General features: G+C 42.1%; 1 protein-coding gene across 9 annotated transcripts; it reads left to right on the top strand.

The window, feature by feature from the left end:
- Positions 1–23822: 23822 nt before the first annotated feature.
- FAM49A (family with sequence similarity 49 member A) lies at positions 23823–133398 on the top strand. Of its 9 annotated transcripts, none has more exons than XM_009183721.4 (12): positions 23823–23913; positions 65959–66114; positions 95741–95820; positions 117068–117189; positions 118815–118920; positions 120765–120901; positions 121370–121447; positions 121625–121741; positions 121833–121912; positions 123316–123442; positions 127702–127772; positions 129854–133398. In XM_009183721.4, exons 3-12 carry the CDS (start codon positions 95751–95753, stop codon positions 129915–129917), a joined length of 972 nt encoding a protein of 323 aa, XP_009181985.1. In that variant the 5' UTR covers positions 23823–23913; positions 65959–66114; positions 95741–95750; the 3' UTR covers positions 129918–133398. The 9 variants fall into 9 exon arrangements, with proteins under 9 accessions (XP_009181985.1, XP_009181984.1, XP_021780287.1 ...); XM_009183720.4 differs by lacking the exon at positions 23823–23913 and adding an exon at positions 52224–52902; XM_021924595.2 differs by lacking the exon at positions 23823–23913 and adding an exon at positions 57261–58496.
- The last annotated feature ends 10781 nt before the right edge of the window (positions 133399–144179 follow it).

Below are 144179 nucleotides of genomic sequence, written 5' to 3'. Positions count from 1 at the left end.
ATAATCTGTGCTCAAACAAGTCTTTTGGAAGATTCTCTGAGTTGTGAGTTTTAAGAGCACTTGCATTACCAAGAACATCTTTACGTTTTCCTCTCATCTCAGTGGTAGTGTGTGTGTCAATTCTAGAACTCTTCTCTCAACATAATTTTATCTCATAACTCTGAAAAAACTTCCTCCATTATTCTTAGTATCCAACATTGCCAAAAAGAAGTTAGATGATAATCTAATCTTTACTGCTTTCTTCTTTTCTTTTTCTACAAACTTAGAAGAATTTCTTTTATTTTATTCTGAGCTTTTATTAGCACATAACTAGATGTAAATATTTGTTTATTTATCTATCTATTTAAATTAATCCCAAGTAGCACTTTTTGGGTCTTAAGGTTTGATAACTCTGTCTCAAACCACTTACTTTCTTCTGAAGAGTAAGCTGTAATCTGTCTGTTCTCAAGATATTCCTGCTGTTGATTACCTAGGGAGGGGTCAGGTTGCCGGGTAGGAAGTTGAAACTTAGAAGGTGTGGTAGGCAGAATGGCCCTTCAAAGATATCCCATCCTAATTCCCAGAACCTCTCAGTATGTTTAGGCATTCCTGCCGTGATTTTGTTACATTATATGGTACAGTTGACCTTAAGATGTGGAGATTATCTAGCTGGGCCTGGCCCAATCTCATGAGTTCTTGACAACAGTGTGCTTTCTCTGAAGCAGAAGGGGAACTTAGAAACACTGGAAGCATAGAAGACTCAATATATCGTTACTGCTTTGAAATGGAGGAGGCCGTATTCAGAGAATATGGAATAACGGATATGAGAGCCTAGAGGAGCTGAAGGCAATCCAGGCCAACAGTGAGAGAAAAAATAGCTACCTTAGACCTACAACCCCAAGAAACTGGATTTTGTCAAAAACCTGAAAGTTGTCGGAAGTGGATTTTTCCCAGAGCCTCCTGATAAAAACCCAACCGGTCAACACTTTAATTTTGACCCTACTGTAAGGCCCTAAGAAGAGAACCCAGTCATGTCTATCCAGACTTCTAATCCATAGAACTGTGAGATAATAAATAGGTGCTGTTGTAAGCTGTTAAACTTGTGGTAATTGTCATGCAGCAGTGGAAAGCTACAGACAGCAAGCTTTTTTCAAGTGGGAAATAAATCCCTGCTTCTTACTCTTGGGCTCTGAGGATGGGAAATATTTGGGTATGAAAGCTAAGTAAACGGTGACAGTGTAATAAACGGAAGATCTCAGAAGAGAAAATTGAACATTTTGTAACTAATGTCATACAGTCAAGGCCCTGGCAACCTTTTTTTTGTTGTTTTGTTTTGTTTTTGAGACAGAGTCTTGCTCTGTTGCCCAGGCTGGAGTGCAGTGGCATAATCTTGGCTCACTGCAAGCTCCGCCTCCCAGGTTCACTCCATTCTCCTGCCTCAGCCTCCTGAGTAGCTGGGACTACAGGTGCCCACCACCACGCCTGGCTAGTTTTTTGTTTTTTGTTTTTTTTTTTGCATTTTTAATAGAAACGGGGTTTCACCGTGTTAGCCAGGATGGTCTTGATCTCCTGACCTTGTGATCCATCTGCCTCGGCCTCCCAAAGTGCTTGAATTACAGGTTTGAACCACCGCGCCCGGCCAGGCCCTTGCAACCCTTTCTACCAAGCAAATGACAATCCATTGTTAAGATGGAGAAAGCTATCAGTTTCCTTATATTGATTCAAACTAGGTCAAAGACACATCCTTCTTAGGTAGATATTACTTCTCTTGTTTAAAATTAGGAAACCATGGCTCATAAGATGAAGTGACTTGCTCTGAGCTACGTAGTCACAGTCGAGCTGGGGTTTAAAACAAAACTTGTCTCTTTTCCCAAACTCTGAGCATTAGTTCATTCATACCTAACACTCCAGTTCAAAGGCTGGGACAGCTCTTTTCTGAGCCCTAGACTCTGAGACCGGGACCTGACCCTGCCTGGATCCTGCCAGCTCCTTCACTTAAGATTTCCATCTTGTCCTGCTTAGATTGGACTTCACAGCTGACTCCCACTGCCTCTTAAACACGAATATGGAAGCCTATGGGAATCGCCCCCAGGCCCGCCAGTGGCCCTAAAGCTAAATGTTATATCCATCCAACTCCTTTACTTTCTCCTCAAGGAGACAGCCCCTCCATCTAGACATTTGCCTCTTATTCTAAGACCATACTCCATCCCCTTCTGAAGTAGGAGGAGAAAACATTTGAAAGTATATGCATGTCCTGTTTTAGTTGTCACAGTAACCAAGGGGTACTCAGCTATTGAAATGTACTGTTCCTACAATTCATGGGTCAGTTCACACAATGAAAACCTGTCTTGCCCTAAATGCCAGTAGCACCCCAGTTAAGAAACACTTGACTGTGGTCTGTTTCCCTTCCCCGTGACCTGAGGCAGCACATCACCCAATTTTATCCAAACTAGTTGTATCTGCCATACAATGCCTGCTGCGATCTTGCCTCTACCCACCTTTCCAGAACTATTTCCTTTTATGAATATCCTGGGACACCTTACATGCTCCCATTTCTTTCTGCCTCAGGATTCCTACACCTTTTTCCTCTAATATCTTTCTTCTACTTGTCTATTTGCCTAGTGACAGGCAATCATTCATCCCCAAAGTAGCTTAAGTTCTATTTTTAGGAGGTTCTTCCTAAGTCCCTGAGGCAGGGTCTCAGTGAGGATGGAGGTCTACTCTGTATCTCCATAATTTAGTATTAATAAATAGTCCAACAAATAAAGTAGTTGTTTAATGAATATTATTAAATAACTAAATTAGTGAATAAATAAATTAATTCTGTAACCAATGATGGATTATTGAGTAAATGAGCAATTGAATGGGAAGAAAATATGCATTACATATTACTCTGTGATACATTTCACATCATAAATAGCGTGCAAGCATTAAATACCATCCATTGTCTTATGTGACACTGAACTCAAGCTAAAGCAGAGTTCTCAATGCATTTCAAGGTGCCTTAAACAGTCTCCTCCTCTTGTGCTCATAAGTACTTGGCTTGTTATCGGTTGTGCACTGTGCACATGGTACTTTGCCCCTCCTTGGTAGGCTGGTGGCTGGTCTGGACCATGAAGCTCTCTCAGTGAGCGTGATGTCTGGACCTCCAGGGGCAGTGACCAGGAGAGCCAGGCAGTGAGTGCCTACTGGCTGTGTCTGGGTGCCTGAGTAAGGAGGGCAAGCTCAGCTGTCCCTTTGCTGTTCTCTTGATCTGGATTCCTTCATCCAGAATATTATTAAAAATGGAAACATCTCATTTTAAATAACAGAAGAGTTATTTTAAAAATACTGTAACTTTGCATCAAAAATGTATCATCCTTTCAATATAAGCATATCATTACATATGAAGCCTCTGGAGGCCATGTGCATTGACTGATGCCTCTCCAGTTCCCCGCGTTGGTTAAATGGGAATGTTAAAAGTCTACTTCTCAAAAGTGAGAAGTGCACATAAGGAATTTTGTGCTAGGGATGTGGAAACTCTGATATACTGTATTCATTTATTCATGTGCTTCAGATGCATCATTTACTGTACATCCATGATATCCCAGGAACTAGGAGTCTGAGGAAGGCCAGCACTGTTATTCTCAGAGTTCATGGTCTAACACGGGAGACCAACCCATAGAATTTATGATGAGAGAGGTTGAGGCAAGCAGGGGGCTGACTTCACAGGGCAGACATCCTTCACTTAGCCCATGGGAATTGGAGGAGGAGATAGGAGAGATTCCCAGGACAGATGAGTTCCAAATCTGAATTTTAATAAAGTAGTAAAGACCAAGAGAGGAGGAATTCCAGAAAGAGAAACCAGCCTGTGCTGCAGAAATGCCAAAAGCTGCTGAGTATTGTTCCTTCTACCTTTCTTATGACTGCCCATTGTGAATAACACTTGCCTAATTATTAATGATACACTGCTTTGTGTCCTATTGTACCATCACTGAATGCTACTCCTTTGTTGCATTGCTGTTAAAGTCTCACTTGTTTATATGTTGTCTCCTCAAAGAACTATGATGTTTTTTCTCTGCATCCTAAACAGAACTCATGCAGAAACAAAACTCATCCCCTTCCCCAGAACCTGCTCCCTCTTCAACTATCCCCTCTACAATCCCTCAGTCACACAGACTCAAGGCCCTGGGTTCATCTTTAGCACCTCCTTTCCATCTCCTACTTCCATTCTTTTCTCCCTGTCCTCTCAAACACACCAGTCCTGAAGGCTCAGTACATGTGCCTCAGTTAAGTTCCCTTCCCACCCCCAACTCCAGCAACATCTCTCCCAGCCCTAGGTCTGCCTGAGCCTCTCTGAGAGGTCTAAGGGGCCTCACTTATTGCCGCAGGCTCCGCCCTGGCCTCTTGGACCCCAGGCTTGTCCTCTGACTGTCTCTGCACATGGGCTGAATGACTGAACTCCACCGTCTCTGTGCTTCTGGTGTTACCCTAGCCCTTTCAGCCCAGAAAGATGGACATAACATCTTTCTTGCATATTACAGGGATGTGATGAGACTCGAGACCAGTTTAATATGGTGCCAGGTACAAGGAATTGGAAAAAGTGAGATTTTGGACATTACTAATGTGCTTTTTCTTGGGCCTTTCCAAGCACTCGACCTTTAATATGCTCCAGAGATTTGTGTGGTGTGTGTGTTTGTGTGGCCAGGTTGAAGAACAGGGTTTTGACATACAGAAAGAAAGAAAGAAAGAAAGAGAATTATGAAGCAAGACAATAATCCCCAAGCCAGACTATTGTTTTCAGAGAAATTTACTGAGTGCATTTTTTTTCACGCTGGCATATTTAGAACCAAATTTGGATAACTATATTCTTAGATCGTTCCCAAAGTGCAGAGGAAAACATTCTTCTCTACCCCTAAGATTTACTGCAGTCAGAAATCAGGAGCCTGTGACATACAGGGAGAAGAAATGCTCAACCCAATGTAACTTTTCCAGGCTGTTCTCCATTCTGGGGAAATGGCTTCAGATTCCAGCACTTATTATAGAAAAAAATAAATCTCAGAAAGAACTTGGGGAGAGGGGGCAACGGAATGGGGCCTTGACAGAGGAAGGTGGAGACGCATGGGTCTGCTGCCTGTGAGAGCTGAGGGAAGCTAATTCTGCAGAGAGGATTGACCATTTTCCCCTAGGGAGCATTGCTGAAGCCAAATGTATGGACAGTCCATCAGTAATAGCTACAACATGATCACCTGAGTTCCTGGCAGCCACATAGCCACGTAAACAACAGGCGTGGTTCTGATACCAAAATGTGCAACCTGGTGCAATTCTGAGGACCCGAAGAACCACAGGGGCCTCTGCCTTTCCAAGGCCAGGAGGCCGTTTTAACTTCCCTTCCCATACACTCAGACTCTATCTTAGGCAAAGGAGTGGGATTGTGGGGGAGGGGGATCCCCCAAACAATGAAACAATTTTTTTTTTGAGACAGCGTTTCACTCTGTTGCCCAGGTGGGAGTGCAGTGGCACAAACACGGCTCACTGCAGGCTCAGCTTCCCGGACTCAAGCAATCCTCCCACCCCAGCATTCCGAGTAGCTGGGACTACAGGCATGCGCCACCGTGCGCAGCCAATGAAATGCTCTCTATCAATTCTGAGATTGAATAATGCCTTGAGAGAGGTCTTCAGTTTTAATTTGGGACTAAACTCTATACCAGACTGAAATAATTGAGATTTTAGTAGTTTTTCTTTTATTTGGGTGTGCGTGCGTGCATGTGTGTGTGTGTGTGTGTGTTTGGTGTGTGAGTTAATGTTTTATTGCCTTCTGGTTAACTAGCATAGGGAGATTTTTGAGAAGGCCATTTGATTATACACAAATTTTTAAAAACAACTACCATTTTCTCTGCAAATCCAAGTTGTTGTGAGTATTGGCTTTGTGCCTTCCTCCTGCGTAGCCTTCCAATCCATTGCAGTGAGGAGAAAGATGAATAGGAAGAGATGAAAACTGGAATGCAATCCCAAGAAATGACTTAACCTGATATCTAACTGACTCTATGATCTATCCTGACTTACCCTCAATATTATTTCTCATTTATTCCTTTAATCTACCCAATCCCTTTCCAAGGATCATTTCTTCCAAATTCAGAGTCTCTGTGAAAATGAGCTACAGTTTCCTAATTAGAAACTTGTTCTCCTGCTTGGGGCAGGGCCCTCCTCCTGCTCCCACCTGTCTCAATGCTTCTCTGAAGCTCGTTTTCTTCCTCTCTTTGTTCTGAGTTCATAGACTCTGGGTATCCAGGGCTGAGCCTCAGTGGGCACAAAGAATAAGAGCTGAAAGTGGAGATGAAGAGAAACTGGAGCACCAGCCTGCCAAAGGCATGGGATCAGATAAGAACCAGGGAGCAGACACAAAGAGAAGGGGCTCTCTACAAGTGACACAAAAATGGCCTTTGTGTGGAAGAGGCACTGCTGGGAGTTGAGGAAGTAGCCTGGCTGGGCCATTTTTGGGAATCCTAGCCGTGGCCACTGGTCTTGTTTGCTTCTCAGCTTTCTCTATTTCCAGGTATCAAGCTTCAGGCCAGCATGGGCTGGGATCTCAGCAACAGGTGCCTGTGAAGGGGAGATGAAATCTCATAATAAAGCCAGTTTCATTATTAAAATGACTCAAGAAACCGCCATTGGTTGTAGTCTGCTGAGTGTCTGGCCCTGTGCTAGGAGAGTCAGGGAGAAGGAGGTTTCGTCAGAAGGCCCCTGTGCCAGTGAGAGTGCCCAGTGGAGTGGGATGCATTTATATTCACAGATCAGGATCAGCCAGCAATAGCACGGATGCTGCCGGTGGTACTGCAGACTCCTAGCTCAGTGCTCTGTTTCCATGACACTTCTTCTGAATTATTATTAAAACAAGTCTACATGAGCTAATACTGTGCATGCTCACTCTGCTTAAACGCTTCCACTCCCAATCCTGTTTCTCCTCTGTGCCCCCATAGAACCATGTTCATTTCTTTACTGGGTCTGTAGTATTTTGTCCTGAGGATTACAAAGCAATTCTTGAGATTTTGGAGAATATTAATGTAGCTGCTTTAACAGCTATTTTGAAAACCATTAAAATTTAAGTTGTTTTCCTTACCAAGTAGTGGCAGAACAAACTGAGCCTCTAGGGAAACTTTGAGCGTTGGCATCAGAATCAAGGTACTGAATTTGGCGCTTCCGGGTCTAAGAACTGTACCAAGTTGGCCGTATCAAAATATCCTGCTTTTCCCTTCTGTACGGGCCTGGACTGGGTGACTGCTTTAGGATCGTGGGGCCTGGACCCTGACTGCCTTGTATTCTGGCTCAGAGTATTTGGGCCATCTCCCCTTCTAAGACTGAGCACTGTGTGTCAGGACTGGGTGGGTTTTGTCTGTGCTCTCACAGTGATGCCCTGAACAGCTTTTACAGCTTCTGCAAAGATGTGTGAAATTGAATCATAAACCAGAAGTTCCATCTCGCCGCCCAGTGAACTTGGCAAAGACAGAAGTGTTCGTCTTCCCTGTGTTGTGTTCGCCCACATGAATCTCTCCTCCCATTCCCAGAATGGCCCCGTCATCCTCTCCTTTTCCCTCTATAAGTGAATTCTCAGCCAGTTGGCTCTGCTCTTCCACCCTAGACTCACCAGGATCCGCCTTCCCTCATCCTTACTAGCTCAGGCAGCTGCAGCCTTCTCCTGATACCTTTGACTTCTTGGATCCTTGTGCTGCTTCCAACAGTGTATTTGCAGACCTGCATTCAAGATGATCCTTTCTGTGCCAGCCCTCCTCAACCTGCCCACTCTTTCTGCCACTTACTAAAAAACCATAGAACCTCAACATGAAAGGAGCTGACCCAGCGTAGAAATTATCTCGTTCTACAGCATTGCAAGGCTGCCAAGCAACCCTGCTTGTGTGTGTCCAGTGACAGCAGACTCCCTGCCACACTATTTGTGTAGTTAGTGTGTAGCACCAACAAAATTTGTGTAGCTCTATTTTGTAGCTCTATTGTGTAGCAATTTGTGTAGCTCTAAGAGAAAGTTTTCCTCAAAATCAAAGAAAACCAAAGAGGGCCTTGTAAAGTTCTTGGAATATAAATCTATCATGGTGCAGAAAGCTACAAAGACAAGTCAGGGCAAGTTCAGGGTTAAAAAGCTACACTGCCTTCCAATCAAAGAGCACACCATGAGCACAGTCCCTCTTGGGTCTAGCTAGGCTCTGGCCCCCTGTAGTGTCCACCTCTAGCCTTTTGCTGTCCTCTGGGGTCACAGGGGACTTTGCACAACTACTCTCATGGGTTTCTGGAACCTTCTCTTCCTCAGGGTTAGTGCCTCCCAGGCTTTTATACATGCCATCATCCAACACGGATTACTTTTTCTACTGGTTCATATTCAGCCTTTCTTTCTAGATACATTTTTCTGTACTTCCCTCTGGAAGCCATATCTGATAACCTATCTTCTCCAACTTCTACTTAATTCTACAGCAGTTAGCAAAGTTGACCAGAAGTCTCTCTACCATTTCCATGGGCTTGTTTTTCTCAAATAGAGCTTCTGGAAGGCAGGAACTCATGTTTGTTTTATTGCCCATATGTAAAGAAACCACATTGGAGTTTTTCTTCAGCAACTGCCTTCTAATTTCCTAATTGTGTCTCATGTTGTATGAGGAAAGTGAAGCCCAAGGAGGTTGGCTGAGTCCCAAGTTCCTTCAGCTGAGTGCTATCAAAGCAGGACTGAAACCCAGGTCTCCTGACTCCCATTCCAGTGGTGATTTTTTCCCCCCAATATATCCCTTTAACCTATAGAATTTTAATACAAAAGTTCTTTCTGTGAATTACTTGCCTGTTCAGGTGTCTGTATGTTCTCTGATTAACATGATCACTCTTGTCTATCTTAAATAACATCAACAAATTCATGCATAATCTCTAATTGAGCCTTTTTTAACCCTTTGTAAAGAACTATGTACAGACTATAAATGCTTTTTTGATGATTATAGTGATTTTTACCAAAAGCCTTCATTTAGGATAAGTGTGCAACTGCAGGAAGCAAGGCTACTGTTCCTACTCACATTCCCACGTTCACTAAAAGCAACTTCAAAGAAACTCTGCAGATGGAGCAATGCCACTATATTGCAATTTAAGCTTTCTTCAGTCATTTCTCTGCAACCACACTCAAATTTTCAATTCCTCAAATAGAAAATGAACTGAATAGACATTAACAAAGTAATCTCTCTACTTCTTTGAAAATTGCAAGCTAACTGAATTTTTCTCTTATGTTTGATAATAGCCATGAAGAAACCAATCATAACTCCTTCTCTTCAGCTTCCCAAATACATCATTTGAAAAAGCTTCCCTTATTGGGTAATAAAATGAAAGGAAAAATCATATTAGAGACTAATGAACTCATATAATGTTATTTTTATCACTTAGTAACCTCAGGATATGAATAATTTCTTTAAACGAATTTTTTAAATGTGGACTAAGGAATCCATATCCTTAAAAGCCTGAAGTTGTCAAAATAGAGTGATAATTTTTTTCAGGTTTATAAATTTCAAGACAGAAAAACAGTCTTTTACAGCTTCAGCTGTCTTTAACTTCAATCATATATTCTAGCTAAAGTCATTAAGTCCAAGCACTGACCTAGATTGAGAAAAAGAGGACATCAGTTCTAAAGGCATGAACATTTGGGACAATAATTGTAGCCACAGCTCAAAGTGGAGGTATCCTGTTTTCCTGTAGGGATGGACAGAGAACTTCACAAAGCACACACTACAGGCTGAGGCAGTACCTAAGAATCAAACTGGGCACCACTCAGAGCAGGCATTAGCTGGGCTGATCCTGGAGAGTTCGTCACAGCCTTTAGTGACTTCAGAAGTGAAAGGAAAGAAAATGCAGTGGAAAGGTTAGTTGTGTAACCAGGAAGGGTTGGCACTTTGCTAAATATGTGGAATTATTTAAGAGTCAAAAATAAGCCAGCTTCACCCCCATGTTTCCTGTGCACTTACCTACAAAGCGTCTGGCCTGCCTACAGAAGAATCTTCCTTTCTGCTAAGGTTTTATGTGTTCCTTTCAGAATATACATGTCTTTATGTCCTCTGAAAAGTAATGCAAACTGAGCTGATGTGGAAGATACTCCCTTTACTCAAAACTCTGTAGACATGCCATCTTAAAAATGGAAAAACAAATCAGCTAGGAATTGTAAATTCAAAGCCTAATTTGAGACCAAGAAAGGAAAATTCCACATTGAGAAAAAAATAAGAGGGGATCTCAAAATGGTAAGTGAGATTTAAAACTGAAAAGTGTTATAGGGAAATTGGAACCTGGTACAGGCCTTAACAGCTGGCACTAAGGATTAATGCCACCCAGAGAGGGGAATTCAGCCAGCAGCCCTGTGTGTGGGCAGCTGAAACTGAGTGGTTTGAATGGATTCTGCAGCCACTGGTATTGTTATTTGTAAGAAAATCACTGCCCACCAGCCAGGTGCAGTGACTCACACCTGTAATCCCAGCACTTTGGGAGGCTGAGGTGAGTGGATCACTCGAGGCCAAGAGTTAGAGACCAGCCTGGCCAACACGGTGAAACCTCATCTCTATATAAAAAAAAAAAAAAATAGCTGAGTATGGTGGCATACACCTGTAATCATAGCTACTCGAGAGGCTGAGGCAAGAGAATTACCTGAACCAAGGAGACAGAGGTTGCAGTGAGTCGAAACTGCGCCACTGTACTCCAGCCTGGGCAACAGACAGAGTGAGACTCTGTCTCAAAAAGAAAAAAAAATGAAAAGAAATAGAAAATCACTGCCCATCTAACCCAAGAAAGCTGTAATGAAGCTTCTTATCCACCCAGGTCAGTGAATAAAAATAAACACACCTGCAAAAACTCAAAACACAGGAAGAGCTCCAAATCTAAGCTACTTGAGTTGTTCAGGACACCAAAGAAATAAGTTAATGTAAACATTAGTCCAGGACTCTTAAACTCACAAAGCATCAGCAGATGCAAATGAGAAACTGTCACCCAAAGCAAATTACATGGGTTTCTAATAGGAAATATCCTCATAGAAAAAATTATAAACCCTAAAAGAAAATGAATGACACAGAAGAACAATTAAGAGAAACAATAAATAATCCTGGAGATACTTGCAAAAAGTAAAAATAATTCAAATCAGTAGCTTCCATTAGGGCTTCTCTTAGGATTTCAAGAATAATTCAGCAACAGAAATGCTACCGGTATATTTTACCACATTAAACAAATTAAAGGAGAAAAGCCATAGGAAATATAGAGAAAATGTTAGAGAAAATTTGCCATCATCTGTGATAAGGACTCTTAGAAAACTCAAAATAAAAGAAGATGTGCTTAATTTTATAAAGAATGTTTACCACAAACTTATTGAACTACCACAACTAAAGGTAAAATTCTAAAGATATTCTGAGTAAACTCAGAAATGAGACAAGGGTGATTGATATATGCACCATTGTTCAACACTGTACCAAAGGTCTTAGCCTGTGTGATAAGATAAGAAAAATAAATTAAGAGGAATAAGAATTTGAAAGACAAAGTAACAGCTACACTTAACTGCAATTAATGTGACTGTCTACATCAAGGGTTGAAAAATTGTATCTGTGAAAAACCAGAAGTAAATATGTTTGACTTTTTAGGACATATGTTCTCTATCACAACTACTCAGCTCTGCCACTGAAGCATAAAAACAGTCATAGATCATAAACAAGTGAATTAATTTAGCTATGCTCCAATATAACTTATTTATAAAAACATACAGGCTACATTTGATCCAAAGGTCATAATCTGCAAACTTCTGATTTATACAGAAAAAAAAGAAAAACACTGAAAATCAACAAAAGAGTTCATCAGGATTGCTGCAAATAAAGTAACAATATATAAATCAATAACTTCTTACATGTTGGCAATAACTAACTAAAACTCCCTTATTCACAGTATCAAAATGATCCATTCACAATAGCAATAAAAATTATAAAGTACCTAAAATAAATCTAAAGACTATAAGCAATACTGTTACAAACAAAATTACTAAAAATTATTATTTAAAAGAAAAACAATAAATGAGAATATATGTTAATACTATGTTCATAGAAGGAACTATAAGATATCATAACGATGTCAGTTCACCCTATGTTAATTGAAAAAATACCAAAACATTCTCATCAAAAAGCCAGTATATATTCATGTGAAGTGTCTATATATACACACACATTAATATATATGTATGACTATCTGTGTGTGAATATATATATATATGTATTCTAAAGTTCATATCAAAGAGAAAATTTTAAAGAAAGCCAATAAATTTGTATAAAAATCAGGAAAAAAAATCACTTCTCAGCCTTTTGGCTAAGATCAAGTATAAAAATCAGGGAAAAAAGTGGGCACATTAAATATCACAGAGGAAGACGTATTATAAAAATAGATTAATCAGAACAATGTGGTATGCAAACAGGGATAAATGTGAACTTGGTCTACATTAGAAGAGGTATTAGAAAACAAAATGGAAAAGATGGGGTTGACACAAATGGCTTTTTCTAAAAGAAAATAATTAGATCCCTTTCTTATACTATTTTCCCAAACATATTTTGTACATGTCAAAGTGAAATAAACTTTAACATTAAATGTAAACATTGAAAAAATATATTTTTGACTTTTGGTCAGAAAAAGCTTCCTTAAAGAAGAAACAAACAAACAAACAAACAAACAAAAACAAAGTATAAAAGGTTGTAATTTGTCTTCAACAAAATTAAGCTCTTCTATATAATAAAAGATGCCACAAAGTGAAAAGGAAAGCCGCAGATTAGATAAATTAGCAACACATATAGTAAGAGATTAATTAATATTCAGAAAATAATATCTGACTTTCATAAATAATAATAAACTATAAAATTATAAATTATAAAAGACACAATAACTATAATTATAAAGCATAGGTTTAGATATTTTTCAGAAAAGAAAACCTGAAAAAACAGTAAACATATGAAAAGATGCTCAGTTTTCAGTCTCTCATTAGTAATTAAGAAAATGTCAATGAAAACAATAAAATTACATCTCACAAAAAATATCAGAAAATTTGACAACAGAAATATTGGAAAATATGTGGAGACATCAATATGCTGATGCATTGTTACTGTGAGCAATGAAATGGTAGAACCATTTTAAAGAGGAATTTGTCACTATCTGGTAAAACTGAATATGTATATAGTCTACAGAATCATATAGTTATCATGAAGGAGCATTCTAAAAGCCCATACTGTTGAGTGAAGAAACAAAAGAACCATAATATTATGTGATAGCATTTACATCAACTTTAAAACCATGCACTATATTAAGTGTATATAGCTGCTTAAGGAATGTGCAGATAGTGTGAATGGAAAGATTCCCAACAAATTCAAGATAGTTGTCTCTGGAAGGAGAAGAATGGCAATGGGGCTGGAAGATGCGTCAGCTGGGTTAAGTACGGTTATAATAACTCCAACATACTACAGGAGGGGTACAAGTTGTTGAAGCATCTCACATTGCTCACATTGCCAATTAAGGCTTCCAACCCAGCAGTGATTTATGACTGCCCACAAACCAGTGGTCAGAACTGATCACATGACCCTGCAAAGGCGGCAAGGAAATGTAGTCCTCTCAGTGCGCCTAAAAAGAGAAGAACCAGAAGTGACTTGGCACTGATTTTTAATTGTCAGTTGAACATTAATCTTATTACTTAAGAGGAAAAATTGAAGCGCAAATAACAAAATGTTAATATTCTGGGTGACAAGAACATAAATGTTTGTTATATTAAGGTTTGTCAATATATCCCTTAGAATGAGGTAAGCACCTCTCAATCATTATTCCTTAGTGTGAATTAGATTATCAGTGCTTGGATCAAGACAAAAAATAAAAAAGAAATGAAAACATGCTGAAATCACACTTTAGTTACTGACACATTCCCCCATCACTTTCAACAACTAGTAGAATCTCCTTAGAAAGTCAGAAAATGTATCTATAATGGCCACTCTCTAAATCTCCCATCATTTCAGTCAAACTGAAGTATTCATAATGTCCTGAGTAAACTCACATCTGGGTACATTTGTTGTTATTTCTAACTTTCTCCCCCTTTCCCTCTGGGTCAATTCTACTCAGCCTAAATATGTAAAAATATAAAATGTATTCCAAACATCAGTGACATTTGGTAGGAAAAAAAACAAAAACCCTTGACCACCTGCAGGAAATGAGCATCAAATTAGTATGCATGCCACTTTGGCAATAAACAAAACCAACATATTCTGCTGTGCTTCTTCTACTATGTGAAATAATGATTTTTCGTTTTGCTTTTCGCAGTCCTTTCACTTCTGTCACTTTACATGATTCTTTCAACATTCTTATGAGGTTGGCAGGGCAGGCATTTATTATACAGAGTGAACAAATAAAGATATCAAGACAAGAGAAGTTTGCTGACCCACCCAAAATCATACACGGAATTCAAAGCAGAGCTGTCCCCACCACCCGGGGCTGAAGACTGCAAGCTCTTCCCACCAGATCACTCTGCCTGTTTAGAAGGGCAGTTGCTGATTCTTGTCCATGTATTAGGCCAGGGCCTTCCACTATATACACTCATCCTTCTTGGAGACAAGACTTAATGGAAGCCAATGGAATCCATGAGAAATCATGGAGGAACTCAATAATTTACAAACAGAAGAAGAGCATCCTAGATATGCAACATTCTGCAAACTTTAGTGCTCATATCAGAAGGCGGGGTGAATGTTCAGTATCAGGGACACCCAAAAACACCAGCCTGGAAGCAGCACATGATTGCTGTGGTTTTGAATCCCACCTCTGCCACTTACTTGCCTTATGACTTTGGGAAATCATCTTCCCTCTCTGGGCCTCAGTTTCTCTGTCTGCCAAATGAATAAATAGGTTTAGATTGTGTCTAAAGCTCCTTCTCCTCTGAGATTCTAAGAGCCGGAAATGATTAACTATGTATACTAAAAGGTAATATTCCTTTTTTCTTTCTAGCAACAAAACCCACATTAAGTGGATTCACTGGAATCTAGGTATAGATGAAACATAGAAATCAGAAAATTAACAGCATTTATATATATAAACATAAAAGACTGCAGATTTTCTAAAATTTTCCATTTTCTCTCCCACTAACAGATGGGAAGCAGTTTGATGGAGTTTATCAGAGGAAGCAGCTGCCATCCTACATGAGTGACACTAATGAGACAGGTAAAATATTCAAGAGCCCAAGACTGTCTTCAAGAAACTACTGCAGCTCTGCCAGGGTCATACTGGGCATGCCTGGAGGTTTGTCTTCTGCTCTAAAAATAGACTGTGTAAATACTATTTTTTATAACGATGATGACTATTATTTAGAGCTTGCCCCAGCCTCCAGGCAAATGTCCCAAGAAGAACAAAAGGACGCTTAGTATAATTAAAACAAAGAAAATGTAGAGGTGTTGGCATGTGAGAAAAGGAAGTGTTTCGACATCAGAAGCCAAGAACTATTTGTTGGATTTGATTAATAATCACTAATGTGGATTTTATTTTAAGATCATACAACAGTGTGGAGTTTTACTTTATTTATATGAACACAAAAGCAGTCAAACAGCTCTCTTTATGAAAAAGTTAGTACATTGCCCTTCCAGGCTTGATTGTACTTTTCCAGAAGTAATTTGAAAGGGCAATTTTTCTAATCTCTGGATCTTGAGGATTCAGTGTAATTCAGATCAATTCAGTGGATATGAAATAAGTTTATGGTAGATGTCAATATTAAGTTTAAGTTATATTAAGTTTATATTAGATATTCAGATGTCAAACATTGAGAACACGAACATCGTGTGTTTCTGTGTGTATGTATAATTTCCAATTTTCAGGAGCCCAGGAAGCAATGGGCAGAATTAAAACACTGTGAGATACATTCTAGGAAGAGGAAATAATAGGAATAAAAACAGATAGAAGTGATATAATATTTCGAGTTAAAGAGTGGAGAGAAATGCAGTAAGAGAGAAAGAACAAGTAAAAGCAGATTATAATTTGGCCATATGAGTTCTGCAGAGAATGTAAGACTCTGGTCTACTGTAATGGGGAGCCACTGAAGAGTTTCAATAAAGGGATTCCATGATCATAGTTGTCTTTTAGAAAGGTCACTTGGGCTGCAGGGTGGACAGTGAATTAGATAGGCTAAATATGAAGCAGGGGAGACCAACCAGAAACCTGTTGAAATAACTGTGGTGAAAATTGATAAGGGGTTGATCTGGGCAGTGACTGAAGGGGGGATAATAAAGAAGATATAATAAATATGACTTCCAAAGATAGCAAGTTTTCTCCAAGTATCACTATTCTAAGATATTTCTCAAGTAGTTACAGGGTTAAAAGACAAACACAATAGGCTGAAAACCATGAATATAGCCATTTATGTAGCTGTTGAATGTAGTAATGAGCATTTAAGCATAAAATATTAATAAAATATTAGCATAGCTTACAAAGAAGCTCTACAGAGTCAACCATTCTGTTTGATGATAATTTTAACACTGTGTTAGTACTGAAATTGTATTTTTCAGCTGCCAAAGATTAGGATCAACTGACCTTTGAAAAAGTATCACTGGATCTGGACTTGAAACAGAAGTCATTTGTTGAAACTTTTCAAATAAGACAGAAAGAGAAATAGAGACACAGTGGATAGTAAGAGAGAATCCCGGCCTATGTCTGAATCAAACCTGCCCACTTGCTCACTAATGTATTTTCTGAAAAGCAAAGAACGTATTTGCAAAGAAAAAGAAGAAGATTTGGTCGTCCAAATAATTCAAGAGTTGGCCCTAAACTATGAGTCATGACACTCATGTTTTAATTTCTGGGCTGTGGCTGTAACTCAGTTGATGACTTGAACAAGTTACATCAAGCCTTAATTTCCAGGCTATAAATGGGTATAGTCATAAGTGACCCCTACTTACCTGTTTGTGTAGCTGAATGGATGACTAGGATATGCTTGTTAAATGCTCTAAGCCTCTGCTCAAAGGCTACCATATAGGTGTCATTACTTCGTTGGTAGTGATTTTGGAGACTATGAGCTTTGAAGGTGGTGAGTTTGAGTCCCCTAAAGGGGCAGACTCATTTTGTCAAAGGTGCCAACAATAGATGCAATCAGCAATTTCTGGGTTTACCTGGCCAGCCAAAGAATGAGGTCAACTGACCTATAAAAAAGTATCAGAAGATTTGGACTTGGAAGAAACATGTTGAGAGTTTGCAAATCAGAGAGACAGAAAAAAGAGACAGAAACAAATTGTTTTTAAAAAAGTTTGTGGGTGAAAATAACTATAATCACTTTTTAAACTTGGTAGCTGGGTGATGTGATTTGAATCTGTGTCTCCACCAAATCTCATGTCGAATTGTAATCTCCAGTGTTGGAGGTGAGGCCTGGTGAGAGGTGATTAGTTCATGAGGGCAGGGCTCTATGAATGGTTTAGCACCATTCCCTCTGTGCTATTCCCATGATAGTGAGTGCATAACTTCTCAGGAGATCTGGATGTTTTAAAAGTGAGTAATACCTCCTTCGCTTTCTCTCTTACTTTTTCTCTGGCCATGTAAGACATGACTGCCTCCCCTTCACCTTCAGCCATGGTTGTAAGTTTGCTGAGGCCTCCACAGAAGCTGGGCGGATGGCCAACATCATGCTTCCTGTACAGCCTGCAGAACTGTGAGCCAGTTAAATCTCTTTTCTTTATAAATTACGCAGTCTCAGGTATTTGTTTGTAGCAATGTGAAAACAAACTAATACACTGGGTTACATCAGGCACTGGGCTAGCTACTCATTAATTGTCTGCACATTCATGATCTTATTAACATTTCTGTCCAGCACACAGTAGGCCCTCAATAAACATTAGCTGCATAAACAACTCCTTGTGGCAAGTCCTGTTACATTTTATTTATGAATGTGAGAAACAAGACTGAGGGCAATTAAATAACCTGCTCAAAGTCATACTGCTGTTAGGTGTGAGGAGGGGCCCAGATTTATATCTGGACCACAGTGCAAAGTTCCTACATGGTTCCTCTAACTTCCCTGCCTCCACTTTCCTTCCCTATTATCACTGTGTCACCAGCGACCCTTAAAGTTCCTGGGCTATGTAATTTTTCTTCATTGTTGGCTATCATTTGACTCTATTTTTCCAGATCCTGAGAATTCATCCCCCACTTCTCTTTTTGGGGGAGAAAGGTGGATGGTGCTGTTTATACTCTTCCCCACCTTGGAAGTCAACATATGTATTATCCAGATTTGTTACATATGAGAAATCTACTCTAAATAGAATGCTCTTTACATCCAGAATTGTGGGCTTTTGTCAAACAACTGGCAGGAACGAAGTCAGGTCTTTGATATTCATATGGGAAAAGAACCTGCAACATTCTTTCTGCTTTATTAATATAAGTTTATAAATTGTTGGTAAAAACCTAAAGAAATGCAAGGCCAGATGAAATGATTCATTCAGTCAATTGCATTTGTTAAATATTAATTTTTTTAACGTATCAGGTGCTCTTCCAGGTGTTGAGGAGATACAAAGACCAATAATAAAGCATAAATCCTGGCCTCAAAGAGCTCATAGTCTATTCGGGAGGCACATAGAGTTGCTGTTCACTCAGGAGATTCTATATTTGTGATATTGCCTACTTGTGAAAATGTATTCGTAACCACAAATCAATACTCTCATTGCTTTTGTGATCTATATATAGACATGCACCAAGCATGAAACACTTAAGGCACCCAGACATGCATGTTCTGAGCTGAGGTCCAACAAGACCGTATTCTGCCTTCTTGTTTCAGCTTTCATACAGTGTGCTTTTTGTGATCTATTTAGTGCTACACTTCTTTCACATTTTTGTACTTGTTGACAGTGATTTCACTGTTTAAAATGACCTCTGAGGGCCCCGCGCAGTGGTGCACGCCTGTAATTCCAGAACTTTGGGAGGCCGAGGCAGGCAGATTACAAGGTCAAGAGATCGAGAGCATCCTGGCCAACCTGGTGAAACCCAATCTCTACCAAAAATAGAAAAAAGTTAGCTGGGCGTGGTGGTACGCGCCTGTAGTCCCAGCTACTCGGGAGACTGAGGCAGTAGAATCGCTTGAACCTGAGAGGCAGAGGTTGCAGTGAGCCGAGATTACACCACTGCACTCCAGCCTGGCAGCAGAGTGAGACTCCATCTCAAAGAAAAGACCTCTGAGCACAGTGCTGAAGTGTCATCTACTGTTTCTAAGCACAAGAAGACTGTGAGGTTCCTTGCAGAGAAAATACATGTGTTAAATAAACTTCATTCAGGCATGAGTTATAGTGCTGTTGACCATGAGTTCAATATTAATGAATCAATATTGTATATTAAATAAAGTATCTTTATTTTTGTTTTGTTTTGTTTTGTTTTTTTGAGACAGAGTCTAGCTCTGTCACGCAGGCTGGAATGCAGTGGTGCAATCTCACGTCATTCTCCTGCCTCAGCCTCCCGAGTAGCTGGGACTACAGGTGCCTGCCATGACACCCAGCTAATTTTTTATATTTTTAGTAGAGATGGGGTTTCACCATGTTAGCCAGGATGGTCTCGATCTCCTGACCTCGTGATCCGCTCACCTCAACGTGCTGGGATTACAGATGTAAGCCACCACCCCCAGCCTAAATAAACTGTGTTTAAACATAAACACACATAAAGCAAGGTTATGTGTTGATTAGTTGACAATTATGTGACCAAAGCTTGCAGGAACTTAACCCTACATTTCCCCTGGAAGCTATCACTCAGCATTTATTCAGTGTTTAAGATGATTTTATAGAATATAGCTACTGCACGTAAAATGAATCGACTGTTGATAAATTTATCCAATCATCATAGCTTGGTGAGTGCTCCTGTAGAGGTGTGAGTGCTATTCTATGGAAGCACACAAGAAAGAACAGTTGACTTGGTCTTGGAGAGTTGAAGGAGTCATTATAGAGGGGTTGCTTTTGAATCAGGTTTCAAAATAATGAGTAGAAACTTAAAGAATGGACCAGGTTGAAAGGTCATTCAAGACAGTGGCGAATTATGTGTGAAGGAAGGAAGGTCTGAAAGAGCTTGACACGTTCAGTGATTAAAAAGCAAGTAAAGTCAGAGCTCTTAGGTCGTGTGCTCCAACTCAGCCACAGGCAAGGATTTCCAGCCATTACAAAGTTTCTCTACACAGTTTGGGCTGTGATTTTTGCAGTAAGGAAGTGTGCAGCATGTCAGCTGTGAAAATTGGCTCAATGTTCATAATCAAGTCTATTATGCTCCCTCTGAAGCCTAGTCCATGTTTCCGTAGAAACCCCTAGTTACATAAAGGGACCTCGGCCAGCAATTGGCAAGAAAACCCACCACCTTTGTAAGCCATTATAGTAATGCCAGGGGGAAAACATTATATAATTTCTGCTGGAGGTTAGTGGGCTTAGAGGGCAAAAATAAAGATTCATTCCTCTCAGAGTAGTAAGCAGAGAGTGCCACAGGGCCTCATGACACAGGTTCCCTCCGTCTCCCTGCCACATCCTTATCTATGAATTAACCCACTAGCCAGTGGGTTCTTTCCTGTGCTATTAACGCACTGGCTAGTGGGTTAATAAGCACTTTCACAGTTTGTAATGAGCACTTCCTACATGCTCAGTCCAATTCAAGGCACCACAAGGCTACACACACACACACACACACACACACCACTTCACGTATTTTTTCTTTCACAGCTACAAAGCGGTTTATAATAGCCTTCACATCAACCTTCACAGGTAGATTTTATTACTCCAATTTTATGGAAGAGGAAACAAAAGCACCAAATGATAAAGTATCCAGTGAATGGCAGAATTAGGATTTATGTTCGGCTTTGACTTCAAATCTACGATTTCATCTGTGTCTCAGGAAAAAAAAAAAAAAAAAAAAAAAAATTCCATGTCCTTGAGAAAGTTGTGTATGTGAAAAGTCCTGCATGCCACTCCTGAGAAAGAGCTGTCACACATGATGTGTCAGAGGAGTAAGTGGTTCAGACTGTCAGTTTTATAGAAATATTCAGAGGACAGAAGTTTTTGCCCAAAGTATCACACTGTCCCCAAGGTGCATCACTAGCATGGGAAGAAATAATTTTTGGCAGCTGAGATGGCAGAGGTAGGTATGTCAGCAAAAGTCGAGAAGCAGAAAGGATCCTTTCAAGAGACAAGGGAGTCAGGTGGTAAAGGGAAATCTAAGTTGTTGAGGGATTTAGAGGGAATGTTTCATATCCCCTTAGATAGGTCTCAGTGGGTGGAGAGGCGCCCTGGATAGAATCAGCCGTGTGGGGTTTACCATTTTCACGGCTGCCTCCTCTTCCTTCTTCATTCATTGTTGCTAAGGACCCTAACCTATCATCAGTCTCTTTATTTGGGGCTCTGGTTAAGGCCACTCAGTCCCCAGGTGCTCCCATAATCAGCCTGCAGATTCTCAGGCTGATGTCCTTAACTCTCCACTCCCCCATGTTGCGGGATCTGCCTGGTACGTTGGCCACCCCAGACCACTTTTCACACAGGCCTCCACTTTGTCTCTCTACTTGAGAGTCTTTGTCCCCATTTCCTGCCTATTGAAGTCTAACTTCCCACCTCAGATTTTAGCTTAAAACTGCCCTTTTCAAGAATCTGGTCTCAGTTTCCTCCAATCACAAAGAATCCTTTCTTTTCCTGGGTCCGCACGGCAAATATCTCTATGTTAGCCTTTTTCCACAGGCAACCTGCCTGTGTCCTCCTCAAGACCAGGGAACTCTGTCCTTATTTCATAACTTAGCACAGTGCCTGGCACTTTGTCCATGCTTCATCACTCTCTTTTTAAAAATAAATACATGAAAAACATGTCCTTGAAACTAGAACAGCTCAGTTTACATTTAATTTAATTAAGATATTAAGGTTCGTTTTAGCAAACATATTGTGAGTGACAACCATCTAAAATTCAATCTCAACTTACCTGCCTCCTAAATGGCAGTTTAATTTCACTATAATCTTTATTATAATAACCTTTAAACTTGTTATTAGTATTACTGATAAAGTTAAAAGACTTTCATCTGGTAATTGTGTCTTAGGAAACATTCAATTATTAAATTCCACACTGATCATTAGAAAACCCTATTATTTCATAATAGGCTGGGCAATACCATGAAGGTATCCCTCAATTATTGAAACAGAAGCCATCTCTAAGTGTGTGGAAGTGAAATCTCACACATCAAATTGTCTACTCACAAACTTAAGCTGTATTATTACAGACAGATGGGTGTAAAGTGAAAAGTCCTCTCATGGTCTGAAATGATAGTGTTTTATGGGGATGAATGGTGTTTGTGGCTGATTAGTCCTCGCTCTTCTCAAAACCTGGCCAAGCTCAAGGTGGACAGATTAAGCCAGAAAATATTAGGGGGGGGGTGTGTGTGTGTGTAGTAATAGTAGTAGTAGTAGCAGTAGTAGTAGTAGTAGTAGTAGTAGTAGCAGCAGCAGCAGCAGACATGGTTTACCTCATGGCAAGAAGGCTTTTCTCATAGAGCTACTCACAGATAAAACGCCTTTGCCAGCCAGACACGGTGGCTCACGCCTGTAATCCCAGGACTTTGGGAGGCCAAGGCGGGTGGATCACGAGGTCGAGTTCAAGACCAGCCTGACCAAGATGGTGAAACCCCATCTCTACTAAAAATACAAAATACAAAAATTAGCCAGGTGCAGTGGCAGGTGCCTGTAATCCCAGCTACTTAGGAGGCTGAGGCAGGAGAATTGCTTGAATCCTGGGGGATGGAGGTTGCAGTAAGCCGAGATCACGTCACTGCACTCCAGCCTGGGCGACAGAGTGAGACTTCTCAAAAAACAAAAACAAAAAAACACCTTTGCAGGAATTGACAACAGGGGCTGGTCTAGGGCATGGGGAAAACTCAAAAAGATAATGGGAAAGTGTTTCTTCTGGTCCTAAGGATCCCTTCCAAGTGAGAAACTATTTCACTCTCACTAGACAGTGCCTTCCTGCCCTCTGAATTTTTGCCAAAAAACAGACCAAGAGCCTCTGTGGGCAGTTCAGGAGAGCCTTTCAGAGTGCAAAGGAAGCTTGGGCAGCAAGTCCTCCCAGGGGAAACACCCTGGATCTCAGAAAGGAGAGGGGCCTGACCAGGTTCTCCTGATGCTTCCCACCTCCTGTGATCCCAAACCACACAGGGCCCCAACCCATGCAGCTTCGGGCACATACTTTGGCACACTATGGGGATTTAACACGTGTTTCATGATGTTCTGGCTGATGGACTGGGAAAGGAAGCAGCCGAAGCTGGGGTCCCCAGGAGCTCTCCCTCCCCTCAACAGGAGCTCTGACTCACAACCTGTTTGGCACTGCTGAGTCCTCTCTGGTTTCCTGAATCTCCCTCTCTCTAATGCAAAAAGCCTCCATGGCAGATGTTTTAGAACAATGATCACGTCAATGATGCTGTAACCCACTACTTTCTTTTTGCATCATAGAATTTTGTTAAGTGTTTTTGCAGACTTACTCTTTAAGGTTAATTACATTTTTTTTGATTGAGCCTTTGGGAAGACTTTACGGTGGTCCCATCAGATAACTGCGGGCCCCAAGGCTGGATATCTGTTAATAGGATGGGCAGAAAGGGACTGGGAGCGAGGCTGGGTTCAGAATCTCAAGTAATTTGGGAGTGTGCCTAGGGACTCGGACGATTTGGCTGGGCATTAATTTGAAGGTGAATATGCGTCTAGAGATTGCGGGGATTTCTCCTTTTTCTTGGAGGGCAACCCTGGGTGTGGAGGAATTCGGTGTGCAGAAACAGAAAGGTCTGGTTCAGGCTTCCTCTGGGAAGGCAAGGCCAAGAGGCCAAGGCTGAGAAGGGGCAGGAGCGACCCTGCTGGGGCGGGTCCGCACCAGCTCCTAGGAGCAGAGGGCAGAGCCGGGCAAGGAGATGGGGTTGTCCAGGCGAGGGTGAGGACGCGGTCGGTGACAGCGCGGGTGGGGATCCCAGAGACCCGGGGCAGGGCGGCTACCTGAAGCCGGGCTGGGGGCAGGAGCAGGAGCGGGGCGGGGCGGGGCTCCGGGGCCGTCTCGCAGGCTGCGGCAGCCGCCAGGAGAGGCGTCCCACAGCGGCAGCGGAGCGGGCTTGGCTCCAGGCAGAACGGCGGCGACTCGGTGGCCTGTGGCGCAGCTGGGGGGGCAGCAGGGGAGGCGCGAGCGGGGTCTGCAGGCAGGGCTCCAGCCTGCACCACAGGGCACTGCGGGGCACCGCGGGGCGGGGCGGGCGCCTCCCGGCTATCCTCCTCCCGGACGCCCCTGCAGCCTTCGGGAGGGAGGGAGAGCAGAGGATACCGTCCAGGAGCCCTTCTCCAGCGGTCGCCGGCCAGAGGTCCGGCTTTGTGCCCCGTTGCCCTCTTTCTGAGTGTTCCTGATTGTGTTCCTTTCCCAGACCACCCTCCCTCGTCCCTCACTCACTTACTCCCCACCCCAGGTGGAGAGTAAGCTCCATTCTTGCAGAGGACCCCTAACCCTCCCCTTCCCACCAGCTGAGGCCCCGGGCCGCTGTGTACTCTACAGCCCCAAAGGGAGGATGACCGACCCCCTCCCCAGCCCCTACACACCTGGATCCTTTTGCTGCCACCTGCCACAGACGTTCTTAGCCAGCCAGAATGCTGCTGTGCCTAGGACCCAGCACTCCTTGCCGTCACCCTCTCTCCTCCCCCAGAACCCAGAACCCCAGTTTGGCAAAAGGCGCTTTTCCAATACTGAGCTTTGGGAACAATTTGACCCACTTCCCAAAATGCTGGTCCCAGGCCAGCCATGCTTTTTGGTGGAGACACCTGTCTTGTCTGCCAGGAGACATTCTCTGTCAAAATGTACCAGCCCGTCCGTGGGTCCTCCTCCAAGCTACTCCTACTCTCTAGCCAATGTCCTCAGAGACCAGGGCCAAGATCTTTGTCATTTAAGGCCTCCAAAGCTATTTCCCCACCCATCCCCAGAATTCCCCCAGCCACTGTTTTGGGGGTGCCAGGTCCAGAACTGATGGAGCAATCTTTCTAGGTACAGGGCCTGATATCCTCTCCCACACCCTTGTTTACCAGCCTGCTCCCCAGGGAACCCAAGACAGGGTCATGGGGCTGGAGGTTAGGGCCCTGATCTCCCCTGAAGCTCTGTGACCCTCCTTTTCTCCCTGTTAGAAACTTTCCTCTCTGTCACCAGTCACTATCTCCTCTGGATGGGACCTTGGCCATCTGCACAGTGTCGAGTCCCCAGGGCACAGAATGCTGATCTGGGACCCTGGAAGGCTGGGACTTGGCCTGGGGCAGTAGGGTTAGAGTGGCTGCTAGCCAGGTCTGGTCTTGGGTACCAGGGTTCTTTGGGTGGATCCTTGTCGGCTTTCACTGATCTCCGGTTGGGGTTCGAGGGCTTGCTTTGCAGTGGAGACAGGAGGCAGAGTAGGGGCTGTTTTCCCTGCGTGCTTCTGACTGTCTTGTGTTGCTATGGTGACAATTTTGCCTGTCTTCCTCCTTCTGACTCTTCTGGGAGCTGGTTTTTATTGGTCCGTTGTCCTGTCTTTCATGGCTCTAATTTCTCCTTTCTACTTGCTCTGAAATAAACAGTCATAAACATGGGCGCTGGGCCCAGGCTGGGGGCTGGCAGAACTTCACCTCCTGCTGGCCCTGGGTTCCTGTGAGGGGAGAGTGGGAAAGCGAGGTGGAAACAGACCTGCCCACATTCCCTCCTGCCTCTGGGCTCTGATTCTGGGAAGGAGGCAGCAGCAGCATCAGGGGTTTGGGCACATAGTGGGCGCATACTGCCTTGGTGCTAAAAATAGATACCAAATGTGGCGAAGGACCTCACTGGTGTTATTTCCTTTCACCTTCACAATAGCCCTGTGGGGCAGGGGCTCTTTCCATTTTGCAGATGAGGAAACTAAGCTCAGAGCAAGTGAGTTATTTCCCTAAGGTGACATTGATTTGAGCACACAGTCAGCCCTCAGTTTTGGCTGAATGAATGGAAAAGTGATGAAGCTGACATACACGCATCTCTGGTGGACTCCCTGGTCCTGTCCCAGAGGGATCACAGGGACTTCGTTAGTCCAGCTGCCTAAACCCACACTACAGGAGGCTCTTTGGAAGGTGTCTCCACTTTTCCTGTCCCTGCTGGACTACTGTGGAGGGAGCTGCCAGGAAGCTGTCTGGAGTGTCCCAAGTGTACCCTTGACCTGAACTGTTGAGGACCCCAGCTGAGAGCAGAGCAAAGCCACTTGTGACTTCCTGTTTTTACTCAGCACCAAGAAGAATTCAGTTTGCGTTTACTCCCAGGCCTAGATGCAACTGGATAAGTCAGGGATCCAGAGTCAAGTAGACCCTTCCAAGCCAGCCCTGGGCAAGGAGTTCATAGCTCCCCAAGGCCATCAGGGCACCCACCGTCAGCTGTCAGTGACACTCTCCAGTGAGGCTGTTCCTTCCCTTCCCTGGTGTTTTTTTCTTCAGTACACTCTCTTCTTTCCCATTCCCTGCCACTCCCTTCACATTGCCATGCTCTAGGTTTGTTAAAAATAAGCTGAGGATGTATTATGGTAGCACGAAAAAACCAGAGAATCAGCAGCTTCAGTGTCAAATGTTGGCCCTGAGAAAGTCAGTTCTCTCATAGAGCCTCAGTTTCTCTGTCTTTAAAATGGGGTTGACAGTATCTATCCTATTGGCCACATTTTCTTGTTCTTTTAGGATGGCATACAATAGCCTACAGGGAGTGCTTTGAACACTTTGAAAGGCTGAAGGACCCATAATATCCTAGTTCTATTGGGAGATCTCAATCTTAAAGAGAGCCCTGGACCACTGTCCAGAGATTGAAAACCAATTTAGGCATAATTAAGCTGTAAAATCTCAGGGTTAGAGGCATCCTCTAGAGGCATTTTGCCCCATTTGCCCCAGCCTTGATGTTGAATCCTTTCATTTATTTATGTACCTTACATTTATTGAGTATCTGCTCTGTACCAAATATGGTTTTGGGAACTAGGGATTCGAAAAATGAACAGTATTTCTGTTTTCAAAAAACAATTTAGTCATGGAAAAAGATCCTTGTAATACAGTTAGAGAGGTGATATGATAAAAGGAAAGTCAGGCTGATGTAGGGCCCAGAGATGGCCACTTGACTAGGGCACCCATGAGGGTTAAATCAGGTGATTTGTGCTTTGGGGCTGAAATACATTTGTCCTTCCACTGCTCACTTGAGGAGCAATGGAGTGATGGTTGGAGAGCCACACATCAGCCCTTGTGAGCAGGGTAGGGGATTGAAGCATGGCAGGGAGCCAGGGCTGCCTTTCTCACTGAGTTTTGACTCATCCTGTCGTAGAAGCCTCTGGTTCCCACTTCATCATGGTTCAAATCTTGTCTCAGGAGCTGCATGAATTACCTGACAAGGCATCATGGTGATTGGAAAGAAAGTGGTCTTAGGAGTCAGACATGAGTTCAAACCCCACTACTGCTTTGTCTTAACTGTGGTTGAAGGTACATCTAACCTCTCTGGGTCTCAATTCTTACATCTGAGAAACTGCAATAATTATACTTGCCTTTTAAGATTTAAATGATCTTACGTATTTAAAGGGTCTGGCATGGTGCCCGCCTCACAGTAGACTTGCTGTTATTTAGTTATATTGATTAGAAAAGCGTTCTCAGTTACTGGACCTCTGGGTCCCCTTAAAACCATGGTACAAAGCTCTTTGGATGAATTTCTAGCCTTTGGAGATCCATTCATTATCTGAGAAGGTTGAAAATTGCCCACTCTCAGGCTCCTAGCATTGCTGGTTAATTTTCAAGTTACCTCTCACTAGATAAGCTATGTTCTGCAATACCACAACAATGCACGAATCACCAACACTTTTTTTTCAAAGGAGAACAAATTTGAAGTGGCAACAAACACCCTGAGTTTTAGAAACATATTCTGTGAGAATACTTTAAAATGGATGCGTCATATTTTTTACTGTGAGCACTTTGAACTTCTTTTTTTTAAGTTACTGTAAACGTTAATATACATTTTTCTCAATTATCACTACAATTCTGTGACATTAGTATTATTGTCCCCATTTTACAGTTAAGAAAATGGGGAAAGGTAAAGTCCCTTGCCTCTTGTCTAGAAGCTAGGAAGTGGCAGGACCAGAATTTAAAGCTAGGTTCTACTTGCTCTTTGTGTTGTAATACACAGCCTTGTCGTTTCCTTGGCTGGCGTGTCAGTGACCTAAAATAATTGTGTTTGGAGAATGCAGGCAGATTTTAACAGGGGTGGAACTGGTCAGTGTTGTAACTCAGTCTCTTAGTAAATATTTAGAGTTTATTTGCTCTCACTACAGCCTTAAGAATTGCTTCTGCAGTTGGCTGAGATTTTATTTCTATAAGTGATGAATAGAAGAGGAGTTTGACACATCTGAGTTAAGGGAAAATGTTTGATGATGCTAGAAGTAGCTTCCGTTGCACGAGAATGGATTGCTGATTTGTCACTGAAATAAACTGAACCTTTAAGCAGGCCAAGATTTTATGATTGAACTTATGAAGGGAAAGTATAACAGTTGCTTTCCAGGGATACAGAGACAGGAGAAACAAGGTCAGAACATATGGGTGGATGGCTCTTCAAATACAAAGGTGATTTGGATTCAGTTTATTTCTTTTTTCTTTTTTTGAGACAGGGTCTCACTCTGTCACTCAGGCTAGAGTGCAGGGGTGCCATCGTGGCTCACTGCAGCCTCGACCTCCTCAGCTCAAGTGATTCTCCCACCCCAGCCTCCTGAGTGGCTGGAACCACAGGTGTGCACCACCAAGATCTTTTCATTTATTGTAGAGGTGGAGTTTTGCCATGTTGCCCAGGCTGGTCTTGAACTCCTGGGCTCAAGTAGTCCTTCCACTTTGGCCTCCCAGATTGCTGGGATTCAGTCTGTCAGTACAGCTATCACCTAGGAAGTTGGAGGGATTGAAAAACAGTTATAGAATTGCTCATTAGCCTTTCTTGGGTAATTTAGAATCCTAATTTCCCTGGCTTAAGAACCCCATTTCCCCCATGAATCCAAGTGCTGAAAATGGGTGCCATGTTTCCCAGCAGTGTGTTTACCAGGTCCAGCTGAGCACTGCAGACAGATGCGTTTCTATTTGCAATTATCTCAGGGCCTGAGTCTGGTGTCTGCTTATTTAATGACTTCAGTTTCTAATAAAAATTCTGTATGGCATAGATAATTAGATTTTTTAAATGAAACTGGGGAAATGGAGTGCCCCAAAGAGTTTAATTGCAGTTTTATGATGGATCAAGCGTAAATGAGATTATTCATTTGACAAATATGTACAGGGTGGGTTCCTGCCCTGTGCTGCGCTAGGATACAGTGATCAACATGACATTACCCCTGCCCTCAGGTAGCTCTCCCTCCACGGGAGAATCAGGGGAGGAAACACATGGCCAAGTGGAGCGTGGTCAGTGTTATACAGAGTGTAGTGTGCTGGGGGAAGAGGGAAGCATTGTTTTGACTCTTACTGCAATAGAGTCAATTTCCCTCCACATAGGCGCTCTCCGTGGAGCACCTGAATTACACCTGATGTTGCACGGAGAGGGAGTGCGAAACAGAAACATGCATGTCCTGGAAGGCTGCCCACCTAAGCTCAGCTGTCAGCTGCAGTCCTCACTTCCTCGTAAGGGAGGAGCAGGTCTCTGTGCTTCAGTTTCGCTGCTGGTGAAATCGGAAGGCTGGATTTGATGACTTGAAAGTGCCTTTCCACATCTAGCCTGATGATTCTAATAAGCTCATGGGCTCATTTCCTCTACTGACAGGTGAAGAGGCAAAATCTAGCTGTTTTAGTTAGCAGGGTTGCCAAGAGAGAGCTGGGATACAGAGAACCAAGTGTGTTTTCAAGGAATCCTCTTAAGGAGGTGAGAAGCCCTGTTTTCCTTCCCAGAAAGGAAACCACTTTCTGGCTGAGCATCCCGATAAAAGGCTGATGACAGTGGGAAGAGACAAGCAGAGACACAGGAGTGGCACAGAGGCACCAGCTTACTCCCGTATTCCAGAGCCTTCACCACAGTGAATGCAGAAGAAGGTTGACCTCACAGATGCCTTGGTTACTGCAGTGTGCTCTTCTGTTTTAAGTTAATGTTGTTTTTTTAAAATCATTATTTAAGTTTGATGATTCCTCAGTTTCAAAATTAAATGCACAATCATTTTTTGATCATGAGGAACAATGAGTGACACACACTTATCCCAACACTTTTCAAGTTCTCTCCTTCGCATTGGCAACCAGATGCAGGCCTTTCCAGCCACAATGATGAGGCTGGCTCCCAGTCACCTCATGTGAGAAGCTTCGTGCTGTGGTCGGGGCAAGAGCAAGTGGAGAGTCCAGGAAGACCCGGGGTCTTGTAGTCATGCTGCCAGCTCACAAGCAGCCTGGGCTTTGACAAGCTGTCTGATCTCCTGAGTCTTGTGTTCCTACTGAGCCATGTAGGGTATTGTCAGCAGGACAACGATAAACATTTTGTACCCACTTTTAGCAATCTTCTGAAGAACTTTTGAAACAGATATTATCCCCATTCTATGGATGGGGAAATGGAAGTCCAGAGGTGTTAAGGAATTTGCAGAATGTCACCTCATTAGAAAGGTGGCATAGCTGGTATCTGAAACCACATCCGTGTGCCTTCAAAGCCTGATCTCTCTGTACCGCCCACACTATAAATAAGAGCTATCCATATGTGAGGAGCGTGGAGTTAATTAGCGTGTACCTTGGGTAGAACACTCATCTCAAAGAGGTGGTAAGTTTCTGCTAGCTAGAGGAGCCTCCATACCTTAAAACTGAATGAAATATAGCTTGCATTTCAAGTGCTTCCCTGTGACTGGTGTGTCTGTGTTTGGCTGACGTCCTTCAGGGTGTCCTTTGCTCAGCCCACCTCCACGGAGGATGCCACCCAGAAGTAATGAGCTGAGCCTGCAGTGAGTGTAGCTTATGGCCTTGCTGAGCTGTGGATGGCTCCCAGTCGAGGCAGGTGGTATCCAACTTACTTCTTAGGCCCTTCCTTGGGACAGCTTGCAGTCCTGAGAAGGAACACAAGATAACTATGTTCTCAGCTTACAGAGTGACAGGCATGCACGCTGATGAATACCCCTGCTCTTTCTCCTCTATTCCACAGAAACTGAGGGATTAGATAGGTAGGTAGATGGATGGAATGAAGAGAAAAGGAAGGGAGGAAGGAAAAGAAAAAAAAGGAAAGGAAAGAAAGGGAAAGACAGGAAAAGAGGAAGAAAGAGAAACTGAGACCAGTGACTTTTCCAAGGCTGAGACAAGAACTCAGCTACCACAACTCTTTGAAATCCAGACAAGTGACATCTGCTCCTTGAAGTTCTGGAGCGAGTGTTTGGAAGCAAACAGACCTGGGTTGGATGGAATCTTGGCCCTTTCCTTGGACAAATTCCTTAAGCTTGCTAAGTTTTCCAGTTTGTGAACTAAAGTTAATAATGTTTGTGTCTCAGGAATATTGTGAGGAATATGTGAATTAAATATACATCCATCTTCCTTTTTGCCTGACCTTTGAATAAAATTTGTCTGTAAAGTTTTTGCTGTGTCCTCTAGGTTCCTCTTTATTTGTTTTTCTGGGTGGGAAATGACATGAAACTTCTCCTTTCTCTAACAACACATTCCTGAATTGTCCCTGAAAAAGCCCCACTTAGTCAACCCCTCTAGACTTCTGTTTCTAGCTTTTGAGCTTTCAATTTATGCCTGCAGTGAAGCTAGCCACATTATTTCCTAGATTGTAACAAGGGTAATGATTCTCATCAGTACCAAGCACTGTACGTGAACTATATGATCAATCTCCTTATCCTAAGTCTTTTTCTTATTTTTTAAAAGTGTATTTTTTTCTGGAATCTTGCAGTTTTAAATCCAGGTCCTTGTATACCTTCAGAAGTAATAAATGGGGTCATAAGCTATTTTTTTGACACATACACATTCACTTATTTTTAAGTCCAAAATCCAAAAAGCTCTGAAAATGGGAAGTTTATTTCATCATGCATTTGAAAGCAAAAGCTGGCCCAGAGACTCTATAACTTTTATGTATTACACTCAAGATGAATGAGGCTTTCAGCACAAAGATGAGTGTCCCAGACCCTGCTGGGCACGTACGTAATATATGGCTTATGCACTCTTCACCTTTCTAAAAGATGTTTCTGAATTTGGAAGCACATCTGAGTAAAGAGTCTCAAAGAAGGGTTTGTGGATCTTGCAAAAGGCCTAAAAGAACTGACTATGTCGGCAAAATCCAGATGACACAAGTGAATATCCTACCTTTGGATATCAGAGGGTATGGTGACATGGCCCATCTCATGCTTATCAAAAGCATTAGTGGCCATTTTTATATTTTGTCAATTAACTGAATTAAATGACCATGCTTGGCACAAAAACAAAACAATAGCCAAAAAAAAAAAAAAAAAAGCATTAAAAAACATGGGCTCTCAAATTTCACTGGAACAAAGTCATTTAGAAAAAGAAAATTTCCTGAGAAGTAAAAATAAGCTGGGAATTTTTTATTGAGTGTGGCTTATAATTAAGTTTCGGTTTTGGCCTTGTGGGGGCATGGTAGAGGGAATTTTTAAATCTTACTCATCATTTTACCCATGTGAGGAAGAGCCAGGGCTAGAAGAGTGAACATGGGGAAGTGAAAAGCCTCAGCTGAGCGTGAGAACGTTTTGGTTCTTATTTTGGGTCTGCTTTTGGGTTGTTAAGTGAGCCTGAGCTTGTCACTTCCCTCCCTTGGCCCCTAGGAACTGAGTGTCTAAGTAAATTACTTCTTCCTTTGTCTCTCTGAGAATTAAGACATGGAGGCTAGGACATCAAAAGAGGAGGAGAGTGGGAAGCACTGAGCTCTCTGGCTGGCTGTACTGGTAACTTCTGCCAGCCCCAGGCTGACCTCTGGAGGGATGTAGAAAGTTGCCCTGTGCTCTACTGGGTTCCCTCCTGGGTCTTCCTTTACTTCTTCCACAGCTCTAGTGTTTCTGCCCTTTGGCTGGTTTGCATCAGATGTATTTTGGCCCTGGTGCCTCTACTGCCATTCACACCACTGATGCTCACGAGGTCTTGTTGGCTGCTTGACCAAGCAAGGCCGTTGGCTGTGGCCTTCATGGCAATGGCCATTCCAGTGATTACTCTGCATTTCTCTCCTGTTTTCTCTTTCTTTATATCTTTGTCTTTTGAGTTTATTATTAATGTGTCATAATTCTGACATTTCCCAGATCAAAAGCTTAACATTCCTTTCAGAATCTGATGATGCTTAAAAATCAGCAGCTCCTCCTCTCTGAGGACCCACTCTGCCCTTCTGGAGGAGGGTCTCACCCACTCATAACCAGTGATAGCCATGTGGCTTCCACCATGGAGGAGTGACCTTAACAGGCAGGATCCTGAAGGCCTTTGGTTTGCATAGACTATTGGAGCCACTAGGGAGCTGTAAATATGGTTCACATCAGGGCACATGGAGAAGAGGGTGTCTCTGGGGATGGCTGGCCCTTAGAAACTAGAGAGGCCTGGACTTGTGAATGTGTAAGTATGATGTGTGTGGTTTGAATGTATGTGTGTTTATGTGTGGCTTGTGAGTGGGTGGGTGGGTGTGGATATGTGGATGTTTATAGCTGTGTGTGTATAGGTATGTGTGAGTGTGGGTGGTGTGAATATGGGTGTGTGTGTGTGGTTTGTGAGTGGATGTGTGGGGGTGAATATGTGGATGTGTACAGGTGTATGTGTAAGTGCGTACATGTGCATTGGGGGAATCCTTTTAGTTCCAAGGAAGTGATGCAGAGGGCAGGAATCTCGCTCTCTGGACAAGGCTCTGCCCTGGCCTTTGTGTAGCTCACAGGTGGAACTGACTACTCAGATGCCCCTGCAAGCCAAGGGACCTTTTGTCTTTCAAGGACCAGTGACCAACAAGAAAGGCAATTCTGACATTAATTGGCAGAAAGCAACTGAATTACATTTCTTAGGGAGAAATATCCAATTCTACTGCTTCAGAAACATAGAACCCTGTAAATCCTATGCTACACATTTTAAAAACACCCAAATCATTTGCACATGCGACTTTAGAAATAAAAATAAGTGAAAGAAAAACCCAATACAGGTTTTTAAAAAAAGGACCAAGAACGCATTCCATTTTATGTAATAGTCAGTTGGAGAAAGTAGGAAAAAGATTATGAAGGAGAAAAGAAAGGGAGGGGGCAGGAGAAGCACTGAGGGAGAAGCTGTGCTGCAGCTGTCTGAGCCCCTGTGTGACCAGGCCGTGCTCCAGCTGCCACACATTTACAGCTTCTTCATTTACAACTCCTTCAGGTTCAAGTTCTTTAGGGTTAAACCCAAGCAGGGCTTAGCAGAGTTGAGACACTGGATGTGAGGGAGAAGGAACAGAAGAGGATGTGAAAGACTGTTGCAGTTTTGCTTACCAAACTGTGGAGGATCCAGAAGACCATGTGGGCAGTGGAGCGAGCACTGTCCAAGGACTCCCCTGGGTATAAGCCTAGCTCTGCCACTGACCCTCTGCCTAACTTGTTGTAAGCGTCCTCCCCTCCCTGAGCCTCAGTTCCTCCATTTTTAACAAGTGTGTTTGACTAGATGAAGTTTAAGGCCATTCCTGGGTTGGTGAGGCAAGCCCACACACTGGGCCCCACACTGCAGGCCCAGAGGCATTCTTGAGATGGACAGAAGATTGTTCAGCTCTGGCTTGCAATTACTGAAACCAAGAGCCCTCTTCCCCATGGGTCTGAATTGGGGTTTCCTCTTTTCATCACTCGGGGCGAGTGAGTGAGCTTGTGCGGGTGTGGATGAAATGCTAAGTGCATATCTCCTATTTTTTCTCCCTTTAAAACATCTGTGTGTCAAGGCCTCGTCCCTCTTTCTCCCTTTCACACTGCGTGTCCAGTAACCTGCTAGTAAGGTCATGGTTGTGTAAATTTATCTGTTAAACCTCAGATTCAGGAAACAGATTGAGTAGCTCATAGAAACTAAAATAGCTACAGTGTGATCGTTATTTGTGGTATATGAATGTGAGGTTTTTTTTCTAACCAGTGACTTATAGGTTGCCCAGTCCAGACATGACCCTTAATTTTTCATAGTAGTCCCAAATTTTTAATTATGTTAACAACAGTGAATTATGCTATTCAGCATACATTTAGTACCTATTCATTCTAACTATTTGGATAGTATTTTTGTATACATTTTTTCTTCCCACAGGCACCTTCTAAGGTGATATTTTCATTTCTCTTTTAAAGATAAAGACAATGAAGCTAAGAAGGATTTTTAAAATTTGCTTTAAGACATAGGACTGAAAAGGGCTGAAAATGGGGCACCAGGATTTGGTTGAAGTCTGCCTGGCTCTAAAACTTCTACACGTTTCCATACCACACAGCTCACACTGCTTCCAGGCCACAATTTTATTTTGTTTTTTAAGAAAATAAAATCCTTTTTCCTGCCATGACTGCAGTCTCTTAAGCCTCAGAAAATATGATCATAGCTTGATTTCTTATCCTTTCTCCAGAATGGAGTCCCATGGCACTCCCTACCTTAATGTAAATTTCATGCAAATAGTATGTGGTGTTTCTGCTTAACAAACTTTGACCACGTGTTCCCAAAGTGCCAGACAGCTTTCTGGATACTTCCAGATGTGTCATTCAATGGAAGAAGAAGTTGTGCTCTTTATTATATAGAGAGCAAAACCAAGGCTCGGAGAGATGCAAACATTGTGGCTTGCTTGGTGAATCAATGATTCACAGGCTGCAGCTTTATAGAGTGCTTGGGGCTTGGCCTTGCCCTGGAACAGAAACACTCCTTGTTGAACCAGGAGATCAAGCTGACCCACCAGCTCCCACCTCACAGGGCCGGGCTTACCCAGTATCTGTCCGCTGGTCGTAACTCAATCTGCTGGCTGTGGAGAAAGGCAACTTCCTTTTGTCTCTTCCCATGTTGTTTCAGCCTGCCCCACTATTGGCTCAGTTTAGCTCACCCAAAGTCCTTTTTCAGTTTCATGGCTCATCACAGACTTGCAAATACTATGCGTTAGCTTCGTATTACAGAAGAGAAAATGGTAATGTGATTTACCCAGAATCACACATGAGCTACATCCTCTTTTCAAAATGCCCTTTCTTTGCTTGGATAGACCCTTTGAGATTCGCTTCTGGTATAACATTCGCTGAAACCTTCCCCTGGTCCCCATCAAATTCATCCATCCATTCGTCCATTCACTTATTCAACAGATATTTATTGAGCACCTACAATGAGTTGCATACTTCTCTGGGTCTGTTTCTGGGGATTTAGCAGTAACCCAAACACACAAAACTCCCTAACCCATGGAGCTTATATTTTGTTGGGGAAAGATGGACCATAAACACATAAACGAGTAAAATGTATATCATGTTAGATGGTGATAAGTTCCATGAAGAAAAATGAAGCAGGGATGGGTATACAGAAGGATGGGTGGTTGACGCGAAGTTTGGGGAAAGACTTGCCATTTTAAATAGGGTTGTCAGAGAAGGTGAGGATTGAGTGAAGGCCTGAAGGATGTAAGAGAATAATCCATGTGGATAATCGGGGGAAACTGTTCAGTCTGAGCCTCAGCGAGGGCCAAACCAGAGTAGAGTGTGCCTAGCCAGGTGAAGAAACTGCAGGGAGGCCAGGGCCGGAGCTGAGTGGACAAGTGACCAGTTGCAGGCCATGGGGTCATGGAGACATCACAGGCCAGCCTGTGATTTCAAGGCCCTCCTGGCGCTCCCTCTGACCCAGAACGTTTTTGCTGTCTCCAGTTCACTGGCCTGTTCTCACGCTGGCCTGTGTGCCATGCAGGGCAGGCCTAGGCTTGTCTTCAATCTTCACATCCCCAGCACATAGCACAGGATCTGGGATAGAAAGAGAGCCCAGCTTTTACGAAGACCTCTGCTCCTGTTTATTTTTTTTAAGTCCAAGAGTCCTAGTTAAATATTATTTGTGATTTTTTTTTAAATAAACATTGGAACTTTGAAGAAACACTGGCTCTAAATCCCCCCATTAATCAGCTGGACCACCATCAGATGGGCAGGATTGCTAAGGAAAGGATAAGGTGCCAGGAGAAAGCTGGAAGTGAAAGCTGTGGAGAGGAGAGCGTTAATTGGAGTCCAGAGGAAGAGGGCTTCTTCAGAATCCCCGGGGATTAACTGCTCGTCCAGTCTCTGCTGGGGACTGGTGTTTATGAAAACTGACCAAAGACTGGAACAGGGAGGCTCTCGAGAAACCCTCAAAGTGTGTCAGGATTTCAGCCAAGACTTTCCACTCCCCACTTTGCTGGCGCAGGGGGTAGCAGGGGGAGCCTGTGGGACCTGGAAGACTTTGTCGCTGGAGACGTTTCCAGAAGGAAAAGAACCTCTCCTGGCAGGGCCATTCCCTTCACAGAGCAAAATGCCAGTCTCTGAGAAGTTTGAGTTTCTTCAAATGCAGGGAAAAATCCTAGCAAATGTAATGGAGCTAAAGCAAGGGGAGAGAGGAGGGCTAAGGAAAGCATTTGGCCCCAGTGAGGCTTGGGGACCTTTGGAGGCTGCCACTTCCCACCTCATATCCTCTCCCCATCTGAATCCTGCTCCTCAGGACAAAAAGTGGCTTACAACAACTTGTACCAACTTAGAGCAGGTGGAACATGTAGCTCAATAGGGTTAGAGTGTGAGGGGGGTGGGTAGAGCTCACTGAAGACTGAAGCTAGAGGACATCTTGAAGATGTGGGAAGCTGTTAGGGAATTTTCACAAAGGAGCGATGGAGGTGGATTTCCAACCAGAGGTATCTGTGGGTGTCAAATGATGGACCCCATAGTTACAAAGTTGTGGAGTGTCCATTAACGAGAGCTGGGGAGGGAAGATTGCTTTTAGCTGCTGGATCAGGTAGTAGGTTTGCTTAAAAATATTAAAAAGGGAAAAAGCAAAGACCTGCATTTTCCTTATTCAACAGCTGTTTTTTGAGAACTGAGCGTGCTTAGGTGCTGGGGTTGTTCCAACAGATAAACCCTGCCCTCATGGAACCCATTCCAAGCGGCCTCCTTGAAGAACCTTACTGGAAGGTACTTGAGATAAGATGATGGGAATTTGCTGCATTCAACCGCATATTACAAGTTTTTTAAATGGGGAAATTAAAAAAAAAATCATGGCACCTAATATTAAAATAATAAAACGTTAATTCTTGGTCTGCCAATGACCTGCTCAAAGTGGGTGGACAGCCTCCCTGGGTCTTCATCTCCTCATCCTCCAGTGGAGCTAATCTTCCTTCCTGTCTCCCTCTGAGGAATATTCGAAGATAACAAGCTTTGAAAACAAGTTGAAAGTTCTGTACAAATTGCAGGGTGTGACTCACATCCTTGTGAGAGACCCATGTTCACAAGGTGCTACCTGGTGAGAGGTTTTGGATGAAGGATAGAGTCTGTTCACAGATCAATTTTTATCAACTTTACTTCTCCAGGTTTGTCTGCAACTGTTTGGGGATGTTTTGCAGCTGTCAGAAATACTTTTCCTGATTTTATACTAATATTTGACTTCTGCACTGCAATGCAGTGCTTTACAAACATGCACACGTATATGTTTACCTAATTGCTCTAGGATGATAATTTAATGTAGTTGATATGACAGTATAAGAAGGCAAAGGCCAGGATTGTTGCTCCAGGTCTGAGGAGGCTTGAAAACAGCATCTGTGGGTATACAGGAGTGGGAGGTGCCAGAAGTCAGCCTAGCTTGGGTCAGGGTAGGAAACCAAGGGTGTGAATTGTCATGAAAAGCCACATGAAAGGTGCCAACCCTCCCAGACCCCCCAGAAATAGCTGTTGAAAATTGGGCTTTCTGGTGAAAAGATCAGCTGCTGCAGAACGCCTTCCGTATATGTCAGCAAGTGGGGCCGGATAGCATAGAGCGAGCCTGAAATGTGTCTAAATAAATGATTATGGTGACTCACTCGCCCCCGTTGAATGGAATGTTTTTTTTAAAGTGAAAGTAAGAGAGAAAGAAGATAATAAAGCAAAGAAAAAGAACAATAAGGTTTGAATTTAAAACAATACGAGCAAAAAATTGAATTAGTCACTCATGTCAAATCCTGTGAGCCTCTGTCCTGAATTGCTACCTTCCTCCTTGACTTGCCTTAAGGTCACGGTCTTTCTGTTTGAATTTCCTGGTGAGATAACACACCCTCTGATTGTTGCCATTCCCAGTGCCAGTTGCAGGCATGTAATGGGCATTCTGGAATATTTGTCACAGAACCACTACAGAGCTTATCTGTTGAGCCCAGAAGGCCTTTCCATGGCCAGAAAGGAGCATCCAGTCTCTGAGATGTTTAGCGTTGCTTTGTGGAGCCGCTGGGTGCGAGAGCTGGGGCTGCCAGCCCATGAAGCTTAACGGAGAAGATTCTGCATTTATTCTATTGTAGGCCTCTTGGTCTGTTGTTGCATCATCCCTAATACCAGGAACTGGCCCAGAGACCCATGAAACCTTTATGATTTGCTAGTGTTTTAATTGATCTGCAGTTTGCAGAGATTTTTACATTAAAGTGAGTCAGTCTTGTTTTATACTATGTACTCATTCAGCTGAGTGTATAGCTTTGCTCCTCTTTTTGGTTGATTTCTGGGTCATTGCTTAACCACTTAACCACTCTTACGCCTTAGGGATCTAATTTCTTCTTCAGACCCCAACATAATACCTGTGAACATAAAATTATTTAATCTGGAAAAAATGTGGAGTATGTCACTTTTGCTGTTGTCAGAAATAACCCCCAAATCTTAGTGGATGGCGACGACTGTCTTGTTGTGCCCTGAGTCAGGGGCTGCAGGTTAGTTTCTGTGGCACTAGTGTACGTTTCTACTCATTCTGGAACCTGGTTTGAGGGGGGTGTCTGCTTCTTGGAATGTGTCATGCTCATGACAGAGCGATCGAGCAAGGTGGCAGGAACTTGAGACTCTTCTTGAAACTTCTACTGGGATGTGGCTTTCTTTATTCTATTCTCACTCCATTTGGTAAACAAGGCAAATTTCCAAGTCCTATGCCAATTGTAACCTCCTCCCAGGGAGAAGTTGTACGTCCAAGTTATCTGGCAACCAGCAAGACTATACTGTACAACTGTGCCCTGTACTGTACAACTGTCCCCTCTACTATATAACCATGCCCTACACTGTACGACCATGCCCTGTACTGTATAACTGTCCCCTGTACTGTACAACCATGTCCTGTGCTGTACAACGCTCCCCTGTGCTGCTGGGTGTAATTACCTGCCCTGTGTACTGTACAACTGTCTCCTGTACTGTACAACCGTCTCCTATACTGTGCAACCATGCCCTGTACTGTACAACTGTCCACTGTACTGTATAAACATGCCCTGTATTGCACAACTAACTGTCCTCTGCACGGTACAACCATGCCCTGTACTGTACAACTGTCCCCTGTACTGTATAACCATGTCCTGTACTGTACAACTGTCCCCTGTACTATATAACCGTGTCCTGTACTGTACAACTGTCCCCTGTACTGTATAACCATGTCCTGTACTGTACAACTAACTGTCCCCCATACTGTGTAACCATGCCCTGTACTGTACAACCATCCCCTGTACTGTATAACTGTCCCCTGTGGTGTACAACCATCCCCTATACTGTACAACCGTCCCCTGTGCTGTACATCCTTCCCCTGTACTGTAATCATCCCTGGGAGAGAGACCACCCCTCTCCCAAGATACCGAAATCTGCAGATGATCAAGTCCCTTATATAAAATGACATAGTATAGTATTTGGATATAACCTATGTATCTCCTCCTATATACTTTCAATAATCTCTAGATTACAATAGCTAATGCAATGTAAATGCTAAGTAAATAGTTGTTATACTATGTTGTTTTTTAAATTTTTATTATGCTTTATTGTTGTTATTTTTTTTATTTTTTTTTTCTGAGTATTTTCCAACCTTGGTTGGTTGAATTCCAAGGATGTGGAACTGTGAATATGAAAGGCTGACTATAAAATCTTTTACAATTGAGGAAATAATGCAGTGTAACAAGTACATTGTAAGCTTATTAAACATAGTGTGAACATTATGTTCTTAGTAAAATAATATTTGATTGGATACTAAGAATGGAGCTTATGTCTGGTATCAATCTTTATTAGGAAGTATCACACTAGAATGTAGTGGTCTATGATGGAGGAAATTTTGTGTCACCCACCCCTACATTTTAAAAGCAAGGCCTAGACTCTCTTCTTGGTGTATAGTAGGTATTCAGTACATACCAGTTGTTCTGAGTAAATTCATGAGATCACGGCTGCTCAATACTCTGGGAACCCAACACAGTAAAATATAATTCAAGTCTCTGAAGTCTATTTAAGATTAGAAAACAGCAAAGCCAAATTTTCAACTGCATGCTAGAGAGATAAACAGGTTTATCAATTTATTTCTTAAATTCAGGTGTAATCACATCCACAAAGCCTTTTGCTGAAATTCCCCTTTTCATGAAACTCATGTCATCACATCAAATAACTCTAGTGGCACAGACTTAACTCAAGGTCCCCAGCGTTGTTGATGGGCAGTAACCTTGACAGGGAGAGTATTGACATAGTGCTTTTGACCATTGTTGTGTCTTTCTCTGGAGCCGTCCCAAATGCTTACTGTTCATTACATTCTTTTTGTTGCTGTTGTCATTGTTGTTCCTACCCTGTCTTCCTGGGAGCAATGGTAACCTCTTAAATTTAGAAACAACAGAACCAAGGCCACAACATGTGAGGGCAGGGCCAGGCTATGCAGTGGGTGTGGCAGAGACTCCATCCCCCCTGGCTGAGTTTCTCCCAGATAGATAAGACCAGCTGGGACACTTCTCCGTTCACTAGCTGTGTGACTTTAGGCAAATTACTTAACCTTTCTGTGCCTCATTAGTCAGATTAATGGAATGAAGATAATAATAGTAGCATTTTCTCTTAGGGGTGCTGGGAGGATTTAATGAGGTGATACATGTAAAGTGTTTAGAGCCCGAGAAGTCAGGGGGATGAGATGAGCATCCTAGTTGGACAGGACCGTGGGCCTCAAACTATGTAGTGGTGGTTCCAACAGGAACCTCTCAAAGTAATGCTCACTGGAAGCACAAAGGCCATTCACAGGGACATTGTCATTCACCTTGATATGAGTGGGTCAGGGAAGGCAGTCTGATGAGCAGACACCTGGAAGAAGTGTTTGAACTGCAGGGTTGTGGGGGCTGGGTGAGCCATGCCAGAATCTGAAGGAAAAATGTGGATTGTACAAGGCAGAGGAGAAAGAAAGTGGGGAGAGCCCAAGATGAGAATGTGTTTTACTAATTCAAAGAAAAGCAAGAGGTCAGTATATATGGCAAGGAGTAAATGAAGACAGCAGTGATAGGGTCAAGAGGGAGACTGGGCCTGCAGGGCCTTGTAGTATGGGTTTTGATCAAGGAAAAAGGAAACTAGCACTTACTGAGGACGCATCGTGTCCTAAGCTCTGGGCTGGGTCTAATCTTTTTAATAATTCTGCAAGAGCAACTGGTACAGATGAGAAAGAGGAGCTTACATTCTTGCATATAATCAATCAGGTGGCTCACACATGGCAAAACCAGAATTTAGACAAGGTCTTTTGGATTTCAGAGCATACTCCAGACCTGCTTCAAATTTAGACATTTGTTAATTATCTAGTATTTGAATATACTTGTTCATTTCTTTGCTTCAAGTGAGATGATGCAGGAAAGCTAAATTTCAACTTCCTATTTTGTATGAACACAATTAATGACTGTAAAAAATCTTTTTGGAAGGAAGATTGTACCAGGTGTGGTTTCATTGCCTGAGCAAATTAACACATCCCCTGTTACCTGGTATGCATTAACCGGGGTTCTTCAGAGAAACAGAACCAGTAGGAGATAGACACAGATATGGATGTGGCTACAGATATAAAGAGATTTATTTAAGTAATTAACCAACATGGTTATGGGGGCTCAGATGTCCCAAGATCTGCATCTGGCAGGCTGGAGAGCGAGTCATATAGTTCCAGCCTAAGTCAGAAAGGCTGAGAACAAGGAGAGCTAATGGTGTAAGTCTGGTTCAAGTCTGAATCCAAATGCAGGAGAAGATTCATCTTCTAGCTTAAAGACATAGAGGCAAGGAGAGAAAATCCCCCCTTATAATTCGCCTTTTGTTCTAGTCAGGCCTTCAAGGGATCTGTTGAGGCCCATCCATATTAAAGAGTGCCACCTGCTTTACTCTTTCTACTGATTTAAATGTTAATTTCTTCCAGAGATACCATCACAGCAACAAACAGAATAATGTTTACCCAAATATCTGGGTACCTTGTGCTCCAGTCAAGTTGATACATAAAATTAACCATCACAAAGACCATTTTTTATGAATGTAAGTGCAATTAGAGAAAATGTCAAGTTGCAACAAGGAGACTCCCACACTGCACATGGCTTCTCTGGTCTTGCAGGGAGGCCTGAGCTTGCCTGTCCCAGAGCCCCATTTTTCCTTGTCGCTTCTCTAGATTCCTGAGACTTTTTTTTGCCTATACAAGTCATCTCCATTTTCAAAAGCTCTGCCTCGTAGGTCAACTAAACAGGCAGCATTCTTTAAGATACTCTTGATTAGGGATTTTCAAAATGTGCTATGTCATGGCTGCATGGAAAATGGTCCTCTTTGTACAGCACACCGAAGAAATGGATGAAGCTGCTTATAGCCACAGGGGAGTGGCCTGGTGGGGGAGGAGGAATTCTAGACACCTGATTCTACCAACTGTCCCCCTAGACCACAAGTGTACCTTTGCTACATGGTTAGAAAAATCTGATTTAAATCAAGCCATCCATCTTACAGGTGGGAATACTGAGGCCCAGAGAGGGAAAGAGGAGAGTCGAGTCACTTGGTTTTCTCCTAGGACCTGCCTGCGCAGTTCTGGTCATACTGCATTGCCTGCCTGATCCTTTTCTGCCTCCTCATTTCTGAATTATTCATTGGGCATTTGTCACAGACTGTCAGGGACAGCTGACTTGTGTGGGTGTGTGGGTGCGTGCGTGTATAAGCACATATGATCTTTTCCCAATTAGATAATAAATCATCTGGGGACAGGGTCTTTGTCGTGTTCTCTTTCTTTTCTTACACCCTACAAATTACCAGGCATATCAGATCGTACTTTTCTATGTATTAAAGTATAAATGAATAATCATCCACCATTAGCCTTTAAAATAAACTATAGCATCCTCCTACTTCAAATGTCTTTTCTTCCAGAAAGTATTTGCTGATACCTAGCTGTCAATGATCTCTGGTTTGTCTCACCTTCCAAAGCATTTTCTTTGTGACATCATAGAGCTTTTACCACTTTCCACCTTATATTAGAGTCATAGGTAGAAATATCCCATCTTCTTTTCCAATGACGTGACCAACTTGAAGGTAGAATACGTGTGGCTCATGTAAGACAGTGGTGTTTACTTCACAGGCATTCAATTCTAACTCCGCATTTTAAAATATCTATTACATATCAGATACTGCACTAGCTGTGTCATTGCAGGAGCTCATTTAAACTCCACAGCAGCTATATAAGGTACATATCAGCTTCGTTTTTATTATATAAGGAAACTGATGTTCAAAGAGGGGAGGTACCTAGTTCCAGACTAAGTTGAAGCCAAACCTCTGGTTCCAAATGCCATACCCTTGTTTTAGCCCAGGATAGTTGCCTGCTTACCTTAGCAAATGTATGTGGAATAAATATGCAAGCCAAGAATAGGTGAGTTAATTCATTTGAAGGCTAACAAATGCTGAACATATGTCATTTGTGGCTTTTGGAAATCATTGTGAAAATACCTTTATACTGTAAAAAATGAAAAGAACGTCGATTCTCGTGGATCAGTTCTGCTCGCCTACGGATTGTCCCTGAAACATCTGCAAGTTCAATTGAAATATGACTTTCAGATGGAAGAATGCTATCACTTTCCCAAGGCTTTCTTTCCTGATTTCTACAAACATCAAAGCTGAAGTTTATACTTTTTCATTTTGATGATAATCGGTTTCCTTAATAAGTCTTGTCTTTAAGAGGTAAATTCAATCAGCTGCTGTCTGCTACAAGACTGAGTGGTTGTGGCTCTGTGTGTGGGGGGTTGGTGGGTCAGGGCTGTCTTTATTTTTCTGCTCTATTTTCTTCTGATTTCCCATAGCAACAGTTGACCCCCTTGCACGTTAAAGACTCCCGCAAAGGTAGAAGAAGGCATATGCAGTGATGCTGGAATCGTCTTCCATGTGGTTATCTAAGTGTGGCCTCCAAGGAAGTTACTTCTAGAGCCAGTTAATTTCTGACTTAATCAGAGCCCGGAAGCCCCAGTCATGCTTCTGAATTTGGTAATGACAAGTGTCTTTGCAAACATCTGGGAAGAAAACAAGCTTACAGGAAGCTTTGACAGACAACAGTAGTTAAGCCCCAACAACAGTGTGACAGATGCCAGTGGAGCAGTGTGATAGGCTCCAGCTCATGGGTGGACATGGCAAGGACTGTCCAGAGGAGAAATGGTCACCTGAGACTGGAACGTAACAAGGGCAGTCTTCCAGTATGACTAAACACTGAAGTTTTCATGACTCAGCCCATCCACCAAAGAGACTGATCTTAAGAGTTTCAGTCCTAACCTCCCTGTGTGGCAGGACAGACACATCAACTAAATGGGATGTGTGACTTCACTCACATCGGCTCTCTACCTGGGGTCAAACCAGGCATTCAATTCTAACTCTGCATTTTAAAATGTCTATTACATATCACATACTGCACTAGCTGTATCATCATAGGAGCTCGTTTAAACTCCACAGCAGCTATATAAGGTGCATATCAGCTTCGTTTTATTATATAAGGAAATTGATGCTCAAAGAGGGGAGGTACCTAGTTCCAGACTGACTTGAAGTCAAACCTCTGGTTTGGCAGCAGGGTAGAGAGCCCTGAGATGCTGGCACAGAGAGTTGAGGAGTCGCCTTTATTATGCCCAGGCCTGCAGGTAGATGAGCTTGATCTTCAGTCATCAGATACTTAAGGAATGTCTGCAGGCACTGTGCTTGGCACTGGGGCTAATGATGGTTAATGCATTTTCTGCCCATAGGTGAAGTCTAGTGGAGTGCTGTTTCTCAGAATATATTCTTGCATCATGGAACTTCTCCTAGCAGGGGATGCTCAGAAGGCATTCATTCATCTCTTCATTCATTGAACAAAGGCTTTAAAACAGTATGTCTGGGTGGACCCTCGGAACATAACAGAGGGCAACACTGATGTGAGCCTGGCCCTGGAAGCCTGCAGGGTGTCTAACTGTGGGCGAATACAGATAGAACCGGGGATACGGTCTTTGTAATCATTTTTAAAGGTGTGAATATATGTGTAATGCAAACAAAATTGTAGAGGGAACGTGTACACAATTATTGACTAACTTTAGTGTGTTTCATTTACATCGTGACTATATGTCTTAAAAGTTTTTTTAAAAAGCATTGCTGCATATCGAAGTCTCTCGAAACTGTCCATGGCGGGTTTGGGCTCAGCAGTGCTTCTCTAGTGGTGTCCTTTAATTTAGGCAGGCTTGTGCAACACTGTCCCATCTTGAAGTTTTGAAGAAGACTGTATCTCCAGGCCCTGGCTTCTCAAGCTCCGCCAGCCTGCAGGAGCCTTTCAGTTGCCTTTCTCTGTGGCTCAATGCCATTCATTGTTTAAGCTACAGTTCAAGGATGAACGACTAAAGTGATTCATTCCGGCATTTGACAGATATTTATTGAATGCCTACTTCATGCCAGGCATAGCTCTAGGCAGTAAGGATGTGACATACCAGTTAAGGAAAAAAAGTAAGTAATAAATAATAACTTTAATAATGTTAAAGTAATAATAATAGTATTTTATTATGGTAATAATAACATTAAGAAAAAAGTACTAAAGTAATGTATTTATCTTATTTAAGTAACAATTATATTTTATATATAGTATACTATTATAAATAATAATAATAACTTTAAGGTAAGGTAATAAAGGAATATTTATTGCCTTCTAGTATATTAGTAGGTCAAAAAGTCAGTGGGAAAAATGGAACCGAACCAAGGAGATTATGGCTACTGCAGGGAAGGCCATTGTAGTTGAAAAGGGAAGTCAGGATGGTTCTCATTGAGAAAATGACATTTGAACAAAAACTATTAAAAGGTGAAGGAGTGAGCGCACATATATCTGGGAGAAATGTGTTCTAGGCAAAGAGAAAGGGCATTGGGGCTGATACATTTGAGGACAAGCTAGGAGGTCAATGTGGTGGACCTGATAGAACAAAGGAAGAAGAGTAGCTGTGGATGAGGTCAGCAAGGTCCTGGGGAGGCGAGGCCTTCCACCCTGAGTCTGATGAAGGGTGCTCCTGGAGAGCATGTACTAGCAGAGGGTCCCGGTGGGACTCACATTTTAGTAGCATCACTCTGGCTGCTCTATGGCAAGTAAACCACAGGGTGTCAGGGATGGAATCAGGGGACCCTGGTGGCAGCATGTTCTTGATGGACTAGTATGGAAGGTATGCAGGGATGCCGGATATATTTTCAAGGTAAAGGCAAAAGAATTTTCTGAAAGATTGAATTTGGGGCGTGAAATAAAGAGGAGGCTCAGATGACTCAGTATTTTTGTCCTAGCAACTGGGAGGATGGAATTGTCATTAGCTGGCATGAGAAATAACGTGGGTAGAGCAGGATTGGGAGGAAAGAGGAGGAGTTCTGTTTTGGGCCACGCTGAGTTTGAGTTAGGCATCGGAGTATAGCTTCTGAGTAGACTGCTGGTTATTGCTGGCAAGGGAGAGGTCAAAGCTGGAAATATAAATATGGTATTTGTCAAAATAGAGATGATATTTAAAGGTGTGAAACTAAGGCAAGATCACTAAAGGAGTGAGTCCTGATAGAGTAGAGAGGCTGAAGGGCCAAGTCCTGGGAAGTGCCAATGTCAAGAATTTAGAAAAAGAGACAGAAGCAACCAAAAAGACTGAGAAGGAGCAGACATTGACTAGGAGGAAAATTAAGAGACCTCGACCTCCTAGTGGTCAAGTAAATAAAGACTTTCTAAAAGAGATGATAACTCAATTATATTGATTATTACTAATGGATTTAATAACGATGAAGACAGAGTTGACCATTGGCTTCAGCATCGTGGAGATCATTGTGTCCTCTGCTCTCACCCCCAGCCCACCCAGCCCGCCTCCTTTGCATGCCATCATGGCATGATCTGCTTATGTAGCTGCATCTCCTGCAAAACATTTTTCTGTCTGCCATCCTGCAGTCACGCTCACTTGTGTGCTTATGCAACATTGATGAGCACCTCCCATGTATCAGCAACTGTGCTAGATGGAATGAGTATGCAGAGTTGAACGTGGTATTTTTCTACCCTCAGATGTCTTACAGCCTAAGGAGAAAAGCAAGGTGTCTAGAATCTGTTACAGCAGAAGAAAGAGATTGAAGGATAGTAAAATTATGAGAGTTCAGAGGACAAAGAAATTTTCTCTGGGAGTCAAGGTTGAGTCCATGGCTGAAGTGGCCTTTAAATTTGGCCTTGAATGCTGGATAGGATTTAGAATTAAAGAAATGGAGGAGAAAAGAATATTTTAGAAAAAGGGGCGTATAGGAGTAAGGACAAGCAGGTGGGAAGGCTGGAAAGGGGACCCTGGACTGAAGGTATGGTATAGGGAGGAGAAGGAGGAGTGGAGAATGAGGCTAGGATTTGGGCCAGGGACCCGATGAAGAGGGCCTTAGAAAATAGAGGCTGGGCTTTATTTCTTAGTCAATGGAGGAATCATTAAAGGTTTTTGAGCCATAGAGTGATGCAATAATAGCCGTGCTGCTTTGGGAAGAGTCATCTGGCTGTATGTGCAGAACTGTCCAGGAGAAAGATAATAAGGGCCTAAATTAGGGCAGCAGAAGTGGGGGCAGAGAAGGGGGCGGATGTGAGGCACCGCAGGAGCAGAGTTCACAGGCTCAGCACTCCAGAGGGATGGGCACATGGTCTGGATCTGGGGCCCTGGGCTCTCCCTGAGAAACTCATCAGCCTTTTGAGGTCAGTGGCCTCGGCTGTCCCTCGTGCTTGTCATCCCCACCCCCACCCCATCCTCTTCCAAGCCCATGTGTGTTCAAGCTTCACCTCGTTAATGAAATGAAGCTGCTTATTTTTGGAACTCTGTGATTAACACAGTTGCTGTGCTTAGGAAACAAAAGAACCCTGTGCATTTTTCAGGACTCTCTACCTGCACCGTGTCCACCTAAAAAGGTGGAGAGCTGGCGCATCCCGGTCGTCTCTGGCCTCCAATCTCTGATCTTCTGTTGCACCTGATCTGATCCATTGCATGCAGCATTGCCAGTCATTGTTGAGCAAAAGCAGCTCTGGAGGCCTAGAGAGGGCGATACACAGTGCCACCCGACCAGCAGCACCATAGGAAAGGTCAAGCAACCAGATGGGGCTCTCCACTGTGCCTCCATAAAACTAGGCAGGCTACTTGCCCATTTTCCCCAGAAAAACAGCCTAGTCGTTTGGCCAATTGTGCCAGAGAATGGAAGGCCTCTCAATGCCCTGCCGTTCTCCCAGCCCCCAGCTGGGGCTGGCAAGCTATGGCCCCCAGTGGTATCATCACTGATTTCAGGAGGCTAGAACCCTAGCACTGTGGGGGAAGGGCTGGCCAGCTGCCAGTCCCAGCATCCCAATTCCTATGGCAGTGCAGGGGGAAGAGCCTCTGTGGGGGCGAGGCTGGCTTCCTCCTGAATCTGCCCATAAAAGGATAAAAGTGCTGCTATCTGGTCGGCATTGGTAGGATTGCTGATGATAAATTTTTTAAAAGTGTGGATTTTTCCCCCTTTTTGCAAGGATATGTGTGTGTGTGCATGCAGGCGCACGCGTTCGGGTGTGCCTGCGTTCACACAGTTTGCAGCCTGTATGTGCTAACAGATGGATTCAGCCTCATCTTTTATCCGGTGTTACAGAAGATAAAACTGAAACTGGATGATATGCTGCCTCTTCAATTTAAAAGAGAAAAAATAAAATAAAAAGCTCTTAAAGGGGAGCCCTTATGGTAGAAAAGAGTGGTCCAAAATATTGTCAGGCTTTACTCAAAAGGCAAAGAACAGCAGAGCCATTTGAAAGTAATTTTTCTTCCTCCTCCCTCTTTGACTTCTCCAAAATATATCATCTATGTGTCAGAAGTAGGGCAAGCTTTAAGGCTATTATGAATTATATATCAAGGGACATCATTTCCCAGGAGTCTTGAACAAATGCCCAATGGTTTAAATTTTACAGACATGCTCTTCCCCCCAGTGGCAACAATTTCTGTCGCTGCAGTCTTCCTGAGATGGAATGGGAAAGTGTTTTGCAAAATGCACAATGAGACGTTATGCTAATAAAGGTAATTGTGCAGTGGTTGGAAACTATTCCTTCCTGAAAGAGGCTTTTATCCTCTACAGACTGTCCCACACTGCAGGTACTTAGGCAGCAGGCTGCTTCAACTGGTCTTGCCTTCTTTTAGCTGGAGTCAGATACGTCCAGGGTGAGGACAGATTGAAAGAGCGAAACTGGAATCAACTGGGCATTTCTGTGCCCATCGTGTAAGACAAAGACCTTGCCATTTCATTTGAATATCAGATATGCTTTGCCTATCTATTTATTGTTCTGTAAGATTCAGGAAGAGCTTTGTGAAAGTCATTCTTTTCTCTAAAATTGGAAACATACATTCATTGGCTAAATAAGAAAGGTGGGTTTGAGGGTCTTGGTACTTTGCTTCCTTACCACTATTGGATGGATCAGAAAGTTAGCCCAGAACACGGGAGCAGAGGACGAGAGATTGCCAGAGTGCATTGCTGGGCAGGGCCTTCCAGACAGTGACAGCGACAGCTGCAGGAAGTGGCCTTCTCTGCTCCGTGCTTCACACTCTCCCTCCCAATTTATTCTTTTCAAGTGGATATTTTAAAGTTCTGAGCTTTACTGTATGTGGCCTTGAGAGAATCCAGATATAATTATTTATATAAGTTTGTCGATTTCTTAATCTTTAGTAATTATTTATTAGTTACCTCACTTTATTCTTACAATACTTTGGAGATATGGAGGGCCCATCATGTTTTTCCCATTTGAGAGAGAAAATAATTGAAGGAGGGGTGAAGTCACTTGACCAAGGGCGCTACTGCCAGAGGAGTGATATTATGTAGATCTAGATCTAGATCTACACACACAACATCACACACTCACACGGTATAAAATACAAACCTGACAATAGCACCCTATCTCCGCGAAATAATAAAAGGTAAACCCCTACATTCAAAATCCTTTACAAGGATTTGCTGGGCCCTCTGGTCCTCCCAGCCCCTGCCTCACACACGGTGCAGGCCTCCCTCCCACTCCATCCCATCAATTTCTTATGCTCCAGTCACACCCCTTTACACAGAGTTCCTCACATGAAGAGCTTTGTCACTTGTTCATTTTCAAGACCCATGCTCTCTGCCTGAACACCCTATTCCCACTTCACATCCTCACTGCCTCCCTTAGTGGTGTATGGAATTCGCACTCTGATTAGGCCCCAGCCCCTCCAGGAAGCTTTTCCCGACCAGATCCCGTCACACAGGTGGAGTCTGGTGCCCACCACGGATACTTCCACACCAGCCCGTGCAACTGCCACACTGTACTTAATCGTCATTTCCTGTGTTTATATTTCCTGGAAGCTTATGGGCTGTTAGCAAACAAGATGGAAGTACCATACCTTGTTCTCTGAATCTTCATCCCCAGGGGTGGAAGAAATCCAGGAAGCCCGTGACAGCCTGCAGGGAGGGCTCCAGTGAGATTCCTTCTCCTTCTTACTGCCCCTCTGTCTGAATGCACCTCAAAGCCTTTACTAACAGGTAGGCTTCGGGAACTGTGTGCCATTCAGGTGTGTGACTCCTTCCAAACCCCAAGATGAGATCACTACTGCCACCCCACCCATCACCCTCTATTACCCAGGCCCTTAGCACCACGCTCAGCAGACATATTAATGAAAGATACTGATTTCCAGGGTCTGTGGCATCTGATTGGTCCCTAAGTGGACACAGTCCCTGGTGAAGGACACAGAGTTCAGGATCAGACACCCTTCTACCATTGACTGGCTGTGTGATCTCAGAAATTTCACCTGAGCGCTCTGGACCTTTGTCTCTGCATCAGTGAAATGAGAATGGTAGATGCTACTTGAAGCTATTTTGTTAATGAGAGATTATTTTGTATAATAAAAAGTACATAAATCATATGCATAAGTATTAGCCATTATTAGCAGGAAAAAATTCAAGTTTGCAATCCAATATATTAGAGGTTTATTAATAATATGTGGTAAAATTATTTTGTCATTACTGAAGAAGTCATTGGCTTAGTCAGTTCAGGATACTGTAACAGATTACACAGACTAGAGTACTTAAATAACAGAAATACATTTCTCACAGTTCTGGAGGCTGTAAAGTCCAAGTTCTGGAGGCTGTGAAGTCCAAGATCAAGGTGTGGGCAGATCCAGTGTCTGGTGAGGGCTGGCTTCCTGGCTTGCAGATGGCTGTTTCCTCATTGCATCCTCATATGGTGAAGAGAGAAAAACATCATCGCTGTTGTGTCTCTTTGGAGAAGGCCACTAATCTCATTCACAAAGCTCCATCCTCATGACCTGATTCTTCCCAAAGAATCTTCCCTCACCTCCAAATACCATTACATTGGGAATTTAGGCTCCAACATATGAATTTAGGGGGATACAAACACTCAGTTCCTAGAAGTCATCTTGTTGCTGCTTTAGATGTTACAACTTTTAAGTTAAAAAGAAAAGAGTTTGATGAGCATTGCATCAAAGAAATCCATTAGTTGTTTGGCCAAGCAGATTTCTTTATCTCACTTAGCCTGGGCATCAGAAGACCCACTGTCCTGGGATGTGGATGTGAGGAATGAATGACAGAGGAGTGATGGAAGGAGCCAGCTCCTGGTATGTGGGGGTTTTGGAAATTTCTTTTCTATTTTTTGTTGTTTGAAATGGGGTCTTGCTCTGTCACCCAGGCTGGAGTACAGAGGCATGATCATGGCTCACCACAGCCTCACCTTCCCAGGCTCAGGTGATTCTACCACCTCAGCCTTCCTTGTAACTGGGAGTACAGGCACATGCCACCATGCCCAGCTAATGTTTTGTATTTCTTTCTTTTTTTTTTTTTTTTTGGCGAGGGGTTAGGGGAGAGATAGGATCTTACTATATTACCCAGGCAGGGGTAATTTCTTTCCCTGAAGTTGTCCTATTTCCAACCTGTGACCCTAGGTCCCAGATGGATTGTAACCAGCTTGTCCTGAGTTCTGAGTAAGCCTTGCAGAGGGAGTATAGAGACCTCAACAAAAACATTTTCTCCGAATAGATAGGTGACTCAGCACTGGACACCAAGAAAGCTGCATTTTGCTGAAAGTCAGTAAGAAGCTCGGGACCAGGTCTGGGGCAGTCGGCCTCCTATCCTGGACCATGGGCTCCTCATCCGCAAAGCAAGGGGCTGGGCAGAGAGTTGCCCAGGTGGCTTCCAGCTCTGGCATTCAGTGCATCTAATTTATAGTTGAGTGAGTTGTCATTTATAGACCAGGAAGGACGAAATTATCCCCATTAATCTGCTCACAGTTCTGGTGCTTGAGAAACTACTGGGTCTTGCCACATCTCGAATTAGCTCTAGGCCCTTGGGCTTTTAATTAAAGGGCTTTGTGAGTCAGATAGTTTACGGTCAGATTCACATCTTCAGGGAGACACAGAGGGAGGTCCTCTGTTCTGTCATCGCTTGTTTAGAAATCAGCTACCTCTCTCAGTGTGAGAACTCAGAATCCAGAGTCTTGCAAGGGACTTCCAGGAACAGCTTGTGGTTACGACTCACCCCTGACTTTCGCTGACTCCAGGCCCCAGAGGCTAGGGGACAGTAGATATGCTGCCTGGCATTGCCTCTTTCCTTGTGTGTGTCTGAGTGGTGCCAGCCTGATCAGATTCTGTTGCAGTTCCCTGTGCTTGCCACAACGTCGGTCGCGTTTCTTACCCAACTCTGTTTCCGCTTCTGGTGGTTTGTGCTAAATGCATTCTCAATCCCAAGCGGTACAGAGAATAAAAGGATTGTCTTTAAAAAGTGGCTTTGAATGTGTTGAAAGCAAGGTTGCCTGCTGTGTGTTTTTGACAATTGCTTCCCCAGAGGAGCCTTTGAAAACCTCACTTTTCAAGATGCTTCAACTCCTATTAGAAAATGACTTAAATAAAATTGCTCTTCTGACCATCGCTGCTCTGGATGCCAGGCTAGTGATTATTTGTCTAACTTGAGTCTCCAGGGCTGGAACTTCACACCGTGTCTTTTCACTACCCTCCCAGAGGAGGTGAGAGGAGGTGAATAGACACTTGTCAGATTCTTCTGCCTGGTGTCACTGTAGGGGATGCACACAGGCTGGAGTACAGGCTTGCTAAAGAGAGACTACATTGTTATTTCAACTAGACACATTTGTTTTTTCCGCAGATGATTACTGAGCACCTATGGTGTGCCCGGCGCCATGTTAGGGCAAGAGATCTACCTCATCCTTGCATTGTAAACCTGTAGCATCCGTGGCAATGTTTTGCACCACTGCCCTCCCAGGGTTCCTGCAAGCTGATTCCAGTTCATTTTATTTTCCTTCTGCATGCTGATGGGTTCAAGGTATTTCAATGGACTACTGTGAGACTATCTCCCCGTCAGGATCTCTCAACCTTGGCACTAGTAAGAGAGTCTGGGGCAAAGTAGGTCTCTGTTAAGGGAGGAGGAGGGGTGTTCCTGTGTGTGGTCGGATGCTTAGCAGCATCTCTGTCCAGTAGCACCACATCTACCTCAGTTGTGACAACCAAAAATGTCTGCAGGCATTGCCAAATGTCTCCTCCCTGTTTTACATTTACCAAAGTGCTGTTTATGTCCTTTACAGTTAAGGAAACTTAGGCACCAGGAAGAAACTTGCCCAAGTCAAACAGTGAGTTAGCGGTAGAGCTTTAGCTACAATTTAAGTCTTGTCTTCCCAACCCAGTGTCCATCTTATGGATCCATTCAGTGGTGTGCTCCTAAATGTTTAATAACAAATTCTCTGGGATAAACAAAAGCCAAACAAACTTGCTGGGAGCGTGGGACAATTTCCATGGTGTAAATACTTCCACCACGGCTGGTTTCAAGCTACTTCCATGGCCTCGCTGATTATGAAGTTGGGAAGGGATCTGTACAGTTGGCTCTGGTGAGCTGGTGCCAGCCGGCTCAGAATGCCCCTGGGTCCGTGTGTGCTGCTCATCACATGTTAGTCTTGCTCTCCTCTGGACCTCGTTCTGCCACCCCCAGACACATGCGCTTATCACTGTGATGTCCTAGGGGGAAAGCAGTCGCCTGGTAAGAGTTTTTGATAACTTCTCTGGATAAACATAAAGCAGTTAGAGTGGAGTTTTCCCTCTCTTCTGTTAAATGAAAGTTTCTTTTCACAATCTTTCCATTGAAGAAGTTAGAAAAGTCATGGGATAGCTCTGGTCTTAGAGCAGAAATGAAGTTCCCCAGAAGGGGGTCTTGGACAGAATGATCTCTTGGGCAGGAACTAGGTGCTGTTACTCGCCATCAGATGTGTCTACTGTAAGATGCTTGGGAGGCATCAAAGTGGTGACAGTGGGGGGATGTTGGATTTTACCATTCTGGAATATAAGAGAAGGGGTGTGGCTGGTGTTTTAGTCCCGATAGCAGCTATGACCACTGGGAGTCTTATTTTCTACACCTACAAAAGGAGAAATAGTGATCCCCTTCCCACTGTTGGTGAAACAGCAGATGAATCTCTGCCTGAGTCTCAGACACCTACTGCCCACTTGGTTGCTTGGTGGATCGGCTGGCTATCAACAGTGTAAGCTCATCAAGCCTAAAGACTTAGTAGGTCTTGACTTTCTCACCTTGACCATGACTCAGTGTCATGTGCTCCTAGTCATCCTGTCTGTGGTCCAGTGTTAGCCTGGGAAGCACCAGGGACTGAGGGAAGAACCCTCAGCTAGTTATCAGGCGATCCAGGTTCTCCTCCTGCCTTTGATATCACCTCATTACATAACCTTGGGAAACACTTCGGTGTGACTGGAATGTGAATACTCCCAGGAGAAGGGTAGGAGCATGGTAGAGCATTTGGACTTTATCATGAAGGTGGTAGGAAATACTTGAAGTGTTTTAAGCAGGGATGACACATCATCAAATGTGTGTTTTGAAAAGCTGTTTCTGCAGAGGACGGGGCCACAGCCCAAGCAGGATCAAACCAGTTAGGGGATTGGTGTAACAGTCCCATCAGAAAGTGATGAGGTAGCTGGGTGCGGTGACCCACGCCTATAATCTCAGCACCGTAGGAGGCTGAGGCTGGCAGATAGTTCGAGACCAGCCCTTGGCAACCTGGTGAAACCCCCTCTCTATAAAAAAAATACCAAAAAAAAAAAAAGAAAAAAGTCAGGGATGGTGACCTGCATCTGTAATCCCAACTATTCAAGGTGGAGGTTGCAGTGAGCCAAGATCATGCCCCTGAATTCCAGCCTCGGTGACAGAATGAGACCCTGTCTCAAAAATGAATAAATAAATAAATAAATAAAAGTCATGAGACAACTCATAGGCACTAAATGCTGAGTGGCACAGACAGAAAGTTCTATGAGAGTTCAGAACAGGGAGAGGTCAGTATGGATTGTGGTCTTAGGTGGGTATCAGAGAACACTTCATGGAGGAAGTAGACTCTGCTGCTGGCCTTGAAGGATGGTAGACAGGGTAGGGGGTGAAAGTCTAGGCTGCAGGGCAGGGCAAGAGAGTACAAAGCTGCAGTAAATCACATTTGGGCTTAAGCTGGGAGTTTACATAAAGGATGGCTCTAATTAGTATGCAGTCGTTTATGGAAGAACTTGTACCCTCAGCTAAGGAATATGGATTTTGTTAGAGGTGGTGGTTCTCACATGGAAACTGCATTTTCCTGTAGTCAATTTCTGTGGGGATCTTATCCTTATCCATTCTTCTATCCACTGCTCCCCCGATTGGGATGAGGGGTGTGCACCCCCCTCCTGTAGCCCTGTGCTGTTGGGGAAGGCAGAATCCCTTTGCATCTTGGGGACGAATGCAATGCTGAATACTGATCATATGACCCCTGCTTTGCCTCACAGCAGGGAGCCCAGGAACAAGAGCAGCTGTGCTATTGTCTGGAGTGCAATTGCCAGTGTTTGTCTGCTGAGGCCAGGGGTGACCCTTGCCAGCGTCGTAGATAAGCCGGCTCCCAGCTGTCATGGGTACATTCTCAATCATTCCTCATCCTATGGATTCTGACTCTCTCCCGCTTCCCAAGAATGATGGAAGTTTTTCATTTTCCCCCGTGCCTGCTTTGTGAAAGTGTGTCTGGCTCTGCCCACAAAAATGAAGGATGACCGACCTCAGAGTATCCAAATAAAATGAGATTTGTATTTTCTGTGAAGTGTTAAGAAACAGTTTGCTAGAAAATAGTATGAGCAATATATTGTTGCCTCTGAGGCTCACATGAGGAGATTGAGGCTCATCGGTGTGTAATGACTCACAGGAGGTGGCACAGACAGGAATTGGTCAGGCGGAAACTAGAAACCAGGGACCCTCTGAACTTGAGCATATTCCTGTTGGGTTTAAACAGGAGCATTCTACAGAAGGGGCTTCACTGTCAGGGTAGTTTTAGCAGAGGTTTGCCTGGTAAGAACATGACTTTCTCAAATGGCAGTGTATATCTTAGGTTAAGCTCTTACAGAAACACTGCACTGAAGGGCATTTCCACACATTGAGAGTCCCAAGACTGTTCAGCCACTGTGCACAGGGCAAGTCACTTGCCATGTAGAACTGGAACCCAGATCTCCTGCTTCTCAGCCCAGAGAGCTGTGCCTCCTAGCCGGCCTTATGGCATAAGTGATCTCTACAGAACACCCAACAGAAGCCACCTGACAGTGTCCCTTGTAGATAGTGCTGTAGGCTGGGGCACTGGGAAGCTTTGAGGTGGTCTATGGGACTCAGGGGGTGTTTGCCATGTGACACCATGTGGCCTTTGGGTGCATGAGGGCTGTAGGTGTTCACAGGATATGCCGGAGCATACCAGGATTGCTGGAAACTTGGACAGCACATGACTCTAGTCAGACTGACTCTAGACTCTAGATTGTCCTCACTGCAGTATGGCCATGGTACCATTGCTTAGTTTCTCACTCCAAGGCAGCACTGGCCTAGAACCTCTGTAACATGCCCTTACATCTGATAGTCAAGGTCAGCTTGACTCATTTAGGGCAGTAGTATTTGCCGAAATTCAAATAGATGCCAAATACCACACTGGTCACTTTAAATGCTAGGCACCCCTAATGACCCTAGAATAAACCTGTTATTCTCATTTTGCAGATAAGGCAACTAAGGCTCAGCTCCAAACACCGGAGACTGAGGTTCATGATTTCTGGGCTTGAGACCCCAGGCTCTTTCCACAGCACCATCCTCCACTAATGCTTACTAAAGCTTTTGGGATACAAGCTTACCATCCAGCTACAGATGAAATTTAGAAGCATCGGTATGTGTAAAGTCCTCCACAGCCTGACAACAGCCTCTTTTTCTACTCACTGTATCTCCGCCACCACTTTCCTTCATCCCCAGCTACGCTGGGCTGTTCACTGCCGTCAGAGAAGCTGAATTTTACAAATTCAACCATCAACTCCTCATTTGTGCAGGGCTCTGGGCTAGTTACAATCGTTTGTAAAGATGAATGAGACATGACCTCTCCTGTTAAGTAACTTTCCACCCAATGGTGGAGATAAAACATGAACAAAAATGTAATAGCTCATTTGGTTTTCAAAGTAGTCCAAAGAGGCTTGCTGGTATATATCGCCATATGATCTGCATTTAACGGGTGTTGTATCTGAGGATCTGACCATAGTGACTAACTAAAGGTCACACAGCCCAGCCAAGGCCAAGTTAGGGGTAGACCCAGGTCAAGACTAAGTCAAGGCATCCTCCTGGCTTGCATCCCCTGGGGGTGGTCAGGCTCAGACTCCACAGCCCAGACTGCTGGTTTTTGTCTTATTGCTGCCTTCCTGATGGAGACAAGGCAGGCTGTCAGCTGCTGACATCTCCAACCTGCTTAAGGTGTGCCCCTTACCCCTCCCGAATGGTGATGCTCCTATAGTTGGAGCCCTGGATGGGAAGAGGGGAGGTAAAAATGCCCCTTTATCTGGCATCCAATTGTGTTGTTGCTTGGGGCTGTCAGAGAAGAGGAAGCTGGTCTCCTTGGGTTTCTAAGGTGCCTCCCACTTCCTCACTCAGAGGAGACCTAGTGTAACTGACATTCTGAAATGCAGTCTCAAGGAGAAGGAACCCACCCCAGCGGCTGTGTTCAGGCAGTGCGATGTGAACTCATCGAAAAGCTTGGTGGAGTTTCCTGAATGCTGCAGCCAGTTTGGCAGGTGTTCTCCTGCCCTGAACATGGGTACACTCATCTTAATGGCTATTCAGGTGTTACAAAGACCACAGAGAGATATTAAACCACAGCCCTAGGAAATGGAACTAATGTGAGCCCAGGAGTAGAGATCTGGGCTCTTGTTCTGGTTCAGAACCATTTGCCACTTGCAACTGCCTTCCCCACCCTATGACTCATATACGCCACCTCTGAGGGTGGCCTGGGTCCTCTCCTTTGCTGTAGAGTACAGTGGTCAGGGCCCAGGAGGGGGTCCCTCAGATGTGAGTCCAAATGCGCACTTCGTTATCTACTTGCCGTTAACCCAGAGTTCGTCACCCAGCCTCTCTGAGTGACTGTCCAGCTCCTTATCTGTAAGATGTGGATCATAGGAGCACTGCCTTTTCCAGCAAGAGTGGGGCGAGGGCTGGATGGAACATCCAGATGATGTCTAGACCATGCCTGGCACACAGTCAGTGCTCAGTGAATAAGGTTGATATCTTCTGCCCCATCACCATCATCACTGGTTTGTTGGCCTCTGACTGTCTAGGACTGCCTGAGCCACAGATAGTGACTAACTCCCAGTTAGTCACTATCTGGTCTTTGGGCTCCTTCCATGCTGGGCTTCCCACCGTGGGAAGGCTGTGTGCTGGGTGGCATCAGACAGATGCTTTCCTTCTCTAGGTCTTAAGTGTCCCCCAGAATAACATTATAACATATAGTCATAATCACAGCTGTTGTGTGGTGAACGGTAACCCATAAGAAGGTAAGTGCCTTCCCTAACTCCCACAACCTGTGCACATGGCCTAATTTGGCAAAAGGATCTGTTTACCAAAAAAAATCATCACTTGTAGAAGCCCCTACACAAAACAGGTAAAAAGTATCTCTATTCCTGTTATCGCAGGATGAGGGCCCAGAGCCCTGCCCGTCAGTGCCGCCAAGAGCCCTGCCAGTTTCTAGGGCTGCTGGGAGCTGGCAGGCTTCTCTGGGGCCTCTGAAAATCCATGGCCTCAAGGCCCTGTGATGCTCCACGATTAAACATATGCCAGAAACGGTCTCTTCAGAGAACAGACAAATTCCCTCTGCTTTCTCATTAGCACTGCACTTTACCTGTATTGATGGGAGAGTTTGTTAAGACTGATTTCCTGGCTTCAAAAGAACAGCAGATTCTTCCTTCCTCTTGGTCAGAGATTCCTAAGAAGGCAGATTCTTAGGGAAAGAGCAAAACAAAAACGAGCTTTAAATGCCACCTCCTTCCCCACGAGGCCCAGTCAGGGGGAAAGGGGAAGATCTCTCACCAGGCTAGAGCTGCTCACCTCCAGGCATGATCGGCAGCAGAAAAAGGCCAGGCCTTGTCTGAGAGATGTGCCTGTCCCCCGAGGACCCCAGGTCTGTGTCCTCCCAGTAGACTGCAGTTTCTCCAGCAAGCCCAGTACTGGTGGCAGCTGTACTCCTGTGCTGGTTTCCCGTCTGCTTGCCTCAGGCAGTCCTCAATGGGAAAGCCACAGAGCCCTCGCGCTTAAGGGACTTGACTGGCTGCTTATCAGAACAGCTGGGTATTCGGGTTCTGGGCTGCCAGGGCACAAGGAACCCACCAGTCTCTTAAAATACACTGTTTCAGTTAGTGACACCCTCCCTTCTCAAACCATAGAATGTCTGCTTTATAACCAAGTGGCATCAGTCTGTTTCTCTATAAGGCCAACGAGTTCCATGAATTCCGGACAGGCAGGTGAACACAGGGAGAGTGAATTATTGCAAAGAAGTATTTGTGTGGATTGGGAAGCAAGGCATTGTCCAGGAGAGTTCTCTACCAACACAACTGGATATAAAAGTAACCAGCCTGTGGGAGTGTGGATTGTATTCAGGTGACCGCTTGTTCTTACATGCCTAGGACAGTCCTGGTGTCTGCCTGTTGTCCCAGCAATATTATTAAAAGGGCCCCCTTTCACTCTCAGAGGTATCCTGGTTTGGATGATAAACCATTAAGTCACCCCAGTTGTTTGTCTGTGTATATAAAAGTGGTTAGCAGCACTTAGTGTGGATGTGTAGTGTAGGGAGTATGTGGACGTAAAAGCCTGTGCCCATGTGCTCTGACAGCCCAGAAGCTGGCTGTGGGTTAGCACGGCTGCACGGTTGTGGGCAAGTCACTTAACCATTTCACAGCACACATGGCTTTGAGGTGAGATCAGGGGCCTCACAGTCCGATAAATGGTGGTTCAGATCCTTTCTCATAGCCTGCTAGCTTTGACCTTTGCAGAATTACTTAGCTTTTCTTAAATTAAGAATAATCATATGGACCTCTCAGAGTTGTTATTGTTTTTACATAATCTATATACAGCATCTAGCATATTTACTGACAAATCATAACCTGCCAACAAATGGTGACTGTTGTTATTGTTGTTATTATTGTTCTAGGGCTGTGACTGTTTTTGGCTTTAGTCTCTTCATGGGGGAAATGGTGAGAGATGACCCCTGTCTTTCCTGGCTTCCCAGGCTTCATGAGGCTGAAACCCAGTGGCATCCCCGAAGCCTGGTGTCCCGGGCATGTGTGCCCTGCTGGTGCTGGGGATGCACAAAGGGAATTGCCTGCCAGCCTGCCCAGCTGCTCCATCCCTGTGGGACATAGGAATTGGATTCCCAAAGCATCATCCCCTCCACCCATCCTGGTGACTCTCCCATCTCAGGCCCTCCCTTTGTCCCCTCCCTGGCCCAGCCACTCGCTCCTCCCACAGTCTTGCTGTATAAACACGAAGACTAGGATGTCATTTACTGGTGTTGGCTGACATTGGTCAGCTGCTACCCAGAGGGGACTAGGGAATAAATTCCTAATTCTGCCTGCACAGCATCTCTCAGTCTTTCCTGCCTGGAGAGTCTCCTATCTTCCTTCTCTCCTTTTGAACGAAGGTGTCGTCTGTTCCTAGTGTATTTGCTTTATTCTCATTCTTTCCACTATTTGGCTTTGCAGAATTTGAGCCAGACTGCCTACATTCACACCTTGACTCTCTCACTCAAAAGCTAAATCCCATGGACAAGTGACTTAATCATTCTGTGCCTCAATCATTCTGTGCCTCAGTTACCTCATCTGTAAAAGGGGACAATAATAATGCCTACGTAGTTTGGTTGCCATGAGGTTTCAGGGAGTCACTATATGTACAGTGCTAAACAAAGCCCAATATGCAGTAAGTACTTGATCAGTGTTAGCTATTTTTATTATCTAAACACCTACCCCTTCTGGTTTTTCAGTGTTGGTCTGTGCTGCTAGCATTGAGGGACTCAATCTAAGCTCTGCTGCTGGTAAACTGTGGGCACAAGCATGCCCCACCGTGGGCTTTGGGTCTCTTGACTGCCCACCCTGGAGGGTGAGGATGTGGTCTTTGGGGCCCTTTTGGCCTCTCATAGTGGATATTGCCTTCCCTTCTGTTGCTCTGCCTTACTTTTCAATTTCCAGATCCATTTAAAAGGGGAAGGCAGCAGCCATTTGATGCTGTTCTCTAGCCCTCCCCTGAATGGGGTGGGGAGGGACAGGACACAGGGAAAGGTCACTAGACTGGAAGACAGGAGATGCCTATTTCAGGCCCTAGGTCTGTTTTGAGACTCTGGATAAGGCACCTCCTGTCTCTGATTTCGGCTTCTCCATTTATAAACTGGGGTGATTACCCCTCAGCTTTGTACCTCTCTCAAAATGAGCAAAGATGAAAAGATATGGGAAAGCGTTTTCCTGGCTGCCAGGTGCTACAGAAGGGCAAACTCCTGGTTGTGTTGGGTTGTGTGCATCCCCACCAGGCCAGGCACGGGGCATAGCACTGTGGAAGTAGCCTGGGCCGAGCGTGGCTGCTTGGATGGCAGCAAATGCCTGCTGGTGTTGCTGGTGATATGTGAGGTTGTGCAGTCTGTGGAGACGAGAGATGAGAGTTTTCCGTTTCTTTCCCCCCTCCTTGCTCTCTGTTCTCCCTAATGGACACTTGGCCCTGGGGTGACCCACACAGTAAACCATCAGCAATTGCTTCAGAAGGCGTGGAGTCCTCTCAAACATATACTGACTTTTTGTTCTACGTTTGGTTTGAAGGAGTGGGACAGATCCCTGGGAGGCCATTAGCTGTGGGACCTGAAGTGAGCCCCTTCCCTTGGAGAGCCTTTGTGGTTGCATCTGTAAGCTGAGAGAAGGTGGGGTGAGGGTGAGAGCTGAGTTGGGGTCCATGTTAACTGAATGCTAGTCCATGGATCGGAGCCAGGTTGGTGACACTAAAACCCTCTGAGAAGATTTTTAACCATACAAGTTTCCTGATCGCTACTCTGGATTGTGTCTGTATTTTTTGTTAGCTTCTTAGATGCATAGCCAGTATGGGGGACCTGCTGGAGTAGGGGGGACCGGTATGTGATGGCTTACCCATAAGGGTGCTCTGCATTCTCTACCCCCTGGTGCCCATCAGGGGTCTATGAATAGTATTAGCATGAGTAGAAGTGGTATTTGATTATTAAGTTATTATTAGGGTCATCTCTGTATGTGGTGTGTGGTTGTTCAAGTTACCAGGTGACTGTCATTCTCTATGATGTGCATTTGGAGTTGGGGAATTTCTGTAAGCCTCAGTAAGTAAATGGAGTGAACAAAATGGATAGGAAAACAAGCAGGAGGTGCCTTAGAATCATGATCAGGAGGAAACCCAGTGTTCCGCCTGACTGACCCTCTTGGTTTTGTGGTGGAAGATAGCAGCGTTCGTGCTGAACCCAGCTGAGTGAATCCGTCCCAGTCGTGCACTCTGAAAATGGGTTCAATTTTGAGGACATTTGAGAAAAAAGAAAAAAAAAAGGCAATGAGGATGGGATAGCTCTCCCTGATACCTGATCACTTTCCAGATCCTTTTGTGACACGCCTGTCCCCTCAGCCACAGTCAGGAGGTGAGGAACATGGCCTTACCCCAGATTCCTTCTTTGGAAATTCACCACCTTCCGTGTCTACACCTGAGTGTGTGGAAAACAGCCCTGTACCAGGCTGTGCTCAGTGGTGGGAAATGGAATTTGTGGACCCCAACCCTGAGTTTGGAGGAAATAAACGTCTTTGCCCCGCCCCATTACCGTCACAATCCGGTTTCCCAAAATGCAGGGCCCAGTTCCACTAAAGTCCACTCAGAAATCACTTTCTCATCAAGCCAAGGACATTTTAGAGTTGCTATGTTTTCTCTATCATTTCCTTCCCTCCTCCCCCACTTCACTTCCTGTTTTTTCTTCCTCTTTCTCCACCCCCACCCCATCTCTCCTGGCATGTCCCTTGTTGTCAGAGAACAGGAACAAAGCCTTGAGCCAGGGAGCATTGATAATTATGACTTCCTGAGGTGCCCTCTTGCTGCTGGCCCTGCTGCTGAGAGCCAGAACCAGCCCAGCCTCTAGGGGCCTGGGAGCCTGTCAGGAAGTCTTAGATTGTAGACCCCCTCCTTCCCCCACAAGCCCCACCACCATCCCCCACCCCCATCAGAAAGAGAATCTAATAAGAGTAATTTTTCATGCCCTTATAACAATTTCAGCTTCCAAAGAACTGTCTCATACATTTAAGCTGAAACACTCGAAAAAGCAGGCAACTCTAGTGTTTTGCCCTAGAAACAAACTATAGTTCAGTTTAGATAGCAAAAAGTAGATTTAGGAGGCATGGGTTTATTTCTGGTTCTGCATTGTATCTCTTTTTGACTCTGCAGATCATCCTAGCTCTTGAAAGACTGGTTTCCTACCTCTTTGGAAAAATGGAATTAACGGTGTCTCACCGGGATTTTTTAAGGACAAATTAATAAGAAAGTATATCTATACAATTCTCATGGTATGCCTGACAGATATTTGCTTAATACGTGAGAGCTCCCCTCTGTTTTCTGTGATTTGGTTTTCTGCACAAAGGAGTGGCCATTCAAATGCACAGGAGCCAGGAAGAAAACCCTGCAATAAATAATACTCATGGAAAAAGAGTCCATGTCTGTTGCTGTGTTTCTCTGAAACATGGAGAGAGAGGGAGAGAGAGAGAGACCTGGGGCCACATATGCTTCTCACTGAAGAGCAGCACTCACTCGCCACTGTGTCACTGTGTTCATGGGTCATGGCATTTTATAACAATATTTTTCTAGTGAGAAACAGGGAGAACCATCCCAATCACATGCCTGAAGTGGGCTGTTTTACTAATTTAGCTCCCAGGGGTGAAACTACAAAAACAGCAATCTGGAAAAAGTGCCACCTCCCTTTTTCAAAACTGTTCAACAAAAAATAAAATGACTTCCCATTCAAGGTCAATGACCACGTGTTGGAGAAGTCAACCTGACCATGTGGCTGCATTTAAAAAGTAAGTCAAAGGCCAGAGAGTCAGAGATATGTTCCAATGTGTATTTGACTCCCAAACTGCTGAGTCCCCGAGTGAGGCTGCTTCTTCTCTGAGCCTCAACCTCCTAATTATAAAACGAAAGAATTAGACAAGATTATCTCTTAGATGTCCTTCAGGCCTGATAATCTATGATCTTGTGACTCTCTGCTCTCCTTAAAAAATATATTGTGACTAGTAGAGAATAGGAAATTGCTTCTCACAGTAACATGACTTGCATTCCCTTTTTAGCAGGGTACCACCATCTTAAGGACAGAAAAGCTACAGGACTTTAGGAGGCCACCGTCCTGATTTGGGAAGCCCAACTTCCTTTGGCCAGACAGCAGCTAAGCTGATTCATCCCATCAGCCTGGATTGGTGAAACTGAATCACAGGAGATATTTCCAGGTAAGAAACAATTGACTTTGGTTATAGCGTGTAGCACAGTGATAACTGTCATTGTACTGCAGGAAATATATCATATGCATGCTTATATTATGAAAGACATGAAAGAATCAAGGAAGGCGTTCAAGGCTCTGGGTTCTATAGATGTATTCTGAATGGGATCTGTGCTATCTTGAGTCTTTGGGGGTTAAGGAATGAAAGAAGGTAGCTGAGAATTACATGCAGGGGAAGAACAGGTTCGAGCTGTAGATCTAGGTTCCTTTTTCCTTGCAGAACCATTTAGTGTTCCTTTCTGCCCAGCTAGATTTAGACAGTAGGAGGAGAGGTCCTTTGGTAGCCAATCTGAGATGGAATTTAGATCCCATGTCAGAGAACTGACTTGCATCCCACCTGCTACAACATCTTTAGAAACAAATTCAGTTCATGAAGTTTCATCCAAGAGCACTTGCAGCAGACAGGCTGCAGCTAACCACTCTCATTACCCACTTCCCTGACCGCCAATACAATGGCTCTGTCTGCTTATTCTCTTCTCTTTCCCCTCCTCCCAATCACTTATGGATCCTTTCCTTCTTATGTGCGAGGAATGTGGCCATATATACTAGAATGTCTTCACTGGAACTGCACCTGATGTAGGCTGACATCCCTCCCAGATGACTAAAGTTGGGTCAAGGGTTCAGCTGCCTGGACTGTGGTATATTAACACATCTCCCTTAAGCAGGCCCAGCGTAAGGACTCGCAGTTAGGAATCATCAAAAAAAAAAAAAAAAAAAAAAAAAGCCAGCACACTGAGATGGCCACACATCTTCACTCTTGCACTAGTTTTTGGTGTTATCTTCTGCTATCCTCTGTCTTGAAACTCTTCTTTTTCAGCTAGATACCTTGACTTTTCTTGAAAACTAGAAGCAAAAGCGTTTCACAAAGCTAAGCATAGGACAGAAGGTAAGACCAGGTGATATCTAAAGCTCGTTTTGCATTCCCAGGATTGTCTTAACCCAGACTTGTTTCTTATGCCAGACTCTTATTCTTGGGGAACATGTTTATCTCATGCCTGCTTCCTTTCTTCCTCTTGTGGTTTCTTTCTCTAGAGTAGTTTCTGAGCTATAGCATAATTCAGAGGAAAGAGAAAAGCTTTGCAACTTAGACACACCTGACTTCAGATCTCAGCTGTGCTATGTGTTGGCTCAGTGATTTTGCTTAAATCACCATTTTAAATCCCCAAGCTGCTGTTTCCCCACCTGTAAGGTAGGGATAGTACACTCCATGTTATAAGCTGGTGTTGAGGATTAAGTGAGATCATGCATGAGCATGGTTTCTTGCTTATAGGAGACCTCAGCAAATACCAGCTCCTTTCCCTACCCACCCTTTTTAAGAGCTACTTAAATATAGCTTTGATCCCATATCTGGATTTCATTTGAGCCTTGTGCCTAAAATCTAGGACAGGCCTTGTCCACAAATACTGTTAAGTCCCAACAATTTAAAAAGGAGAGAAACTGTTAACAGCCTTTTTTATTTCAGAGTTCTTCATCCATAGAAGCCTTTTCTCACCTGGACTTTAGCCAGATTGCCTCTCCAACCTGGCCGTTGGAAGGTTTTCTCTGCCATACCCAAAGTTAGAACCACTACTTTCCTACCCCTTTGTCCCATGAGGTATTAGCTGAAAACTAACTCCCTGCTGGTGTCTTTTTCCCTTCAGACTAGCTTACATCCAAGACCAAGAGTAAGGGTCAATTGATTTGGGGCAGGTGTCCTGGCCTGGCACTCAGCAAGACAGTCAGGGTCCAAGCATATGCTCATTCAGGGCTTTCTTCCTTGCCTGTTACCTTTTCTAAGGCAGTCATTCATCCCGTCATTCATTCAGTCAATAGATGTTCATGGAACATGAACCAGGCAGTGGGTGGCTCGCGCTGATCTTGATGCTAGGGATACAGGACAGAACAAAACCAAGTTCTTGTTCTCAAGGAGCTTGCATTTAAGTAGAGTCAAGGGATCATCAACAAGTAACACACATGCATGTATTACATCAGGCAGTATTAGGTGCTATGAAAAAAGTAAAGCAGAAAAAAATAAAGCTAAGTCAGAGAGCTAGAGAGTTGAGGGAAATGGGCATTAGTGTTTTATATACAGTGCCAGGGAACACCTCTGGATAAGGCATTATTTGGGCAGGATCTGGAGAAAGTGAGGGAGCAAGGCTAGAAAGAAGAGCCAAAACTAAAGCTCTGAGCAGGGAATGTGCTTGGGCTTTACCCAACCTTGAGTGACCAGTAAGATTGGAGCAGAAGGAATGAGGAGCCTGTGGAATGAAGCGAGGGCATAAAGGACTTGGACGTTTATGTTCTGACTGGCTTTTCTGGAGATTCTTCTACCCCTCCTTTCTCTTCTCCAGAGCTCTTACCCAATGTTGTGTTAGTCATTCATTCGAAAATCTTTACTGGGCCCTAGCTACTGAGACTGCAGATTAATGAGTCTCGGTCACTTTCTTAGGACTCCATGGCCTGGTGCTATCAAGGCTTCTTGAGGAAGTTGCATTGATAAAGTAAGTTGAAGTAAACAGTTGTCTTAATTTGATCATCATAGAGCCAATTTGTTAGAGTAGGAATTTTCCACTGGAACCTCCCAAAGGTCACTTTTACCTGTTCTCTTGGAATTTACTTACATGGTAGACAATTGGTCTATCTAGACAATTGGTCTAGCTTTACAGAGACCTGAGTCTGCTTCTTGCCTTCAGGGTAGAAGGAGGATCATTCATTCAGCAGATATATGAGTACCTCTTCTATGTGAATGCTGCACCAGGCACTGGGGATAAATGAGGACTAGGTCAGCCCCTGCGGTTGAGTTGCTTCTGGTTTTACGAGGAGACACACTAATGGCTAGACAACACACTTTCATCAGTGTTGCAGTAGGAATGGGTGTTTGGGGAGCTCAGAGAAGGAGTCCCCTGACCCAGATAGAGGGGTGCAACCACGGAAGCTACCTAGGAGTAGGTTGTCTGCACTCAGTCCTGGAGATGAGATATAGCCAGGCAGGTATCAAGCAAAGAGGTCAAGATGCTTCAGGGAAGGGTGTTAGGAATTTCCAGGCCGGAAGATGGAGATACATAGGCAAGAGCTGTGCCTTGGGGAACACTGTGCACCTTCACCTCCTTCCTGAGACTGTGGAATTTGGAGAGGTGAGTCTGAGAGACCAAGGGACTCACTTAGGGAGGGAAGCGAGGGTATGAATGAGGGATTTTCCAGACCAAGCCAAGTGGTTTGAGTCTATTTTGAGGACAGCTCAGAGCTGCTCACAGTTTTAAGCAAAAATGGATGAGTTGATAAGATTGGAGTTTTAAGAGGCAAAGAGCCTAATTTTATTTGAAACCCCAGTTCCTTAAAATGCTTATTTTATACCTCTTTCATATATTATTATAAGATTATATTTTCCTTGGCTGTAAAATAAGTTCACACAGATCAACTGAATGAGATGGCCATGGGTTGTAGATGCAGACAATGACCCTTCCCACCATTGGTGCTGTAATGAATGTTAAACATCATCATTTCATGCCCAGTCTTAGTACACAAATAGCTGTGAAATGGTTAGAACGTAAGTTTTGTTTCTCATAGAATTGGCTGGCAAAAACTTAACTATTCTAGTAGAAATGATGGGATTTAGGTCTTGTTACATTTTCTCCCCATCAGAAAATGAATGAGTAATATCCGTTCCTTAACCGTCTCTCCACTGAATACTAAAATCAGAGTGTTCTTTTAGAAATTACACACTCATTAAACAGGTAATATCTGAGTATCTACCAAGGGCCACACCCCGTGTTGGGCCGTGAACATCAGGACAAATGAGACATGGTCAGCACCTCAAGGAGTTTCGAATCACGTGACAAAGACAAAGGCAGCCAACAGTCAGAGGAGCACATGGCAGATAAGAACCCAGACATGAACAAAGCGATGTGGATGCAGAGGATGGAATGTGTTCTCTGCCCAGGACAGTCAGAGAAGGCTCCAAAAGGAGCCGTATGATTTGGGCATTGAAGGATGAGTAGGAGTTGGGAGCTGAAAGAGGGATACTCAGGTACAGAACTGCACTCTAGAAATAAGGGCCAACATTGATTTCTCTGTCATGGGTGAGGAGGAAATAGCCAGCCTGCTCCTCATGCTCAGATAATGCCTCAACTCTGCTTTTCAAAAATCCATTAGTAGCCACCTCCTCATCCTCCCACTTTGTTCCCAACAGTGACTAAAAAGAAGCAAATTGACTAATTTGAATTGATCTTTTCTCTGACCCTATGGAGGTGTTAGTGAGCAGAATAGGGTAAGAGGACCAAGAAAAGAAGTAGAAAGAAGAGGAGGAGGAATTCGTCTTCATCATCCAGAAACACTGATTTAACAGCATGGATTGCATCATAGCTCTCTGGTGGTAAAATGCAGCTTTGCAGAGACCCGAGTCTGCTTCTTCTAAGTGAAAACTGTATTTCCCCTGCTACTTTCTTTTTGGAACTCTTGGGGTGGAATACGTATATGTACATACACACACAGAGGGTTTTATGTACGTGTGTATGTACATATGCATGTACGTGTGTGTATATATGAGTATATATGTGTGTATGTATATATGTGTACATTATGTAGAATTTATTCTAGAACCTAGCTCAGAGCATGGTGCAGTTGACTTCCCATCACCCCTGCTGGCTGGAAGATGAATGGATGCGCTAGACTTAATCTTTCACCTGCACACTTCCCCGGATGTGCCAAGATCTCTGCACTTCATGGTGTTGGATGTTCACAAGCTCCAGGAGGTAGCCTGGGACCAAGTACAGAAGATGAGACTGAAACTCAGGGAGGAAATGGCTTGACCAAAGCCCACAGCTATGAGGACATCAGGATCAAAACTTTTGTCTAATTGTCCCCTCTTGCACTGTTCATGCTGTGTATCATCCTCTCCACAAGCAGATGGGGCTTCAGACAGACCAAGGAGGAAACTATGAAACTAAGCATTGTGTTTGGACTTGAGTCTCACCTAGACTCCAAAATGCAGGACTGGGCAAGCAGTGAGGTCAGAGCAGCATATGTCTAGAAGCCCTCTGAAAGCTACATCTTTCCCTTCGGTGTCCGCTCACATGCTTCCAGGAATGGGGAACTCACCACCTTACAAGGAAGCTGGTTCTAGTTCTAGAGACTGGGCAGTCATCCCTCCTTACAGAATCATCTCTAAACCTAACCATGCCTCAGTCCTAGTTGGCATAAACATCTCAACAGCGAGGGGCTTTGGGGTGAGTGCTTTGCTCTGATGGAATCTTTTGGAGACAAGGGCAGCTCTATGACATGCCCTTTACCAAACTGCACTTAGAACCACTTGCCCCCCTTACAGCCAGGGCTGTCTGGTTTCTTGTTCTTAGGGGCCCTATTTGTTCTTCCTAATGGACTGGGCTGGAGGCAAGACCTATGACCTGGGTTTCTTCTCTTCTTCCTCTAAGGAGAAGTAGACCTCAACACGTGTTTTCTCTGACCCCATTCTCTCCAAAACCCTGGCTGCAGCCAGGGGGAGTGAGCATTCCTTTTACATCAAGTGAAGTTCAAAAAGATAGTTTAAAAGGAGAAAGAGAAGATGCTGGGAAAAGGGAGTGAGGGGAGAAAGGGGCAGTGTTCTTTTCAGAGGCAGCATCCTCCTGCCCCTGCTCCTGCACTGAGGCAGGTTCGAGCACACTCTCATCCTGGCCTGGGCTCTGTAGTCCTCCATGTCCTCAGAATCCACACCAAAGGCCACCTCCCCAAAGAAGCCTGACTTGATAGCCCAGCTGAAAAGAGTTCCTTTCTCCTTCAAAACCCCACAGTGCTGCCTCTCTGTCACACTTTCTTGATACAACAGGGATACAGATTTAAAAATAAACAAAAAGGGAGAGCGGAAGAAAAACAGAAAGTGGCCATGCTATCTGGGGTTAACGTAGATTCTAGTCCAAACTGCCACTGACTCACCAATTAACCTTGGTGAGCCCTCCTCCCTTCGTCATAACTATGAGGGAATTGGGCTTGATCATGCAGCTTCTTCCATCTCTGAACTTGTCTTTAAGACACCCAACTCCTAAAAGAGTCCTTGAGTCCTGTTGAATCCCACGTGGCCTGGCAGGACCCTGATGTGGGGTTTGCACTGAAACGACCACCAACAGGAAGCCCCGCTGGAGGGAGATAAATTACCCCTCACCTCTTCATGGCAGGCAAGGCCTCTGTCAGCCCTCAACAGACAACAGCTGATCTGGCTCACAAAGTGAAGTGGGGCTAGCTTGTACCCCACCCTCCTGGCTGCAGGCCTGAATGAGGCAGCTACCAGCCCTATGCTGAGAGCTCTGGCATAGCGACAATGTTCAGTTACTTGGTTTCAGTTCTCTCTCCTTCTTCCAACCCTGTCTTTGTTCCTTCTTTGGGTTGGAATCCAGGAGAACCAGCTTGGCAGAGGGTTTTAGCCTAGGCCTGATGGCAAACCTGCCTTTCTCTGTTTGGAGCTATAAGCTGGCAGCACACTGGCCCCAGGACGGACACTGCACTGACCCAGAAGTAGGTAGAGTCCGGGGGTTGGGACCAGGTGCACACTAGCAGAGGAGTTATGAAGAATTGTGACTGCTGAAACCAACTTGGCCAGTGTTTCCTCTAAGGTCCCCACTTGGTCATCAGTGCCCCTCTTAGGACCTTCTTTCTTGTACCTCAGTTCTTTCCTGTCTCCAGACCTGAAGGCTTTACTATGCTGCACATCAAGGAAGAGGGGAAAGGCCATCTATCAATTGTCTTCAGTTGCTATAACGTGTAATACAAGGAGCCTAGAAACTTGATGACATTTGCAGAGGCACATGTACCTAGTCTCAGGACCCCCATATAACAAACATTGTACATGTTAGTGGGCTTCAGGTAAGATTTGCTTTAATTGTGGTCTTGATATAATCCTTTGTAGTGCTGCGGTTCAGAGTCCAGGCTCTGGAGCTAGACTGCCTAGATTGGAATCCTCTTCAGCCCCCTACCGGCTGATGCTCTTGGGCAAGTTATCAAACCTCTTCATAGGACAATTTCCTCATCTCTAAAATGAGAAGACTAATAGCACCAACCTTGTAAGGGTTCTGTGATCTCTACATGAGTTAATACAGGTAAGCATTTAGAAAGGTGCCTGGAGCATTGTAAGGACTCTGTGATTACGACCGATTTTTATTTTGACTTAAAGCCTCAGTTGAATTTTCTATTAGAAGCAAGCGTCTGCAGTACAAGGTAGGTTCAAACACTTGCTGACCATTTGTGAAGCATCTCCTGGATGATTGAGTTGCAAAGCCGAGGCCAGCATCCTGACAGTTATCAGGATGAACACCCAGCAGACATCCCTAGTGTGTGACACTATCTGTGCCCTTCAGACAACCAACGAAAGGCCTTAGGAGACCAGAGGCAGGACGGTCCTCTGAGCGAGGAGCCCTCTCAGAGGGAGTGAGAGGCCCAGAGTCAGTGTGGAAGCAGGAGCCCGGGGGAGCCAGGGAAGGCTGGAGAGTTGACAAAGGGTGACGTAGGAAAGGATGCCATTGTGAATGGGACAGTGGGAAACCAGCCAAAGGGAGAGGAATTGTTCAACAAAGAGTTTTTGGTGCTAGTGTGAGCGGTAAGTTCTGCTTGAAGCCTTTTCAGTGCAAATTCCTGCAGGCCCCAGGAGCAGATCCCTCCACTTTGCCCAGCCCTGGAGTCAGGAGGAGGGGAATGTAGAATGTTCAAGTGGCGGGTTCCCACCATGAAGGATGGAGCAGGCCACCACTCTACGGCCGAGTGAGCACAGGCCTCCTCTGTGTGCAGCCTGAGCCAGGCTGGCCTCGTCCCCTTGAGGGACCTGACAAAGACTGGCTTGTTCTCCCCTGACATCAGGCCTCGCCCTCAGGATTGCTCTGTCCTTCTGGGGCAAGATCTCACACAATGACAATCGAGTGAAACGGAAGCGAAGAATTGAGTGAAGATGGTCCCAGGCGTCACCATGCCAACCCTGGGCCTGCGGAGCACGCCTGCCCTGTGTCCTGTCTGCACTTTCCAGTTTGCACCAGGGACATCCCAGTGGTAGAGCTGCTGGTCTCGGTTCAGAAAGACCAGCTGTCTGGTCACTGAGCCACCAAATGTTACAGTAACATTCAGTAATAGTGGCAATAAGTAGGCTGACTGTTCTCTGCTTTTGCATTGCATTTAGCGAGGTAGATTTTCTATTATAACAGAGATTTCTGTGGAGAGTTGAACCTTGGAAATTTCATAAGGCTTATTTTTGGAGGGATCTGAGGGATCATTGGGTCTATCTCTGTGCGATCCCATTTGCAGGTGAAGAAGCAGGCTGCGAGAGTGGAGGTAGTGTTGGTTGTGGAAAGAGTGAAGACTTCATAGCCATCTAGTCCAGCTCAAGGACTGCAATATTGTATGTAAAGCACTTAGTACAAAGCCCAGCCTGCAGTGGGGGCTCAGTAACTCCTATCCCTGGTTACAATGTAAACTTTCATTTGGGCCAAGTGGGACAAATAAAGGGGCCCATTTGTAAAACCAAATGCATACTAAACCGGTAGGAGAGGAACTCCCGATTTAGGGACCAATCCTAAAACAACCACTGGGTACTTGGGGGATACAGAGAAAAAGGGGATATGACACTGGGACTTCAGAGTTTTAGTCAAGTGCAGTGGTTCTCAAACTCGAGGCCACTGAGGATTTGATTAAAACGTAGACTTGCGTTCAGCAGTTCTGAGGTGGGGCTTGAGAGACTGCATTTGTAACAAGCTCCCAGGTGGGTGCCAGTCTCCAGACCATGCTGAGAGCCTAGAACACTCAAAGAAAAAAAAAAAATCCCGTTAGTATCCATGGTTAGAAACAATTTGTGCAGAATTCATTGCCAGAGCTCCTTTATGGACAAGAACTACTGGCTCCTGTGTGGAGCCAGATTCAGTCCATCTAATGGAGTCACACAGAAGGGAATGGTCTTCATGAGTTCCAGAATCTTGCTGTGCCGCAGTTTCCTTATCTAAAAACACTACTCTGCAGACAGATTTTAAAGATGAGTAAGAGCCAGCAAAGACCTTGGCATCTAGTAGGCATTCAAGAAAAGGCAGCCGTGGAGAGGGATGTGGCACCTTGCCAAGGCCATACAGCTGCTACGTGGCAGGTGACCGGTGTGACCACACTCCCTGCTCAGTGTATTTTCCATCCTCCACTGAGCACCAGAGGACCTGAGGTTATTTTGTGTAGTTGAGCTGGGTTGTCAGATGATATGAGCTGGGGAGCAACTCAGACCTCATGTTGGAATCACAATTTGCTGTCTTCAAGTGGAATGAAGAAATAGCCCAAACAGTGCTTGATCTGTCTGGGAGGCTTGCAAGCTCTCCAGAGGGGGAAAGGCAAAGTGTTCAAATGTAGAGGGCTCTGTGGCCACAGACTGCAGCCTGGGAACCCCGACGACAGGGGAAAGTTTAAATCAGGATAGAGCACGGCTGAGTCATCAGGAGCCAGGCTGGGCTTACACAGAAATTCGGAGATAAACTCTGTGCATTTGTTTGTTTGGTTTAATTGTGGTCTTGGCTTATCAATCTAAACAGGGAAGTTCCACAAGGACTTTGCTGTCTTCTCTTTTGGATTGCAGATTTCCTGCAGGGACATCCTCCATGGGAGCAACTTGTACCTTTGTCCATCTCCCGTCTTTCCAGAAGAGCCGGCTCGGGGGTACAGATCATGAATTGAGGGTCTTCAACTATGTGCATGTCCATTTCCAGAGTATTTTCCAGACCTAAAATACAATTTTAAGTGGAGGTTTTGTTTAAATGAGTTATAGAAACTCATCCTGATAAGCTCGTGGTAGGATTCCAACCTTTCTTTTTATCCTTAACTTGAGTGAAGTTGATTCAGCCACAATACAGATGTTTTCCTCAGTGGAAAACGTGACTTAAGAAATTAGTTGAAGGGGCTGGAGAGGATAATTACTAAGCCAAATGGCTAAGTCTATTCATGTTTCCTTCTCAAATGTCATAGCCCCATTTTCTGGCAAAGTGGTCAAAACAGATGCTTTTGAAATGATCTTGAAGCGAGAATTGAGTTACTATATTAGTAAGTACTGGCTACTACAACTGTGAGTTTAAACACTTTTTACAAATGAGGGGAATCACGTTTAGAAAATATTCAGGATGTTGAACTTGATATCTCTGCTTTGTCCTTTTTTCACAAATTTCTACATTTGTGTTAAGTACCTACCTGACCAGGTCTGGCATTTTTAATGTGAGATGATAATGCCCCTTAGTGGATAAAGTACTTAACTGCAAGCTCTTGCATTTGCCCAAAGAAAAGCTCTCCAATTTAGCAGAAATATACAATATAGTAACTCTTCAAACTAACCTACTGGAGGGTAATCGTGAGAATTAAATGAGAGCATTTGCGTGTAGCACTTAACATAGTATCGAGTGCAGGGCTGACGCTCAGCAGATGGCTGCTGTTAGTGTAGTTATCGGATCATGAGAATTTGACTTAGATGAAGGCCTTTTGAAAGCAGGGGAATGAGTCTCCTTGGGATTTCAGTGTCAGAGTCCTCTGTGTCTGCTCTGCTATGCATTAGGAAAAGGAACTGAAGAGAATCATGTCCTCTCCTGGGACAGCACTACCTGCTGGCTCTCCTGCCCAGGGGTGGAGGCAGTAAATACCTGAAAATGCACTCCTGAAAATGCATGGAAGTCTCCCAGCCTTCAGTGTTCTTCGAAATTCCTTCAGCTGGAATTTTGACTTAAAGGGGTGTATTAGTTCATTCTCATGCTGCTTATAAAGACATACCCAAGACTGGGTAATTTATAAGGGAAAGAGGTTTAATTGACTCACAGTTCCACATGGCTGGGGAGGCCTCACAATCAAGGAGGAAGGTGAATGAGGAGCAAAGTCATGTCTTACATGGCAGCAAGCAAGAAAGCTTGTGCAGGGGAACTCCCATTTATAAAACCATCAGATCTCATGAGACATATGCACTACCATGAGAACAGTATGGGGGAACTGCACCATGATTCAATTACCTCCCATACAGGTCCCTCCCACGACATGTCGGGATTATGGGACCTACAATTCCAGATGAGATTTTGGGTGGGAACACCATCAAGCCATATCCAGGAGCATCCATAAAATGAGCATACACCTCCGCTTGATGGGGAGACATTGCTATTTTGCAACGTCTGTCCTTGAAGTTGGACTTCTCACGCAGCTCAGCCTCCTGCAGCTGATTGGCTGCTTCAGAGGCCAGAGCAGAGATGGTTCTGCAGGCTTCTCATCGTGAAAGTAAGTCTCTGGCCATCGCATCCTAGCAGTGGGAGGCAGGCTCTTCTCAAATCCTGCTGTCTTTTTTAGAAGTTAATTTGTGCATCATTGAGGACATATTTCACTTTTCTGACAACTCAAATTGCCTTTCTTTTAACTTGCAAGCGTAGCATGAGATCTTTAGCTATATCTTTATTAAACTGAGTGTCACCATGGTGGAACAATTTTTATTCCTCCCCTCCCTTCATCCCACCCTCTTTTTTCCTCCTTTTCTCTTTCTTCCTTGTTTCCTTCCTTCCTTCTTCCTATCCTCTCACCCTTTCCCCTACCACCCATCCACATGCCCTCCCTTCCTTCCCTCTTTCTCTCTTTCTAAGTAGTTACCTGGAAGGACCTCAGGCTGGAGGCAGTTGAATTCTGATTATGGCCTTCAGACCATCTTTCTTCACTCATTCTTTCATGTATTCAGCCACACACGTTTCCTGGGTGGCTTGCTGTGGATTCAATCACAAGTAAGTTCCAGTTCCCATCCAAGGGGTCTTCACATCCTAGGAGGAAAGACAGGCAGGCAAGCGGGAGTGACCAGGAATGTGGAAATGTGGTGGAAGAGAGGATACAGGGGGCTGTGGTACAAGGTGCAGAGGGCAAGGAGTCCCCCCTGCAGGACTGGGACAGGCATCGTGGCCTGGCAGGAAACTACTTTCAGAGCAGACTTAAGAGCCACACAGGAAAATGGGTCCCACTGCTTCAACATAGCTAGAAGACTGGGAACCGTCAGTAGCTTGGCTTTCACAGATCTTAAAGCCATCCCTGTCACAGCTGCCACTCCAGAGACCCCTCATGTCCAACCGCTACCCACCCCCTAGTACGTGTGATCTCAGCAGATCCCAAAGTGAAGGACACTGGGCTCCCTTCTTCACAGCTCACAGGCTTCTTGGCAGTGGGATGTTCACTCTCCTCCACCTCGAGCTATAGCCCCTATCTGCAGGAAACCCTTCCAGAATATTCTAGTCCAGTTGAGGCACCTCTTCTTTTAGACTCCTTTTCCCAAACACGTTGCCTTTATCCAGATCACAGTCCCCACTGGAGTCTTCCTCCCCATTACAGTTATCTTTGAACACAGATTCTTGTCCTTACTGGTCCTTACTGCGGGAGCCACATTTTATTTAGCTCTAGTCTCTAAAAAGAGCAATGCTCATGTATTTATTTATTTGACTAGTCACCAGATTTTTTTTTTTTTTTTTTTTTTTTTTTTGAGATGGAGTCTCTCTCTGTTACCAGGCTGGAGTGCAGTGGTGCAATCTCGGCTCACTGCAACCTCCACCTCCTGGGTTCAAGTGATTCTCCTGCCTCAGCTTCCCAAGTAGCTGGGACTATAGGTACATGCCACCACACCCAGCTAACTTTTTGTATTTTTAGTAGAGACATGGTTTCACCATGTTGGCCAGGATGTTCTCAATCTCTTGACCTTGTGACCTGCCCGCCTCAGCCTCCCAAAGTGCTGGAATTACAGGCGTGAGCCACGGCCCTCGGCTTGATCACCAGATTTCAACACTGTATTAAGAACTGTGCTAGGTACAGAGGATGGATTGATGATTAACACCTGTCCTTAAGGAGTTCAACAGACAGGTGTGAATATTATATTTTTGATAGAAATATATGCAAGATATACAGAGTGTATATATATGTGTGTGTGTGTGTGTGTGTGTGTGTGTGTGTGTGTGTGTGTGTAATATATATATATATATATATGTATGGACTAAAAGAAGCAAATCGTACCTTTGGGGCAAGTGTCAAGGATGATGAGGGGTGTTGGATTGAGGGAGGATCAGCAGAATTGAATAAAATGGGAAGTGAAATGTGGGTAGTTAGATAACTAAGCAAAGCCAATACAGTTTTGCCAACTATTCAGAAATTTTGGTTATGCTTATAATTTCTAGAAACTTCACAAAAGTTTATCATGTGTTCCAACTCCATGGTGCAGTGTACATAGGCTGCCGAGGACTTGGGATTTTTAGTCTCATCGTTATCGTCTGTAACTCAACAGGACTGGGCCACTGGGCTGGATCAGGGACACTCCTCCCTGTTCCAGCATTCTAGGGTTTTATACAACGAGAATGTCAACAATTCGCAAAAATGTATTCAGGCAACCTAATGCCAAACCATGTGCTAATAAGTTAATTAGGAAGAAGACACAATTTGCTATGAGTTTCCACAGCCCTCTTGCCCTGACCAGAGGCCACAGGCCATGTCTTAAGCCATTTTCTGTTTCCCAAAAACATCTAATAATAGCGCAGGAGTATTCGACAAAATAACATAGTGGCTTAGAGTGTGAGTTTTCTGGTATGATGGGTTGTGTTTGAATTCCAGTTCTGCTGGTGATTAACTGAGTTACCTTAGGCAAGTTATTTACTTGCTTCAGTGTTCTCATTTCTAAAAGGGAGATGGTAGTAGCACAGAATCTTTAGTTTGCTTTTGGCATTAAAGATGACACTATATGTATTTAGCACAATGCTTAGCACAGAATATATGCACACTCTGTGGAAGTCATCATTATTATTCATCTTACTAAGTAAGCAGTAAGTACTCAATTACATTTTTTGTTGGCTGTAAATCAGTACATATTGGCAATATGCTGTGTCTGCCAAAATTCCTCAGTACCATCTTGGGTTACATCAGTAGAGGTTTAGTGTCCAGATGGAAGCGAGATGGAGTCCTTCTGGTCAGACCATACTCAGAGGCCTGGAAACAGTTCTGGATACTATATGGTAGTAAATTCTCTAACCAGTGAGAATGTGTGAATAAGATATCAGGATAATGTGAGAACCTCTTTTCCCCGGTGAGATGGAGGAAGAAGCTTATGTTTTGTTTCAGGAGAAGCGACAGGGTAGTCATGGACGATGTCTTTATTTATTCCACTCATATGTATGGCATTCCTTCTATGTGTCAGGCCCTATTCTAGGAGTTGAGGGTACATAAATAAATTAAGATACATACTAAAAAGAAAAGCAGAGTTACTGGGGAGTGGGGGTAAAGTAGTATTTTGGACAGAACAGTTAGGTTGAACTCCACTGAAAAATAAATCCCGAATGAAGATATAAAGAAAATCTCTGCAGACTGTGGAAAAGCGTTCCAGGCAGAAGGACTAGCAAGTACAAGGGTCCTGTGGTAGAAACATGTGGTCTCCAGTTAGAAGCTGAGGTCTGAGGAGGGGTGAGATGACATGCCCAGGGTCTTGTAGTGAATCCATGTTACAACTGAGATGTTGATATTTAAAGTCAGGCTTTTCAGACAGCAAAGCTCATGCCTATTGCACTGTACTCTTTAGACAGGGGAGGGAGAGAAGAGCCTGGGGCCCCAGGGGTTCCCCTTGTGTGCTTTATCCCCTGTATTCCTGGTCTGCAGTTCCAGACACGACCAGCAGAGGGTACCGTGCACCGGGGTTCCGCAGCCACTGCCTGAAGCCATGTTGAATGAGCAAATGTCTGCAGCCGCCTCTGTGAGATCTAAATGTCTCCTTGGCAGGAAATCCGCGAGGAGCACGGCGGGGTTGTGCAAACAGCCTTACAATGTCCGCTTGTGTGTGTGCACTCGCCTTCGCCTGCATCGCCCACAATGCTCTGTGTTTTTTTTGGATAATGGGGCTCTGTGGACCCATGTGCCTTGTCATGCAAAGGGAGTGACCTGCGTTTGTCATAAATGGGCTCTTGTATGATTAATAGCCATGTGAATGATCCCGTCGCAGCAGCAGTTCAGCACCCAGCTTCACCTCTTCACTGACGTGGTGGTCTGAGTAGGCTTTCTTCTCCAGCTCCAAAGCAACAGTGTAGGATTTATTGCTAAAAGGGCAATGACTTGTTTGCACTGTGGTTGCAATTTTTAAAATGCAAGGCAGGGGGCGCAGATACTTATTTGTTGTCAGGACCTACTGCATGCCAGATGCTGCACTAAGAACTTCTACCTGCATTATCTCACTTACTTAGTAACAATACTAAAAAGGAAATATTTTGATTTGCATTTTACTAACAAGGGAAACTCAGATTCAAAAGAGTCCAATGACTCTCCCAACGTCTCCAAAGCTCATGCTGTTTCCATGAAATGATTCCCTTTCCTTTTTAGAGTAGCTTAGCCCATGGTCCACACACTGCAAAACGCCGTCCTCATTCCACTTGGCCATCTATAAACTGAAATTTGCGATCTTAAAATAGATGAGGGATTCCCTCGTTTCTGGGCTTCCGTGTATTTATTTTACCTCCTGAAAATATATCAGTCTGCATGTTTGCATTTTTCTGAGAAAGCCAGTTTTCTTTAGACTTTCAAAGTAGTCTGTGGTCCTAAAACAAAAGGGCCAATCACCCAAAAGTGTTTATATTTGGGGAAATGCTTATTTTTCTCTGACCTGTTTCTCTCACCAATGACTGTTTTCTCTGCTCAGTCTGTGTGGTTGACATCTTTGTTGTTGTTGCTGAATAGTGATTACTTATCCAGCCCTTTCCGTTCAGTGGCCATAAATGAATAATGTGATGTGTGGGACCCTGCTTGATGGTTGGGCGGGGAGGAGTGAGGAGGAGTGGTTGCAATGGCTAAAACACCAACAGCCACTCAGAGATAGCCCCTGCAAGAATCCACAACAGCAAAGGTGCTTACTTATACCTGGGATTTGGGGAGGAGGTTACGGGGAGAAACTATAGGCCGTCTTTAGGTGTTCAAGGCAAAAGAAACAGCATGAGCAAAAAAACAGAGTCAAGGACCGGGCTCTGGCTCACACTTGTAATCCCAGCACTTTGGGAGGCCTAGGCAGGTGGATTACTTGAGGCTAAGAGTTCAAGACCTGCCTGAACAAGATGGTGAAACCCTGTCTCTACCAAAAATACGAAAATTAGCAAGGTGTGGTGGCATGCACCTGTAATCCCAGCTGCTTGGAAGGCTAAGGCAGGAGAATGCTTGAACCCAGGAGGCGGAGGTTGCAGTGAGCCGAGATAGTGCCATTGCAGTCTCTCCTGGATGACAGAGCAGACTCCATCTCAAAAAAAAAAAAAAGAAGCAAGGAGGCAGGAGCCCTTCCACTGTCATATTCTGGTGTGGCTTATGTACAGAGTGATCAGAGGAGCTTCAGCAGAGGGCCAGAATCTTGAAAGAGAGCTCTAAGCCAGGTTTATAGCCTTGCATACCAAGTAAAAAATTTACCCACCTTTATTTGACAGCCAGCTTAGCAAGCGTTTATGCTAACCATGGCTAACTTCGTCGACCTGGCTAACTGTTCTATTTGATCCCTGGATTCTGTCTCAGGAAGTAGCACCCCCCAACCGCCCCTCCCTGCCTGACAGGCCTACCTCCCACCACTCTACAGACTCTCACCTCATCCAGCTTTCCTGTCCCAGCCTTAGGTTGATCGTCTGCACAGCTTGCTCGGATACCAAGCCAGGGCTTTTATTTTAACGTGTTAGTTTTGTTTGCAATGTTGAGTACGTTGAAACAAGGGCAATTGCTCCTTTCAGAAGCTGGAAACAAAGGCAGAGCCGCACCTGTCTCTGAGATTTCAAGTGAGGTTTTGACACTCTGGACATTCTTGATGCTTGAGATTTCACAGAGCATGCTAATCTTTCTTGGCCTCAAATTCTTCAGGTTTTTTGTATGTGATGGCTTTTATTGGATTGTTTTTTTGTTTCGGTACCAAAATAATTTGTTATATCCCCCTGCACTTTTCAAAATGAATTTGACCTAGGAGCAAATTTCCTTTGCTCCTTTGCTTTGACATGTCAAATCCAAAGCCTCCTTTGGTACCCAGATGAGCTCCAGTTTAAGAAAACTCAACATCTAAAAACCTTCTTAGATGTCAAGTCATCCCATGGTCCTGGGGCCATTGAATTCTGCAAGGCCTTTTGCTTGCCAGAAGGACCATTTTCATCAGGACTCACCTCCTGGTCCCTTGACATGATAGGTTATATTTTATCACCTGCCAGAGAACTATGGATGATGCAGTTGCCCGTGGAATGAAAGCTGAGCAGGGAAAAGGAGAAGGCCTCTTTTTCATTTTGTTTTGCTTTTTAGTTATATTGTAAGACAACAGAAATGGAAGAGATTTAATTCCCCAGAATTCATTGTATATGTTACATTCTGTGTAGTATGTTCAGAGACTAGTGAATGATCCCAGGGGTCTCAAGTATCCAATATAAGAGTGAGGAGAGGAAAGAGAGAGACTGGAGAGAGAGAGGGGATGAGGACACCAAAGAGAAGGGCATAGGGAAGAGGAATGGATCTAAGGGAGACGTGGAGGAGAGTGGATCAAGGGGCACAGCAGGTGGAGAAATCTCAGTTGGTGCCCAGGGCTCTGGTCATGTCATTGGAAGGATATTAATGCCTTATGTTGGATGAGGGAGGAGGAGGAGATTTTGGAAAGGGTGGAAAGTGAAGTTTCTATGGCCTTCCCTGAATGGCTATGCTTGTGGGACATTCACTTGGATTGATGGGCCTGGAGCTGGGAACAGAAGTCCAATATAGAGCCAGAGGTTGAGAGTCATCCACCTATGGGTGGAAATTTGAGTCAGAAGTGTCTCACCAGGGAGTATGAGAAAAGGCTGAAGAAAGAACATGGAGACCAAGACTTAAAGGCCAGATGGAGAAAGTAGAAACTTGAGGAGGAACTTCTAGAGAGGTGAGAGATGAGGAAGGGGATGGGTCCCAAGCATCTCAGCAAGGAGGAGTTGATCAGCGGTGCCCATGACAAGCCTTCACCCGCAGCTCTGCTCTCAGAGGGTTAGAGGGTCTTGGCTGTTGTTTATTTAAATACTTGAGAATGAATTCTGGAGAAAGGAGGTTCGTAATCCAGAGAACTGACAGCCTGTTTAAGTGAATTCACCATCAGAACAGCCCAAATTTGAGGTGACTTCTAGGTGTTCCCTTTCACTTTCTAGACTGGAGTTGCAGCCAACCAAGAGAGGAAACGCAACTTGCTCAACATGACACTAAGTGAATGGTGTCTCCAAGATGAGCGCTTGGGTCTCTGGGGCCCCTTGCCCTGCACGGTGTCCCTTTCCCTTTGAAATTAGGCAGAACAGGCCTGGGTGGGTTGAGTGTCTGCCTGCCTAGGTAAGAAGCAGATGTCTTAAGCAGTTTCCTCATAAGCATGTTCTTGATTTCCCAAGAGAAGGGGGCAGATTCACTAGTGACTTCCCAGTGGTGGCCTGGGCCAGAGCTCAGCCCAGTTTGATTGCTCCCATGTCACTAATGTTTGAAATTGGGAGACACATTGACTTTCATTCCCTAAAAAAGAATCTGATTTTGCCCTCATTTCTTAGGTACTTTTTGCTGCTGTACTATTGATGTTTATGGAAAAATTAGCTATAATGAGGTAATAGTCTATTTTAGAAAACTGAACTCAGATATTGAAAGAGCTATTTTAAACCTGCACTTAATTGTTCAATTCCATAATGGTTTCGTGGTATTTTTTTTAGAATTCCCACGAATTGCCTTGCAACTGGACTCTAGCAGCTTGTATTCCATGGGGAATGCCAAGCCCTTTTGAGGGACACCATAGTATTAATGATCGATGAGAATATTCAAGGCATTTTCTCATTTGAGTGCCATTACTTGTAGTGTTAAAACACTTTGAAAACACATTTTAGCCATTAACTCATTTTTATTGTCAGATGAAAGTGCTTAATAGACTCACTCCACTTCAGTTTTCTTCCTTCATCTTGGAATGAAATCATCTGTTGGATTCTTGGCAATACATTCGGCAATGGAACGGAAAACCTCATGACTTCATTGCAAAAAACGGCAGATGGAGCAGCGATGTGCAGCCCAGCCCTGCCATCTAAAATCACTAACCTGATTTAGCAAATACAGGCTCCCAGAGTGTATCAACTGAGCTACTTCATTCCACTGGTGCATATTCTTCCCCAGAAAAGCAGCTGCATCTATCATTTAAGAAATGTACCTTTCGATGAGAAGTATTTTTTAACACCAGCTATTTTGTATCTGACATATTGTAAGCTGATGATTAAATGGAAGTGGGTAGTTTGTAATTCAAAACAGTCAAGTGGTGTACATGTTGTATACGGGGTTCTGTGGTGACCAGGAGAAAGCATATCTGAGTCATCTGAATACTAGACATGTCAGGGCTGGTCCCCTTCCTCCTGGGACACCCACTGGATACCAGCCAATGGTTGGGAGAAGCCAGAAGTGCTGCTGGCTTTGAAGAGCACTGTGGGACATGTGCAAGCCTTTGACGTCACTGACAGCAGTGGCCACCTGGCTGCCCATCAGGATTTCTCTAACTCTGAACCTTGCTGATCAATGTGAAAGGTAGATTGTCTTAATTGCCCTCCTAAAATCACATCCAGTCTCCAGAAACATTCCTAAATCCAAAACTGGACTGTTTTCCTCTACTCTGTTTCCTTCTACCCTGCTGGGGAAATCTTGGGGCCGCATTGTAGCTCGAAGGTCAGACTTACGGTAAAACGAAGCGAGGTAGCAGGTGCAGGTGAAGGCTCTGGCCCGACGACGTGAGAGACCAGGTCACGCTTGTAGCTCTGCTCCCAGTCCCACACAAGGCAGAGCCCGGGTGCGTGTTCCTAGACTTCAGGATTTCAAAAACCAGTAACATTTCCAAATAAACCTGGCAAATTTAGGATATAATTACATCATTTTCCAAGATAAATAAAAACCTTGTAACATAGAAATGTCTGAATAACTTTCTGAAAGGCTCATGCATGACATAGGCTTTATTTTTCTCATTTTGCCTTGGAGGGCTTGGGAACCACCAGTCAGAACAATCCCAGGGATTTATTTTTCGGTGCTTACTGCATGCCAGGCCTGTCCTTAAGTACTGGGAATACAAGGAGGTGTAAAAGCGGCCCTGCTCCAGAAGACAGGGTGTATGTAATTATGGTATGCTGTGATAGGCACTGTCGCATGGCACACAAGGCATGTTAGGTGAGCAGAGAGGAGGAGCTCACTCACGAGAGTGGCTTTTGTTTTTACGGGTGTAGAATAGAACGGGAGGGAGGGCTCAGGGGGTCTTTCCAAGGGTCCTGATTTTCACCCTCCTACTTGAAAGGAGGTGTAGGGGAAGCACTTGCCAAGAGCTGGTGCTTAGATGTCAGATAGAAGGGGATTCCAGTGACCCTGATCTGTCACTGGTGAAATGCAGTAAGTTTCTAAGTCTTTAAGATTCTTTCTTTACCTCTGAAATTGGGATAATAGCAGTCACTATTTCATGCGGTTGTCGTAAAAATTAAAATATGATAATACATAAAGCTCCCTCCTCACTCTGGCCTGCAGATCATTAAGAATGTGAAGCAGACAGAGCAGCATGTGCAAGGGCCCTGAGGCAGTCAAGAGCAGAGCCACTCTAGGGACAGGATGTGCAGGGCAAGGCTGGAGTAGAGGGGGCAGGGTCCAGGCTTTCTGCGCCCAGTGCATGCATTTGAATGCGTTGTATCCAGCAGGCACTGGGAAGCCACAGAAGCATATTAAGCTAGGAAGTAACATCTCAGATTTGTGATTAGGAAAATGGCTGTGCCAGCAGCATGGAAATGAGTAGAAGGGAGACAAGACTCGTGTCAGGAAGATCAAGTTGGAGGCTATTTCCAGGATACTGGCAAGCTCTGCCAAGGGTATGAATCAGGAAAATCAAGTTGAGAAGGAAGGGAAGTGTGCAAATTTTTTCTGGACCACCAGCGAGGGTGTCCTTATTAGGGAGCAGAGAGCATTCTGAGTTCATCATGTCTTAGAAAATGAACTTGATGTCCCACTTACTCTTTGTACTAATGGACAGAGCGTGAGATTGAGAGCCACAACGTCTCTCTTCTAGTCCCTTCTTTGACCCTAATGTGCTGTGGATTCTTGGGCCCATCCTTTTTTATGTAAAATGAGAACTTTAAAAAGATGACCCCAGTTCTAATGTGGAGTGTATTCAGATTAAATTTGGGGATGTAGGGGGCCTCTATATTATGAAGTCCAGGACCCATCTGGAGGACCTTGGGAAGGACACTTACTATACCTGGTCATGGAGTTCTTATACCTGTAAAATGGCTCCAATGATAACTTTTCTCCCTTTGACACATGCTCATACTGAAGATAAATGCAGTCAGACACATCTTTGACAAATATGTGAAATTATATAAATATATGGCATTGCTGTATTCATGGTCAGTCTGTAGTTTAAATGCTATGTTGCCAAAAAAAATTGGATGAATCAGGACTTCCATATTCCCAAAGTGTTGAGTTATAGGTAATTGAGTCTTTGATTTCTTAAAGTCTTTGCACCAGAGATGCTAAAGATTATAGATTCTAGGAGGTATTGGGTCATTCAAAATGATAAGAAAATCTACCCCTTCTGATAGAGGTCTTATTCTCTGTTAGAGATGAGTATTCTTGTCTTGGACTTTCAAAAAAGGTTAGAAAATAAATCCTGGTAGGACTGCTGTGGTATTGATTTATTTTCTCACCTTCTGTTCATTATTGATAAAAAGTAGCATTGGCTTAGGAATTCTCCTTTCAAATAGTCATAACCAAAAAAAGAAACCTCCTAGGAGCTTGTGATCTAATCATGAAGGTTGAGCATTGAAATTTTGGTATACACAGGCAGAGGTCATCATTCACACTACCCCGTTCCCTGGGCCTGCTTCCTTTGATATGTCTTATTTATAGAAAACAAATGAATTTCTCCATAAACCATAGTCACTTCTTTTTAAAATAAACCCTGCTTGATTTCATTTGGTTTTATACTCTGGGAGTGCAGCTAATGCTATCAACTTATTTTTTTCTTCTAAAAAATAATAGGGTTCCAAATAGTGAAAAACAGTGTCCATGTATATGAATTCTTTTCTCTTTTTTGAAACTGGAAATGTGACTAGAGAATTATTTCTTAAAGAGAGTCATGGTTTTCCACTGAGTAACCTTAAAGCCAACTCTCATAGAAGTGGCTTTGAACTGACAGCCAAGAAAGTGGTCATAGAAAATACCATGAGTACATCCAAGATTGTCACCCCTTAAAGATGAGTGCCTCCCTTGGCAAGAGCATGCAGGCGGGCTTTAGAAGCACTGCTGCCACTCCTAAAGTCACTAGAGAAACACCCTTCCTCTAGACTATTTGGGGGAAAAAATTGAAGAACCTATTTCAAAATACTAGTGCAGAAAATGAATCTTGAGGAAGAAATCTGTTTTTGGAGGATTGAGGAGTCACCCAATGTGTATTCTGTGTTCCCTTCACACTCAGAATCTGTCCCCTAGCTGGAGGGCTTCTCTCAGTCAACCCAGATTCCCAGTATTCTTCGCATCTGGGTGGCAGCTTGCTTCTATGGAGCAGACTCTTCCAGAAGACTTCACCTCACATAGTTTTCTCTTTTCCTTCATTTCCTAAAGAAACACCTCCCTTCCTGAACATGCTATTGCATAACACTAGTGTAGAACCAGCCCCTTGGGAATCTAACGGAAGCTATGGGCTCTCTCCCCAGAAAAATGAGCATGTTCATTCAACAGTACAACACCCTACACACACCTTCAGTTGACCACACTCTCTGAAGTCCCCAAGCAGGGGCCTCCTAGGGATGTGGAGCCCCAGGACTTCTACTGTGCAGAAAAGAGCATAGACTTCAGATTCACAGATTTTCAATGTCAAATGTGACTCTTGTATTTTCTTGTAGTATTTGGAAAATTGTTTAGGTATTTGAGCCTCCTTTTCATCCCCCCAATCAATGTGAAGATAATTATAGTTACCTGATGTTTGATGTAAGGTTTGCATGAAATAAAGTGTGTGAAGGCTTCAAGTATAGTGCCACACACACAGTGGGCACTCAATAGAATGCTGATGTTCCTGTTTCTCTCATAAATCATAGAATTAATAACTATAATTACTCTGTTACTTAATATGTACTGGGGACATAAGGTTATTTTCATATTCAATTAATATCTTTGAGTACTTACAATTTATCAGGAATGTGATATGTGCTTTTAGATAGATTAAATTGTTTAATTAAACTCGTGCTGTTTCCCTAAATAGAATGTGCATCACCTGAATGCTGAAGCCATGTCTTCTCTCAGTGCATACACCACCTGTAACTGCCCTGGGGATTGAGTCATTCTCTCAGAGTAATTGTTAAAGGTAGCATGTTCATTAGAGAACCAAAGGAGGAAGAAGAAACTTGCCACCCAAACTATTATCAGATTACCTTTTCATGGGATAGGCATTGCTTTTTCCTTTTATTTAGGTAGGTCGCTCTCACCAGGAGAGTCAGTGTTGCGGAAGATAAACCAGATCTCCTAGGACTAGAGCGGGCAGCCACCCCAAGTCCCCCACTTCAGATTGCTAGAAAATCTACGTGTTAACTCTTTGTTCTTTGGCATTTCATTTCTTTTCAGTAGAAGTATTTATGAACCACTTTGGTTGGGTTTTCTTTATTAGACATTTATTTTCTTTAGACTTTGTGCTATATGACATGGGGTACACATAGACACAATTGTTTGGTAAAAAATCTGGCCAGGCGCGGTGGCTCACGCCTGTAATCCGAGCACTTTGGGAGGCCAAGGCAGGTCGATCACCTGAGGTCAGGAGTTCAAGACCATCCTGGCCAACATGGTGAACCCTCATCTCTACTAAAAATACAAAAATTAGCTGGGCGTGGTGGCAGGTGCCTGTAATCCCAGCTACTCAGGAAGCTAAGGCAGGAGAATCACTTGGACCTGGGAGGCGGAGGTTGCAGTGAGCCGAGATTGCGCTACTGCACTCTAGCCTGGGCAACAGAGTGAGACTCTGTCTCAAAAAAAAAAAAAAAAAAAAAGTAAAGTCTTTGATGATAATCCTAGTATTACTAAGAGAGTGACCTCATTGTTCATATTCTTAAAAGCATTTGTTTATGTTTGGGAATTTTGCATTGAAAATGGGTTTTAATTTTTGTAGAATTACCTGAAGCCTCTATCACAAACTTATATAAAAATTGTTCTTTTGAAAATTTAGCTGTCTTTTGTAAGAATTTATGTTTTTTAATCAGCTTCTATACTTAATTTTAATAATTCTTAGTTTTCCAATCTCTAATACTATATATCTTCCCCCAAGTACATTTTGAATATGAAATAAGAAAATGTATCTAAAATACAGTGTCTTGCATGTAGAAAAGTCTCTTTCAGCTATTAATGCCGCTAAGCATTTACCTGGTTATTGTTTAATGTGGAAAAGGTATACATAAAGGACCATGGATCTTAGGACACCAATATTGAAAAATAAAGAAAAATGGAAATCATATGGAATCATACCATGCTGGGGACATTAATCCATTTGTCAGATTCCCTGAATATCTTAAACTATAAGAGGAGTTGTAATGTTGAACAATTATAGGTAATATTTGCCCAGTCCTTTATGGTATACATGGTGCTTTCACACCCAGTTCATTTAGTCCTGATAAGAGTTCCATGCAGGAGATACTATTATCATACTGTTGTGCAAATGAGAAACCCAAGACTCACAGCTACAATGACTTGCTCTGGAGTAACAGGCAGTTAGATGGTGCCTTATATTCTTGAGGCTCTTTCAAGCACTCTTTTCTATGATGCTATTCATGTATTACTTACAGTACACACCTTTTGGGGTAAGATTTGGTGTTCAGAAAATACAAACAGGTTAAACTAGAAAAGTACAGCTTTTTAAATGAAAAACAAGGAAAAAGAGTCATGGCTAAGAGAGAGTCAAGACAAAGAGAAACCTCCTCTGGTTTCTAAGAGAAGAGGCTGTTTCACAGAAGTCATGTTTGAGAATGAGCTGAGTCAACACATCGTATTGTTACTTTGGCCTACTCTGTGCTTCAGATTCTCAAGACTGTGTCTTAATCTCTGTAAGTTAGTCCCAGCTTGCAATGCATGGGAAAATACACCCAGCCAATGCCAGGGACCGGGGACCCAGATGCCCAGACACCTTCACTTCAGTAGGGAAAGAGCAGAGTCCTGGAAAATCTAAGCAGGGAAGACTGGCACCTCTAAGAGTAAAAGACCTCCCAGAGAGGACATGGATGAAAGGAGGACCACCTTCCAATGCCACTCTCCAAAGCAGGAAACATCCAAATAAAGGATATTGATTTTCAGGACCCCATCCCTTCACGAGTGCTTATCCAACTGGTATATCCTCTCCTGTCTCTTAATCTGACAGCCAAGACCTTGTATAGGTTGAGTATCCTTTATCTAAAATGCTTGGGGCCAGAAGTGTTTTGAATTTCAGATTTTTCTTTTATTTTGGAATATTTATATCATACCTCTTGGTTGAACCTTCCAGATACAAAAATCTGGAGTCCAGTGAGTATTTCCTTTGTGTGTCGTGTGAGTGCTCAAAAAGTTTTAGATTTTGGAGCATTTCAGATTTCAGGTTTTTGAAACTGGGGAATACTCAACCTGTACTCTCTGTCGTTGCTCCACCCCTACCAGACCCTCCCCGACAGGAATGAATTTAGATCTGAAAATTTCCATGTGCACCAGTGTAGCTACATTATGTCACAATAGGGCTTCAACTTAGAAATGATTTCTGAACATGCCAAGGGAGTCATTGTGTGTGTGTGTATGTGTGTGTACATATTTGTGTATGTATGTCTAAAGTAATTTTAAACTTTACAGTATACACAACATACTATATTTAAGTAATAAACTCAGATACTCAGATTAAAGTCATCCTAGGGAGCTCAGAGTGCCCGCTGGATTGCCGTATTCCCTCTGATATAAGCTCTCACACCATAGGGAAAGGTGGTAAACTGATGTCCCTTGGGATAGACCCAACAGCAGGTCACATTAGGAGGGTATCCTTGGAATCACCAAAATAGAATGTAGAAACCAGAGTTCCCAGCCCTTCAGAGTACACCGCAACCAAGCTACTCTGCCACCCATTTGGATGTGTAACCACAGCTCTGCCCATGGGAGCCCTGAGACTCATCTCATCCTCAAATATGACTTCCTCTGTGAAACAGCTTCTCCTTTAGAAACCCAAGGAGAGGAGATTTCTCATTGTCTTGACTCTCTGTTAGCCATGACTCTCTTTCTTTTTTATCAGTCAATCAAAGCAAAAAGCTATACTTCTCTAGTATAATCTGTTTGTATTTTCTGAACACCAAATATTGAAGGAGACATTGCTTTGCTTTGTCTATCCAAGAGCAAATGATAAGCCATCTCCAACAAATGTTCTGGATGGGATGGCTTATTATTAGTCTACTTCTTGCCTCTACCTTTATGTTACTATTTCACTTTTACTCTCCTACTCCCCCTACTTCCATTGTTTATTCGCATTCTCTAATAGTGCATAATAACTAGTTATTTTATTGAATGAGATAAAATAATAAAAAATAAGCTGTATATGAATTAATTAAGCTATTTCCCAAGTACTGTGGTAATAGCAATGTATATTTTGTATTCACTGATGAGCTGCTTGAAAAACTTGGAGAGTAATCTATCATGCAGGATATGGATGAGAGGCCTTTCCAAGTGAAACTCTGGGTCCAATTAAAAATAACTGTGGTGTCTACTAGGTGACCATCTGTGTGATGATGGACCAATTCACTTTGCAGGTCCCCCTAAACCAGAAGACACTCGCATTAATTCTTATCAACATTGGAGTGGGGCAGTAAGCATCACATCATTAGGCCATAATGAGATGAAACACTTGTTTTCTAGGTTCCATGAGACTAGACTTGTACTCTATTTCTACACAGTGTCCACAGTCATTGTCCTAGAGGTCCCTGCTTGAGAGGTGACACATCTAGAATCCTAGGATTTTCAAGTGATTAACTTTGGTTCATGTTAGAATGATGCTCAAAAATATCTGATGATATCAGTCAATCCACTGAGATAACCTTTTGAAGAGATAGAATTCCACAGCTAATATTTGGACATACTTTTAGATGTGTTTGTTTCTATCTGTTATGAGTTTCAAAGGCTTGGCATATCTTCTACTCAGGTACTCTGACAGTAAAATCACATACAGGACAGAATTTTAGGGAGAAGCCCAATCCATGCAAGTCTCCTTTGACACATTCATAGCACAAAACTAGGAAAATTAAGAATATTTAACTTCCATTAAAGCACTTTGTATGAAAATCAGTACTCCTAAAAACAGTAAAATCATCTTCTTACAAGAAGTGACTCCAGGCCTAATCTGAAATTGTTCATTAATCTGGAAACAGATCATTTCCTAGAGACCCAGGAGGGGTAGTGAGTGCTGCCCAGTGGCAGGGATGGACTCTACCAGCCCAACCTTTAATTCGGCAGAACCTACCTCACACAAGGTTTTGCTCAAAAATATCTTAAAAGGAAATGTGCATAAAAGCAGGGAAGGAATGGAAGAATGACAGAAAAGACAAATAATAATTTTTGAGAAGGGAGAAATATGATGTTTGCTTTCCAGCGTGTGTGTATGTGTGTGCATGTGCGCGCATGCCCAAATATATTCCTACACCTCAAGGTGGGAGATGTCTAGGATGGGTCCAGTCTGGCCTGCCCCACACATAACTCATTTTTCCAATGATGTTAAGGGCTGATACAGCATTTTTCTACATAACTATCACCAGCGAGAGAAAACTCACTGTCTCACTAGGCAAGTTACTTAATATTCAGACAACTATAATGGTTAGAATATTTTTCTCATCATTTCTCTGTTTGTCTTCTCTTTCCTAGCACAACATACAGCCTATTATAATCCATCTTTCATAGCCTAATCCTACACAAGCATTTGAAGGCTGTTAGGATAATCATGTAGATGACGATGATGATGGTAACTATCATCATCAGTAGTAAAAGTACATAATTTTTCTTGAGCACTTCCTGTAAGTGCTGTGCTAAGCATTTTATACTTTTATCTCATTAATTCTCACAACTCGATGAAATAGATCCTTTTCAAAAGTTTATTTTACAGATGAGGAAACTGAGGGTTACAGAGATGAAATCTCTTGGCCTGGATAACAGAGGTAGTAGAAAACAGCTGGGATTAGACACCGGCCGTCTAACAAAGGATAGACTACTTAAACAGTCTGTCTTCTGGACCGTCTAACAAAGGATAGACTACTTAAACAGTCTGTCTTCTGGTTTCATGTTAGTGATTTATATCGGGGAGTATGTCTGCAAATGTGTGTTTTCCCAGTGGAGGATTACGGAGACCAGATTCCACCACTTGCTACATATTCTCATGCACAGAGTCATCCTTTTAGTGCATTCTTCTCTCGCCACATCTTGCTTAGAGTGGTGTGTTTTTTAAAATTCCTTGTATCAACATAAATATTGTTAGAAACTATAGCCACAGAAAATTGAAGCCCAGCAGTTTCTTTGCACCAGTTAAGTAATTTTTCAAATTGATCCTTCACAAACTGAGATATCTGAGGCACAAGAGTTCACTTACAGAGAGTTAGAGGAATGTCTTCCCAAGAGCACAGTGCCCAGCATCTAATTGCTTATCCGCAAATATGTGTTGAATGAATGTGTGGATTGGTGACTTCCCTAAGAAGATAGTTTAATGTCTAGAACTGAGAGCAGTAGAAAATTTCTGTTTATTTAAAAAAAACCCTACATGTTAGTTATTCTTTTTGTTAGGCTGCTGATATGTAATAGGTTTGTATTTTTCTGTTGATTTGACTCACCTTTGCAAATATCTTAGGCTGCAATTTTATGGAGAGTAAGTTTTTGGGCATTATGCCTTTTCATTGTTAAGCTTCCAGAAGTATCCAATGTCATTACCATTGAAATATCAGATCACAAGATCCTCTAAGTTGCCAGGGGCCACTCCTCTGAGAAATCTGGCCTCTTATACATGTTAAGAGGAGTTCCTGGCAGTGTAAATCTATGTTTTCTAAACTCTATTCCTCATGAGCTTTCAGGAACTTACTTTTTTGGACAGTTATTTTTAAAATGCCCCCTTTGTTGTCTTGTCCACTGATGTGACATGTTCCACATCTATCTAAAGGAAACAAAGTAAAGCCGAAACATTTGTTGTAAGGATCCAGGGGATTAGGAAAAGTGTAAGGGAGGCACTTTGGAGAATATTCCTAAACTTTGTCTCCTATAACGAAAATACCTGATTCTTTTCATAGACTATCATTTATGTTTTTTTAATATGGTGAACGAGATATGGACTGCATGTGTATTCTCAAGAGAGAGCTTGTAACACTTCTATCATTATCATACTTTGTATGACTTAGGTCACATGTCCCTAAGTTTTAGAGACCCAGCACCTCAGAGATATTTATCTGTCACCAATTCAGAAATGAGTTGCTACGTTATTGCTCAGCCCCTGGGTTGGAGATGCTTCTGGTATTCAAAGGTAGCTATGGGGGGCCCAGGGATATTCATGCAAGTCTATTTTTTTTTTATGTTGCTAATGGTGTTTGGTTTTGTGTTGCCTTTCCTAGGTTTGCTGGGATGGGAAACCTGCTCAAAGTCCTTACCAGGGAAATTGAAAACTATCCACACTTTTTCCTGGATTTTGAAAGTAAGTTCCAAAAATTATAATAATGGAAACTTTTTTACATTCCTTATAGTTTGTTGATAAGGAAGTTATAGCATAAAGATTTTATATCATAGTTGAATCAAATCCAAAGTTCACTGTATTAGTCTGTTCTCATGCTGCTAATAAAGACATGCCTGAGACTGGATAATTTATAAAGGAAAGAGGTTTAATTGACTCACGATTCCACATGGCTCAGGAGGCCTCACAATCAAAGTGGAAGAGCAGGGGACGTCTTACGTGGCGGCAGGCAAGAGAGAGCTTGTGTAGGAGAACTCCCCTTTATAAAACCACCATCGTGAAACTCCTATTTACTATCATGAGAACGGTATGGGAAAGACCCATCCCCATGATTCAGTTACCTCCCATTGGGTCCCTCCCACAACATGTGGGAATTATGGGAGCTACAATTCAAGATGAGATTTGAGTGGGGACACAGCCAAATCATATCAGTCATTATGCATTTTTTTCTGAAATCATTTCTAATGTCATTTTCCTTCTTTTTTTCCCTAATTTTTAAGAAACCCAATGGAAAATGTGTTTAATATACCCATGGTTTTCTTTGATTTTAGGAGTAATCAACTTTTGTAGCTCTAGCATAAATAGAGGACATTTTAGTCTTTGCTTTTCTTTTGAAGGTCGTAAGCCCACAATTATTAAGTGCATACAAAAGAAAAAAGATGTGAAGAAAACCATCATATATTTTTCCTTAAAATGCTTATGAATTACTGTATCACATTCCAAAGAAAATACTAAGGACAGTAATTTACAAAGATTCATATAAAACAAATATTGCTAAATATGAAAGAAAATCATGATCAATACCAGAAATAAGGCTTAAAGAATATTTTTAGTCATTTCCTTTTTTCTTTATGTATTATTTGATTGTACAAACCATTTCAGGATTTTGACATATATCTCTTTTATCCTAAAGGTTATGTTTCTCTTATCAAAAACTTTAATTTTTTCTCAGGTGAAATGGCTTAAGAATCATGACTGATAAAAGACAGAGACTTTTTCTTATTTTTTGATTGAATATATTGACAAACGAGAATGAGTACATGAATGAGGAACATTTATGTCTGCTCAAACTAAGCTCGTGTTTCTTCCCTAACTGTCATGTTCACCCCTTTTTGAAATTCCAATTTCACAATAGCAAGCACAGTTAAATGTCATTTTTACCCAGTGATCACCATCTGTTGCAAACTCTAACGTTCTTTAAACTTTAATTTTTCTTTTTTTTTTTAATGAGATGGAGTCTTGCTCTGTCGCCCAGGCTGGAGTGCAGTGGCGGGATCTCGGCTTACTGCAAGCTCTGCCTCCCGGGTTCACACCATTCTCCTGCCTCAGCCTCCCGAGTAGCTGGGACTACAGACGCCCGCCACCAATTTTTTGTATTTTTAGTAGAGATGGGGTTTCACCATACTAGCCAGGATGGTCTCAATCTTCTGACCTCGTGATCCGCCCAACTCGGTCACTGAAAGTGCTGGGATTACAGGCGTGAGCCACCGCGCCCGACCTAAACTTTAATTTTTCAAGTGTTTTATCTCCATTAAAAATAATAATTGGAACTTCTTTGCATACAGATTAAACCTTCTAGCAGAAGTTTGCTAAGGAAATGCTATAAGACTCCGAAGGTGCACTAAACCAAAAGTGTAAGCTCCGTATGTGTATTTTTTTTTTTTTTTTTTGGTGGTGTCTTTGTCAGGTTTTAAATAGCTACTTGAAAAGCAAAAGTGTCCCCAAAGCTTGTATGTTCTGAAAACACATTTAATCTAGTTTATAGTCAATGAAAGATGCCTTGCTTCTGATTTAACTCAGCGTGCTATGTTGTTGTTATTGTTTGGCTTGGTTTGGTTTGGTAAGGGGTTTAACTAGAGGCAGAGTGAGTTGATGTATCAAACAAATGGGCTTTTTTACTGGTTTACCTTTTGGTATTCCTCTAAAAAAAGTACACACACATATACATACACACACACATATATGTTGTTAAAAAATGGTTTATTAATTTTTTTAAAAAATTACACAACAAATTATCTATAATCTCACCACCCTTCTTTTACTATTTACGTGTTTAATTGTTCCCATCCATTTCTTATCAGATGCATTTTACATTGTTGCATTCAGTGTGTACAAAGGCCAAAATAGTGGTAACATGTCCCATTTATTCACAACTGTGGAGGTGTATAAAGGCCTGGGAGTAGGAGACTAATGTGCTTGTTATGTTTTGGAAACCCTAAATTCCAGATGCATCTGTGCATGCTCATGTGTACCTCCCAGAATTCAGTGGCCCCACTTGCCTGTTTAGCTGTTCTTGGAGTCTTAGCTTTCCATGCTTCCAGAAAGACCAGTGTTGAATTCTTGGTCAAGTCTAATCTCAAAAGCCTTTAAAGTGATCCAAGTAGAATTTGCAGGTATTTAAAACTGGTTTTCAACTGGTATTCTCCTGAGCATCAGATTTCTGAGTCTGTGTCTGAAAACTCTGTCCCCCACCACCATAGCATGTAGGGAGGCATTGAGAGGGGCTTCTGTGTGCCCCCACCCACTACTACCAGAGTACTCTGCTTTGCCCAGTCTGGTACTTTGAATATTTTCTTAATGTTTTATGTAAAGAAAGATCATGGTGGCTAAACAGAGCATTTATAAGTCTCAAATTTTGATGATAGTTTATGGTACTAAAACTCCGTTTGTCGATGTAATTTCCTCAAGAGGAAGAAGTGTGAACTGGATTCCCATGTCCGGTGGCTTATTACTGGGACTAGAGCTATAGTATTTAAGGAAGATATAGAACTATAAATTTATAAACATATATAAAATCCTGCTTATTTTCTCATCAGTCCTATGGAGAAGATTAACTTTATTCCACTGAGACTCTGAAAAGATAAATAACTAGGGTGAAGTCACACAGGAAATAACTAGGAAATCAAGATGGGAACACGGATCTCTTCGACTCTCCTCCTCCCCTGGTTTTACTTCCCCTAAGTGCTCACCGCCAGCAGCTGCCTAGAAGAGCTACAGCAATCGTTCTATCCCTGACCAGAGAGGGATATTTTAGTTGTCTGCAAACTAAGACATTTCATGGGAAAAAAAATTATCTTGAAAATCCTATTTCCTAAAGATAATTTTCAAGAAATGATGATGGGCCGGAGGGGTAGGGGAGGTGGGCTGCTATCATGATTTCTCCTTCAGTCTCAGGATTTCAATTCAGTCCACTAAGGGCATGTTGAGTATGGTTGTGAGTGTACTTGTAAGCCACTCAGTGTTAGGGACACAGAAGTAAACAGGAGCACTCATTGCCCAATGAAGTCTCAGGTTAGAGTGGAGGACAATATAGTCACTCAGATTAAGATGAAATAAATAAAGGACTTACACAAGCACAGAGTGGCATGAGAGTAAGGAAGGAAAAAGAGCATACATCTAGTTTTGGGAAACAGAAGGCCATGGAAGGAATTGGAGAAATCTTCTTGCAAGAGATGACATTTGGAATGGGCTTTAAAGAATGAGTGATTTTTCTATAGGCACAGATAGGGAGAGTTTTTTTAGCAGATGGAAACAGTATGATTAAAGGCATGGAAACTAGAATAGGAAAGGCCTGTCTGAAGAACAGCAAGAGGTCCGATTTAGACAAAACACCAAATGCTTTCTGGAGAGAAATGGGGAAGGAAATGGAAGGCTGGCTTGGGTTAGACCATGGAAGGCAAGACTGCCAAGCTTAGGAGCTTAGGGCTAGATGTCCAGGACTGGGGATCACCTCCAAAGAGAATAGCTGACATCCCTGAGAGAAAACCAGAGAGCTGAGAAGATGGGAACATTAGGTGTGCTTGTGTTAAAGGGGGCTTGAGCAGTCCGAGAATCTATGAGAGAGGTCAGACTGTAGAAGCAGGAGGACATCTTACTAAACTGAAATTCCTGGAGGCAGGGTCCGGGCCCACTTCAGTTTTGTGACTCAGCACTTAACCCATGAATGAACCTCAATAACAGATGCTGATCCCATGAGGGAACAGAGTGAAGTGGGCTCTATCCAGGCAGTCACGAGAGCACAGGTGATCAAGAAGGAGGGAATGTAAATGAATTCAATGCTGCAAAGCTGTCAAGAAGAATGAAGTCTGAAAAGGGACTGATGAATTAGGCAGTGAGCTGTCCAGTCACTAGTGGCCACTAGAGGAGCAGATTTTGAATTTGTTGCTTTGAATATAGAGGCTGGATTGTAAAGAGTTAAGGAGGAAGAGGTGGCGGGAAGGAGGAAGGCTGAATAGCATGTAGTAGCAACTTTAATGAATTTGGCACCTCTACTTTGAGTGTTAAATATTCTTTTTGAAGTTAGTGATAGAAAATAATTGAACTGGGTCAAATAGATATAATTAAGCTGGGTCAAAACACAATACAAAATTAGACACATCTGTCCTTAGGTTTTCCTGTTGCATAGATCTGATTTAAATTCTCATCTGACCTTTAAAATGCATTCTATAAACTTGGTATTCACGTTTCTCTACAACCACTTAACATCTTCTTTATTGCTGTTTTTCATTCCTCTACTTCTTTTTGTTCTCTCTCTACTTCCTTGCCATGTCTGCATGTCCAAGTCTTTGAAGTCTGGGAGACAGGGAGGAATTAAAGATTAATGCAACAAACTAATCTTTCATGAGTGATGACTTCAGTTTACAGGAATAAGTATGTCTGAAGTTCTACTCAAGATTGTGCAATCAGACCCACCACTATGGCACCCAACATGGGCAGCAGGCATTAACCACTCAATGAAGTAGTTTCAGTAATTCTAAGGCTGAAATGATCGTTAGAAACATCTGGTGAACCTTCTTTTTATATGGTTACCTGAGACTTACCGAAAAACTCAGATTCAATTGTTTAGTCCCAAGAATCCATTTTTCCCACATTTCCAGGTGCTTCTGATGATAAGCTGCTTTGTGAACCACCTTTAATTCATGCATCCAGGTGAGGATACATAGTTAGTGTTTACAACAGGGGAGCTAACCCATGCAACTTTTGGAGCTCCAAGATCCAAAGCTTGGAGTGGAAGATCTCCAAGTTAGGTAGAGGTTCAAGTAAATTAAAATCTATGCATTCTCACTTCACATGAACTATTTTATTTTCAATCAGCAAATAACTTGATCTATCAAAGATTTATTTGGGATCTGAGTGGACATTTCTCCAAAGAAAATAAACAAATGGCCAATAAGCACATGAAAAGATGTTCACTGTCATTAGTCATGAAGGAAATGCAAATCAAAATGACAATGAGATAGAGTTTCACACCCACTAGGATTGTTCTAATCAAAAAGAGAGATAATAAGTGTTAGTAGGGATGTGAAAAAAAAAAACAGGATTATCATACACCACTGGTAGGAATGTAAAATTGTACATCTGCTTTGGAAAACAGTCTGAAAATTCTTCAAAAGGTTAAACATAAAGCTACCATATGACCCAGCTATTCCACTCCTAGATATATATGCAAGAAAAATGAAAATATATGTCCACACAAGAAATCGCACATTAATGTTCATAGCAGGATTATTTATAATAGCTGAAAAGTGAGAACAGCCCAAATGCCCATCAGCTGATGAATGGGCAAATAAAATGTTGTGTCAATTCACTGTAATATTATTGATCAATTTAAAAAATGAAGTACTGATAGGTGATATGACATGGATGAACCTTGAAATCATTGTGCTAAGTGAAAGATGCTAGTTACAAAGACCACACACTGTTGATTTCATCTGTATGAAATGTCTAGAATAGGCGAATTTGTCAAGACAGAAAGGTTAGTTGTCTAGGCCTGGAGGTGGGGAGAGGATTGGAGAGAAATGAGTGGCTGCTAATGGTACAACATCTTTTTGGGGTGTTAATGAAAATGTTCTAAAACTGATTGTAATGATGGTTGAACAACACTAAGAATATATTTTAAACCGTTTATGCACTTTAAATGAGTGAATCATATGGCACATGAATTAAATCTCAACAAAGTTGTAAAATTGTTTTTAAAAAAGGATTCCTTTGGAAGATCCAATTCTTTTCTTCTGGTTAATGCTGACATTATTCCATCTTCACAGAATATATTATTTCTTCTATTCCTGACAACTCCACTTTTTAAATTTTATTTTCATTAGGATATAATTTGCATACACTAAGATGCACTGGATCTAAAATAAACATAAAAATTAAAATAATAATAAACATGCTTATACATACAAAAAAAAAAAAACTGTGAAACAGCTTTTCAAATGAGATGTGCTATTTTACATTCCTACTAACAACTAAGCAACTCCAAGTGTTCCACATCTTCTCCGACATTTGGTATTGTCAGTCTTTTTCCTGTGAGCTGTTCTAGCAGTGGTGGGGTAGTATCTCATGGTGTTTTTAATTTGTATTTCCATAATTACTGACAGTGTTGAGCTCTTTTTCATGTGCTTATTGTATAGTTGCTTATCTGTTTAAGAAAATATCTTGTCATGTCTTTTGCCTAGTTTTAGTTAGGTTGTTTGTCTTCGTATTGGTAAATTGTAGGAGTTCTTTATTGTAGTTTGGATACGTGTGTTTTGTGAGATATATCTTGCAAATATTTTTACCTAGTAGGCTTACCTACTTATTTTCTTAATGATATCTTTTCATGAATGGAACTTTCAAGTTTTGATGAAGTACAGTTTATAATTTTTAAATTTTATGCTAAGCATTTTCTGTATTCTAAGAAATTATGATGTATACCAAGGTCACAAAGATATTTTGCTTTGTCTTCTTCTGAAAGCTGTATTGTTTTAAGCTTTACATTTAGATCAGTGACTGATCTTGAACTAATTTTTGTATATGTTGTGAAAAAGGTATTAGGTTTATTATTTTTTCATAGTCTATAATATTGTAGTAGCACAGGTGGATTGCTTTAATGTCCATTTCATAAATGTGCTAATTGTAATATGTGTGACACAGGCTACTTCAGGACTCTCTGTTTTCTCTGATTGATCTACCTTCTCACTAATTAATACCAAATATAACAAGTAATAGGTCTTAGAGTCAATAAAGAATAAGTCTTTTAACTCTTTTGCAAGATTGTTTTGGCTATTCTAACTCCTTTACTTTTCTAAATAAATTTTCTAATTAGTCATCAGTTTCTACAATAAAAAATTCTACTGGGATATTGATTATAATTGCATCAAATCTATGGAACGATTAGGGGAGAATTGCCATCTGCATAATATTGATTTTTCCTATCTATGAATATAGCACATCTTTCCTTTTATTTATATATCATTTAATTTTACTCACTAATATTTTAAAGTTTTTAATATAGAAGTGCTGCACATCTTTTGTCAAATACACCCCTAAGCATTTTATATTTTGACTATACCAGCCTTTTTATGGTTAGTGTTTAACATGGCATATATTTTCCCATTCTTGGCTTTCATCCTGTTTATGTCTTTATCATTAGAGTGTGTTTCTTGTAAACAACATATAGCTGGTCCTAGCTTTTTCATCCAGGCTGATAATATCTGCCTTTAGGCTGAGCACAGTGGCTCATACCACCATACCTTTGGGAGGCTGAGGCTGGCAGATTGCAAATTAATACCTTCTCACTTTGTGCTTTTGTTGTATATGTTGCTTCTATATATGTCATAAACTTCTCATTGCAATGTGGTTTTTTTTATTTTAAACTGTCAATTATCATTTAAGAGTGTATGTGTGCGTGTGTGCACGTGCATGCATGTCATTTTAATAAGGCCTTCATATTTACTTGCATATTTATTTACTTGTTCTGGTGTTCTTCATTCCTTCTCACATAACAAGGTCTCTCTGGTGTCATTTTCCCAAGTCTAAAAAACTTAATTTAATGTTTCTTTTAGTTCAAGTCTATTGGAAACAAATTCTTTGAGTTTTTATCTGTCTAAATATATTGCCATTTAATTTTCATTTTTAAATGATACTTATGTAGATTCTAGATCCACAGGTTTGGGGGATTTTGGAGTTGCAGTTATTGTTTGCTTTGTTTTTCTTAAAACACTTGAAAGAAATCATTCCATTGTCTTCTGACTTTCATTGTTTCTGATGAGAAGCCATTTTTATCATTGCTCCCCTAAATGTAATACACTTTTCTCTGGCTGCTATTAATCATTTATCTTTATTTTTGTTTTGTAGTAGTTTGACTTTGATGTGCCTGTATATGTTTTCTTTGTCATTATCCTGTTTATGGTTCTCTAGTTTCCTGGATCTATGAATTAATACCTGTCATTAATTTTGAACATTCTTGCTTATTATCTTTTCAAATGTCTTTTTCTGTTGTTTTCTTTTTCTTCTGGGATACCAATTATATAAGGTAAGGTGATTTGACATTGCTTCACAAATCTCAGATACTCTGTTCTATTTTTTAAATTCTTTTTTTCTTTGTATACAGTTTATATAATTTTTATTGGTCTGTCTTCAAGTTTACTGATACTTTCTACTAATGATAAACTTATCAAGGAGCTTATCATTAGTAGAAACCATCTAATGTGGAATTTTTCATTTTTAGCATTTCTGTTTTCAATGGCAAAAACAGCAATTACTTTTGCACCACCTAATAAATACTTTCAATGGATTTTCTGAAATTTTCCATTTTTACACATACATTATTCAACTTTATAGATTCTTTAACATATTTTTATAGTTATTTTAGGATCCTAATCTATACATTTCAACCTCTGAGCTATCTCTAGACTGTATTATTGAATCATTACTTTTTTGGTGGTATTTTCTTGCTTTGTGTTTGGTAATTTTTCCCTTTGCTTTTTTTTAACAAATGTCAAGCAGCAGAACAGTGATGACTGATGTGAATAATATGTGCACTCAGAAAATCACATGCCTTTTCTTCTGTCAGTCCACTAGTATGGCTGAGTCCATCCAATCTGGATGTGGGCTACACTATTGCTTGTTATACCTGGTTCACTGTAAATTTCAGATATTGGAGGGAAGGATCAAAGCAAGCCCTTTACCAGAGCTGGGGATCTGAAGAGTTTGTCTCAGTTTTCCTGTCGCATCTTCAGGCTTCAGAAGGCCCTCTAGTGCACCTGCTTCTCAGGATGGCTTTTCTCAACCTCCTCGGCCTCACCAGGCAGACAGTTGTTCTTTACTTACTGGGGACTGCCTGGTGGCTTTCTCTTCATTTTTCTGCTCTGTTTGCCACAGCAGGCCTGGCATGCTGGGCCCTAGAGGGCACCTTCCCAATGCTCCTCCCCTCCCGTGGTCACGCTTCACCCGTAGGTAAGACTGAGAGGGCAGGAGCATTTCTCTTGTGTATCTTCCCCTAACCCAGAGGGTTTCTTTTTTAAAATCTTTTTTCCTTTCTTGTTCTCAACTTCTTTTGTTAGCACTTGGTGAAGGCTCATGGAAGAGACTCTGGAGGTTGACATAGACTGTCCTTCTGCCTGGAGCTCCCAGGGACTCTCAGCTTTCATGACACTTCACACTCTTCCTTTTACAGTATGTGAAAATGTCAGCTATTTTCTTGTTACCTGCATTTATGGCAGCTTTCTCCTCTTACCATTTCTCTGTAAAACTTGAAATCACCTGTGGTCTCATATCTCCCAGGAAAGTCTTGTCACCTTATGGATTATAATTCATTAAGGGCTTTGCAACCTCAACTTTCTTATAGTTGAAAATAACAAGGATTTGTAGAGAATCTAACTTGTTCTCTTGTTAGGGCGAGAGCAATATTCTTTGTGAATTTTACATTTTTTTAAAAAAATGTGAAAATGTGTTACATATTTATATCTAAATGTGTTACAGATATATATCTAAATTAACATTATTTTGTATCATCTAATATATAGTATGTGTAGATATTTCTCTGATTTTCTCAAATGGCATTTAATAGGTTTTTTTACTGTAATCAGAACTGAAATGAATTCACACAATATATTGGATTATGTTTCTTTTCTTTTTTATTATGGTAAGAAGACCTACCATGAGATCTACCCTCTGATCAGATTTTAAGTGTATAATACAGTATTTTTAACTATAGGCTAGTTGTTGTAGCATAGATCTCTACAACTTATTTATCTTGCATAATGGAAACTTTATACCCGTTGATTAGCAACTCTCATTTTCCCTTCCCCATGCCCAGGAAACTACCATTCCACTCTCTGTTTCTATGAATTTGACTCCTTGAAATACCTCATGTAAGTGGAATCATGCAGTTTGTGTTCTGCTGTTAACTTGTTTATTTTGCTTAGCATAATATCCTCAAGGTTCATTCATATTGTTGCATATGGCAAGATTTCCTTCTTTTTTTAAGACTGAATAATATTCCATTGTATGTATAGTCTACATTTCCTTTATCTGTTTATTTTAAATGGAAACAACTCAATACTTTTGGTTCAATTTTTCACATTATCATAAAAGGGGTATTCTATGTGCTAAGCTTCTGCTAGTTGTGGTGTGAACAGCTGCAAGTTTACACTCTATTGGAGGAGGCAGACATGATGACCAACATCAATAATGCAATATTGGTAGATGCTGTAGCAGGGACACGACCTGTGTCCCAGGATTCACAGGAGAGAATAACTAATTTGATCTGAGATAAGACAGAAGAGACAGTTGCAGAACGACAAGTCTGGGAAGATTTCCAAGAAAGGGTGAAATAATAGCTTCAGTGATGCCATATTTTACATCTTCCTTTCTGAGAGACTTTTTTAACTTCCACTTAGGTTGTTCCTGAAAAAAGTCTCTACATTCAATGCCCTTTAGCTCTCACTGCATGATGACTTTTATTATACTGTTTTACTAAATTATTACTGATAGTTTGTACTTTCATTTTAGGATGTCAGTCTTATTTTATCAATTACTTCATCCCCCTCATCACCTGTCACTGTGGCAGGCATATAACAAGTACCCAATAAATGCTTTCTGAATCTCATGATCCTGTCCTCACCCTCCTAAGGTCCTTGAGGACAGGAACTTTATTGTTGGATCCATATCTCCCAAAAGTGTCTGGCATCATTGGCACCTAATAGTTGTATTAGTCCATTTTCACACTGCTGATAAAGTCATACCTGAGACTGGGCAATTTACAAAAGAGAAAGGTTTAATGGACTTACAGTTCCATTTGGCTAGGGAGGCCTCACAATTATGACAGACGGCAAGGAGGAGCAAGTCATGTCTCTTACATGGATGGCAGCAGGCAAAGAGAGCGAGCTTGTGCAGGGGAACTGCTCTTTATAAAACCATCAGATCGTGTGAGACTTATTCACTATCACAAGAACAGCCTAGGAAAGACTTACCCCCATGATTTAATTACCTCCCACTAGGTCCCTCCCACAACATGTGGGAATTCAAGATGAGATTTGGGTGGAGGTACAGCCAAATCATATCATTCTACCTCTGGTCCTTCCAAAATCTCATGTCCTCACATTTCAAAACCAATCATGCCTTCCAACAGTCCCCCAAAGTCTTAACTCATTTCAGCATTAACTCAGAAGTCCAAAGACCAAAGTCTCATCTTGGACAAGGCAAGTCCCTTCCACCTATGAACCTGTAAAATTAAAAGCAAGTTAGTTACTTCATAGACACAATGGGGGTACAGGCAATGGGTAAATACAGCCATTCCAAATGGGAGAAATTGGCCAAAACAGAGGGGCTACAGCATGATCTCTTTTGGCTCCATGTCTCACATACAGGTCACACTGATGCAAGAGGTGGGCTTCCATGGCCTGCCTTTGGCTTTGCAGGGTATAGCACCCTTCCTGGCTACTTTCGCAGGCTGCTGTTGAGTGTCTGTGGCTTTTCCAGGCACACAGTGTAAGCTCTTGGTGGATCTGCCATTCTGGGGTCTGGAGGATGGTGGCCGTCTTCTCACAGCTTCACTAGGCAGCACCCCAGTGGGGACTCTGTGTGGGGGTGCCCATCCCACATTTCCCTTCTGCACTGCCCTGGCAGAGGTTCTCCATGAGTGCCCCACCCCTGCAGCAAGTTTCTGCCTGGACATCCAGGCATTTTCGTACATCCTCTGAAATCTAAGTGGAGATTCCCAAACCTCAGTTTTTTATTTCTGTGTACCTGCAGACTCAGCACCACATGTGAGCCACCATGGCTTGGGACTTGCACCCTCTGAAGCCACAGTCTGAGCTGTACCTTGGTCCCTTTTAGTCACAGCTAGAGCAGCTGGGATGCAAGAAACCAAGTCCCTAGACTGCACACAGCAGAGGGACCATGGACCTGGCCCACAAAACCATTTTTTCCTCCTAGGCTTCCAGGCCTGTGATGGGGAAGTTCTCTGACATGCCCTGGAGACTTTTCCCCCATTGTTGTCTTGGCGATTAACATTTGGCTCTTAGTTACTTACACATATTTCTGCAGCCCACTTGAATTTCTCCTCAGACAATGGGATTTTCTTTTCTATCACATTGTCAGGGTGCACATTTTCCAAACTTTTATGCTCTGTTTTCCACTTTAAACTGAATGTCTTTAACCAGCTCCCAAGTTGCATCTTGAATGCTTTGCTGCTTAGAAATTTCTTCCACCAGGTACCCTAAATCATCTCTCTCAAGTTCAAAGTTCCACAAATCTCTGGGGTAGGGGCAAAATGCTGCCAGCCTTTTTGCTAAAACATAACAAGAGTCACCTTTGCTCCAGTTCCCAAGTTTTTCATCTCCACCTGAGACCACCTCAGCCTGGATTTCATTGTCCATATCATTATCAGCATTTTGGTCAAAGGTATTCAACAAGTCTCTAGGGAGTTCTAAACTTTTCCACATTTTCCTGTCTTCTGAGTCCTCCAAACTGTTCCAACCTCTGTCTGTTATCCAGTTCCAAAGTTGCTTCCACATTTTCAGGTATCTTTTCAGCCGTGCTCCACTGTACTGGTACCGATTTACCATATTAATCCATTTTCACGAGCTACTGATAAAGACATACCTGAGGTTGGACAATTTACAAAAGAAAGAGGTTTAATGGACTTACAGTTCCACATGGCTAGAGAGGCCTCACAATTACGGCAGAAGGCAAAGAGGAGCAAGTCACTTCTTATGTGGATGGCAGCAGACAAAAAGAGGGAGCTTGTGCAGGGGAACTCCGCTTTATAAAACCATCAGATCTCATGAGACTTCTTCATTATCACAAGAACAGCATGGGAAAGACTTGCTCTCATGATTCAATTACCTCCCACTGGGTCCCTCCCACAACAGGTGGGAAATCAAGATGAGATTTGGGTGGGGACACAGCCAAACCATATCATAGGTGCTCGATAAATATGCTTCATTGATTTTCCTATTATCTCATAATATTCTACTCTCTGTTTTCAATTCTGGATTTTATCTTTCTCTCATACCTTGGCTGGGTACTACTTTGGAAATATAGAATATTTGATCAATGTGTTAGAATTAATTGCAGGGAGAAGTCATCTGTTAGTGCCAAGAATCAGTCATCTGGTGGTTAATCACCAACTGTCTGAGACACCGTCAGTGATCAAGCCTGGGTAGTTTTCTTCTGCAAATGTATGTTTGTCTCCTTACTGGTGTACACATCCCTGAGGGGAGAATTTAGATGGCATTTTATGTTTATATTATTCTGTGTTTTATTCAGTGTCCAGCCTAGGGCTGAGCATGAAATGTAAGCTGAGGAACACTGACTTTGATTGATAGTTACCAATGAAGAAACTCTATGCAGAACATCTCTTGCATTCCTCAGACAGAAACAGCAGCAGTGGGGTGTGGATTCTTAGTGTGGCAGGGGGCCTGGAGGGATGAGATATAGCACATAAATATAGGGACATTAGAAGAGCATGCTCTCTTGTTCAAGAAGCACATAATTTTGTTAAAGCGATAAGATGTAAGCATATGGAAGAGACAGTAGTACAGGTAGTAGGGAAGAAGTCTGTAACAGAGCAGAGAGCAAGGGATATGCTAGCCAGAAGTACAGGTTCTAGATTGGACTAAAGAAATGTTTCTTAGAAGATAGTGGCTGAAAAAAATGGTTTTCTTGCAAGACAAACTCACATTAATTAACATAATAGGAATGCCAAGATCAGTAATGGATGTGGTGGGGGCTGGGGTGTAAAGAAAGAAATTCTGAAGTCTTCAAATCATTGTACTCTTAAAAATACCCTGACTATGTTGACCTATTTGGAATATAGACTCCTACTCTTTCAAACAAGGGTGTTGAGTCAAATCAACCTATTATCTGGGATTGTTGCTGCTGTTGCTAACTCAGACCACTCCCTGCCACTATTGATTTCTTCTTTCATCAGTTCTTCTCTGCTACCCTCCCATCTGCTAAGCTGTTCAGAGGAGGCTTGATAATCTTAGAAGTGGGGAAATATCGGAAAATATCAGATGTATTTTGTCTAGTATCCTCACTTTACAAAAGGAAACAAACAAAAACAGAACATACCTGAGAAGCAGTTTATTGATGGCAACACAAAGATTCTGTGACCAAAAAAAAAAACTTCAATTTTTGGCACTTTTGCTTCTTTTTTTTTTTTTTTTTTTTTTTTTGACGGAGTCTCGCTCTGTTGCCCAGGCTGGAGTGCGGTGGCGTGATCTGGGCTCACTGCAAGCTCTGCCTCCCAGGTTCACACCATTCTCCTGCCTCAGCCTCCCGAGTAGCTGGGACTACAGGCATCTGCCACCATGCCTGGCTAATTTTTTGTATTTTTAGTAAAGACAGGGTTTCACCATGTTAGCCAAGATGGTCTCGATCTTCTGACCTCATGATCCACCCGTCTAGGCCTCCCAAAGTGCTGGGATTACAGGCGTGAGCCACCGTGTCTAGCCGGCACTTTTGCTTTTTAAGTACTTTAAATCTGTTCCATCATCTTCATTATGACCCTGCAGGTAGGGAGGAAACAGGCTATTCTTAGCTTCCCTCTCTTTTAGCAAGAATGAATCTGGGCCCAGAGAGATTACTTGGCTTACCCTGAGGTCTAATATTGAGTAGCAGTGAAACCTGGTCTCAAAACGCCATCCTTGGACTGTTGCCACCACAGTGTCCCACTGCATGTGAAGGAAAGAGACAGCCTGCAGGAACTTTGACCCTCGTACTCTTTTCAGTCCTACTGTGGTTGTTCCATAGGAAAGGGCTTCGGGCCCTGGTGTAAGATGACTAATGTCCTCTAAGAATAAATATGTCATCCCTGTCACACTTATATTTTCCGGCAGACCTTTGCAATTTTATGCTGTTTTCATTCATAAGCAGTTAGTATTCTGCTATAAATCACTTCATTTTACATCCTGAAATACTAATAACAGATAATTATTTATGCTTCTTAGTTTCTCCTGAAGGGGAGAGAGATTGGAGGAGAGAGAAAGTGGGTGGGAAAGAAGGGTAGAATTTAATGTACTGCTTTGGCGAATCCATTTTGCTGGACTTTTTTAGTGTTTATGCAGCAGTCATGGGACACAGAGACAGCTGTATATCCTATTGATGAAATGCCGGGGCATCTTTCTAAACCAAAGACATCTCTATGTAAATGGTGTTTTCTACTCACATTATCTTAGGTTTATTTGATTCTCTGTCAAATTGTCCATACAGTCCTAAATAGGTTGTTAGGCAAATGCGTATATGTTCCTGGTGCATTTGGAGACAGTGTAAGTCCTTGGCCGATTTATAAAAATTAGAACACATGGATTTAATAGTGCTTCTCCAGTGCAAGCCCTGCTGTTGTGCCCTGTGGCAGGTTCAACAAAGACCTTCCCAACAAACAAAGCACCTAGCCACCTTCTTCTCCCTTAGCATCAAGGAGTGCCATGCATTGGTTTAAATAAATATCACTATTCTCCACAATGAAATCTTCCACCCTGCCTCAGGCAACAGCAAAGTATTGACAGCTAATATTCACCATCATTAACAAATTGAGCCCCTGCAAAAAGACAAACCCTGTTTATCTTAATGTATAAGGTACTTACGCTATTGCAAATTCTAGACACTTGGAATTTAGTGAGTTCTTGACATCAAATGTGTATGTGTGCAAGGTCGCAGGGTACATGATACATTTTCATACTCTCCACAGTAGCGAGTCCAGAACAGGACTTTAAATCATCCCCCCCACCCAGATAATGTCCTGGATACACTTGTTCCAGGGCTCCTAGAAGTATTGGTTTCTGAAATTGCCTGTGTAAATCACAGATTTTTAACAGCTTTATTGTTAGGCAGGAGTAACCCCAGGTTTATATAACCATTCTCCTCAATTTCAGTGAAATAATTGGCAATGGTTAGAAGTTTAGAATATGGTTCTTAGAAGGAACATTACCAAAGAAAACACTGGCTGCAACTAGAAATAAGGACCCCTTTTCACCAATAACATTGTTGGTGTGTGTGTGGTGAGGAGTGTTTGTACCTTTCTTTGACTAAAGGTCAGTCTTTGTATTAAAAATAGAAAAGCCAAGCTCACAGTTCGGAGTTCCTGTTCACTCAGCAGATGCTTTAAGGGGTTGCTGATAGCTTAAATTTAGTAACCTTTTCAATCACTAATTCTTCAGGGTTCCTTTCAAGATGTCTTCCCATGACATCTGAAAACACAATAAATTTTAAAAACATGTTCACCACTTGAATCTGAATATGGAGAAGGCCAAGTGCAGACTCCAAAGCCTCTCAAAGGGATTCTCCAGATGGCAAAATGATAACAGTTTTCGGATTAAAAAAGTAAACATAAGTGCAGTTTTTCACTGTGGCAGACTCAACAAATACCCTATTAGTGTGTTAACCACACTGATGAGACATTCAGGCCATAGATCAATAATGGATGACTTGAGAACATAGATGTTAATGAAAGAGTGGATGGCCAATTTGACTGTAGGTAAATACCTACATCTTAATGGTAACCAGGAGAGATGTAACCATACAAGAGCCATTTGACTGCAGTGAGCTATGATGATACCACTGCATTCCAGCCTGGGTGAAAGAGCCAGACCCTGTCATTAAAAAAATAAAATAAAGTCATTTTGGGAGTAGAGACAGAGGACAGGATCTAAACGTAATAGGACCTTTACTTACTACACTGCTTTCAAGTACCCAGCATTCTATCCCACCTTACCAATTTCTTCATGTATTTATTGATTCATCGCACGTTTATTGCCTGTCTCCAATGGCTTTCTCAAAAGATCTCAGAATTCAAAGACAAGCAGAAAAAAATATCACAAAACAGTGTGAGTAGTATATTTAAATTATTTGTTCAACTGTTCAGCAAATTTTTCTTGAGCATCTACTATGTGCTAGGTCCTGTGCCAGACCCTAGAAATATAATGTCAAGTGAAACAAATATGACTGGAGTCCTACAGTCTAATGGATAAGATTTTCATTAATTAGTTCTGACTGTATGATCATTTAGCTGGGGGATGAAAATAGAATGAATCACGGACTTCCATAGGGATTTAGACCAATGTCACATGTCACTGTGGACCACACAGTTCTTTTCCCATTTGAAAAGAGAGACAGACAGATAGAAAGACAGACAGACAGACTAGAGCTTCTCCCAGTTGTCACTCTCTTCCTTGGAAGCTGACACCACTTGTGATTTGAATCCCCTGAGAATCTTACAGCACTCTGGCCCGTAAGGCAGGAACTGTGCTGCCCGTCTATAGCTGGAAGAGGTGACTTCAGTTTCATGACAGGAAAGAAGGAAGAAATTGGGCATCCAATAAAACCAACAAATTTTGGATGAAAATGAGGCAACATATTTCTAAGCCTGGATGAAAGACGGAAATTTTGGAGTGGCTTTCTCCTACCGCATCCCACCACTGCTAAACCGCATGAGAAATATTTCTAATAGGGACCAGGAAATCTGCCAAAAGAAACAGTTTCTTAGAGAGGGAGGCTGAGGACTGAGGTTCCTGTCTTATAGATCACCCCAGCTGCCAGGAGAGAATTACTGTAGGATGGAAGGTATTTGTTTACCACAGCCCCCGAAGTCCGCCTCCTCTGGGAGAGAAGTGGTACCAGCCCCCTGGTTACTCATGCAACTCTGTGGTCATATAAATGTCAATGTTGATTTGTTGAAAGGACCCCTTCACCTGGGATGGAGAGCGCAGTTTGTTTGTCTCTAGTGCCAGTACCTTTTTCAGGCCACCCTATCAGAAACAGTCTTATTTTTGAAACAGTTAAGAAAGGCCTCTATTTTTAAAGACTGACTTGAAATCTTTCTTTTTTTTCTGTTTAAGTAATCATCAACAAGATTTTTTAAAAAAAATTTCCAGCTCTCCTTTCTGGCTCACTTAGTTTTAAATCTGTTTTGTCTAAAACTTATCAAGTGGTGACTTGCTAGGGTGGAGCCAGGTGACAGCTGAGATTAGAAGGCTTTCTGTTCTGGCCTCAAAGTGCCTCCTTCTTTCCCATACCATTCTATAATTACATTCAAATAGTCTTAGCCCTGAGAATCTTGGTCACAGACTATCTTGCTTTTCTTCTTCTCCAAATAAATCCATCTCTAGGAAACTGTCTTTGTTTAGCTTTTGATTTTTCAAAAGGAGAAAGATTTGAATAGTCAGTGTTTTATTTTTATTTGTTTTCTAGGATCGTTGCTTTGCATTTTTCCTTATGTTTTCTTCCCTGACACTTTTCTTATCAGAAACTGCCAGCCTTACCCCGGAATTCTATTCTACAAAAACACTTTCTCCCGTTATGGGCTTCCTAGCTTACAGAGTTTTTGGTTTCTGTTTAAAACACTTGCTTCACTTTGAGAAAAGTTTGAGAAAGCAGAAAACGGTAAAATACAAAGTGATTAATATTGTGAGTAACATCGTATCTGAGAAAACTTACCAGATATTTTTGGGAAACACTGATAGGCCATAAAAACCTAAAAAAGTTCAGATTGAATACCCCTTATCCAAAAATGCTTAGGACCAGAAGTGTTTCAGACGTGGGATTTTTGCTTCTGATTTTGAAACGAAACTGCATTATACTTACCAGTTGAGCAACCCAAATCCAGAAAGCTGAAATGCAAAATGCCCCAGTGAGACTTTTCTTTGTGTACCACGTGGGCATTTAAAAACATTTCAGGTGGTGGAGCAGTTCAGATTTTTGGATATAGGAAGCTCAACCTGTAATAAATGTCTTTTTCCCTCACTGTCTCCAGTAGATTCTGTTTCCTAACCTAGCAGATTTGCTTGTTTGTTGTTTGTTTCTCAGCCTCACTTTCTCCAGCTGCCGTGCCTTTTTCCAAGCCGTGCTCTCTTCATGAATATACTCCATTTCACCTTCCATTGCCCCAGCTCAAGTCCTATCCCTTACGTGTAACTGTTTCCACTCTTCCCAGACCACATTCATCGTCTCTTTCTCTGAGTCCTGATGCACATGCATTCTAGTACCTCCTTACTTCCCAGTTGAAATGGTCTTATCCTTTGAATGTATAGTTTGCAAAGTTTTTGAATAACCTATGAGGACCTATGATCTTTTCTTCAAAGAGAATTGCCATGGCACTGATGATTTTCACTCTTCATCTCTTAGGAAACTCTACCAGTTTCTTAGGTCTTAGGCAGGACCCGGTGAGTCAACTAGTCTAAAAATCTCCATGGGCTCCAGTCATGGAGAGTTTAGGTAACTGAAACAGGAGCAGCCACCTTGCCTCAGTTCCTCCTCTTACCTCGGCATTTCCAAACACCAAGTCAGCATAGCCAGTGCCCCACTTCGCCATCACTTACCTTGTGGATTCTGTCTTTTTTTTTTTTTTTTTTTTTTTTGAGATGGAGTCTTGCTCTGTTGCCAGGCTGGAGTGCAGTGATGTGATCTCAGTTCACTGAAACCTCTGCCTCCAGGATTCAAGCAATTCTCCTGCCTCAGCCTCCCAAGTAGCTGGGACTACAGGCACGCACCACCACACCCAGCTAATTTTTATATTTTTAGTAGAGATGGAGTTTCACCATATTGGCCAGGATGGCTTCAATCTCCTGACCTCATGATCTGCCTACCTCGGCCTCCGAGAGTGCTGGGAGCCACCGCGCTCGACCGTGTCTTTTTTTCACCCCCAGAGAAACACTGGTGAAAAACCGTCTTGCAGGACCAGCCCTTTGTACTTCCACAAGGATTAGTTAAAACTGAGATTTGATCTGGGGAGGGTTAGACCAGGTGTAAACTCAGCCTTCACCCTCTGTTAGTGAGGTCTGCTGCAAGCATGCAGTGCCTCAGGATCTGGAGATTTGAAAACAGAGTTTTATAAGTAACATCTGTCGCCTCTCCATGAGCAGTGCCTTTGTTTTAGATGGAGAGATGAGCTTCCCTACTAGGCCGGGGAGATAACCTATTGCATAGGAATTGCAAGATAAATAAAACCCAATCTTTACTACCTCTCCACCAGCACCCACCAGCTCCCATGAAATGCTCACTGGAACAACAATACATACTGGCTCCAGGAAGGTAATCAAGTGGGTGCTTCTGTGACTGTTAGAATATTGTTTTCATTATGGAAGCTTCAGTGTATCACTTATTTTTGTGGGTAACAGTCATGGTCAAGACCAAAGATAAACAGAACATTTGTCTTTAAAATGAACTCCCTGCACGTCTTTGCCAAACCTCCTGAACATGAGATCAGGTTCAATGAGAAGTGCTTTCTACACACCCATGTGTTCAGGAATGGTATGTCGTGATTTGAAGGATTTTAGTTATCCAGTTTTTAAGCGTATTTTTAAATATGGAAATATAAGGCGGACTGTTTTTCCCATCTACACTCAGATTCACATATTTTCAATCAAAGCAGAAATATTCAGTTGCTTCTCCTTTAAAAAGAAGACCAACACAGAGTTTCCGTTTTACAAGATGAAAAGAGTCATGGAGATGGAGTGTGGTGATGGTTGTACAACATTATGAACGTATTTAATATCAATGAACAGTACACTTAAAAGTGGCTAAGATGGTAAATTTTATGTTTTGTGTATTTAACCACAATAAAAATGGTAATTGAAAAAATAATAAAATAATAAAAAGACCAAAAAATGTGGTCTCAAAAACACAATGTTTATTCTTTCTATCACCCAGTATACTGTTTTACATAGGAGGTATGCAAAAAAATTGTTCCACATAAATAAGTGACTATAATGATTCCTGTATGCTTGTTTTATGACTATAAAAATATCATTGACTATTTTGAACTGAGTAATGGGCAAAAGTTGTGTCAGTTTTCCCTTCCTAGCAGCTTATTAGGTTAAAGGGTAAATACCAGAGCAGCAGGAATACGATAGGATTGTCAAGCAGGTAAACTGAATATCCATCCTCCTCCCAAGCTATTTGTAAACACCAGCATTCTGTGTCTCTCGGTTTCCCTGTTTCTTAGATGCTCAGCCTACAGAAGGAGAGAGAGAAATCTGGAACCAGATCAGCGCCGTCCTTCAGGATTCTGAGAGCATCCTTGCAGACCTGCAGGCTTACAAAGGCGCAGGCCCAGAGATCCGAGACGTATGTTAATGATCATACTGAACTGACAACACCAGAGGAGCGAAGGGAAAACCACACATGCACACAGACATACACAGCAAGATTAAGTAATAGCTATAGTATTTCCTAGAGTACCAGGAAGAACAAGGAGGGTAATGTGTCCTTAAAAACAAAATGCATGGGCCAGGCGCAGTGGCTCACACCTGTAATCCCAGTACCTTGGGAGGCCGAGGTGGGTGGATCACCTCAGGTCAGGAGTTCAAGACCAGGCTGGCCAATATGTTGAAACCCCATCTCAATTAAAACTACAAAAAAAAATTAGCTGGGCATGGTGGCAGGTGCCTGTAATCCCAGCTACTTCGGGAGGCTGAGGCAGGAGAATCACTTGAACCCAGGAGGCGGAGGTTGCAGTGAGCTGAGGTTGCATGTCGCACCATTGTACTCTAGCCTGGGCAACAAGAGTGAAACTCTATCTCAAAAAAAAAAAAAGTTAAAAAAAAGCATGAATGGCCCCTTTTATTCTAATGCATTAATCTGCACACACAGTGCTATAGATTAACATTACCCATTCTCTTCCTAAACACACAAGTGATATTGCAGGACTCACATTTAAACAATAATGTGTCAATATATTATTTCATTTAAGGGAAACAATGTAAAGTCTGTGAACAACAGTTGAAATATGGACCGTGAAGTCTGGGTGGACATGTACTTTCCGGCATTTGGTAATTACTCAGGCAGGTTCCACCAGTGTGATACACAAGAGCCAAAATCACCTTGCTTTCAGTTTGTCATCTCAAATGTCTTGTGAGATTTTCTAAAATTAACAGAAAACAAAACAACAACAAAAACAAAAAAGAAAATCACCACTTTGATTTTTGCAACTTCCCAATACCTTAAAAGCAAGAAACTTCACACTCTTTTTATTTGAAAGCATTAGTTTTGTGACAATACCAACACATACATATATGCATGCAAATACACACATACACACACACACACGTACACATGCACGCATGCACACAGTACTGCCACTGCCCCCATGCTTCTGAAAAGCACACCACCACCACCATTATAATCCTCAAGTTGCTGAAACTCAGACCCGGCGGAGTTTCTAAGAAAGTAACAGTCTAGTAAGAGGTGATTTTTCTACTTAGGGGTCACCATTTAATTTAGGTAATTTAGGTAACATTACAAACTGGCAGAGAAAGGAAATGTCTACAGAATTTGCACTTTATAATGAGCACTAATTCCACTTTATAGGAGTCAAATGGTGATGGAGAGGGCTGAGTTTCTTCCCACTTAGATGTGAATTTTTTGTATTCAAAATAACAGAAACAAGTAAGATGACACAGGATGTAATTGTAGAACCACTTGCTGTATGTTCAAGTGTTAAAATTTCCATTCAGAATGAGCATCCTGGGGGACTGTCCACTAAAGCGGTGTTGATTTAAGTAGTATACAGTGTTAAAAAATTTCCATTCAGAATGAGCATGTTAGAGGACAGTCCAACGAAGCGGTGTTGATTTAAGTAGTATACATCAGCAAAGTATAGCAGGGATTGTATTTTAAACTAAATCTTAGGGCATTCTGATGTGGAGCTTACTGCTTCTTTTTAAACAGTCAGCGCTACTGTGTTTTTGTAGGCAATTCAAAATCCCAATGACATTCAGCTTCAAGAAAAAGCTTGGAATGCAGTGTGCCCTCTCGTTGTGAGGCTAAAGAGATTTTACGAGTTTTCCATTAGACTAGGTGAGTATGTGTTTGTAGTTTTCATGGCCCACATATGGAGTTCTGTTTTGGTGTTTGAGTAGGTAGTGGGAACAGCTTGGCATATTGGAAAATGCCCCACATCCATCCACTGTGTCAAATGAGAGGCCATGTATGAACAACAACTCTTGTCATGTTCATTTCTTTCAGTCCACCACAAATTTCTTCCCCTGAAGTTATTGGCACATTTAGTGTGTCTCTACTAGTGATTTTTCTTCTTGGTCCTGTTCTCATCTGTGTCCAACTCTTAATAGTTTTACTGCAGGCTGATCACATTTCTGAATAACAGAGAAGTTGAAAGATAACAGTTTACCTGCGCACCCAACAAAGAACTTGCTTGTCTGGAGTCATATGATAAAAGTAATAGAGTAAAATATAAGAAAAGCAAATATAACATTATTTCCTTAAGCTTTAAAAAACTGTGCAAGCACAGGAAGTACAGGATGGCTTTGTAGATGTTGAGCAATGCCAAATCTGATTGGAAATAAGATCGATATGACCAGCAATAGGACAGAATCACTCCCCAGGGAGGAGGCTTTATTGGTTAATACAGTATATCTTGAATGAGGAAGGCACGTTCTACTCTACTTTTGCCATAAAATGAGTGCCACAGATTAAGAGGAAAACAGAGAACTTTAAATACATTGGGGGAGTAATGACCATGATTTTGAGAGGACTAGAAGCTAAGATCAAGGGAGGTACTTGAATGAACCAAACTGGTTTTCCAAGAAGAGAGGGTTTCTGACGACTCTCAGATAGAAGAGAGTAGAAGAGAACATAGACTTCTTTCTACGTTTCCTTAAATGGTACACCCAGTGAGTGGAAATTCTGAGGAACCAAACTTTTGCTCTACAGAAGGAAAACAATTCCTTATGAGAGCAGGCCAAGGTAGAACTGGCTGCCTCAGAACAGAGTGTATTCTTATAGATGGAAATATCTCAAAAAGGCCAGAGACATCCCTGTAGAAATGCTGTAAAAGTTATGTAAGAACTATATAGACCAGATGTCTTTTCTGTAAAGGGCCAAATCATAAATATTTTAGAGTTGTGGGCCGTCCTGTCTTTTTTGCAACTACTTGCTTCTGCCACTCTCACGTAAAGGCAGCCCTAGTCATTCCATAACAGAATGAGCATGTCTGTGTTTTAATAAAACTTGTGTTTATTTACAAAACGCAAGTAATGGACCAGATTTGGCCGATGGGCTATACCTTGCCAATCCCTGCTTTAGAGGATTAGTTAAATGACTCTGTGCTATTAGAAATATATTGGAGAACAAGCTATAAGGAAATGTTTAGAAACAGACAAGTGGGAGTGGTGAAACTGTTGCAAGAACTATAATAGAGGTAGATAGGGCAATGGATACATAGAAAATTATTCCTGGGATTGAGTTAGTGTAGATGCAGAGAAAAGTTCAACAGGGGCAGAGGTCTTTCTTTGTAAAACCAGTCATCTAACCCATGTGTTTAGAGCACTGTCTCACCTCATCCTGAATCATGAATGGCTGTCTCATGCACATGACCCAAAAACACGTATTTGTGGTTTTCTAACAGTGTCAGAAATTGAGATTACTAAATATGTCCAGGTCCAGCTGAGCGTAGAGAGAAATTTACAAAACACTGTGGCCATGGGGGGTTTCCGCAGGGGAGACCCCCTGCCTGGTCATGTGGGATTCCTTCTCTTCCTGGTCCACATGCAGCACACCTCACGTAGTTATCGGGAAAGACCCAAACAGGTGATCTCTGAGATTGTCAACTGAGTCTGGGAATTGTGTTATTTGGACTTCGTTGGGCCACCTCCAATATATATATTTATCCCTTTGATTTTCAGAAAAAGCTCTTCAGAGTTTATTGGAATCTCTGACTTGTCCACCCTACACACCAACCCAACACCTGGAAAGGGAGCAGGCCCTGGCAAAGGAGTTTGCCGAAATTTTACATTTTACCCTTCGATTCGATGAGCTGAAGGTTAGGCCAAATGCGCTGTGAAAATTTAAGGAACTTGTACTGAGTACCTACTGTTTACAGCTGCTCTGTTAGTGCTGTGGGGTGGGTGGGTAGAGAAATGAGTAAGATGTAATTCCTTCCCTAGAGAGACATATAATGTGATGAGAATTTGCATTCCATGTGGTGAAAGTAATTTAAGATGATGATTTGTATATGGAAATTTTAAATCTACCAAATGAAATCAGAGAAAACCTTTTCAAGTATCTGTTCCGCATTGAGACCAAATATACTTTCCCTGAAATCTAGCCCACAGGGCATATTTTAAAATAATGAAGTTGTGGGTCCTTATTTTTAACCAAAAGTTGCTTCGGCTCTTATGTAACAAAGAGAAGTCCTGGAGTATTTATAAAATCCAGTGTCTGGGCTCCTAATGCATATCCCCCATCTGATACTGAGAGATGACTTTCACTCTTGTCTTCTGAATTTCAGATGAGGAACCCGGCTATTCAGAATGACTTCAGCTACTACAGAAGAACCATCAGTCGCAACCGCATCAACAACATGCACGTGAGTCCCTGGGTCGCCTTGAACTTGGCACCGTTCTCCATGGCTCTTTTGATTTCTGCATCAGGCAGAGCACAGAGAGAAGACAATGTCCTTGTCTGTAATTCAGTTCCAGAGAAGAGTATTTGGAGCGTTTGACTTTCTGTTTATAAATCCGTCTTCTCTTCTTATTTTCATCAGCTAGACATTGAGAATGAAGTCAATAATGAAATGGCCAATAGAATGTCCCTCTTCTATGCAGAAGCCACACCAATGCTGAAAACCCTTAGCAATGCCACAATGCACTTTGTCTCGGAAGTAAGTGAAGTTGAGCAACGAGGTGCTTTTTTTCTTAATTCCATACAAGAGCTGCAAGCAGAGCTAATGTACATTTGTGTCTCCTATTTAGAACAAAACCCTGCCAATAGAGAACACCACAGACTGTCTCAGCACAATGACAAGTGTCTGTAAAGTCATGCTGGAAACTCCGTAAGTTAAATCAGAGGTGTATTCGTGGTTGAGACTTCACCCAGCCAGTGTCTGTTAAGATGATGATGTTAATGACATGTACCATTTGGGTCAACACCTTAAAGTTTTCATGCATATTATCTGCTTTAATTTCATTAAGAACTCTGGGTGTTAGGTGTCACTATCACTATTGCATAGCTGAAGAAGCTGAGGCCCAAAGTGGTTGACTGACATCCCAATGACTGCATAGCTTGTTAGGTGGCAGAACCAAGGCTCAGATCAAAGATGCTGTAGAAGATGTGTAAGAACCAAATGGAGGGTGTGTTAAATGATGGGGCATCATGATAAATATATTGTAGATAAGATGTAAAACCAAGAGTTGACATGATAAGACTGTTTCAAGAGTGAGAATGGAGGTCTCTCTCTCTCTCTCTCTCTCCAAGTTTTTTTTGTACCTGAGCTAGTTACTACTAGTTAGATTTAAAAATTATTGAGGCTATTGGGGTTGAAGCAGCATGGTAATCTGTGCTCGAAATTCTGAATGCCACTTATGTCTGTAGCCCCTACTATGCCTGTAAATAACTGGCCTGACTCCCTGAGCCTTGGTTTCCTCATCTAATAAAGTTTCCATAAGGCCGTCTACTTTGCAGAGTCTTTAGGAAGACCAAAGGCATCAAAAGCACCTTATAAAATCTGATAGCCTGTTCAAATGTAAGATGACACTAATTTCAAATATTTCACTTGTACCAAAGTTAAGATTTATTCCAAGGCAGAAATAGTAATCATCTTCATTGCAGAGCCAATTTATAATGAAATAGATGTAAGAAAGCCTCTAGAAAAAAAGCCTCTAGAATTGGCCTGAATTATCTGAATCATCAGTGACCCTGTCAAGGTAAGTGAACAAAATTCAAACTCTACAAATACTCTCGGATGCTCAATGAATGGTATATAATTATTTTAGGTATTTTTGCCAATCCAATACAATCTGCAGCCTGTGTTTTAACAAAGGAAGTTACTCCTACTGGAGACATGATAGCTGCTCCGTAGAAATGAGCCTGATTCTTTTTCTCTGTAATGAAACCATTACTCTCTATAATCTTGGACAGCCAGAAGGACCTGCTATAAAATATTCAAGATTGATGGGTGGAGGAGTGATGTACATGATGAGCTAGCCTGCTGAAGGGCAGATGAGAAGGGAATTTACTGCCCTTTAATTTACCTTATTTTCACACTGAATTGCTGGTTGAATAGATTCAAGGAGAATTATCATCATGGATTTACTCAGGAACATATTAACTGGTTGTTGCAGGTCTGGGATTGTTCCCAAGAGAAGATTGGAGGCATCTAAAGTATCCAGTTGTGGGGCCAAAGAACGCACATGTTCTGACAAGGAAGTGATGCCGCTGCTGTTTCTTCTCTTGCAGGGAGTACAGAAGTAGGTTTACGAGTGAAGAGACCCTGATGTTCTGCATGAGGGTGATGGTGGGAGTCATCATCCTCTATGACCATGTCCACCCTGTGGGAGCTTTCTGCAAGACGTCCAAGATCGATGTAAGAATAGTAGTGAAATGTGCTTTCCAAATAAAGGGCCCATGAATGTTGCCAAACAGACTTTGTTTCTCTTCCTCAGGCTCCTCAAGACCACTCCACTGACAGTGATCTTTCTAATACACACAGCCCATCCTGGCAGCTGTCCTCACAGCAAGATGTCCAGGCTTTTTCATGTGCTTAGGACAAAACACTCAACCTCAAAAGCATAGTAGCAATGCTACGATGCTGATCCCCTCAGGCTCTAATGGAGCTGAGCAGCTGGACAGTCACTCAGCTGCACGCAGTCCCTTCATTTAGCCAGTGTGCTGTACAAATAGATGGTTTCTATTCTATATGTGTCCTATTGTGAAGAGTTGGGAGATACTGCATTACAAGACACCATGGTCAAATCCCAGATTACCCTTTCACTTCCTCTCCCACCACTCCCTACCTGTTGCTCCACTCAAGTCCCATGCCTTTCCTCATCATTTGGATATACATGATATGTGTGAGTCCTTTCTCCTGCCCAGAGAGCCCTTCCTCTTCCTCTCTGATGGGTGGGTTCCTTTCAGGCATGCTTCAAACGTCACCTCATCTAAGAACACATTTTCTGCATGGGATGAGCCTTCCTACTTCTCTGGCCCCCAGAGCACTCACTGTTTTGTATTTTCTGACTCCCCTACAGACAATTTCTTGACAAGGACAGAGACCATAATCTATACACCTCATGTCTGCTCTATTGCTTCACGCAGTACCTGGCACATAGTGGGTGGCACTCAACAGACACCCTGTAGGGGTTTTGATGGATGAATGAATGAATGAATGAAGATAATTGAAAACACATGATTTTGGCGCACAGTTGCTTTTCTGTTGATTGTGGCATAAAGCACACCTCCTCTTCATCCAGCACTTGCCTGCAGCACCAACCCAATAGTGTATCCCATGTACTCATTTAAAGCCTTTAAAGTGCAGAATAGCACCTCTTGGTAGTAACTTACTTACTCCAGAATAGCTGAGTCTGGGTGGCACACTGTGTTCACTCATCTGCAGAGAACAGTGTCCTGATGCTGTGGCCCTATGCAAGAGAAAGTCTACATGCCCAGGAGGACCATAAGTCTGAAGAATGCAAGATAATGTATCAATGAAAAATGTAACTTGGGTTACTTATTTTGAGTTTCTGGGTTCATAGTATGGTTAGCCATGTTTCTTCATAGACTCTTTATTATTTTTAATGTAATCATTTCTATTTACCAAGAAAATAAGTATTTATGTTAAAAAATTTTGACATTTAGGAAATTAAGACATAGTAAATTAAATATATCTGTAATAACCTCACCATAGGTGGAGGATCACCGTTCATACAGCAGCATACATGTGTACCTTCTTTTAATGTAGATGCTTGTGTGTGTGTGTGGATGTCCTTAACAAATTAGGACCCTGCTTTACGTGCTATTTTGAAACATATTTCATTTACATAGAAGTATATTATGGGCATTTTTATACCAATAAATATTTTTACTGTATCCTTTGTGAGGCTTTAACATTTTCGTACTATAGATTGAGTATAAATAACTCTATAAATATTATTTGACTGTGGATTGAGTTCATTACCTGAGACTCATAAGATATTCTCATTGCCATAGCCATTTGTTAACTTGTCACAGAGTCAACAATTAAAAATACACTGGGTAAAATTATGCCTTGTAGCCCTTATCTTTAAAAAGCTTGGCTTTATAGGTTATTTACTGAGTCTTTCAGTCGAGGCTGTAAACAGTATATCATGTTAAGTCTTCACACATAGTCTTGATGAAGTTTGCTTTTGTCCATGGAGGTCTCACTACATAAGGTTTGTTCATACAGACATTTGCATGTACCTCTAAGAAAGTTTCAGGTTTACCAGCACAATAAACCATTTGAGACTGACCTTTTTTTTTAATGACGTATAGGGTCTCCATTCAGATGCTAGTCTGTTTCTAAGCCAGTAGTTACAGGCACTGGGCTTATAAATCATAAGGGCATCAGCATCAACTGTGAAAACCCCAGGATCTCTTTCTGAGGGCCTGGGGGAGGCACTGTGTGTGTACTTAAAAAGGGCATGCTTTGGAGTGCAGAATAAACATGCAGTGAGCTCTGGAATGCCAGGGGAGGGAGAAACTCATTTTGCTGAAGAGCAGAGACAGAGGGTGATGTTTGAGGTGGACCTTGAAGAAGATGTAGGATTTTCCCAGGAGGACAGAGGGAAAGCAGAGTCCTCCAGGCAGGGGGAATCATCAAAGTGGCCGCCAAGGCAGCGGAAGCCATTTAGAGAAGAGATGCTAATTGTGGATGCCAGGAAAGGAGGGTTGGGGTGAGGTGGTGTTTTCAATTGATTTCCTTGGAATCTTTTGAAATGGCCCAATAAGGAATCACCTCTTAATCCCTGTCCCCATCTCAGATATTATCCAGAATTCCAGACCCCATTTCCCATGGACCCCTGAAATATGGCCATCCCCAAACCAGAGATTCCCCTCCCCTCCCAAACCTGTTCCTTCTGCTGGGTTCCTGTCTCAGGTATTTCATCACCCTCCAACAAGTCTAATCCGGAGCCTAGAATTGTCCCTGAGAATGAGGAATGACTTCTTCACCGCATATCGTATCAGTCACCAAATCCCATGGAGTTGACCTCAGATTAGTCCCTGTCTCTCCCTGCTCCTCCATGCCCACTGCTGCTTCCACACTTCACACCCTCAGGGGCTCTCACTGCCCCTCCTCTCTCTGTTCTTGCTTCCTTCTGGTCCCTTTCCATATTAACCGCATCACTAGATTATTTAACACCTATCAAGGATGTTTTCCACAGGTAAAGGCCCCCAACTCCTGAACATGCTGTTGAATTCACACTGCATCTGGCCCCAACTGCATCCTTGACAGCATCTTGTTATTCACACCTACAGTTTTAATCACCCTAAGTGGAACTCCAGATTCCCAAACAGTATTCCCTGCTCTTCCACCCCTTCCACATCTGCATTCTCACTGCTTCTTAGGCCTGGTTCACAAGAACACTTCCGCACTATGATAATCAGCTATGCGAGAGGGACAGAATCTCTGCATCCCTGGGCCTGATGCCATCTCAGGCCTGGGGTGGCACATACTGGCATGCTTGTAGCTTCTTCCAATCCGGTATGCATGACAGACATCTCTCGTTTGCCATGACTTTGTTTTTTGATAAACCTATAGTGATCCTCACGATTCCCAACCCTGTGTTCTGGTAGCTTCCATCAGTCTATCAGGGTCTATCAGGCCTGTAAGATAAAGCTTTTGACATACAAGAAGCACAATGATGGAGAATGTTTCTAAGGGCTGTCACAAAAGGGGCCCTTAGTATAACCAAATCCAATATATAACAGTGTGTGAATAGCTTTGCAGAAAGATTCTTGCCTTGCCAAAAAATACTCCAAGATATGCATGATGAAATGTAATCTATATAAATTCAGTTTCCATGCACTTCCCAAATTATGGGTCAACTGTATTATACAGACACAAAAAGCTAAGACACTTGCCTAGGTTTGCGAAGATACTAAAGAAACAAGCATGAAGGAAACTCAGGCATTTAGCCTCTGTGAAGTTCACATTCTGAACAGTGGCCCTTCATCAGTCCTCTCAAAGATGGTTGAGACATAGACCTGGACCTCCAGGAGCTCCTGGTCTAGTGAAGGAAATAAGTTAATATGGGCACAAATTCTCCAAGTTTCTCTGATAAATGACAGAGCAGTTTTGGGAGCACGGAAAGGTGTTGGTTGCTTCTATCTAATGAGGGTAATGAGGTCAGAATAGGATTCTAGGAGGTGCTGGTCTTCAGCTGGGTATAAAATAAGTGTTAAGGGTTTGCCAGTCAAACAGGTGAAGGACAGAAAACATTCAGGGCAGAAGAATGGCATACAATTATTCTGATTTTATTCAGTAAATCTCAACTGAGCACTGAGTGGACGGAAGGCCCTGCGTTTGCCTCCATAGTACAAGGCAAGATCAAAGTCTCAAGTCTTTGTCCTTAAAGCCAGGCAAGTAAAATGTACAATTACAATAGGGTATGAAAATTGATAATGATTGCAGTCATACAGAATCCTCTAGAAGCCCAGAGGAACTGCTCACCAGCCTGAGGGGGTAGGAAAGCCCGTTGGTCATTTCTGTGTTGAATTTCTATGAGAAGAAATAATGTGACATTATAGGCATGTGTTATTGTAGGTAGATATTGGCATAGACAGTATTACTAAGATATTAACAAACATTGTGCTTTCTCCTCCTAGATGAAAGGCTGCATAAAAGTTTTGAAGGAGCAGGCCCCGGACAGTGTGGAGGGGCTGCTAAATGCCCTCAGGTGAGCTTCAACCCTGTGTCAGGCTCACAGGGAACAGCCAACATTTCAGGGCTATTGAACATTTAAATACTGGTGTGGATAGCACCAAACTTAACCCTTGCATATTTTAACACATTGAATCTTCCTAACAATCTTTTGAGGTCGGCACCATTTTTATCATTCCCCTTTTTAAAAATGGAAAAAAATGAGATTTAAGGAAGTCAAATAACTTGCCAAAAGTCACACAGTAAATGGCCAAGCTAGGACCTAAACCCAGGTTTGGGTGACCCCACGGGTCATGGACCTAATTCTCAGCCACACTGCTTTGGGGCTCATAGGGACTCCTCAGAACAAGAGGCTTCCAGGCTCTCACTTTCCACTTTACCAGTGGTTTCCAAACCTGGCTGCACTTGAGGATTATGTGGGTACCCTTTGAAAACATTCCATGTGATTCTGACTGCATGTGACTCAGACCAAATGAACTAGAATCTCTGGGCTAGGGTCTCAGGTATCCATTTTGTGTTTCTTTGTTTATTCTAAAGCTCCCCAGGTGGTTCACATGTGCAGCTACCAGAATTGAGAACCCACTGTCTAGATGCCTAAGTATTTGGCCAGCTGTGGCATGTTTCAGCTTCTCACTGCTAACAAGTGATGCCTAGGCAACTGCTTTCTTCCCAGGGATGCATGTGCTTAATCCGTTTCAGAGAGGGGATGCTTTTTTTAGCTTTGACACATCTATAAGAATTGCTTGAATCACACTGCTATGTAAATCATTCTGATACTAGATTGCAGTCTAGAAGGTTTATGGTCCCTGTTGTCTTATTCATCTTTAATTCCCCTGTGTTCCTCTCAGTGTTGTACATGCAGTAAGTGTTCAATAAGTCTAAGTGGGATGGATCAATAATGCTCTACCTATGTACACAACACTCATGTTTTATACTCCACTTCTAATCACATTGTCTCATTTAATCATCACAAGTTAGAGAGGTAAGGCTGATCTGTTACCCCCACTTAATAAATGAAGAAACTGAGACACACATAAAATGAACAAAATAGACCCTGATGTTGATGCTGTTTTGCTGAGTTGCTAAGTCATTATCCTTTAGAAGAGACTTAGTATTAATATAAGAGCCTTCCAGAGTCTATGGGAAAAATCAAGGTTTTCTCCTGGTGTCCATTTCACACCAGGATGACTTTTTATACACAGGAATAAAGCTTTAACTTCTGAATGTGTTGAGCTTTCCAGCTTCATTCAATCAAGCAAAACCCTGTACTAGGCCATGAGTCCCATCTGATTTGTTAGAATTTGTGCCTCCTGGAGGCACTGTGATGATGTCAGAGGAGAACAGGCTCTCCAGATAGCAAAATATGGGTTTGAATCAGAAATCACAAATCACAAATCTCAAATCAGTAACCTTGTGATCTGGAATAGGTCATTTCACCTCTCTGAATCTTAGTTTTCTTTTCTATAAAATGAAGGCAATAACCTTACCTTTACAAAGTTATTGTAACACGAAACTTAACATGGAGTGCCCACGACCTGGCCAAAGTTTTATTACGTGTTAATTCTCTTTTCCTTCTTTTGCATAAATGATTTCTACACCCGGCTATTGGGAGGCTGCAGATTGCACCATTTTTGTGGGTTTGCTTACCTGGATTTGTTCCCCCTTGTGGTGGCAATGAGGTTAATTAAGCATTGCCAGGAAAAGTGGAGAACCATAAACATTCAGGTTCTGGGCAATGTTGCTATGCAAATCTCTATTCTGAAATGTGTGAGTCAGCAGGGGCAGCCTCAATGGTCAGGATTCTGCACTCAATCCTGTGAAATCCACCTCCCTGGTAAATGAGACCGCTCATATCTCCTCTGTGTAATTATTTGATTATGTAAAATATCTACTTGGTTTAATAACCATGATACAAAATTCCTTTGGAAGGAAGAATCAAATATTAAATCTGTCTGAAATGACTGTGAGCATTGAAGTGTGGATTTTTGTCTAAAGAAATAAGCCCACATATCAATTGTGTTTCCCAAGGTAAAGATGGGCTGGAGCTTACACAGAGCACTGTTTGCCGCTAACCTCTACCATTCTGTCTCCATCCAGGTTCACTACAAAGCACTTGAATGATGAATCGACTTCCAAACAGATTCGAGCAATGCTTCAGTAGAGCTCTGCTCAAAGAAGAGGATCTATGTGCTGACCTCAGAAGATGTATATGTTTACATAATTTAATACAGATTGATGTTAATACTTGTGTATTTACATAACCGTTTCCTTCTTGTCACTGAAATATATGGACCTTAATTTGTATCCTAACTGACTCAACCCAGCAGAGCATAAATTGACTTGAGAGCCTTACCTTTGATGTCTGAAATGAAACCCCCTTCTCCAAAGGCAAAATTCAGAGACTTTGATCTTTGCTACTGGAGTCCTTTAACAACACCTGTAATGATAAAAAAATTCCTAATTGTTTGTGGTAGTATTTTAATTCTAGACGTGTTATCTCTCTGGGACGTATAGTTTATAGAAACACAAAATATTTGATTTCCTGTGTCGGCTCAGCTACAAGAAACACAACTGTTATCTTGACAGAGGAAGAGGGGAATCCAAGAAAAATGCATGTGGAGAATTAAACCCAAGTGTTCTGAATTCAGCACACCCCTTCTCTGTCCTCAGACTGGAGTCCACACGTGCAACTTTTCTGTTTGCACGTGTTTTATTAATCAGCATATTCCTTTTCTGTTTGGATTTATATCCCTCTAATGTTCTCCTTTAATGTTCTCCTTTAATTTCACAAGAAAAAAAAACTCCTGTATTTTAATCAGTTAGTAGGAGAGCAGCAGAAATAGATAGATGTGCTGTTGCCACTGGACTGATGAAGGTGGCTGTCTTGGAACTGGGAGACAGGTCCACAGAGGTGCACTCAGGCAACAGGACAGCCATCTCTCTGCTTCAGCCCTCTGCCTATAGGGATTAGGGAAATGGAGCTCTGGCTTTGAAGTTTTTTGTGAGTTTAGCAACTTACAGTTACCTGCAGAGTGCTGGGTGCACAGCACCCCCTCATAGGAGCCCTGTTCTCTGAAGACCCTACAAGAAAAAAGGTCTAGGGTACTCCATTAGCTACCAGAATGGTATAGGGGAATTTAGAGGGGGAAAAAAAAATCCATGTTTTCTGTTTCCCAGGTTTTTAAAAAGTAGCTCTTCCCCAACCCCGTTGCTAGCTTGTTGCAATGTGAAAGCTCTGGTGCACCTGAATTTACTCCTGGCCTTACTAATGATTCATAGTGTAATCTTGGGAAACGTTTTTAAGCTTTCTGAGTCTTAACCTCCTTGTCTCTAAAATGGGCAATTAAAACAATCTTCAAGAGGCCTGTAAGGTTAATGCCAATAAAACGACTGACTCTGCCCTTCTTCCTTAGGAAGTAGTATCCAGCAAGCATTGTCCCACCTTGTCTTGTTGATGAACAATATTATAAAACCTGCAGTCATTCTGTCTGTAGATCAGAGCTTAGTTCGAATGGAACCATGAAAATCTTTGATTCTGACCTCCTAAGGAAAATGAAACCCAGAGGGTGTGGTCATACTGGATGGCTCCCATGCGGGCCTAGAACCCAGGATGCTTCACTCTTGACTCCATGTTCTTCCATTTATACCATATGGCTGTGAATACATACTATGGGATGGGATTCAACCCTTCTAAGTAAATCCTCAGTCTGGTCTATATTGTTACTTGCCTGTTTCCAGTAGAAGGAGCCACCCAGACGTTTAGTGAATGATAATCCTAGAAGTTGAGTCTGAGTACATCAGAGTTTGGCATTATTTGCAATATCGCAGGAAGGAGCTGTAAGACACCATTGCTTTCTGGACTTTAGTGACCAGCTGATCTACCCTTGGATCCTCCAAGAAAAGGGAAAAAACACTTGTCTTATGTTGTTTTAGCAAGGGAGTTCAGTCAAGTGGCAGGAAAGATTCCCTGGTCTGCATCTAAACATCAGTCCACAGAGAAGGAAAAGGCTCTTTTACTTGGAGATTTTCAAGTTGAAGAAGTACAACTGCTTGGATGGAGGGTCTGTCATCAGAACAGAAATATGCTAGATGGTCTTCAAGACCTTTTTGAACCTATGGATTCTAAACCCTAGAGGAAGCCAGAATATGTGATCAGACCATCTGAGGAAAGTTAGGAGATATTCATCTTAAGAGATATTCTATTTGGCAGTCACTTGTTACACTTGAGCAACAATTGTCTAGACTAGAAAGATAGAACCACACAATGTTTATCATCATTGGGTCAATTTCTCCCCCTCTATCGAGTGAGGAGATTAAGGCTTGAAGAAAGGAAAGGACTTGCCAACCACCACAGGGCTCATGAGGGACTTGGACCCATGTCGTGTGTCTCTACCACAGCTGACTCTCAGCTGGCTAAAGGAGAAAATGTGAGGAATTACCTGTCAAATTAGATTGAGCTCAGAGTAAATAGATGAGCACATTGATAACTCTAAATTAGACTTTCTACAAATGGGACCAAACATATGGAAGGGGCTGCTGGCCTGCCTCAATGTAGCCAGGCCACCTTGTCTCAAAGCCAAGACTCAGCAGTACATGGATTCTGAGAAGTCCAGGGTCTGAATTGTCTCTGATTACTGGAAGGACAGGTTAACTGAATGTCTGTGATCACTAACAGGTGATGGGCTTTGTGCCCACTCCAGAGATATTGTGGGAGACAAATTCTAACAGGCTGTCCTCCCGGCATCAGGAGTCATTGAACAATCATGGATTGCTGTGTTTGAGTTTTTGTTTTGTTTTGTTTTGTTTTTTGTTTTTTGCTTTGTTTTTGGTTTTTTGTGTGTATGTGTGTGTGCTGCATGCACATGCGTCCAAGACTTATGGGTGGTTTAGGGGAAAGTGCTAGCAACAGTGTCAATGTCATTGTTAACTATATTTCATATTTGAGGTCTCATTGTTTTCAAATAAACAGTGTTTTCCATGACTGTGATATTTATTTTTGGGAAAGCAACAAGGTAAAAATTATGTTTCTCAGATGCACTGCTACTTTGGCGTTATGACTCTGTTCTGAGAAACTCTTTGTGCACCACTAGGAATTAGTAGTGAAAAAAAAAAAACTGGAAATGGATGTCTTCAAATGTGCTAATCATTAGGGGTGGAGTATTAACAACCAGAAAGAAAGGTTTGGATATTACCTTTTAACTACTAGTTAATATCATGCTTGATCAACATTTGTTCCTAGTTATCACCATTAAATTAAGACATTAATGGTAAACTGAGGTTACTGATGCATCATCACATTTAAGTAAAAATAATTTCATGTTTTCCCCAAAGAAAAATTAAGCCTCCCAATCTTGGGATCCAATTGTGCAGTAGAATTCAGAGATTTCTCATTTAATCTTGTATCCTGTACAGCTACAAATATTTTTTAAATGTTAGGAATAAACATTGGAATTTTGTCTTAAAGAGTTCAAAACCTTGGAACCCAATTTTCTCACTACATCTGTAAGGGCCATTACAGACCCAAAGCTGTTTTGAAGTTTTCATATGTTGTTTGCTGAAGTCATTGTAACTTTTTGCCTGCTTTGCCTCTTTTTGTACAGGAGTTTTGAGTGTGAAATGAAAATTAAAGTTTGGTACCTATATTTAAAAATGCACCTCTATTTTATATAATACTGAGGGTTGAGTGGGTGATAAGCACATGATGATTAGTCTACATAGATATTTGCTAGACACGTACTCTGAGAAAACCACACCAGCGGCCCTTCACCTCTTTATACCTGAATTTCTTTTAGGAAAAAAAAAAAAAAGTAATACCCAAAATGTGCTACTCTTGGTAGCAGCTGTCTTTTGTTCATTTTGGCAAGGGAACCCTGAATAACAGCCAAAGGCAGAAAATTACAAAAAAGGGCAGAAAATGAACAGAGACATGATTGATACCTAGAGATGCATGAGCCCTGCTTGTCCAGAGATGCTAAGAAACACTAATAAGTGATCTTGTATGCTTTCTTTTGGGTGCAGTAGTACTTTATGGGTTTGGCAAGATCAGCAAATAACCTGTTTTACCTTGAGTGTATTTTTCAGACAATGTAAGCCCTGAAATAATTTTTTTAGCTGTTCAACTTTGAGGCTTTCCTAGAGCATTATTTTTAATCCCTGCACTTCTGAAGCTGATCACCTGAGACCTAATTGTGTGTACTCGCAGTGGCTCAGAATTCCCAAGAGAGACCTTCCATGATGCCCTGTGCAAAAGACAAAAGCACAATTATTAGGATTATTTGTGGCACAAAGTGAAAAAATGGAAATGGGAATTTTTCTGTAAATTGACAAATGGACAAATTTTAAAGAGTCAAAAGCTAGAAGGAAAGAAAAGGAAAAGGAGCCCTGAAAGTATGCATGTGTGTGTCCCTAATTAAATGAGTGTTGAGAGTCAAAGACATGAATAAATAAGGAAGAGAGAATATGTGTAACTGTCAAGAGAAATACAGATAGTGAGGAACTGATGGATGATGGATGTGCAATTCAGAATAGTCTTTATACCAGCCAGAAAGTTGACTGTTATTCAGGGTTCTCTTGAAAGGATGGGGATGAGGAGCACAGCTAGCCAGATTCGTGAAACCTGGTGAATATTTGCAGTCTGTCTTCACACCTGATTTCACCTTTTGGCTTATCAATGTCTAGAATTTCCAGGTGTTTTCTGTTTGAAAGGTCTATGTTGTATTTGACCATCATAACTTAAGTGACTGATTAAATAATACTGAATTGTATTGATCAATTTATTTAAGGTATTCATATTCTTTAAATACAATAATCCATCCAATACCTAAATCCTGGTGCAGACTGGCCCAATACCGTGCTGACCTCACCTTCATAGTGCCTCTTACATCATAAATAAAGTTCTCGGCCATTCTGTCTGCTTCTGCTCAGAAGTCAAACTCTAAAGAAGAGAGGTTTTCTGTGCTGGTCCCATCAGGTTCCTGAGGTTGTGTCTTTGATGCTCTAGTGCTTTCCTTGCCTATTTCTCTTACATAAATGTCTGAAAATTCTGGAAATGTTGGAAATTGATGGTCTGAAAATATGTGCTGCAAAATACCTCCATCAGATTGCCATTTGAAATTCTGCTATGTCGAATTTTAGGTAAATCTCATAATTTAATTTTAAAAGAGTGTCTTTGGAGACAGTTTTTGAAAATCAACTTAAGAAAATCTTTTCTTGGCAGGGCGCGGTGGCTCCTGCCTGTAATCCCAGCACTTTTGAAGGCTGAGATGGGTGGATCACATGAGGTCAGGAGTTCGAAACCAGTCTGGCCAACACAGTGAAACCCCATCTCTATTAAAAATGCAAAAATTAGTTGGGCATGGCTGTGTGCACCTGAAATCCCAGCTACTCAGGAGGCTGAGGCAGAAGAATCGCTTGAATTCAGGGGACAGAGATTGCAGTGAGCTGAGATCGCGTCATTGCACTCCAAACTGGATGACAAGAGTGAAACTCCATCAAAAAAAAAAAAAAGGAAAAACAAAAAAATAAAAAGAAAAGAATATCTTTTATCTATGAAGTCTTCCAGTTTCTCCCATCAAATCTCACACTTCCAGATTATTTCTTTTATCTGCCGGCATTTTCTGTGTATCTTTAAATGTTTCTTGTTTGCACTATGATGTGCTTTGTTACAAGATGGGAGCTATATTTTATTCACCATTCTTAAGTCACCCAAGATGTAAAGTCAGTGCTGTGATTTGAGGAACAGAAGTTTTAAGAGGCTCCCTACACCTTGAAGAATATGCCTCTAGAAAATATCAAAAGCACTTGGGCAAGGCCATTAAATTATTTTCTTCCAAATGTCAATGTATTTGAAAAAATATTCCTTTTATATGAGACAAATAATAAAATCACTGTGAGGAAAGGTACAGTAGCAGTGGGGTTCCATGTGGATGTGAATGGGGAGTATAAGCTAGACTATGCATAGAGATGATAGGGAGCTCTGGGCTGAACGAAGTGAGTATTTATTATCTCTAGGATGTGTCATGGGCATTTCCACACCTATGATGCTGTGATTAATGCGCACCCTCTTTTTTTTTTGGTCTATATGAAGTCTACTTGTGTACATCAAGGCTCAGGTCATTCTCCACCTCTGTTGTGAAGCTTTCCCTAATTATGTCAGCCCATGATAATCTTTCCTTTTCTGGGTCCCTAATGCATTTAACTTATTTGATACTAAATACAGGCCACTTTATAGCACTTGAGATAAGCATTTGTTTTTTCTACTACATTTTGATTTCCTAAGTGTGTCCCTTAGAAGGCTGAGCTCAATATAAGCCAGTAGCCAAGAGGCTGCCTGCCAAGGGGAAACTTCAGGTTCCTGAGACCTGATACACTAAAACAAACCCTGAGAATGAATTTCTACAGCTCACCAACTATCCACAATAACAAATTACCTGCTTCCTTGGCTGGCCAATTTTATTTCAAGAGGAAATATTTACCTACCTCTCAGGATATTTTCAACTTCTGTGGATGCAGGCTGCAGCTTGTGGCTGCTCTGCCAGGAGTCCAGATGAGAAATCAGGCTGTTGTCTTGATCAAAAGTCAGCTAGTCCTGGCAAGGGCAGGAAGCCAAAATAGTAGCTAAATTGTGTCTTGGGACATCAGTCTGGGACAAGGCTGCTACTTTATAAGAGAGCTGAGTTTGACACACTCAGAGGGAGAAAGGCACCAGAAGCAGCGAAGTTCACAGAACCATACAAATTGATTCAGCACCTTGGAGAGCAACCTAGGTGTCGTGCCGTAAGAGCAGTCTTCATACTGGATTCTACAAGCCCTATTAGTTGGTTCAATTTTGTCTCTAGAACTCTGGTTATCAAAGACAATATGCTCCTTCTAAAAATAAAGTTAATAGGTAGCTAGAAACCCACTTTCTTCTTTGTGGAACTTCTGAATATCATACAAGACGGGCAGAAAGAAGTTGTTGAAATGCCGAGGAATCACCTTAAGTGTTCATATTTATGTTGTTTTCAGATTTAAGCCAAACTTATAGGCATGACTCTTCCTTTTTCTTTAGCCCCACACCTCTTAGTCATACATATTTTTTTCAAAAGAGCTCTCAAAATATAGCAACTTCTCCCTAGTTTGTTTGCTTTATTTTCTCAAACCGTCATCATCGCCTCCCTAGATCACCCAGCCTTTTCTGTTGCTGCTGCATTTTTTTCTCCACGCAGCCAACACTCATTTTGCTGACATGTATCTGACTATACTAATGTCTTTAGAAAGTTTCCTGAAATATGTTCTCAGAGTTGTTAATAGGTTTTCAATGTTTGAGGTGAGAGGAAGATATCAATTTCCAAGTATTTGTGAAACAAGATTAAATGCATTATTTTATTATTGTTTTTACTACTGGATTTTTTAATATATTGCCAATCTCCATGGAAGGGTATACCATATGATATATATCAATTCTCAAGTTTATTTGTCTAAAGACTCTTGTATATTTCACAAAACATATATAATTTCTTATGGACATTGGCATTCTGTAAAAACATTACTAAGTCAAACCCAATAGCTTGAGATACAAGGCCCTCTATGAGATAAATTGCTTAATTCTCCTATCTCACTTCTATCAAACATGTATCCCATTTTCCCATGCTACAAAACTAGTCACAGTTTTCTCACATACCATCAAATTTTTCATAATTATATGTTGCTAATAATGCTTCTCCTTCTGCCTGAAATTCTACTTCCTTTCATATGCCTTATAAAATTCTATTCATTCTTCAAGGCCCTGCTCAAATGTTTCTTCTTCTTTGGACCTTTCTGTGTCCTACCCCAAAAAAGTTTGGACTCTTTTCTGTGGTTCTCATCCCTCTCCTCTCTTTCTCTCTCTGCTCCCTCTGTCTCTCTCTCTCTATCTCTATCTCTCTATTGATCTGTCTATATACACACACATACATAATACATATACTTTAATATATATGCAGTTTTATACATAATCTATATAATATGGTATTTAATATTTTATTAAAGATGAGTGAGATAGGAGAAATAAACACATAAAGAGTCAAACATAAATGAAAACATGTTATATGGATGTTCATCATAATATTTTTCACTTATGTGTTTACTTATGCTTTCCTCCCTGAACAATGGATTCCTTAAAGGCAGTGACTATGTCTAATTTCTCTCTTAACCTCTCTATTCACATAATCTAATGGCATGCATAGCATTCAATGTCTGCTAAGGGCATATTTAAATGAATTCTCTCATCTCGCTTAGAGCTGAAGCCCAGGCCATCCCACCACTCAAAGCAAGATGACCTTGTGTGCTTTTACACAAACACAGTTCTGCCTGCTGATCTCCCTCCGGTGGGAGCTTCATTTTGCCAAAGACACTGGTCCAGAACTGCTATGTGGGATTCAAAATAGATGTCATGGTAATGGATATAGTTTGGCTCTTGCTCTACTCTCCAAGCCATGATTCTGGCATGGACTGTGCTAGCCTGGAAGAAGGAGCATCTTTTTGTATTCTCACAAAGCAAGCATGAATGATGACAGCCATGCACCACGCCATCCAGACACTATTGGTTCCCTGTTACTCCTGTTAGTGTATTTGATACTGCCAGTGTACTCCGCTACTCTCACCTAAATAAATCTTCCCAGGATATGTCAATAAGATGCTGATAGGATTTTCCAACAGGAACATTTCCCCAAGATGTTCATGCTAGATATGGGTTATTGTTCAATGACACATGTGGGCAAGGGAGAATAACAAAACCTAATCACAAATATTTATCACTGATCTCTATGGTAATAGTCAAATTTAAGGGTGGCAGCAAGGGTGAGCCACCTTTAATGCTGAAAGCTGCCTGTGCCACACTAAGGTTCTTGGGTACCAGAATGGATACATCACCACAGATCCAGATATACCACAGAGTTGTAGTCCAATGCAATCATACAATATGGACACAGAGACAAGATTACCAGGTGGCATAGCATTTGGGCTGGTTGGCCTAAGAAGATAGAGATCGTCCTCAACAAGGTGGAGAAGTATAAACATACATATAAGGTAGTAGTCTTCCACTATGGAAAGTGAACTTATTTAGAGAATAGCTCTCTTTGCTGAGTTGTGAAACCCAGTTATCTTCAAAGTTCCTGGGTCAACAACGATGAATGCCTAGGCACTGAGTAAGATGATGGAGGATTAGCCACTGGACCAGGGGAGCGATAACTAAAGCCACTTTCAGGATTGATCCCATCCACTTGCCTACAGTGAAAAGCTTCAGGCTTGATATAAGTGAAGTGTAGAAAACTATCTTTAAAACAAATAATGGTTTCCCATAATATGCCATTATTTAAAAACTTTTAATATTTTGGCATAGTTTATGTATTATTATTATTGTTTACATGAAATAACAAATTCTTATTTTCGTATAGATTCAAACTATATATAATTATGTGTCTTGACTTTTAATTTAAAATATATAATGAACACCTTTCCAGGCCAGTGAGTGTGTGCATATGAGAGTGGGGCAGGTGTATACATTAGCACACGCATACATACACATTATACATAAAATTTGTTTTTTTATATAATTAATCCAATTTATTTTCACTTACTTTTTAAACAGATTTATTGAGGCTCAACCTATTTAATGCATACATTTGTGAGTTTTAACATGTATGCACACTCACACGTAATGTGAAACCATAACCACATTACAATAAACGTGTTCATTATCCTGTTTCCTCATGCCCCTTCTTAATCTTCTTCTCCCATTCCAACCCCTGCCATTCTCAAATGACCACTGATCTGCTTACTGTCATTATAAGTACATTTTTATTTCCTAGAATTGTTGTAAGTAGAATAGTACAATACTTATTCTTTTCTGTTTCATTTTGTTCACTCATCATAAACACTTTTTTTTTTTTTGACAGAGTTTTGCTCTCGTCACCCAGGCTAGAGTGCAGTGGCATGATCTCAGCTCACTGCAACCTCCGCCTTCTGAGTTCAAGCAACTCTCCTGCCTCAGCCTCCTGAGTAGCTGGGATTACAGGCACCTGCCACAACACCCGGCTAATTTTTGTATTTTTAGTAGAGATGGGGTTTCATCATGTTGTCCAGGTTGGTCTCAAACTCCTGACCTTAAGCGATCCACTGGCCTCGGCCTCCCAAAGTGCTGGGATTACCAGCATGAGCCACTGCATCCGGCCATGAAGGCTTTTAAATTCATCCAAGTTGTTGCATGTATCAATAGGTTGTTCCTTTTTATTGTTGACTATTATTCTTTTTTTTTTTTTTTTTTTTTTTTTTTTTTTTTTTTTTTTTTTTTTGAGACAGAGTCTCGCTCTGTCATCCAGGCTGGAGTGCAATGGCACGATCTCGGCTCACTGCAGCCTCCACCTCCCGGGTCCATGCCATTCTCCTGCCTCAGCTTCCCGAGTAGCTGGGACTACAGGTGCCCGCCACCACGCCCGGCTAATTTTTTGTATTTTTAGTACAGACGGGGTTTCACCATGTTCGCCAGGATGGTCTCGATCTCCTGACCTTGTGATCCGCCTGCCTCAGCCTCCCAAAGTACTGGGATTACAGGTGTGAGCCACCGCACTCGGCCTGTTGACTATTATTCTATTGCATGCAGGTAACACTGTTTGTTCACACGTTCATACATTTAAATTATTTGACTATCACAAATTAAGATATTATAAACATCCATTTGTAAGTTTTATATGGATATATGCTTTATTTACTTAGGAGTACTATGACTGGACCATATGGCAAAAATATTTAAAGTTCTCGAGAAACTATAAAATTGCTTTTCAAAATGACTGTGTCATTTTAAATTCCCACAAGCAGTGTATGAGCGTTTCAGTTGCCAACAAAGCCTCACCAACAATTGGTACCACCAGCCTTTTTAAATTTAGCCATTCTAATAAGTAAGGGTAGTACCTTGTTGTGGTTTTAATTTGCATTTAGCTGAAGACTAATGGTGTTTAGAGTATATTCACGTACTTTATTTGCTATTCATATGTCTTGTTTGTTTGTTTGGTAAAGAGTCTTTTCATATCTTCTGCTTTTGTTATTGTCTTCATTGTTTTCTTATTATTGGGGTTTCAGACTTATTTATGTGTAATGAATACAAGTCCTTTATCAGATACAAGATTTTCAAATATTTTCTCACAGTCTGTGGTTGTCATTTCATTATCTTTACAGTAGCTTTAGAAAAGCAGTACTTGTTGATTCTGATGAAGTCCAATTTATCAACTCTTTTTCTCTTCTATTGCACTTTTGGAGTTGTGTCTAAAAAATTCTGTCTAACCCAATATCACAAACATAATCTCCTAGGTTTTCTTCTAAAAGATTTAACATTTCAGGTTTTACATTTAGGTCCATAATCGATTTGTGTTGGTGTTTGTCTATTTGTGTCTATGGTGTTAGGGATGGTTTGAATTTCATTATTTGCATACAGATTCCAGTAGTTCCTACATAACTGCTAAAGACTGTCCTTTCTCCACTGAATGGCCTTTGCATCTTTGTCAAATATAAATTGACTGTATATGTGTGGATCTAATTCCAGTTCCCATTTAATTCCATTGATCTATTTGTATAACTTAATAACTTAGCATAAATACCGCACTGTCTTGATTACTGTAGCTTGATAATAAATCTTGAACTCAGATAATGGAAATTCTCCAATTTTGTTCATTTTCAAATTAATTTTGGCTGTTCTGGATGCTCTCAATTCCTTTATGAATTTTAGAATTGGCTTGTCAATTCCTACCAAAAAAATTATCCTCTTGAGACTTTTATTGAGGCTCCTTAGAATATATATATATTAATTTGGGGAGAATAGACATATAAACCATATTGAGTTTTCCGAGCCATTAAAAGAAGTAGTAAATCTCTCCATTTGTTTAGGTCTTTAATTTTGTAAGATGTTCTACATAGATAATCTTTGTACATTTTCTTCATCAGTTGGAATCCCTTTTATTTACTTTTTAACTTAGAACGCTAACTAAAATCTTTAGCACGATGTTGAATAGAAGTTGCAAGAGTAGACATTCCTATCTAGTTCCTGATCTTAGGGGAATTCATTCAGTCTTTCATCTTAAGAATGATGTTAAATGTAGGTTTTATGTAGACGCACTTTATCAACTTGAGAAATTTCCTTTTTATTTTGCTAAGTACTTATCAGGAACGCGTACTGGATTGTGTCCGATGTTTTTTTGAATCTATGAAAATGGTCATATTATTTTTTTCTTTTTAAATCTATTTAAAATTAATATGGTGAATTATATTAATCGACTTTTGAATGTTAAACCAAACTTGCATTACTGAGGTTAACTCCACTTAGTTATAATTTATGATCTTTTTTATATATTTTAATATTTGATTTTCTTAAAATTTGTTAATAATTTTTGCATCTGTTTATAAGGAATATTGGTCTGTAGTTTCTTATCTTTGTAATGTCGGTCTGGTTTTGGTATCAGAGTAGTGCTGGCCTCATAGAATTGAGTTAGAAAATTTTTCATCCTCTTCAATTTTCTGGAAGATTTGAGTAACAGTCACCCTTCTTCAAACTCCTTGAACTTGAACGCTTCAATCATTTTGCATTAGCTTAAGTATCACTTTCTTGGGACATCTCATCTGGAATTCTGAGATTTTTTACGTCCTTCCTAGTTATGTGTTACCATGATCCACTATATTTTTTTCTTTCATTAACGCACACGCCATCTGTAAGTGCTTTATTATTATTAATTTTCCCTGCCAGACTTTAAACTTCATGAAGTCAGGGTCCTTTTCTGTGTTGCTCACTGCCTTATTACCATTGTCCAATAATACTCAGTCCATAGTAAGGCTGGAAAGCTTCATAGTTGAGTAAAATAATTTTTTGACCAAACGCTCTTAAGTATCTAATGGGAAGATCATTTTCCCCTATGAAATAAAATGTAATCAAGAGCAAAATTATACAAGTTTCTAGTTTCTTAATATATACAATTCATATGCCCTGAAATGAATTCTATACAGTCATACTGTACAATTTTTTACAATACACTACTGTATACTTCTGGGTTCCCCTTGGTTTAGTTTTATTTAGTAATTTTATCAGTATTAATATTAATACTAGCATATTATATATGTGTGCACATGTGCAGGTTCACAATCTTTGTTACAGAGTTTAAAAGAATCAAAGATTTATTTTTTCTATCCACTCTAGCATTAACAAAAAAAACTATAGAATATATGTTGTTTGAAAATCTGAAACAAGAAACCCTCTCAACCCCATTGTTTTAGGGGAGAAATTCTCAGTCGATATTCTCAATTTCTTCCGCATTTGTGAACCTTGTTCATGTAGTCTACGTATTTCTTTTGATTTTCAGTGATCTGTATTTTCATAGAAAATGATACGTTTTATCCACATTTTAAAATATTTACTAAAAACTTTTACACTTTTTAAAATCTTTTTAATTATTTTCTCTTTACTTGTAGTTATATTCAGTTCCTTGGAACTATTTTTTTTTTTTTTGAATTTTTGTTTTTTGTTTTATTTACCTTGATTAGACAAATACAGTATTTATCTATTTGTGTGTATGTATTTGTGCACTCTTCGTTGTATGTGTGTGTGTTGTAATAAGTAGCTATTGGACAATATTAAATGGTTTGAGAGAGAAAGGGATATTCTAAATGCAGACATCCTAGGTTTTTATTTAAGTTTCATGACTTATTAAATGTACACTTTTGGGCAATTTTATTTGTACCTCAATTTAATGGACTGTTAATGTGGACTGTTGGGCTGTTAATTATAAAAATGTAATAAAGGCCTTGTAGGTAGTAACCAATCAATAATTATTAGTTATAATTATTAATATATCTATTGTAGTAACTTCTATCTTTATTTTCTACCATCTTAAATTTTCTACTCTTATTAACTTTCTTATTTCTTATTTTCATAGCTTATTTTGTGGACTGTTTCATGCTTTTTTCTCTGTTTATGGGAAATCTCTTTCAGGAAATGCATTTTTCTATGGCAATATGTTTAGTTGCATTTCATAATTATTTTTACCAGGCTGTTTTGTACTCCGTATATTTTTTTATCCATTTAAGTGTTATTTAGGAGTGATTTAAAAAATCTAAGTAGTTGAGGATTTTGTTGGGCTTTGCATTCTAATTTTGTCATTAATGTTAGTATTATTGCATGATGATCAGAATGTGTGATCTATACTATCATTACCACTTTGGAATTCACGAAGGTTTTCTGTGTAGCCTAATATAGTGAATTCCCCTGAAAACAGAGTTGGATACCAGGACTTAGGCCCAGATCATTTGTTTGGAAAGAAACCCAGGAAGCAGGGGCAAGAGGACAGAGGGAGTGAGACAGGGAAAGAGGAGCACCTGACAACAGATGCGTTGTTGAGCAAGTTGCTTCTGTGGGAAACTAGCGCTC

The sequence above is a fragment of the Papio anubis genome, chromosome 14 (assembly GCF_008728515.1).
Source record: "Papio anubis isolate 15944 chromosome 14, Panubis1.0, whole genome shotgun sequence".
Lineage (NCBI taxonomy): Eukaryota > Metazoa > Chordata > Mammalia > Primates > Cercopithecidae > Papio > Papio anubis.
This window is presented reverse-complemented; position numbering and strand designations above follow the sequence as displayed.

Bases quoted from the DNA above. Each gene is read 5' to 3' on its own strand.
- FAM49A (XM_009183721.4), top strand. From the start codon at position 95,751: ATGGGAAACCTGCTCAAAGTCCTTACCAGGGAAATTGAAAACTATCCA. The intron at 95,821-117,067 runs GTAAGTTCCAAA...CCTGTTTCTTAG, and splicing joins CTTTTTCCTGGATTTTGAAA to ATGCTCAGCCTACAGAAGGA. The intron at 121,448-121,624 runs GTGAGTCCCTGG...TATTTTCATCAG, and splicing joins ACCGCATCAACAACATGCAC to CTAGACATTGAGAATGAAGT.